The sequence below is a fragment of the Archocentrus centrarchus genome, chromosome 17 (genome assembly GCF_007364275.1).
Source record: "Archocentrus centrarchus isolate MPI-CPG fArcCen1 chromosome 17, fArcCen1, whole genome shotgun sequence".
NCBI classification, from domain to species: Eukaryota; Metazoa; Chordata; class Actinopteri; order Cichliformes; family Cichlidae; genus Archocentrus; species Archocentrus centrarchus.
Window position 1 is genome coordinate 23,402,890 of NC_044362.1, and position 144,179 is coordinate 23,547,068.

The 144,179-nt window shown below is 39.6% G+C and overlaps 2 protein-coding genes across 3 annotated transcripts; both read right to left on the minus strand.

Moving 5' to 3' along the window:
• Positions 1-6,281: 6,281 nt before the first annotated feature.
• LOC115795925 (RALY RNA binding protein like) lies at positions 6,282-76,475 on the minus strand. Of its 2 annotated transcripts, none has more exons than XM_030752068.1 (9): positions 76,382-76,475; positions 47,216-47,490; positions 19,688-19,763; positions 16,817-16,864; positions 15,874-16,067; positions 13,642-13,755; positions 13,209-13,366; positions 7,703-7,740; positions 6,282-7,038 (listed from the first exon to the last, which is right to left on the minus strand). In XM_030752068.1, the coding sequence occupies exons 2-8, from the start codon at positions 47,469-47,471 to the stop codon at positions 7,708-7,710; spliced, it is 879 nt and encodes a 292-aa protein (XP_030607928.1). In that variant the 5' UTR covers positions 47,472-47,490; positions 76,382-76,475; the 3' UTR covers positions 6,282-7,038; positions 7,703-7,707. The 2 variants fall into 2 exon arrangements, with proteins under 2 accessions (XP_030607928.1, XP_030607927.1); XM_030752067.1 differs by lacking the exon at positions 76,382-76,475 and adding an exon at positions 49,894-49,974.
• A 37,545-nt stretch (positions 76,476-114,020) lies between these two features.
• On the minus strand, positions 114,021-120,578 carry and2 (actinodin2). The gene is made up of 6 exons (XM_030752472.1): positions 120,445-120,578; positions 119,789-119,880; positions 118,496-118,540; positions 116,274-116,437; positions 114,960-115,796; positions 114,021-114,742 (listed from the first exon to the last, which is right to left on the minus strand). The coding sequence occupies exons 2-6, from the start codon at positions 119,859-119,861 to the stop codon at positions 114,353-114,355; spliced, it is 1,509 nt and encodes a 502-aa protein (XP_030608332.1). The 5' UTR covers positions 119,862-119,880; positions 120,445-120,578; the 3' UTR covers positions 114,021-114,352.
• Positions 120,579-144,179: the final 23,601 nt, after the last annotated feature.

A 144,179-nucleotide genomic window follows, 5' to 3' on the forward strand; every position in this document is an offset into this window, starting at 1 on the left:
CAGTAAATCACCTCCCTGCAGCTCACCGTATCCCTAGCATTCTCCTCTGTCACACCAACCCTCTGTCCTCCTTCCCTATATCCATGGATCTTCTCTGTGGTATTCCTCTTTCCTCCTGCCTGGCAGCTCCATTTTCAACATCCTTTGTCCAATATATTCACTATCCCTCCTCTGCACATGTCGAAATAATCTCAGTCTTGCCTCTCTGACTTCGTCTCCAAACTGCTCAACCTGAGCTGTCCCTATGTTGCACTAATTTCTAATCCTGTCCCTCCTCATCACTCCTAATGAAAATCTTAACATCTTTAGCTCTGCCTCCTGTCTTTTTGTCAATGCCACTGGCTTCAGACCATATTCACTATCTTGTAAATTTTCCCTTTCACTCTTGCTGCTATCCTTCTGTCACAAATCACTCCTGACCCTCATCTCCACCTGCCCCACCCTGCCTGCACTCACTCCTTCACCTCTCTTGTTCACTGTCAGTTGCTTTGGATTGCTGACCCAGGTATTTAAACACATCTACCTTCATTACCTTGACTGCTTGCAGCCTCACTGTTACACCTGTTTCCCTCACATCCACACACATGTATTCTGTCTTGCTTCTACTCATCTTCATTCTTCTTCTCTCCAGAGCATACCTGCACCTCTCCAGGCTCTCTTCAACCTGCTCCCTACACTTATTACAGATCACAATGATTCTGCAAACATCAGTTTTGACCTCATCAGTCAGCCTGTCCATCATCATCATAAACAAGAAGGGGCTCAGAGCAGATCCCTGATGTAATCCTACCCACACCTTGAACCCATCTGTCACTCCTACTCCACACCTCACCACTGTCTCGCCATCCTCATTCATGTCCTGCCCCACCCTCACATACTTCTGTCCCTACCTGATTTTCTCATGCAGTACCACAGTTCCTCTCTTGACACCTCCATCAACACTCTCAAAGCAAACATCACATAGATGTTGCTATTTGATACATCGCACCAGAGTTAGCTTAAAGCTAATATACATCTGCTTTACGTCTGCTATATCGTCTCTTTCTAAGCACGAAGCTCACTACTGTTCACTGACTGCCACTGCTCTCCATAACCTAGCTTCTACAACTCTTTCCCATATCTTCATGGTATGGCTCATCAGCTTTATCCCTCTGTAGTTACTACAGCTCTGCACATCGCCCTTGTTCGTGAAAGTCAGTACCAGTATAATTCTTCTCCATCCCTCAGGCCTCCTCTCACTCACCAGATTGTGTTAAATATTCTGGTCAAAAAGTCCACTGCCCTCTCTCCTAGACAACACCGTACTGCCACTAAACCACATATGGCCCAACCGCCTTTCCACTCTTCATCCTCTTAATAGCTGCCCTCACTTTCTCCCTATTAGTCTTCTACACTTCCTCATTCACTAACTGTCCTCCATCTGTCCTCCTCTCTGTCTCATTTTCTTCATTCATCAGCTCCTCAAAGTACTTCTTTCGTTTTATCAGCACACCCTCTTCACTTGTTAGTACAATTCCATCTCAAACCTTAATCGCCCTAACCTGCTGCACATCCTTTCAGCTCAATCTGTCTAGCCAATCAATACAAGTTCTTTTCTCCTGTAAGCCTGTTCCTTTGCCACCTCTCTCTTTGCCATACACAGCCTCCCAGTATTCCTGCTTTCTTCATCTCCCTGACAATTCCACTTTTTCTTTTCTTACTTTGAATACTATTCTGCACTTTCTCATTCCACCACCTAGAATATACCAGGACTAAATATTCCACATATTTCTGAGGCGTTAATAGAGGATGGTTTATAACACCCATAGCTGCATGCATACCTTGTTATATTTGTCAAACACTAATTCACTCGAAAGTGTCATGAAAATTAATAAATGAGTGACAAACATCATCCACCTAATTGTGAGAAAGGGATAAATGGCAGCCAGAATGAAATATACCAACTCTGACCATGTAGAACAAATAGAAGAACATAAAGCTGATGACAGAAGACAGTCTTTACAATTCTGAAATTATTCATAGAGCAGTAATTTCAATACAGATTACTTCTTTTATGCTTGCTTCCCCAAAGTTATAATTAATAAAACTTCCTACATTAGCACTGTCTTTGACTTATAGGCCTGCGAAACAATGCTTTCTGTGAGTTGAGTATCTCCACTCAACTATGGCTAATCACAAATGTATTATAAAGATCCTGACCCCTATTATACTCATAATTTATCCAACAGCTCTGCAGGCCAGTGATTGATTCAGTTCATCTCACACTGAGCATTGTCCATATTAGAGAAGCTGCATGACTGATCATTGTACTCACTGGCTGCTTGCCAGCGATGATAGAACCAATTATACCTGCAGCCCAGCCAATGGCCCTCCTTAACCTGTGAAAATGATGATCTGGTGCTAATGAAGTGAGTGAATTAGAAATCCCATCTGTTGATGCTTCCGTACCTTATCTCTGATTGGCTGCAGTTTTCAAGGTCACTGTAATTTAAAAAAAAAAAAAGAGAGAGAAAGATGAATGCTCTCAAAGCCAATTAGGAAACAGGCCTAATGCACAAGAATGCTATAATTAAATCCAAATGGAGAATTTGTACATTTAGCATCCTTCTGTGCCTTTGTTTTCATCTTATTACTCCCATTTGTTTTGAAAATGGTTTGAGGCTGGCGTGAAAAGTTACAGAGAAGTAAAGCCTCAGGCTTCAGCACAAGCTTGTAAAAGGTTAATAACAAGAGTGGCTCCGTGATGCTTTGAGCTGAAGGCTATCATTTTTTTTTTTCCATATACAAAGTAAGTTTAGCATGACTTTAGGATATATTCCTAACTACTTTGCATATGGCTGTAACTAAATATTGTTGTCGGTAGAGATTAATCTGCTGGTTACAGTGGATGAATTTCTTGGTTCTATCTTCAGAAAATATTGGAAAATTCCCTTCTCGATTAACAACATCCTGGCTTCACTATTGTGGTGTCTGATCTACTGTGACTTAAACTGCTGTGTTAAACTGCATCTATGTATGGGTTTCTACTTTAGGATGAAGGCCTCGACTTCAGGCTTGCTTTGACCTTGTCCAAAAAAGGATAGCTCAGAATGAGCATATAGTTTCCATCAGTAAATGGTATGAGAGAGTGTAACCCCTTGTTGCTCTCTCTCTCCAAAAAGGGAATGACCTTACATATATGCAGGAAACAAGCTATACCTGGTTCTCCGTAAAATACTATATGTGGTACAATGTCAAAGGTCAAGAATGTGGGTGCTGGCTATATAACTCTTGCCAGTCCCTTTGTCACACGAGTTAGGGGGATTGGAAATACCCTCTCCCAGGCTGCAAAGAAAAGCGCCTGTTTTGATATTGTCTTTTTGTAATAAATTTTGTATATATGCATTAAGACTTTGTCAGCAAAGGATTTCTTCAAACACAACATTATGGCATCAAGATCAAGAAACAACACCATGCTTATTAATTAATGAAAACAATTAAATAATTATGTGGAGAGAGCTCTCAATTCTCATTTTTGAGAAACTGGAAACATTAAATAATTTTAAAAAATACCCATTATGCATTGTTAATTATTTGACAAATAATTTCAGTTGTAGACTGAGAGACGTACAACTGAATTGCCTCAGAATTTCATCTCTGCTTTTTGTGGTTGATGCAGTCATATTGGCTTCATTGGTTGGTAGCCTCCAGCTCACACTGGAACGGTTCACAGCCAAGTGTGAAGCAGCAGGTATAAGAATTAGCACCTCCAAGTCTGTGGCCTGAATTATGCTTCTGCATCAGGTCTTCGCGGGGCCTACATACATAACCAAAAATGGGTGAAGTCTCCAAACTGATCACTGTGGAGGCATATGTCAGGGTATGTCATAGGTTACTGTGTAGGGTTCAGAGAACAAAAAGTCCAGTGGATCACCAAAGTTATTAGGATTAGACTATACATGTCTGTTGAGATATTTATTCTGGACTGACAAATTTAAATGGCTTGAGCGTGTAGAAGGAAATTTCAGTGTCAGATGAGTCTCACAGCAACTTTTCAAATCTGCTCCTGGTGTCATAAGAGGTCAAGTCTCTGTAGGGTGGGGTAATATGAGCCAGTGGGTTAGTTGATTTACCACCTGAATGTAAGCAAAAATATTCATATTTTTGTCAGCTGACCCTGAATTTAATTAACGCCTTCCTTTGCATCTTTGTGTCAAAGGAAGAACCTTATGGAAGAAGTAGATAAGAGTTTTATTTTTCAGTTTTCTGTCTGTCAAAGCTTTTCTTGGTATCACAGGTATTATCAGTTTTGTCAAAGGCTATTTATAAAGTCATATATTTTAGAACGTGACTTCATTAGCAAACATTTAGCTCTGGATTTCTAGAGTATATATATACTGTATATATATATATATATATATATATATATATATATATATATATATATATATATATATTTTTTTTTTTTTTTTTTTTTTTTTTTTTTTTTTTAAATATTGGCTTTGGGGCAAAACGAGCTCAAGGCTTAGGGTTCAGCCAGTGGTTCATCTCACTCCAAGACAAATAAGTGGTCTTAAAATTCACGTTGCATCATAACAATGAAGAAATGATAACTGAGATAACATTTAATATTTTAGATGTAGTATAAGAGCTGATATGTAATGGCAGAAGAAGAGGAGTTAGGTGCACCACACCCTTTTTCCCCGACCTGGACACCCACATACAAGTCCTAGTTGTTCTTTTTATGTTCCTCATTATGAATGGCACTGTCACTGGCTAATAGTTTGGTATTACAAAAAAAATTTCAGCATTTTATGCCATGTTGGTGTTTCTGTTTATCAGCTAAAGTTTGCTTTTATGCTGAACATTAGCTGAGGGTGTAAACTGAAAGTAAAAAGCAAATCATCTCCGGATTCTCAAAAGAATATAAGCTTTATTCATTATTATTATTATTACTTTTTCTAAAGAGTTGGCAATGTATTCTGATCCTTTATAACTGCAGACAACTTAGTTGGAACATTTATTTCATGATCAACAAAATCAGCATTAGTGAGGATTAAATTATCAATATTTAAAATTGATGTTATAGGAAGAAGGCAACCATATTGCCATCTTGAAAGACTGGCGTGTCAAGAAAGCACCAACATGGCAATAAGCTGAGTCAGTCTATCAGTCTGAGATTGAATGGGGTCAAATTGGTGATAATAGGATGATTAACTGTAATGAATAGTGAAAATCGCAATTCTGTTGTCATCTTTTGCATATTTGGTGCCATCAACATACACAGAAATTCACATTAAACCAATTAAAATAACACAGGTGATCAGCAACCTTGCTTTTATTGACTGTAAGATGTGGGCAATCTGTGTGTGTTTATAAATTAGAAGGTAATTATTTGCAGCCTTCACCAATCCGTTTGAGAGTACTTGCAGTCACTTCGAGCCTGACTACAACTGTTTGGAGATAGGTTGCCTCCCAGTAGGTGACCTGTGCAATCGCTTTGCCAGCCCTGTTGAATGTTCAACCTCATCCAGAGATTGAGCAACACACTGAACCTCTGGATGGTCAGCTGGTCGCCATAACTACTTGCAATCAGTGACCAAATGCAAAAATATTCAGTGCAATTACCAGCCAGGCACTGATTTTTCCTAGTTGCAAGAAGATTCCCGTTCTATTTTACTCCAGAGCAGCAATTCCCAAAGTGTGGGCCGCAAAGGTACTGCAGGTGGACTGCAGTAATAACATAAATTCAGATTGAAAATACTCACAAGTATGTAAAGTTACATATTTATATGCATTTATTTATTTATATAAAAAGTCGATTTAAACTGGTAATAGGAGGTGGTTAGTTTGTGAAATTACTCATTACTCTGATCTAAATTTACTGCTCTTGTATCAAACTGTTCCAGCAGTAGATGGGTCACACATTGGCCTTAATAGTTTACATATGACTTTGTAGCATTAGCAATTTATAGCCCACAGCTTGTGTTCTTTATGTTTTTTGAATAAAAATTTCAATAAAATACATCACTTTCTCTTGTATTTTGATTAGAGTGAAGATTTAAGATTGGGTGGGCCCCACGAGATTTTCTGTCTTTTAAGTGGGCCGCAGCACTCTTGACTTTGGGAATGGCTGCTCTAGTGTGATTGAGCCCTAAGTTTTATTGAATATTCCCTTAGCTATAGGTCAGCTTAAATTTAAAAATTAAAAAAAAAGGGAAAAAATGGCCAAAACAGAAGCACAACGTGCAAATTCTAAAAATGAAAGGTATATCACTCGTTTAAGGGGAGAAGGGTGCAAGTTTATGTCAAAAATGTTTATTATCCATAGCTGTACAACAGATGCAATGAAATGATCCTTGATAGCCACATTTTTAACATGCTGACAGCAAAAATTGTTCTTTCATTTTTTAATTACCATAAACATAAAGTAAAAAAATTAATACATGTCATGTAGAAGAAATTACAGATGTGATATGCATTCAATACTGTGTGGAGACATTGTGAATAAATTACATATGGTACATTGCCTCAAAAAGTTTGAAAACAAAACGCAGAATTAACGAGTGTCAAAAAAAAAAAAACATGTTACTGTTACATTCATATTTAGCTCTGCCAGCATCTCGGCTTTTCACAGTTTTCAATGCACAGAAACAGAAACAAACATCTGAGGTACAACAAAGGACATAATTTTCATTTGATAAATCACATAACTGTATTTTTAATGCACAATACAGACCATAATATATTAAGCACACGATATACTCTATTGTCCGTATTTTTCAGAAAAGCAATCAGTCCGAGGGGAAATAACTGATCGCTGGTTGCGGTTGATCTTGCAGTCGTCTGGAGAATATTCATACCCAGGATTTTGATGACGTACACATCAGCAGGGCCATGTTCTAATGTAGCAAACAAGCAAAATACAAGTCTAAAAATCTCTTCCACTGCTGTCTGTCACTTGCTTTCCTTTAATGTCAAATGCACCGCCCTGATCAAGAGGGTTTTGCTGGTATCTGTCCTCCCATCTTCTGTAATGTGGGCTTCATTATTCCGCAACTTGAAAGAGAAAAGAAAATGATTTTTTTTTTTTTTTTCTCTCACAGTGACCTAGTGTAGAAAAGGTGGCCACAGTTCTGGATTTTCCTGTGAAGGTTGGAAACTCAGAGGACTAACATTAAAATATTCTAACAGTGCTGATATTGCCTGCAGCCACTCAGATTTCCACCAGAGGACAAGCAGTTCATTAAACCATCATCTTAACCATCTATCATATTCAGACCGCCCAAGGAAAAAAAAAAAAAATCTGCTCATAGGCACTTAAGGACAGCAGGGAGGAAATGTCAGCCAAGAGGCAAATTAAATCTCATAGCTATTTGTTCTTACAAAGAAAACCAGGGGAGATTTAAATGTCGTTTGATGAAAAGTCCTATCTCTGCGGATGTTCAGACAGTCATCAGTGATGACTGCAGAGAAGCTGCTTTTCTTTTTGCTCCCAAATGCAGAGAATGACAGGCCATTTAGAAGAACATTGTTGAGGATTAAGCCCAAAGGATAAGCAGTGTTTCTCACTCTCTTACTCCTTTTAAAAGCAGAAAAAAATTAGCTTAAAATCTTTTGAATTGCTTCAAACTGGTGGGCACTAAAAGCGCTACTGTGCTTGTGTTTTCCATAAGTTGTTCCCAAAAATAAAATTCAGTTTTGTGAAAGATTAAATACTGACCTTGCTCAGTTGTCAATGTCCGATATGTGGTTTTCTATCTGCAGTAGAAGAAATAAGATTGTATTTATTAATTGTACTAATGTAGACACCAGCACATTAAACAGGCACTCAGTCTTAAAACAAGGCAGCAACAAAGTTTCCTTTTTCTATCTTAATCTATAGTTGTGAAACACAAAGCACACCCTCTTTCAGTTCTAAGGTTTTACATATCAGGACATAATAAAAAATCATCAGGTCCTAAAATTATTTAAATATAACTTCAGATGGCCAACAATACATTACATATTACACCGTTGCATTATTTATTTAATCAAAATGAGTGTGTATACCCCATGTTTTAATAGCTTGTAAAACCACCTGTAGCAGCATCATGTTCTTTGAATATCTTTTTTTATAAACTCTGGCCCACTCCTCTTTACAGCGCTGCGTCAATTCAGCTCAGAGGTTTGTGGATATTCATTTATGCATAGCTCTCTTAAGGTTCCATCACAGGATTTCAATCAGGTTGAGGTTTGGACTCTGATTGGACCTTTTCAACACTCTCTTTTTCAGCCGTTCTGTTGTAGATTTGCTGCTGGGCTTGGTATCAGTGTCCTGTTGCATGAACCAGTTTCAGTTACAGATGGCCTCACATTTGACGGTGGAATACTTTGGTACACAGAGGAGTTCATGGTAGACTCATGAGTCAAGGTGCCCAGGTCCTGTGGCTGCAAAACAAGCCCAAATCATCAACCTTCCATTACCGTGCTTGACAGTTGGTATTTGCGCTCACATCCTGTCTTTGGCTTTCTCCATATGTGGTGCTGTGCATTATGGCCAAACATCTCCACTGTCCAAAAGACATTGTTCCAGAAGGGTTGTGGTTTGTTCAGATGCACAATTGCAAACCTAAATTGTGCTGCCATGTTCTTTTTAGAGAGAAGAGGCTTTCTTCTGGCAACTCTTTCACACAACCCATACTTGCTTAGTCTTTTTCTAACTGTGTTGTCATAAACACTTCAGTTATCATGCTAACTGAAGCCTGTAGAGCCTGAGATGCAGCTCTTGGGTTTTTCACAATTTCTCTCACTATTGCACAGCCTGACTTTGGGCTGAATTTGTTGGGACGTCCACTCCACAAGTGAATGTTTTTCACTTGTGAATAATCTTTCTCACTGTAGAATCATGGAATTGAAATTGTTTGGAAATGGCCTTATAACCTTTCCCAGATTCATGGGCTGGAACAAATGCTTCTTTGAGATCACTGCTGTCTTTCCTCCTTGAAGTCATGTTAACACACAATTTAACACATCTGAATACTCCAGATGGGCAAACTGCCAAAAGTTTCAAATATCAACTCAGTCAATCACATGGCAGCAGACACGGTCAAGACAACCCGCTGAACTCCAAACTGAGCACCAGAATGGGGAAGAAAGGTGATTTATATCTTTGACTGTGGCGTTGTTTTAGGAAGGCAGCAGCAACTCAAATAACCACTTGTCACAAGTAGCATATGCAAAAGAGCATCTCTGAATCTAACACACATTGAATGTTGATGCATATACACTACAGCAGCAGGTCACCACACTGGGTACTGCTGCTGTCAGCTAAGAACAGGAAAATGAGGCTACAATTTACACAGGCTCGTTAAAATGTAACAATTGACAATTTTTGCCACAAGATGGTCAGAATTTGAATTTGATTTTTTTTTTATGTCCTGAGTTTTGAAACCTTAGAAATGAAAGGCCTAACCATATGTAAAGAAAATATGTTTGTATTTATAAAGTTCAATGTCAGTGACAACAAAGAGTAGAAAATTAAAATCTAAAACCAAGGCTCTACACCAGTCTAAAGCCTGGCCTTATCACCATGTTCATTATGAGCATTCACCAGTGTAGCAGCATGTGTGAAAGAAAAATGTAACATTACTAAAACGAAAATAAATTTCATAAAGAAGATAAATAGATGCGCAAGAAAAACAAGAATCCTGACAGACAAAATCTGCTGGACTTTCACTCTGTTCATCAGATAGTAAAGAGCTGGTGGGTGCAGAGTATGAATATCTGTCAGTGGCATTAAATTCCTTTCATCACTAATTTTATGGCTAGATGTTGTGACCACAAGTTTAAAACACCATAATACTTCTTCTGACCAATGTTACTTCAGATTTTCATAATTTCACATCACTAGTAAACACTCAAGTTGTCATTAGAGGAAAAGTGTTAAAGAGCCACTTCCAGTCTGTCCATTTTATACAGAGTGTTTTCATTAAATCGATTTAGGGATTTGGGCTTTTTGTTTATTCCAAGCTGTTTGGCAATGCTATCTATTGGAATGAGGTAAATATGCTTTAATGATCACCAGTAATCAATAGTTTAGTCTGTCTGCAAAGCCAATAAATCACCAGACAGAGTGATTCCAGCTCCTATAAAACAGGAATCAGGGATGGTTGTAACCTTAGCTCAAAAGTATCAGTAACAGTAAATTAATACCATCAAAAAAGTTTCACAAGTGCATCCAGAGCCTGATACAGCTTATTCATTTAGGTCATAAACCTCTATGGCTGTCCAATATTATGTTTAACAAATGTGTAACATTATCCTTCATTAGCACCAGTATATGATACTATTATAGTAATTGTTTTGGAGCAATTATCAAAGATTTCAGTCCTGTTTAGTTACTGGTGGTAACAGAAGATGTGATTTAATAGCACAGGTCAGGGAAAATTCTGGCAGAAGCAAAGCAAAGAAGTCAGACAGTAATTGGTCTTTTTCCAAAACTCTGAGAAACCTTGATCTGATGTAACTCTGCACACAGCAAGGTGTCAGCAAACAGCAGTGTGCAGTGTAAGCAGTCAGTTACCTCACTGAGGAGCTGGAGGTGCACAGCTTGTCACCTGCAGCTCTTCATCTAACAGCTCAGTGTTGTTGCTCCTTCTTGTTCTATTACTCCAGCTGTCTTGTTTTGTAGATGAATGACAGCAGTAATAGCTGAGGCAGCTGACAGATGTATTGCATTTCTTGTAAATAACATAATAAAGTCAACTCTTTTTTTCCTCAGTTAAATGATTTTAATGTGTGGCACAGGAAATGTTTGGATTGCAATGGCAGATTTTTAATAGAGCAATTTTTCCAAGTGTATCACCATGGAAACTTAATTTGTAATATTGCAATTATAAAAATGATCCCTCCATTAGTGGACCGTATCATTAGTGTCATCAGTGACCGTAGTCATCAGTGTGACTTAAAAATATGCATTTAAATGACACTTTATAAGACTGGAACTTTTAACTGTATAATTCAATTATTTACTCTTTTAGAAAAATAAACAATGTACTTGTAACATGCTTTCAAAGATTTATAAAACTACTGTGCCCGAGGCTGTGCCTCACATATACAAGTTTGCCTTCAAGCTTTTCTGGCAGACAGGCTCCGTACGACATGGTTTTCAACACATTATATTCAATCTGAGGTGAAATTATAATGATCCCTCTTAAACCTAACCAAGAGGTTCTGTTGGCTGAACCTCAATAAAATAATAATTTTTTTTAAAAAATGCAAACGAAAGCTCTGAAGGCAAACTTCTCCCACTAAAGTATGTCTGAGACAGGGAATCAAAGTCAGTGTTTAAAAGACACAGTTGTATGCTGCTGATTTTGGTCTTTTCATAGGTGTGAATCTGAATGGTGGTCTGTCTCTCTGTGACTGGCGACCTCTCCAGTGCCTCTTGCTGGCTCCAGCACATTCCTGCAACCCTGAATTGGATAAGTGGAAGTGGATGGATGGATGGATGGATGGATGGATGGATGACTACTGTTTTAGGATTAGGAAAAGACCATATTCTGAGTTAAAACACAACAGCTGCTACTTCTTTAACGGGTTGTTTTCTTAGTTGCCAAGGTGATGTGTCCCCACTTTGTCTGGACAACAAACGTGCTGCAGACATAAAATACCTCCAACTGAACCAGCTTACTTTCAAAATTATGCTGACTCACAAAACACAGCGACAATTTGTGTCTATGAACATTATTTCACCTTTTGTGATGAGATTGGGCTGAAACAATATAGAAAAATGAAATGTTTTCATGTAAGGTAAAGTTATTTACACAGCAGATGAATGTGCATTACTTATTATTGTTATTATTGGCATATTTTGTTATCATTTTAATGTTTTCCACAGTATAGTATGATACAGAACTGTGCAAAAGTCTTAAAACACCCTTTTTATACTTTGTTAAGAAAATGGAAAATAGCTGCAGCAATTTATTGAAACTTGCAAATATATATGGGCATACAGTATATAAGGTAAGAATAGTTTGTGCATGTCTAGCAACCTTGAAAGTCAACATTTGGTATGACCACCTTTATTCTTCAACAAAATCTGATCTTTGACAAGCTTTCTTGTAATTTCCTTAATTAACCTTCAGGAATAGTTCTCCAGGCTTTGTTAGGAGCATTCAAAGCTCTTCTTTGGATGTTTCTGCCTTTTATTCTGTTCTCCATCAAGAGGATCCCACACTGCTTCAATAATGTTGAGGTCCAGACTCTGGGGAGGCCAATCCATGACTGATAGTGTACCACTGTGTGTTTTTTTATCCAGGTATGCTTTTACTGCATTGGCTGAAAAATAAAACCACTGCCAATCAGATGCTTTCTGTATGGTATTGCATGGTGGATCAAAATCTGATGGTACTTTTCTGCATTCATAATTTTATCAATTTTGACAAGATCCCCAAGACCACTGGCAGTGATGACAGAGCCTCCACCGTTTTTTGCAGATGGCTGTAGACACTCAGTGTTGTGCCTCTATCCTGACCTCCTCTGTACATACGGACAATGTGAACCAAAAATGTCAAATTTGGATTCATCACTCCACAAGACCTGTTGTCACTGATTTTCAATCCAGTTCTTGTGCAATTTAGGACCCCTCAGCCTTTTCTTCTTTGGGCAGTACTCCAAACAATATGTCTATTGAACTGCAGGTGCTCTGGTGGCAGCGCCTCAACATGAAGTGAAGGGAGAATAAAATCAGGCAAACAGAGAGCTCTTTAAAGAAAACTGAAGACTGAAGCATTTGTTCACCAGTATGACAGTGAACAATACCATACATCAACACAGTGAGTAGATTCAATTAAATAAATGGGAAGAAATTATGTGTTTCAGTGACAGGCTGCAAAAGATACAATTTAAAATTGGTTCTTTGCTAAGTTGTCTGTTATGTGTAGAAACAACACTCCTTCATCCTTTGCATTAGGTGCCTTTTTATGCTTAAATGATTCAAATGTCAGTGTTAATGGGGGTTTTTATCTGTTTGAGAATGATTTAGTACAAAGAGTGGAGTGAAAATGAGTGAAAAAGCAGCCAATGTTCAAAGAAAAACTTTGAAAGACTTTCCAAAAGCCTGTTGCTCAAGACCGCTTAAAGATAAGAAAGTCTGGCTTTGAAAGCAAAATATGAAGAAATTGGGCTTGATTCAAGACTTTTGCACAGTACTATTAACACTGTAAATGGGTACTAGGCCTGCTCACCATGTCGCTTGTGCCTTCATCTTCAAAGTCGTCTTCGCCACCATCTGTCATCTCCCCTGCCTCCACCTCTGCCGTCCCCTCTGCTTCCTCCCCCCCAGAGTGGTCTGCTGCATCACCATGGAGACACTCGCACACCTCCTCCTGTTTCCTCTGCATCCCTGGCAAAAGACATCAAGAGAGGAAGACTGGCAGTTAGCATCAGAGCATAATAGATTTATTGACTTTCTATCTTGCTTTAATAATAGAAGAACCTGTCTTTCAGACAAGCCTCTTAACAAGCATTTAATATTTTCAGTATCGCTCCCCCGTCTCTCCTCAAAGACTGTTTGTGTCTTATTTCAGCACATAGCAGTGTCTCTCAGTATCTTCCCCATTTTTACATGCATGCTCATCAGACATGTCCCCCCCCCCCCTCCAGTCTGTCAAATCTTACCAGCATCAGAGCGATGTTGCCTCTCTATCTTCTCCAGCCTCCCCAGCAGTGAGTCGATCTTGGTCTTGATTTGCGACAGCTCCTTTTTGATTGTTAGAAGCTGATCTGTCTTCACTGCAAGCATACATTAATAAAGTTATAAAGCATAGTTAATTGGATTTTCTACAAGAGACACTGTTACAGCAGCAGCTGTACTGCTCAGACGTTTCTCAACAGCCAAGTTCTTTGCTGAAAATGTGGCACAACTGGTGGAAAGGAGTGAACCTAAAGTTTAAGAAATCTCACTGTGTTATAAGAAGGAGAGAATAATGATACACACGTGAAAGCAGTAAATCAACTGCTGACCACCTAATTTCAGTGTTGCTGCTACCAGCAAAATTCTAACACCCACTGAAACAAACCTACTTTAACTGATTTTAAGGCTAATTGTAAAAAAACAGCAGTGAGAAAGGAAGAGTTTAATGAAGACTCAACCTCAACAAGCAAATCAGCAGAAGATCAAAATGAAATCAGAGAAAACACAAAGAAGGAAATTCTTCATCAAGGCTTTCAATCAGAGTTTTGATATTATTTAAGATTTAAAATTTGGCCAAGGCATTAAGTCTGAGAATGGCTAGTTTTGTCACCTGACAGAAGATTAATCAGCAATGATTGTTAAAACTATGCTATAATAATTGTTATACTGAATTACTTTCTCGAGAAAAAAAAAACTTTTCCTAGTTTTTCAAATGTGACAATTTACTATGAATCTGTTTGGTTAGGAAGTCACTGTGGGCTCAGACATCCTCTGTTTTAATGCATTCTTCTTGACAGTTTTAGACTCAGCAGAATAATTAGTACAATAATCCATTATTAAACTCTGGTATTATTTTAAAAAATTGACTGATTTATCAAAAAAAAAAATCCTATTCAGTGACAGTTTTGCAAATAATGATTCAGCATTTGAAAATTCCAATTATTTACAAAGTGTAATCTCCAATCTAGCTATTATTAGCTGCTTTTCTTTGTTTTCTATGAAAGTCAATTATTATCTGTTCTGAACTGTTTGGTGAAAACAGAGGAAAAAATTCTAAACATCACTTTAGGCTCTTGAAAAAAGATTGAAATTGAAATAGAAAAAAATGTCTTTTTTCACTAAATGCTAACATTATGCACACACTTGACACTTTATTAGGTGCACCTTGCTAGTGCCAGGTTGGACCTCCTTTTTGCCTTCAAAACTGCCCTAATTCTTCATGGCATAGACTCAACAAGGTGGTAGAAACATTCCTCACAGAGTTTGGTCCATATTGAAATGATGGTATCACACAGTTGCTGCAGATACATGATACAAATCAACCTCAGGATCCTGGTCTCAGTTGACAGGAGTGGCACCGGGTGAGATCTTCTTGCTTTGAGGTTCGATATGTTGTTGTGTGTTCAGAGATACTCTTCTGTATACCTTGGTTGTAATGAGTGGTTATTTGATGTATTGTTGTCTTCCTATCAAGCAGTCTGGCCATTCTCATCTGAGCTCTGGCAACAAAAAGGCATTTTCACCCAGAGAACTGCTGCTAATTGCATATTTTCTCTTTTTCAGACAGTTCTCTGTAAGCTCTAGGGATGATTGTGTGGGACAATCCCAGCAGATCATCAGTTTCTGAAATGCTCAGACCAGCCTGGCTGGCACCAGCAACTATACCACATTCAAAGTCACTTAAATCACCTTTCCTCCACCTTCTGATGCTCAGTTTGAACTTCAGCAGGTTGTCTTGATCATGTCTACATGACTGAGTTGCTGCCATGTGATTAACACAAATATCTAATGAACCAAAGAGCAGCTGAACAGGTATACCTAATAATGTGTCCAGTGAGTGTATAGTCTAATCAGTTCGAGAGGGACTATCAAGACTGCTAATGAAAATAATCATCAACTGCAGGCCTGACCTTTTTTGATCATGAACCTTTTTTGGTGTTTGTTTCTAGATCTTAGCGTTTACTTTTCCATCATAACAGAAACTGACACCCACCAACATGTGTTTAAAGTAGCATTTTTTTTTTTTATTATTATTATTTAAGTTGTTAAATCAAACCCCACAAAAGGAAGTGGAGGGAAGCTCAATGTAAAACAAAAAAAAAAAACCCACACAATTACATAAAAATCACATTCAGAAAATATCTAATTAACAATCACCACATCCTTTAGAGAAAGCAGGATATTATAGGAACATAAAGGACAAAGAAAAAGCATACGTTTAGGGCCAGTGATGGAAGAGCCGACATTGAGTGCTCGGGAGGAGGAAGAGGAGGAGGAGGAAGAGGAAGAACAGGCCCTGACTGGAAAGGAGGATTTGGCTCTGCGTGTGGTTGGGACAACTAGCCGTGAGCGTTTGATGGGGATCACAGCTCGGGTCGGTGGCACAACACGGCCATGGTACTCAAACAGTCTGAAGACACATGAAGAATAAAGTTGCAGCAATAGAAATATTCCAGGAGTATTACAATGCAGAGAAACAACAGAAAAAATGGAATATAACTCTGTAGTCACTATGGGAAGTGAACAGCAGGTGTTTTTTTTTTTTGTTTTTTTTGGTTAGATGTTGTTATTCAAGCAGCAAGAAGCGCTTACAAAGCACCTAACAGGCAAGCTGCAAAAGATGTCTGAATGATAGAGGTACATATTGAACAATGCCACAGCAATTCAATCAAAGACTGTTCCCAGTTGCCTTTGACATATCAAATTGCCAAAATAGCAATAATGACTCAAAGCTGAAGGATTCTGCTCTTGGGGATATTGCAAAGAAGAGGAAGTAAACAAACCAATGAAAATGTCAGAATGAAGATACATTCTGTGCCTTGCCAGCGCAAATGACCAGCCGGGGGACTATCTGACATTCAGTACCCGGCTATGCGGATAAAAGCATCATTAGTAAGCCCAACGGAGAGGAATAAAAACCTCCTCAATATGACATTCATTATGCCTGTGATAATGTAGTTACTTTGCCTCAGAAGGAAACGGGGCTATTCAGCTCAAAAATCATCTTTATCCAAGATGGGAAATAGGGAGAAAGGATGTGGACACTAAAGGCAAAATATCGGGAGGAAGGGGACTCATTGAAAAGATAAAAGTTGCAAATGACAAAGACACGTGTTATTTACCAATAAGCCAATGCACTGGCTTTTTTTAAAAACATACCTACTATAGAAGTCATCTCTGTAGTAGTCATAGTCAAACTCGTAGCCACTGTGAACACAGAAGAGAACATTTCTATTTTCCTTGTATTTCGTGCAAAAAATCTTCCCAGAAAACAAAAAAGAAATCATAGTACAAATACATTTAGGCTGATTAATTTATTCACTGCTATCCTCAAAGATTAGTTTGACATTTTCTTGTTAACAGTCAATGTGCTGCTTCCTAATTTAGTCGAGCACAAAGACTGGAATCCATATAAAACAATGAAGTGTAAAAATAACAGTTTGCCTCATTATAGTGGACTGATTTTTTTTTTTTCTTGGCCAACTACAGCCTTAAATTAGCCAGATTCCCATTAAACTAGAAAGTGAGGCAACGTAGGCTCTTTTCCCAAACAACTGCTTGAAATAAGAAGCAGCTCACAACAGGAAGATTCCATTCCTGGCAACAAAATTACAGTGTGATAAATCTGACAGAACAGAAGTTCCTGATGGGCACATTTCGATTACTTTTAAAAATCCAAGCTAAAAGAAAATAGGACTCGGAGGGGCTAGAGAGAGTGTAGGCAGCTCACAGGTAAGGAGCTCATTCATACATTTTGGAAGAAAGAAGCAGAACCTGTAAAACTCAAACAAACTACTATGATCAAATCTTTGCATTTGAAATGAATAAATTTAAGCCCTTTTCATACATGGGAAAAGACATTACTGGCTTAATAAATCTACAGATGTTTTGGCACAGTCAACCATAAGACTAACAGCAGAGAGACAGAGAAAGTAAGTGTGTGTGTGTGTGTGTGTGTGTGTGTGTGTGTGTGTGTGTGTGTGTGTGTGTGTGTGTGTGTGTGTGTGTGTGTGTGTGTGTGTGTGTGTGTGTGTGTGTGTACAAATGTTTGGATTCTATTGCAATTTTTTTTTTAAATCTGGGCTGAAGAATGCAGGCCTGTTCCTGTTGCACTGCTCACTGTGATGTGAAGAGATTTCATCTGTTGTTACCCTAGCACCTCAGTACAGGCTTCACATTACAGTTGTGTGATTAGCTTGCTTGACTCCTGAACAATGCAAGATACTAATCAATTCACAAAAGGCTGAAACAAAGGGATTTTGTCCAGCTGCTAACTGTCTTCTTCCCAAAGCCTCCCTTTCTACCTTTTAATAAGCATCCCCACTGACCAACCACAAGAATACAGATGAAAACACTGTGGTTCATGACAGCTTCCTTCCTTATGTAACAGATCTTAGTTGCTGGATAGTTTTTAAGCTCTAAGCAAACTTTTACAGCTATCTGGTTAGCAACCAATTAGCAGTAAAAGCAAAAGAACATACTAGACCCTTCAGCTATTATTAATAAGTAATCCACTTCACTGATGCCGTCTACTGTGACGCTTTGACCTTTGAGGCATGTTTAACCATGTTTACCCAGGTGACATGTTTGATGAGAATCCATCTCTTCAAAAATCAGTTTGACACATAAAACTGCCCCAAAACAACAACATATTAGTTTTACATATCTTTTTTTAATAGATTAAACAAATAACATCTGTTTTGTCATATTTTAAATCACATCTTATTGAGATACATAATATTATACCTATTTAAACTATCTGTTATATGTCTGTTGTGTTTAATCTAATTTTTAAATGTTGCAACAAAGGAATTCTTCAACTCAGTTCATTGAGATTTGCAGGCATTGATTTATGCACAGCTCTTCTGAGGTGTCACCACAGCATTTCAGTCAGGTTGAAGTCTGGACTTTGACTTAGCCACTGCAACACCTTGATTCTTTTCTTTTTCAGCCATTCTGTTGTAGATTTGCTGCTGTGTTTGGGATTATTATTCTGTTGCATGACCCAGTTACAGCCAAGCTGTATGCTGTCATTGGTTTTCTCCAAATATGGCACTGCATTATGGTCAAATATCTCCAATCCGGTGTCATCTGTCCAAAGGACATTGTTCCAGAAGTCTTGTGGTTTGTTCACAAGACTTTTGGAACAATGTCATAAAAAGCTGCCATAAAAAGAGGCTTTCAAATGGCTAACCTCCCAAACAAGCCATACATTTTGATCTTTTTCTAATTGTAGTCATGAACTTTAACATTTAACATGCTAACTGAGGTCTGTAGAAGCCTGTAGGACTTTTTACAGTTTCTCTGATCATTGCATGGTGTAACATTGGGGTGAATTTGCTGGAATGACAACTCTTTTGAAGACTGTGGCTCCAGACCAGCAAACTGCCAAAACCACTGCTTTTATAGAGGTGGTCCCACACACTCATGATCAGTTACTCAAGTGCATTTGATGAACAGCACCTGGCTGTTACTTACCCTCTGAATTCCTTTTGAAGCAGTGAGCGTTTTTACTGCTCAGTTTTTCAGAGAGTCCTGTCAAAACTTTTGTTTTGATATTACTGTATAAGCTGTTATTAGAGGATCTGCAGGGTTGATCTTGTTACTTTGAGACAGATATTTGGTCATGTTTTCAGTCTATGCAAATTGTATTTCAAACCTCTGCAGGAAGGTACATTTTCCAAAACTATTCCTTTATAAGCTTGAACAAACTGTTTTCATTGGCCGGTTAAGATTTAAGCCAAGCAGATTTGTGTGCATTGCTTTTTATTTTCTTTGAACAAAATGACAAAAGAGCAAACTGTGTAACAGCAACAGACAAAAAAAAAAAACAACAAAAAACAACAACAACAAAAAAAAAGCACCACAAGTACAAGTAGGGAATTGGTTGTTTTCCTTAAGAGCCCAGCCTGCCAGTGAGGATCACGAACACATATTTTACAGACAGCAGAGGCAGAGGGTATAACAGAAAAAGTAGGTCAGGAAAGGAACAGCCTCCTGACACACTAAAATAAGAAAAACATGTTTCACCTGTAGAGGGATGAGAGAGGCCTCTTGGAGCCCATCTTAGGCCTGTACGGTTTTGGCTCTCCAGCCATGTTGATATCTGTTAAAAAAAAAAGAGAAAGAGAGAGAGTTGAAGTCATGGTGTGATAGAAAAGCAGTCTACAGTGTAAAGACCATCCAGGATATACAGTTAGATCCACATATGATTGGGCAATGGCAACATTTTTGTCATTTTTTTACTGTATACTATACTGTATAAGTGCAAGCTTTCAGCTTTAATGCAAAAGCTTTAACAAAAATACTGCACTAACTGTTCAGGAAGCCATTTTTATACACAGCCCCCATTTTCAAAGGCTCAAAAATAATTGGAAAACATAAACAGTTTTATGGCCAGATGAAGCAGATGAAAGATCTGGATCCAAGTGCTGATCTTGCATTTAGTAGCAGTTCACTGGAACTCTCAAACAAGATCCAAAGAGATCTTGATACAAGTGAAGGAGGCCATCACTATGCTGAAAAGGAGTGCCCAGTCTAAAAATGTGGTATAATATACCGGATTGTGATTGTGAGAATGTGAGAAAAAAAAAAACTTCACAGTCAAGGATACTCTTGAGGATCTACAAGTATCACTGTCAAGGTCTGCAATCACTATGGCTTCATGAATAGAAATATAAAGGGTTCACAACAAGGTGCAGAAGGCTTAGACAGGATTAGACTTTGCCAAAAACATGTAAAAGAGCCTGCACAGTTTTAGAAAATAATAATTGGGCAGATGAAACCAAGATTAACTTGTAGCGGAATGATGGGAAGAGAAACGTGTGGAAAAGGACAGAAATAACTCATGATCTGAAACAAACCACATCATCTATCAAACGTGGAGGTAATGTTATGGCATAGACATGTATGGCTGCCAGTGGAACTAGTGCTAATTTATGTGACTGCAAACAGAAGTACTGTAGCAGGATGAAGTCTGTGTACAGGCTGTACTCTCTCACATTTAACCAAATGCTGCCAAGCTGATCAGACAATCCGTCACAGTGCAAATGGATACTGACCCAAAAGTATACTGTGCAAGCAATCCAAAAGTTTCTCAAGGCAAAGAAATGGGATATTTTTCAGTCACATGATCTCAACCCAACAGAGCAGCTTTTCAGTTACTGAAGACTAAACTGATCTGAGACCCACAAACAAGCAGGTTAGTTGATTGAAATTGTGAGGACATTATGTGATATTCATTTCTACTTTACTGTTCCCATTTCCTTATTAAACCAGCTTTTCAATTTTATATGAAGCACAGACTGTTTATAAGACAAGCTTAAACCTGCATTCTATCTAATGACCAGCAGGGGGAAATCCCCTGGATGTGAAAAGAAGACCAGTTGTATAGAAGTATATGAGAAAACAACCCTGCAAGTCATGTGATTTATGATCTTGATTTATGATGCTTTTCTAATGAGTTTTTAGTGTCTACCTCTAGCTTCAAGACCTTATATAATAGGGCAGAATGTAAATTTTCTTAATTGTGGCCCCATTCAGGGTAAAATAGATGATAAATAGGGCATGCTTTAGAGCGGGCCTGTGTCATAACTTAAAGGCTGCTACCATGAGAGCATGCAGCGTCCTTAATTTGTAAGTCAGACCTCAATTCCTCAATTTGAGGTTTCAAAAACTAATTGATGATGTCACGATGGCTACGTCCATCTTTTATGTACATTGTGATTTGAAATGAGCTACAATCTTGTCCCGAATGTTCTTACAATTTAATTTAGTTAATAGTTGATCAATAAAAATGAAACTTTTAAAACATATCTATAGATTGTTTAATGTAGAATATGTCAGAAATACCCCCCCCCCCCTCCAAAAAAAAAAAATCAGTTTACATTGATGTGAAACACAAAAGTACTCTAAGAGATCAGGAACTAGTGAAGAACTTTAAGTGAAAGCATTTCTTGGTTTGAGCTGTCTGAGTGCCTATAGGGCTCTGTGTGATGAAACTAACCAGGTGAACTGGGGTAAAAAACATTGATTCATTTAATGATTTCACTTCAGTTCACTGTAACGCTCAAACAGACAGTACAAACTTTGCAAGAGTTTTGTAAGAGCCTTGAGACAACTGAGACTCTGACTATGCAAAAAAGGGACTTCAAGTCAATATTAGGACAGTGTTCACCCAGTAAAACAAAGCAACAAAGAAATCCCCTTCAAACATATTAGCAGACAGCTGTGACTCATCTGCACAAACCTCATGGCTGCCGCCATGATTGACAGCCCCTTCTACCTGCCAAGAGCCCTGGTGTATTAAAGCCGGCTGATATCACACTGCGTTTAGTCTGTCGGCTTGTCGATGTTGCTTCTGCTCAGATTCAGCTCAATCAGCCTTGAGTGCTGCTCAAGGTCATACACAAAAACACAAACAAAAATCAAACGCCACCTTCCCACGCATGGACACAAACAAACACAGGCGTGAACCAACAAAGCAGCAGCAAAGATCCATTTCTGATGGATGAGTCACCCTTGAGTTGCAGAGATAAAACATCAGCTTTGGGGATGATGCAGTATCAAGTGCCATGACAGGAGCTGGAGTCAAGTTGTTTTGCCTAAAGGGCTGCAGTCTCAGGTTTTTTGGTGGGTTTTTTTTTTGTTTGTTTGGGGTTGTTTTGTCTTCCAGGGATAGGAGTGAGAATGAACTCCCTGCAAAATATCTCAGATATATCAAACCATTTCTCTCAGTTTCACATTTTCACACAGACTACTGCAGCTCCAGTTATGTCTGGATCTTCCAACATATTGTTTGCGATGTTTGGAGCCTAGACTTTCTCACCCTTTTTCATTTTCTTGATTTCCTCCTTTCCCTCCTTGGTCTCCCTAATGGACTAATGGACTGGGGGAATGTATCGTTAGCTCCCAGGTGCACAGGGACAGTTGTATCATCATCATTAGGACACAGGAAGACGTGAGGAATGGTTCGCTCTGTAAAGCCTGCTCCTCTCTGGGCCCCTGCTATGGTCATTAAAGAGAGAGTGGAGGACTAAAAAGCACTCTAAAATGAACACTGTCACCTCACAACACCCCTTCCCTCGACTTTGCAAGGGACACACACTGAGCCTCTGATTAATTACAGTCATTATACTAATCATATACAAAAGTCGCATGAATAAGTGTATGTGTGCTTGCAGCCTGACTTGTTTGTGTGAGTATTCATAAAAAGTTGAAGCTGGAGATAGAGGAGATAGAGCCTGTGTTGCTAAGCAATAGCCACTTAGGACTTGATTGATACTATAAACTGCATGCAGCATCGCATTGAAGGAGAATATAAAAATGTACTTTGCTGAAGCCATTATGTCCAGGCTGGCCAAAAGAAGCTATCACAGAGGCAAACTAAGTAAAAGAAAGTCAGTCTCAGATGCTGTAAAAATACTGACCACCCTTTTAATTCCTGAGATCATACTCCTACGATGGTGAATGTACTTCTGTCAGAATATGATGAACAAGGCACTTACACTGACTTCATTAAACGCACCTGCTCAAATGCTCTTTAAAGAAAATATGTAATCAGGCAGTCACATGGCAGCAACTCAATGCATTTAGGTATGCAGACATGGTCAAAATGACGTACTGAAGTCCAAGGCGAGCATCAGAATGAGGATGAAAGGTGATTTCAGTGACTTGGAAAGTGACATAGTTACAGGTGCCAGACAAGTATTTCAGAAATTTCTAATCTAAAGGCATTTTCCTGCACAACCATCCTTAGGGTTTGGTCAGAAAAAGAGAAAATATCCCGTGAGACGCAGTTCTCTGGATGAAAATGTCTTTTTGATGCCAGAGGTCAGTGGAGAATGACCAGACCACCTCGACAAAGGCAACATTAACTAAAATATCCACTTGTTACAAGAAAAGTATGCAGAAGAGCACCTCTGAATGCACAACGTGCCAAACCTTAAAGCGGATGGGCTACAGCAACAGAAGACCACACTGGGTGCCAATATGTCAGCTAAAAACAGGAAACTGAGGCTACAGTTCAGATGGCCTCAGAATCTGGTGTAAACAACATGAAAGCATGGATCCATCCTGTATCCTATCAGTGGTTCAGGCTGCTGGTGATGTAAGGGCATGGGGGGATATTGTCTTGGCACACTTTAAGCCTCTTTAGTATCAGCTGAGCATTGTTTAAACAGCACAACCTACCTGAGTATTGTTGCTGACCATGTTCATTCCTTTATGGACACAGTGTAACCATCTTCTGATGGCTGCTTCCAGCAGGATAGCATGCCGTATCACAAAGATCAGATAATTTCAAACTTGTTTCTTGACGATAACAATGAGTTAACTGTACTGTACTTAAATGGCCTCTACAGTCACCAGATCCCAATCCAACAGAGCATCTTTGGGATGTAGTGGAACAGAAACTTTACATCATAGACGTGCAGCTGACAAATCTGCACTAACTGTGTGAGGCTATAATGTCCACATGGACCAAAATCTCTAAGAAATCTAAGAAAATGGCAGCTGCATTTAGCAATTACACTTTTATGGAGCAAAATCATCATATTTGTCTAAACCTGACAAATTTAAACTGTGACTGCCAACATTATTATAGGTTTAATTTCCTATCATTTTTTTCCCTTTTGATTCTGTTGTGTTTAAAGTTTCAGTAAGTTTTCAGCTTGTTTTAGTTTTACTGTTTTGAAATATTTCTTCTTAGTGTTAGCTTTAGCTTCTGTTATTATGATTATGAGTAGTGCTTGTAAAATTGACAAACTTAAACAGTTCAAAACAGTACAACAATACAAATCTTATTCCTTTTCTTCTTCTTATTGTTGTTGTTATTTCGACTGCTGTGACAAGAATTTCCCAAGTATCGGAAAAATGAAGTTATTTCTCAATTCTCATTCACAAACACTTGAAACATTCACACAGACATCCCAGTCTCAATCATTATAAACCAAAGCCTCTTCATGCGGACTGACCAAATTTTTAAAAAAGACCCAAACTAAGGATAATCATATATTTTCTTTATTTTAGCTAGTTTTGTAAACTCATATAATTTCAGTTACATTGTGTGTGCTTAACTTTTATTTTACTTAACATATTATTATGTCAGTTAACTGTTTTTTAGTTAACTAAAGTCACCTTGCAGAAACTAAATATAATTCAGATCTTTTGTTGTTAAATGCTCTACTATGCTCACCAAGTAGCTGCTAACTTCATCTGTCGGCCGTTAGGTCGTGAGCAGACAGCAGATTTCTCTCTTTTTCCCTCTGAAAACATTTTCCATGAAATGCTGTCAAAATATTGTTGGTGAGAGAAACATTTGTGGGCTGGAAAACCAAAAGTATTGAAACAACAAAAGTCTTTCATACACTTCACAGAGAGGGTGATAATTATCAGTAGGCTGATTGTTATTTCTTATGTTCACATTACATTTAGACACTGAATGAACTGTTAATAACAGAAGGACACAGACATCTGCCAAGGCCAATGACACTCTCGCTCCATTTTCAAAAAGGTAATTTGGATTTACACAAAGAAATCTATCAGAGTCCTTCTGCTTCCTTTTCTCCGCCTGTACATCAAGGCTCATGAAATTCAGCTTGCTAGTTTTGCTCTGCAGAAACAGAGAGAGAGGCAGACAGACAGTCAAATGGTACTGAAAGCATAGTATATCCACAAAGTATCTGCCTCCTTTCAGGAGGTAATGAGACTACTCATAAGAGTAGCTCTGTGTAAGTTACACAAGGATTTCCTAAACTTGAGCACTGTACAGCAGCAGCTTCTCACTAATGCGTGTATCTGACGTGCCCTGTTTACACTATAGACTTTGTAAATTTGAAAATTTAAATCAACAAAATATTTACTTTTTTCATGTTTCTGCATTTTCCGTCATAAATTTAATGCTTTAACATGCATCTCTGCAAATAATCACCCTCTGCTATGACTCCATATTAATATTTGTGCCTACAATAGCCAGTCATACCTTTCCCCATTCTTTTCTACCAAGCAACGTGCCACATTTCAGCCATGTTTTTCTGCCTTACACTGTCTCACACAGTCTAAGTCACAGTCTCAAAAGCTGAAGTGATGTTTTCGCACTGCCTCCCTCATCTGTATAGAAGATGAAAGCACCAATAGCCGACTTTACAAGACCTCATTTCAACTGAGCGTCTCCTACAGAAAAGCTGCGACTGAGCTCAGTAACAGTTTTATCTATCCACAGTGGATCCTTCAAGAATACAATCATCTGCACCTCAGGGCCCTCTGACTCACTTTGGATTTATTCATATTAATGGGGCTGTGCTGAATTACCTATGAGTGCTTCGCTGTGTTACCGCATGCGTGCATGTATATTTTAGTTAGATACTAACCCCTCAGCTCACTGTGCCCCTCAGAGCTTTGTCTCTGGAGATGTGGACGAGTCACAATAGCTGGACTGGGCACAGACAACGGGAGTCACAGCACAGGCAAAATCTGAATTGGAGGAGCCCGCTTTTGAAAGTAAAAAAAAAACAAAAAAAAAACAACAGTGTATAACCTCTGTGCTGCCTCCATTTAGTCAAGCGCAAGCTGAATCACAGTGTACTCGCAATTTTCCTCTTGAGTGAGGTTACTCTGATATGTAATAATGCATTTGAAGAGACTTTACAAAGCACCTGAACATTTAACAGTGCCGTCCTTCAGTGTTCTCACTGCAGAAACGAAACAATTATGACAGAAGAGGTGAGTGTCGTAGTAACACAATATCACCGTAGAAAATAAATGTGAATACATTTTCTTCCTCGGCTAAAGCCAAAACATAATCTTTTGGCAGGCAAAGGATCAATCCTGGCACAGAATGAACTCCCATTACTGTGGAGTCTACACGCATCCTGAGAGCAGGTGAGCGATATTTGATTAAGAGATCATACAGGCACCTACATGAATACAAATGTGCCACTAAGAGACATCCTGCATGACAGCAGCCACAGATTCAATCTAGGCTGTGTTCTCGCGCCCTGTAAATCTGACAGAGCAGACCTGAATAATCTCCGATCTCAGCTCAACGGCACAGGCAGCTCTTCTTCTTTTTATGACACCTGAAAATGATTTCTCAAATGGGGCAGGGTGACTGAAAGGTTGAATGAGAAGACACGGTGAACGTCTCTCTGGGCATTTGACTGCTCATTCATGTGGACATCACAATCTCTGGTTTGCATAACTATATTTAGCAGATGATACATTGTCCCAGAAATAATTACAGAAAACAATATTAATGTAATTTTAAGACAATTTTATGCAACTGATCCAATAATAATATTAGAAAAGTGACCTTTTAACTCTTAATACTGAAAGTAGACTTTAAAAAAAAAAAAAATAAAATAAAATATCATAAATTACTAAGAAATGTGTTTTTTTATTCTCCTATCACGTTATCTAATTGTTGGTGATATTCTTATGTAAACAAACACACATGTAAACACAATGCATACAACAAGTTGATGACCTCATTACTGTGACAGGTCCAGACATCGTTCCTGCTCAGAATGAAAATGCAGAGTGATTTACAACCGCAAGCGATCACAGTGAGATTAGAACTGAACTGAAGGTTTTTACAGACCTTCTATTTTCATATTGGACTACATATATTATAGACTGCATCACACAATGCAATAAAATACGTCTTCTCTTGATTTAATACACCTTTATTGGATTTGGAGCCAGTTTCACAAGAACAGTCTCTGACCTGAGCTGTTGATCACACCGGTACTCAGATGTTCATGAATAACTTCATCTGTGGTAACCTCGTGAGTATTTAACCAAGAAACATTTCATGATGTTTAGCTGTATATACTCGTTGTAGGATAGGTTCAGAGCTTCTGCTGAATGCTCAGTCATGCTCAGGATATCAACTTGGAGCCTGGACCACAGAATATAAACCAGCTTTGGTTTATATTCTGTGGCCCGGCCTTTCCTTGTGGTGTTTGCATGTTCTCCTCTCTTGCCACTCCATTTTTCTCCCACAGTCCAAAGACACGAGTGTTAGTTTAAATGGGTGATTCAAAACTGGCCACAAGTATAAATACGAGAGTGTGTGAGAGTGTCTGAATCTCTGTGTTAGCCTTATGATGGACTGAAAACACTAAGTTTGAAAAGTTGATGATAAAATAGATGGATAAAGTGGCCTATGAAAATGATTCCCTTCATTACTGATCAACTCACATAATTAAAAAAACAAAACAGTGGCATTTATGAGCAGGGTTTTGCATTACTGAATTAAAATATGTCATTTAAGTCAAAGACTTTAGTCTACAACCAGGCACAATTCATGTTTAAGGCAGTCAACATTGGCTTCTCTTTCCAGACCTGGAGGCTACATCCATCTTTTGTATGTTTATGACAAAGAAAAAAAGGCACACAGATGTCAGTTCATGTTTGTCCTCAGCTGTGATCATGTTATGCTTTAGTCTGTTATCCAATCTCGACTCCAAATTTTAGGAATATAGGGAACTTCCTAATGTCGTCGGATTGTTTGGGTCACAGGCTTCATACGCTTCACTGCTGTAGCCTTTTGCGTCTACCATTTCTTGAGCTCTGACAAGTCAATCATTGCTGTTTAAAAAAAAAATGGTACTTTCCAATGGTTTGTCAGTGTGGATGCATCATGACAGACAACAGATTAAAAACTCAAATATACAGCAAAATACAGAAATCAGTGCTGTGTGAACGCATTTTGAAAGAGCTCGGGTGTGACCGATGTTAATTTATACGCAAAAGTCTGGAACACCAGCTTTGGCCAAACAAGGGTAAACGGTCTGGTTCTTATGTAGAGCTTTTCTACTAAAGCACTCAAGCGCTTTATACAGCATGTCTCATTCACCCATTGACACACACACACATTTTTACAAGCACTTTCTATGTCTAAGTGATTTCTATCTAACATTCACACACACAATCACACTCCAATGAATGCATCAGGTGCAACTCGAGGGTTGAGCATTTTGCCCAAGGATACTTTGGCATGCAGACTGGAGCAGCCAGGGGTTGATTCACCAACCCTATGCTGTACATTATCACTTTAGCATATTCTCAGCAGATCTGAAGACATAGCAGTACAACAGTCATTGGATGTGTTTATATGTGTTATATATATTCTATGGAGAAAATAACCATAAATTATCCTCCCTGGATCAGCGGTACCCAAAAATAGCTCCTCCCTCACTACAAGCTCTAAAGCAGCTTAACTAACATAGTTATGCTTGATTTATAGTACTGCATTTAATCTACAGTGTAGCCTTATGCCCTATGCTGCAGCTTGACCTGCACTAAAACCATATATCGCACCAATGCAGACCTTAGAAACTGTGATAGGTCTGTCTGGTAGTAATATGCGATGTAAGTGCAGTATATTGATTTGCACAAGTATCATGGCTCTGTGAAACAAAGTAATAGGCTGTAATTGTATTTAGTGTGCCCATTATTCTAATGCAACAGCTAGTATTCTGCCAGTGTAGACAGAGGTTGCTTTTCTTGTTGTCACAGCTCTGTGTGATACTGTGTGTATAGAGAATCAACGGTTCCAAAGTGTTCTCTCCTTCCCACATTTGATTAAAATAACCATTGCTCAATATTTATCAGCTCCAAGTTTTAAAATAATCATCTGAGTTTCATTTGTAAAGACAGAGCAATGCAGACAGACCATCTCACCACGTCACCTACTATGACAGGGATTCACTGCACTACTATGAATGAAGCTTTACCTCTGCAGGCATCTTCTATCTCCACATGCCCTGTAAGTCAATTTGATTTAGTTCATTCCTACTAATAAGAATGTAATTTGATAGATCTTGAAATATATGTTTACATAGTCAAATGCTACTTTAACGGAAATTATATATATATATATATATATATATATATATATATATATATATATATATATATATATATATATATATATATATATATATATATATATATATATATATATATATATATATATATATATATATATTATATATATATTATATATATGTATATAAAATAAATAATGATTTAGTTCATTCCTACTATATATATATATATATATATAAATATAAATATATATATAAAATAAATAATGAATCCTTTCAATCACAAATACTGTAAGCTTAACCTGCTTGGAAGACTATAACCCAAGTTGCTTGCAGGCATCACTGAAGCGTATTATAATTACTCTTTCAGCTCTCTGACTCCATCTAACCATGTACAACGTCCTGAGTGATTCCAATATGGATGAGGACCCCAGGGCTTAAACAGTTTTTGTTGTGGGGATACGTGGATTAATTGCTCAGCAGCTTGTCCTTCCCTAATGAAATCTGTGTACTTTACTCTTTTGCCCTTTTCAGGAAAATGGTTTCCTGGCAGTGCATAAATTTGGCCGCCTGTCTTCAAGCTCCTGAGCATCTAATGAAATTATTTGACCTGCTGAGCTATGGTTCATTTAGAAGAATGTGATGTTAGACCACTGAACTTCCAAGTTGACTGGACTCAGAATTTCACATTGGCAGTATAACTATTAGTAGACGGATGTTCATAAGTGCAAAAGGCAAAATTTTGATGCCACTGTGGTACCGCCCAACATTGGTATGTGTTAATTTTTGCATTAAATCGTAATGAGCATACTGCCGTCGCCTGAGGTAAAGATAATTTAAGAGTCTTTCATCTCTCCTGAGCTACACTCCTGCACTAATGCACTTTCCTCCTTTTCCATTTTGCCTTTTTTTCCCTATGATGTAACTCTGTGGCTCTAAAGTGCAACACTTTGAAACATTTTAACCCCTGGAGCCGGTCCATCACTTCCAGATAAGCACATGCTCATTAATCGGTGCAAGCAGCTGGAAAACAAAGCGGCAGCTGCAACCTGCTTGAAACTACTTGAACACCTGCTCCAAAACTTGCTACATCATTCAAAACTGGACTGTAGACAAATCCAGCTGCATAAACTGATACCATTACACAAACCTCCCATCAGACATCAGCAGCATATATGAACAGTCGTTGACTCTGATGAGTTATTTTGAAAATTCATTGCTTAAACCAGTGGCTCCCAACCTATTGGTAGTGTCTCCTCTGCAAGGTCAAAGAGTTGTGGGAAGATTAAAGATTTTGTGACATTTCCTAAAGTTTTTCTCTTTATTTTGCTATTACTGGATACATTTCTTTGTTTCAGACCTTTTAAGGATTAAGGGCTGCAACGATTCATCAACATCATCAATGACATCGACTACAACAATTTAACGTTGAAGCGTCATATTTTAAAACCCATCCATCCATTTTCTTCTGCTTATCATGTGATTTTGTAACTGCAATACACTACAGGACGATATAAGGGCAGTATTGCCTTCATTGTCTGCCAATAACAACGATACCAACGAAGAAGAAAGTAACACGAACAACGAAGAAGAAAGTAACGCGAACAACGTAATGATGGTGGAACAGAGAGGAGGGCGGAGAAAATGACAGAAAATGGAGCCATCCAGAGCCGTGACGTCAGCTCTGGATGGGTACGTCGTTGATACCTGTTTATGTTTGTACAGTAATGTTTCTGTTAGTTCACCTGTCAGAAACAAGGTCTCGTGGATGTTTGCCAAGCAGCACCATTTCAGTTAGCTAACGAGTGAAGGACAGTAGGAGCAGCTACAGTATCTCCTATTTTTTTTTCGCATTAATATTAGCGTTCATGAATAGTAAACTTCTTCTGTAAACTTTTCTTTTCTTGTTATGCACGAAAAAATATTTTTGATTTAATCTGAAGCCTTAACTGAACTTTTGGACAGAGGCCATTTTATTTACTTATTTGCACATTATATTATCATTTAAAAATAAAAATTGCATTCACTTTAATATACATTGTTTATTTGATATTTATTGTGAGGGTCACATTTATGTTAAAAATACATTTGATTAGTTCCAAACTCGTATTTTGATGGGTCATTATTTTAATTGTGAGAAGAGACAACAAGGTGATAGGTGGGCAGGCTTGAACAGGTGAGGTAAGATTGAAATAATCGTTGACTAATCGATAAAATAATTGACAGATTATTCGACTACCTAAATAATCTTTAGTTGCAGCCCTAATTAAGACATCACTTTGTTTAAGGGATTAAGAGGGTGAAAACCACTGGTTTAAGTCATATTTAAGAAAAAAAAAAAGCATTCTTCACATTCACATTTGCTGCATGGGATTTTATCTCATGTAAAAGTAGTAAATTATATTTCTCTGAATCAGAAAATATCACAGTAATAATAAGAAAGTTAATAATACCGTGTCATTTAGCTGCTACAGTTTCAGAGTCCTGAATACAACAGAGCCTAATGATGTTACAGAGTCAGGGCTGTGCGTGTGGTTTTCTGCCAGGACAAATGAACATGCCTGCTGAGAAAGCCATATTGCTGACACAAATAATTCTTAGTTGCCGGGCACGTTTAAGTAATTTAAATAAATATTAATAGGAGAGTTTGGAATGCAAAATGCACCCTTTCATAAATAATTAATGACGATTATCAGTTAGTACATATACAGGTTAGTACATGAGGTTCATTAATATTATAAATGATTCATGCACCCACAGATTTGCAAAAATATGTCCGCCAGCACTCAGCCTCTTATGCGCACAGGTGCGCACACACACCTGGAGCAGCGAACCACCGAGCAGCTCCTGTGAAAACGTCTTGCTCATAGGCACCTGCGCAGAACTTGCTGGACACACTTTTTTTTTTTTTACTCAAATAACAACCGCACTCTTATTTTTTTGTTTTCTCCAAACAGAATTGAAAAAGATATTCTGCACTCTCTGAACTCTCCTGTCTGAATTAGTGAGAGGCGTTATCGCACACGCCCTCTGAAAAGCACAGAAACAAGGAAAGGATGTTAGGTTGTATGAAGTGGTTAAGTGAGATGTTGATTCTGCATGATTTAGTTACGGTGCAACAGCCCACGGTTTAAGCTTAAGTGCGTTACTAGAAAATGCACATTTACACATTAAAATGCTGAAAACATAAACAGGCAATCCAGAGGAAAGTGGCTCAAATGAACAATTCTCAAGTTTCTTTGAAAACTGTCACAATGTCTCTATTTTTAAAGCAACAGACGAGCCAGAGTTAAACAACTTTTAATCATTTACGCCACAATTAAAAAAAATAAAATAAAAAAAAGCACCAATGTCCTATAAGCTCTGCATCCAGATATTTAATAAATTGCCATTAATTAGCTCCTGCCAGTAAATCACGCCTCATACTCACATCTCTGATTGCGACGCCTGCCTTTGTACATGGTCATGACGAACATGGAAACAAAACGAGTGACGATACGCTGTGGCCGAGCTGACTTTGCCTCCTCTTCCGCCAAAAACCAGACAGACTGCCGAAGCACCTCCAGCTCCAGACTCCGAGCAGAGCACAGCAGAGCGGAGCCGCTCCGGACCGTACCATTAATCCATCTGTTCCAGGGGGAGCCATCGACTCAAACGCTCCAACTCAGCTCCAACAGCAGCCTACCCCAATGCTGCCTACTCACCCCTTAACAAAACGTTTTGCCAGTAGGAGGTTGGTAAGTTTTTACTTAAAGGTGTTTTTTTGTTTTGTTTTGTTTTTTAATTTTTCATTTCTTCTGTAATGTACTGTATAAAGCTAGATGCTCTTTTCAAAAGATGAAACAGAATATTTCACTTATTTACTAACCAAAATATGTTGTTGTTGTTTATCGCTATTATTATTGCCTTTTCTAATTTTCTGTCATATATAAACAGTTATCATGGTGGATGTTCTTATTAAACATGGTCAAGCCGAGGCCAGTGTACATGTGAGTAATCCAAAAGCTCAGGATTCACTTTTTTTCTACTCTTATCTGTAGGATGTCAAGGAGAGTGCATATCCCTAATATATAAGACACACAGCAGCTCCATCCTCTTGCAGTTCAAACCTCATGATTTTATGATGTAGACAGTAAGAAGAAAGCTGACTTAAAGGAAAGGTGCCTGAAAGAGGGAGGATGAACTGAGGGTCTGCACCAGGCTCCAGTTTCTGGTAAAAATGATTTATTTTGAACTATTTTGACCACACAAACTGCTCTGCTAGAGTCCACTTTAATCTAAGATTACTGAATATGAAATAGCCATCATAATTATGGCTTTTTCAAATAACTATTTCTTGCCACAGATATGCCCTTAAGTATCTTGTTTGGTAATATGGCAATTAATAATGATTAGGCAGATGGATGGATGGATGGATGGATGGATGGATGGATGGATGGATTTTTTCTATACATCAAAATAAGGGCAAATAATCAGAATTAAAGATCAAACCAAATCACTAGCTCCTGAAAGGATTAAATAAATTAGGATAACAAATTACATCACATTACATCACTAATGCAGCCACCATCTTGGTATTTCCATTGTCTTCAAAGGTAACAATACAGGGATATTTATTGTGTAACACATATATCCAAGTGATGAAATAGCTCTTTTGGTAATCAATTAACCAAAAAGTTAATCATATTGACAGGTGACAGGATACGATGTTTGCTGGTTGTAGTGAAATCAGAAAAGGTTTAAAATGTGTTATTTTAAAAGCGCTAATATGTTTGTTTTACAATTAAAAAGTGGACTATTATTAAATAACAGTTATTAACAGAATCAATGATGATTCTGTCAATATAAAGGTCTATTAACTGAGTAATGGGTAGTGCGTAGGTGCTACACACAAAAGTGCTTATAAAGTGAAAATGACAAAGAGCAGCGCTGTTCTTGTTCAGGTTTCCATTATTCCCAATAAACAGATTACACGCATGATATTAATATGTGTAAATAATGTGTAAATAATGTGTAAAAATAAACATTTCTGGTAACTTTCTGAGTTCAGCTTGTAGTCAACCTGCTCTGTGACCTGGAAAATCTGAGCAGGTTTTGCTTGCATGCAGGTGAACAATTCATGCGGAGAGCAAAAGAGAGATGGCATTTGCTCAGATAACCTTCAACTATCATCTCACAATGATTTCAGTTTTTAGTTTTTAATTATTATTATTTTTATTTTTTGCATTTCTAAAAAAAAAAAGCCCAGGAGACAGAAGCAAACAGTTTGGCCTGGATATTCTACCCGCACAGAAAATTTGACCTTTGCTCAGACTAGCCCAGACTGAGGGGAACTGTATCAAACACAAAACTGTAGGCTGTAAAACCAAGACAAAAAAAGCTGAAAGATGCTACAATGCTCAATTGTGTGCTTATATCTGTGAGAGCTGAAAACAACCTTTTCTCTTTACACCAGTCATTTGACCCAATGAGGCCATAAAAATAGTGATTAGTACAACTTCAAGCAGTAAAGATTTGGACATATACACGTGTGCATAGTACATGTATGCACACGTGTATACTGTATACAGTACACTCCACATACAGACTTCTGCACTGTGTCAGCATGTGCCCAGACATGGATGAGCTAATGAGTACACAGACATGTTTAATTACATGCACACTGTCTGTTATGTTTATGTTTATTTTACCCTGTTTTATCAGTAAATTAATTCAGCTGTAAGAACTGTAAAGGGCAGTTCTTTCTATTAAACATGGATAAAGTTCAGCAACAATTCAGCAGCAGAAAAAAATAAGTAAAAATCTAATCATGAAGGTCACAAATGAATGATTCATTTGGTTTTCAAGGTATATCTTAAAAAGTGTCCTGATTTTAAAAGCCACAGAAAATATCTGTTTGACCTCACTAGTCAAACAGCATGCTTTCATAAAAGCAAATCAGCTTCCCATTGTCACCGTCTCTCATTCATCAATCAGGGTTTTTAATTCATTTTAAAGTGGATAGGCTGTGGCCTTAATAGACAGATTTAAAAAAAGAAAAGAAAAAAAAACAGCAGTATCTCAGGGAGCCAACTGAGCCAGCTCCCCAGCTGTTGCAGCTCTTAGGCTTGGATGAAGATGAAGCCTTGTAATTGTGATATCTAATTACACTGACATGGGGTTTGCAGCTGCCTCGCAGACAGCCTGAAGTCTTAATTGTTTCTTTGTTCTCACTAAGAAAAGACAAGAAACTAAAAGCTTATGAAGAACACAGACTGAGAGAGACGATTCGTGGCTTCAAGTCATTGGAATCGCACTCTGGTGTCACCAGCTATTGTCTCAATTTGACATCTCCTATGAAATAGTAAAAAAAAAAAAAAGACAGCTGTTTGAAGTGGTGAAAATACTGCACGATAACAGCACATAATATATATACTTGTGTGTTTGGCATATACTTAAAAAGGTTAACTAAGGCTAATTTTGTAATCTACCATCGTGAGTAGCAGGAGAAGAACTTTCTAAAAAAAACTTCTTGTTGTGGCATTTAATGATTCATAACTGGAAAAACGTGATTGGATATTCTGTGCAGGATGTCTGCAGTCTTTCCCTCGTTGACTACAAATGAATGATACATGCTGAGGGACAGCATGAGATGTCCCAGTTTTGGTCTCAGTGCTATTCTCTCAGCACCATCTAGTGTTCATGCAGATGGGAAATTCATGAATGCCTGAGCAAAGAGGCCAACAAACTGCTGGCACTGAAAGGCAAACAGAGGAACTGTTAGATGAAAATTTAAGAATTAATATATAAATGTCAAGGTGGCACTGGTAAGTACTGTCACCTCAGAGCAAGAAGATGGATCCAGCTGGGGCCTTTCTGTGTGGAGTTTGCAGGTTCTCCCTGTGTCTCCATGTGTTCTCTCCAGGTACTCTGGCTTCCTCCCACAGTCCAGACACATGCATTAATTGGTTATCCTGAATGAATGTGAGTGTGAATAATTGCCTGTCTCTGTGTATTAGCCCTCTGATAGACTGGTGACCTGTCCATGGTGCACCCCACATTTCACCTTATGACAGCTGGGATAAGCTCCAGCACCCTGCAATCCTGAAATGGGAATGTGGAGTAAAATTGATGTATAAAAATATAAAATGAATAAAAACCTGGCATCTAATCAATCACCTTTCATCATATATTTTTGTTTTAAATTTATGCCACTATTGTTGTGCCTATAAGGGTGTTTGTGTTCCTTTGTTATCTTTTTCATGCTTGTGAAGCCCTTCAAAAAGTACAAATAAGCTCATTTTGAACCAGAGTGTTCTCAAAGAAATGGTTTTGTTTATGGGGTTATTTTTCAAATTTATAGGCTGGAGTTTCAGCAAACAGACCTGCAAACAAATGGCTAACTACGCCTCTGTAATAGTTATTACTTTTCCTGACTCAAACTCAAAAATAAAAGAATTTATTTTAGGATACATAACCTTTAGCTAACTCTTCTCATAATTGAACCCCTGAGAAACCCCTGGATTTAATGTTTTACTGCAGTATCTATTTTAACCACAGAGGGGCACTCAAACACTACAAGATAGCAGTCATCCATGCCTGCTCTCACACACTATAAACTTAAGCAGATATGATCACACAAGCACTGATTATGAAAAATGAATGTGGAAATATCAGTACATCTGTGTCCAGATTTTAACCACAGAGGCAGAAATTAGAAGGAGGAAAGATGAGTCAGTAAAACAGAAATGAAACCCTCCCCTGTAACTGTCAGACATCTTCATCAGGATCTAAGTAGCTGTTGCCAAACGAAGACCACCTCAGTGTGACTGAATGTCACTTTTATTCACATTTAACTCTTAAAGTCATTGTATCTGCAATCCAGTCATGTCTGAAGAAATTAAGCGAGTAAAGCAAGCGTTTCTGTATCTCATGGCTATTAAATCTACTCAAGCATGGGGTGCTGTGGTACCTCAACGGGCTGAGCTGCTCGCTGCAGGATATGCAGGTTTGACTCTGACCTTTGTGACATTCTTGTCACATATCATACCTTCACACAGCTGCCTTTCCTGTCATGCTTCATTGAATGTAATTTAATAAAAAAAGGAAAGTGTTAAGGAAAATATCAACCATTAATATCTTAGGCAGGCTGCAGACACCTCAGGAGCCTAATCAAATATGGAGTTCATGTTTAAAAGGTAAGGCGTTTAGGGTTAAATTTCTCAGGGACAGCAGAATAAAGGCAGAAGAGATTATTTCCCGAACAGAGAGAGACATTACTTCAGGCAACTACAACCCACCTCAGACGCTTACTATGGTGCATTGTTAATATACTGGATTTACTGTGTGTGTGTGTGTGTGTGTGTGTGTGTGTGTGTGTGTGTGTGTGTGTGTGTGTGTGTGTGTGTGTGTGTGTGTGAGAGACTATGACGAGCAACCAGTGAAGCTGCAGTATGGCACACTAAGCAAAGTTTGGCTGCTGCATGAAGCATGTTGACCTGAGCTCTTCTCAGCTGGACACTGTATGTGTTTCTCTGAAAGTACAACATAACAGTGAAGCGAGCCCTATTACAAATATGTCTGTGTTGTGGTAACATAAAACACAGAGGGACTATGACTGTTTTTCTTGTCACTAAGTGGGTCCTATGAATGCATGCCCTCAATGATGAACGTCTTTTATTGGTGAGCTTATTACATGCCCCATTTCTGGCCTACATTTAGAGCTAAAACATTTACTTACACTTGAGTAAAGATGTTGATAGCTACTTAGACAAGGAGATTGATGCCACTTTTATCATGATACATTTAATACTGAGTTAGAGCCAGCACAGACTGGAAGACAGGGACACAGGAAGAACAGTTAGCTAAGCTAGAGCCAGCAGCCCCTTAATTTGGAAACAAATCTCCAGAGCTAAAATAATGAAGTTGGTGTATAAGTGCCAAACTCCCATGTAAAAATGTCCAAATTTACACCATTAAAAGCATGTTTACAGACTGGTACAAACCGTTTGGGCCTTGGGCAGTTTGGATTGTTTAACACTTCATAACAAGTCTCAGGAGGGTGAATTGTTTTTATAACTTATCCACCTGGACACTGAAGTTAGGTGATTGGCTGGTGTGACAGACAGGTGTCCCAACACCCAGCAGCTGTAGCTGATCAGCATCTAATTAGCAGCCTCACCTCTGCTAAATTGAGTCACTAAAATGAAACTTTCCAATATGTTTGCACTGTTGGTGTCTTTTGGAGCATTTTTATGAAATAAATAATACAGCTTGCTCTGTGGTACATCCTTTCTGTTTGTGCTTCAGTTTAGGTGAGTGAAATCCTAGTGTTTTATTAATCTATTAGCACTAATTAACTAATTAGCAGATATGTATGTTTCTAAATGCAGCTTGCTAAACCAAGCTTATCAGCATTAGCTGATATCTTAGCATTCCACCATCTTATCCAAATATAGAAACTTCTGGCTCAAAAGATGAACATAATGCCATGGTGGCTAGTTTCATCTTTTATGTAGTCTTTAATGGAAACCTTTTAAAATGGCTAACTGGGCCCTAAGCTGGAGCTAGTTAGCTTATCTTAGCAGAAGGACTGTAAACAAAGACCCTGTTCAAAGTTGGAATTTTATTTCTAAAGTAGACCAATGGACACTGTTTAGTTTTGTTTTGTTGTTTTTAGTTACAAGAAAACGCAAAAGCAGTAAACTATGTTTGGCCTTTATTTTATCTTTTTTCATAACAGTCAAAAAAACTGGCTCAGCTGGTTTGCCTGATAAGCTGACAGCTAGCAAGACATATAAGCAGAGTACAGAGCTAGGGGTCCTGTAAAAACACATTTTGTCTGACACTGAATTGATACTACTCGTTGGTGCCCACCTATCAAATTTCCTCATAATCTTCACTATATATTGAGTCTAAACAGTAGCTCGAACTGATCCCAAGCCAATAATTGTCTTTTATAGCTTTAGCATTTTCTATATTGGCTATGATACTTTCCCATGGCAATAATGTATCCATAACGTTGAGAAAAAGCAGTGTTTTTGCCAAAGTATTCACGGTGCTTTTTTGCCAGCATAACTAAATTAAGCACCCCTGAAATTTCTCTAATATTGGCTCTACCCAAGGCAACTATCCATTGTTAATAATAAAGCCTAAAGCAAATGTTAGGAAAGATTATACTAGTGTTATCTGTGTGGCTACTGGTTACTGTATTTCAGTTAGTCTTGCATATTTACCTAACTGTGGTGAACTCAGTTATTCACTTGTAGCTAGTTCTTGCTTGCTGGACTGCTTTGTCATCAAGTAAATGCAGTCATGTGGAAAAAGAAGGTTTGCACAGGACTTGGTGCTGTAAAGTCCTGTGAAAATTTAAGTACACTTTTACTGCTTCCATAGGAATTAATACTGTATGTTAAAAGGTGCTTCGCAGGTGCTGCTCATTAAATGCATTTGACTAACTCATCAGCAAATGAGACCAGTGTGACCAGTTTAGGCAATGTGCTGGTTTGAAGCATTCAGGTATGTGTTAACACAGTGGCAAATTCTTCCCAGCAATTTCTGCTGAGATCAGAGAAATAAAAAATGAAATAAAATTGCATCTCAGACTCTACAGACATAAGTTAGCATGTTAAAACACTCATGACAGTACAATTATACTGCTCAAAAAAATAAAAGGAACACTTAAACAACACAATATAACTCCAATTAAATCAAACTTCTGTGAAATCAAACTGTCCACTTAGGAAGCAACACTGACTAGCAATCAATTTCACATGCTGTTGTGCAAACGGAATAGACAATGGGTGGACATTATTGGCAATTAGCAAGACACCCTCAATAAAGGAGTGGTTTATTGAGATGGGGACCACAGACCACTTCTCAGTACCTATGCTTTCTGGCTGATGTTTTGGTCACTTTTGAATGTTGGTGGTGCTTTCACACTCGCGGTAGCATGAGACGGACTCTACAACGCACATAGCTCATCCAGGATGGCATGCGAGCTGTGGCAAGAAGGTTTGCTGTGTCTGTCAGCGTAGTGTCCAGAGGCTGGAGGCGCTACCAGGAGACAGGCCAGTACAACAGGAGATGTGGAGGAGGCCGTAGGAGAGCAACAACCCAGCAACAGGACCGCAACCTCTGCCTTTGTGCAAGGAGGAACAGGAGGAACACTGCCAGAGCCCTGCAAAATGACCTCCAGCAGGCCACAAATGTGCATGTGTCTGCACAAACGGTTAGAAACCGACTCCATGACGATGGTATGAGGGCCCAACGTCCACAGTTGGGGGTTGTGCTCACAGCCCAACACCGTGCAGGACGCTTGGCATTTGCCAGAGAACACCAGGATTGGCAAATTTGCCACTGACACCCTGTGCTCTTCACAGATGAAAGCAGGTTCACACTGAGCACATGTGACAGACGTGACAGAGCCTGGAGACGCCGTGGAGAGCGATCTGCTGCCTTCAACATCCTTCAGCATGACCGGTTTGGCAGTGGGTCAGTAATTGTGTGGGGTGGCATTTCTTTGGAGGGCCGCACGGCCCTCCATGTGCTCGCCAGAAGTAGCATGACTGCCATTAGGTACCGAGATGAGATCCTCAGACCCCTTGTGAGACCATATGCTGGTGCGGTTGGCCCTGGGTTCCTCCTAATGCAGGACAATGCTAGACCTCATGTGGCTGGAGTGTGTCAGCAGTTCCTGCAAGATGAAGGCATTGAAGCTATGGACTGGCCCGCCCTTTCCCCAGACCTGAATCCGATTGAGCACATCTGGGACATCATGTCTCCCTCCATCCACCAACATCACGTTGCACCACAGACTGTCCAGGAGTTGGATGCTTTGGTCCAGGTCTGGGAGGAGATCCCTCAGGAGACCATCCGCCACCTCATCAGGAGCATGCCCAGGCATTGTAGGGAGGTCATACAGGCACGTGGAGGCCACACACAATACTGAGCCTCATTTTGACTTGTTTTAAGGACATTACATCAAAGTTGGATCAGCCTGTAGTGTGTTTTTCCACTTTAATTTTGTGTGTGACTCCAAATTCAGGCCTCCATTGGTTAATAAATTTGATTTCCATTGATGATTTTTGTGATTTTTTTTGTCAGCACATTCAAATTTGTACAGAACAAAGTATTCAGTGAAAATATTTCATTCATTCAGATCTAGGATGTGTTATTTGAGTGTTCCCTTTATTTTTTTGAGCAGTGTAGAAAAAGACTGAACAAGTACAGTTTGTTTAGAAGGGTTGCTAGGAGAAATGGAACATGGCACCGTGGCTTACATTGACACAGTTGCATCTAGGGAAAAAAAAAAACAAGACTTCTAGAACAATTCATTTGGACAGATGAGACCAAAGTTGAGGTGTTTGGCCATAATACACAGTGCCACATTTGGCGTAAAACAGAAACAGTACTTCAACACAAATGTCTCATACCAACTGCCACGCACGGTGGTAGAGGGGTGATGATTTGGGCTTGTTTTGCAGCCACAGGACCTAGGCATCTTGCAGTCATTGAGTCGATCACAAACTCCTCTATATACCAAAGTATTTTACAGTCAAATGCGAGGCCATCTCTTCAACAGTTAAAGCTTGGCCAAAACTAATTCATATAACAGCACATTGATCCAAAGCACAGCAGCAAATCTACAACAGAATGACTGACTGGGCCGTTGCAACGCCCCGATTTTTTTCTTCTACAAAGTCCAGATCTCAACATGATTAAAATGCTGGAGGGGTGCCTTAAGAATGCTGTGAATGCCTGCAATCCTCAATGAACTGAAGCAACACCATAAAGAAGAGACCAAAATTCCTCCATACTGATGTGAGAGACTGATAAACTCACACAGAGAATTGGAAAAAAAAAATAATTCAAGTTATTGCTGCTAAAGGTGATTCTACAAGCTATCCAATCATGAGGACTTCATAGAGTTCTGTGAAAACTTTCTTTTTCACAGAGTCTTGTAGAAGTACAAATACAAGTGTTTTGTACAAACCAAAGGGCAAAACCAGAAAGTTAGTTTTTAAATTTTGATTAACTGGTAGAATGGCTAGTTACAGTTAGTCTTTTGCAGAAAGATCTGACAGCTGGAGGGTTCTTCACTATTAGACTTGTTGTATTGATGTTACTGAGTTCCCAGATTTCAGCAGATATCTTGGTGAGTACAGTAATCATATCATATATGAATAATCATCCAAAACACCCATGTTGTTACGAAACTGATATTATCACTGGCTGAGGCTGACCACTGGCTGAGTGACAGTTTCAATAAAGGCATCCGTCATATAGTTACAATAATACCATAATAGTTCTCGACTCACATAATTATATGTAATCACTGTGAACCTGGCAGTTTTACCACTGCCACATGTAATTTCATGGCCAGAAATGCATGAAACTGGGCAAATATAAGGTGGAATTGCAGATGTGACCCTACAGCACTCTTATTCATATTTAATGAGAGAATGTGGCTCGTGGAGGACTTTTATTCTCCATGGAGGCGGCTGTGAACCAATCAATAAGTAATATAAGGAAGACTTAGAAGGATCCACTGAATGCCTATGAGGACTGAGGCCTGAATGTTTCCTCTGTTAGCATCTGTTCTTCTTCCCTCCCACCTTCTCCTCACTCATCATTTTATCTTTATGCTCAAGCTCGCCTTGTGTCCTTCCTGCAGCATCTCCCTTTTTAACTCAGCTGATTAACGAAGAATGTATTCTGCAGCTCAAACATCACTGAGGCAGACTTCAGTTTATTAAATTATTTCTTAGATTTTACAGATCAAATATAAGACTGACAACCAGACACAGTATAGAACATTTGACCATGAACAGGACCAAATGGCAGCTCAAGGTCTTCAGGTAATATTGATTAAAAAATTGTAAGCTGTTCAGACTCCATGAGGTTGAAAAATAATACCAAAAGCCCTTACATGGACTAAATGGTCATATTTTACTGTAAATTATAATTTAAAGCTCATAGAGTTTGGGCTTATAAATGAGCTTTTATTATTGGTGTTTATTTTATTTAAAAAGGGATAATGCACTCAAGTCTACCAGTTCATCTCAGAAAACATAAACAATGAGATGGAAAAGTGGAAGATGGATGGATGGATGGAAACTTTCATATATTCTGTATTTATTACATGTAAAGTGAAATGTGTCAGGCCTTTCTTGTAATAATTTAGATTATTGTGGCTTATAGCTCATGAAAATCTGAAATCCAGTATCCCAAATTATTAGTTTACTAAGAGCAATCAAAAAATGACTTATTATAATTATAATACAGAAACGTCCAACTTCTGAAAAATGTGCTCATTTACAGACTGAGTACTTGGTTGGGACTCCTTTACCAAAAATTCCTGCATGAATGAGGCATGGCATGGAGGCAATCAGTTTGTGGCAGTGCTGAGGTGTTATTGAAATCCAAGTTGTTGTGATAGCCACCTGATAGCCAGCTGTATTTTTGGATTGGGTGTTTCTCTTGACAATACTCCACAGATTCTCTGCGAGGTTCAGGTCCAAGCAGTTGGCTGGCAATTGAACACAGCAATGGCATAGTCAGCAGACCACTGGGTAGTAGTTGTGGCACTGTGGGCAGGTGCTAAGTCCTGCTGAAAAAGGAAATTGGCAGCTTCTGGTAGACGACTGTGTTGACTTTGGATTTGATAAAATCCAGTGGACCAGCCTTACCAGCAGATCACATGGCAGCCCAAAGTGTTCCAGACTGACAAAACCTTACCCTGGACTTCAAACACCTTGGATTCGGTCCCTCTCCACTCCTCCTCCAGACTCTAGGAACTTGATTTCCAAATGAAATGCAAAATTTACTTTTATCGGAAAAGAGGACTTTGGATCACTGAGCAACAGTCCAGTTCTTTTTCTCCTTAGCCCAGATAAGATACTTCTGACATAGTCTCTGGTTCACGAGTGGCTTAATATTAGTTGTAACTCCTTTCCTGAATACACCTGTGTAGTAACTCTTGACGCACGGACACCATCCTCAGTCCACACCTTGTGAAGCTCTTCCAAGTTCTTGAATTGAGTTTTCTTGGCAATCCTTGCTCATCCACCTTTTCCCACCACACTTTTCCTTCCAGTCAACTTCTATTCAGCGCTGTGCAAACAGCCAGCCATTTAAGCAATGACCTTCAGTTGCTTACCTTGCTTGTTTGCATGAACTTCTATTATTAACACTATTAGTCTATTAACACTTTTCCAATAAATTTATTTTAGTTTTTGTATTTTTTTTTTATTTATTTTGATTTCACCATGGGTCCAATTTAATAAAGCTTTATAAAAGGCTGCTATTTTATGAGAAATTAAATTAGTTTTACCTGTTTTGCATATGAAACATGTACGTGGTTCAGTGGTGCTTTTAAGACAAACATTAAAAATTAATAATGCATACTGGAGATTTACACTGCGATTAATTCAAAGTTCAAGGGAAAAAATGAATCAATAAATGCTTAATATTTTTATATTTAATAATGACTTAAAGCAAAAAAAACTGTATTCAGGAAAAATTAGAAATTAGTGCTGTTGTTTTTTCTTTGTTTTTGTTGTGTACCTCTGGCTGTAACTAAAAATAATAATATAGTTAATGTGCAAGCACATTAAGATAATTTACTTTATTAAAAGTACAAATATACTACTATAAAATACTTCTTACCAAGAAAAGGTTCTTCAAAGTTACAACAGAAACAAAATAAAAGCTCAAATTAACTGTACTGTATGCAGTGTCATGTACAACTGACCTTTTTAGTGTTTTATTATTATTTCTGATGCATTATTGAGCACTAGATGAGCCCTGCAGCAGATCAAACTAGGGTTATTTTCAACAACTTTACTGCATATATAAAATTAGTAGAGCAGTTTCAGGATGGATTACTGAATAGGATTGCCAGGCACAGATCTCATGGCCTTTGAGATCTCACTTGGTGAGAGCCCTAGTACAACATGACTGTTAACATCTCTTGTTGGGCAACCAATCAAACAACAAAGACACAAAAAGCTCTCAAAGGGCCACATATTGACTACTATAAGGCACAGAACAACAAACAAAAACACAAAACAGAGAAAAACACCATCAACTTCAAAGAGACACAAAATTGTTACAGTCAAAGCAACACAAAAAAGCACAGATAAAAATGAACCAACAGCAGGCTTTCAATCTGGTTTTGCTGCTGTATAGTAGGGATGGGGGCCTTTTAGATGTCAGCACTCAGAAGTTTATTCTCTCATAATCAGATCTGTCAACAACAATAGCAGCTTTAGCCCAGAAATAAATGTAGTAAAGTGTACTGAGACAATGTAGTAGATTTACTGCAAATCCAAACACTCATACAAGTACTTCAAAATTGCACGGTACAGTGCTAGAGTAAATAATCATAGATAATTTGCTTCTCTGAATTCTTGAGATCCCTCTGACAAAAGTGCAAACTCAAATAGCATATGCAGCTGTGGTCAGAAGTTTACATATGCTCACAATCATAGGCATGAATGTTATAGTAATTTGGGGCTTTTAATGGTTTCTTTGAACTGTTCTTTTTCCAGGTTGGAATGATTGTACAGCATACAGCTTTAATGACTTTTAAAAAAACAAGAATTGTGTGCACAAGTTTGAATTTATTTTGGGTTTTCTCACAGGATCGTGTACGTTCAGATATATACATATGCTCCAATCTTTTAATAAGTGGTGCTGAAGGTTCTATAATGTCTTTTAATGTGACAAGGCCAATGCCCAATAACTTCTCATTAGTGATCATGATTGACTACAACTGGTAGTTTCTCTTTGTCAGCATGAAAAGGATTTCTTTGACAGCACTCATTACATTGACCAATTATCAGAACAATGGGAAAGTCCAAAGAACTCAGTGAAGATCTAAGGAGGAGAATTGTAGATTTGCACGACTTGGGAAGGCCTCTTGGAGCCGTTTTGAAACAACGGCAGATTCCAAGATCATCGATTCAAACAACTGTACAAGTACAAGTTATTCTGATGTGTCACCACTTTGCCAAGTTCTGCAAGAAGACCCAAACTGTTACCCTCAGATGAGAAGACATTAGTTAGGATGTTCAGGAACAACAACCAAAAAATAAAAAAAAGATTGAGCTATTTGACCACAATGACAAGGAATGAGTTTGGAGTAGTAAAGGTGAGGCTTTCAGACAGTTGAAACTTTGACAGCCAAATGTTCCAGCAGGACCATGATCCCAAACACACATTTAAACTGGTTTTTGAATGGATAAAGCAGGCTAACATTAAGCTTCTGGAGTGGCCTTCCCGAAGCCCCAACTTCAACTCTATTGAGAATTTGCAAACTACGCTTAAAAGCAGGGTCTGTGCCAGGAAAAAAACTATTTAAATTTTACATATTTGAGCCTGTATGTATACTTTTGACTCTGTGTGGATGAGAGAAAATCCAAACTAAATTCAAACTTGTACACTCAGTTCTTGTTTTTTAAAGTCATTAAAGATGTATGCTGTACAATCATTCCACCCTGGAAAAAGAACAGTTCAAAGAAATCATTAAGCATCCCAAATTACCATGACATTCATGCCCATGATTGTGAGTGTACGTAAACTTCTGACCACAACTGCATGTCCTGACATAGTGAAACTATAGAGGTTCCCTTTTTTCAAATACTGCGAATACTACATTTACCTATTTAGTAGATCGTGTTCTTTGTAATGTTTGTGGACTGTAATGGAAAGTATCACCAGTTCATGATTCAGAGTATTTGCTTACCTAGTGATTGCCCAGCAATGACCCTGGCATTCTCCCCAGCCACTGCTGCCCGGGCATTCCTCTCACTGGCGTACTGAACGAAGGCGTAGCCCTTGTGCACTGAGCAGCCTACAATCTTGCCGTATTTGGCAAAGATCGCCTCAATGTCAGCCTTTGTTACCACGGCCGTGTTGAGGTTGCCAATGAAGACACGAGAGTTGAGGGAGCGTGGGTCATTCTTGTTGGTCACGTTGCTAGTCTGGGTCTTCCCAGTCATCCTATTCTTACAGCAATGCCTGCATGGAGACAGAGTTGAACACTGCTCAGAAAGCCAGGCAGGTTAGACTGCAGGGGTTACACACAGAAAGTCAAGCAGCAAGCACCACTGGGATGTAAACACTGGTCAGATCTGAGAGCACATGTTGTAAATAATTCCTTGGTTTTACTTTGTACAGGTTGAGAAACAAATCCCTGGCTTGTAAAACTGAAAAAAAAGGCTTTCATGTTATCCTAAAGGCTATATGTAGACAAATTTTCACCCAGTTATGGGCTATTACTGAAAAGATACAATTTTAGAGATGCAGCTAATAATTTTAAATAAATGAATAATCTGTCAGAGATCTGGCTGATTAACTGGATATTTGGTCCATGAAATGTCTGAGATGTTATCCACTTATTTTTTTACAACTGCCACTTCCAAAGATAATACAGAATGAATTAAGTCATCTTTCCCTCTTGAGATTTTTTTTTAATGATTTACCAAATAGATAAGTTTTCTCAAACTAAATAAAAGTATAACAGAAATTATTTTTATTTGGATAACCCCACCTTTTAGATGTGCCAATGGTCTTTTACCTTCTTATTGTCCCCTGTTGCAAGGAAACTTGGTATTATTTTTGATAGTGCTTTAAAATTTGATAAACAGATTACTTCTGAGGCTCCTCAGTAAGGTAAAGGCCTACTTCCCACCACAGGACTTTGAGAAAGTAATTCATGCTTTCATAACTTCTCGTCTAGACTATTGTAATTCTCTCTATGTTGGCTGTGATCAGCGGTTACTTCACAACTTGTTCAAAATAGAGCAGCACGACTGTCAACAGGCAATACATGGCATGATCACATTACACCTACTGTATAATGGCCTGCCTACATTGGCTCCCAATCTATTTTAGGATCCGATTTAAAATCTTATTACTGGTTTTTAAGAGTCTTAATGGTTTGGCGCCTGGCTACTTAACAGATCTTTTGAAACCTTATATTTCTACTAGAGACCTGAGGTCTACAGACCAATGGCTATTAAGTAGTATTCTGGCTTTACTATGGTAACACAGCTTTTTATATATTTGTGATTCTACCTTGGATTTATTATTTAACACTGTTTTGATTTTTTTTTTTTATTGTATTCATTATTGATTTAATGACTATTGTATGTTTGTGATGAACTCTACAGCATTTTGGTCAATGGAGGTTGTTTTTAATGTGCTATAAATAAACTTTGACTTGACTTTGACTTGAAATGAACCAAAGCACTGACAAAGAAGACATTGATAGATATTAATAACAATAAATATCAAGGACAGTTTAAATCAAACTTCAAGCCCCACTAAACATGACTTTATAAAACCAAACCTTGATTACAGCTATATTTTTAAATTAATCTTTTGACTATCTTTTTCTCAATTAATCATTTAAAACATTAAAAAGAAAATAGTGATAAAGAGCCATTCTGGTTTCCTGCTGTCTTTCTTTTGTTGACCAACAGTCCAAAACCCAACAATATTCAGTCTGCTGACATAAAACAAACAAAAAACAAGAAAATCCATAATCAAGTGGGTGAACAAAATAACTGCCAGTAGCTTTGTGTTTGTTTCCTTTCTGCTTTTATATCTTCGACTAATTGCTTGATTGTGGGCGCAGAAATGAGTTTATTTTCATAGAGCCTGAGAGAACTAATACTTGTCATATTTAAAATGCTTGAACAGATTCAATATGGGCATTTTTGCCTAAACTGTTATTTAAAAATGTCTCCAATATTTCTCTCAACTATTCAGTGAATCACATTGGTTGCAGTGCATGAATCATTATGCTGTTTATACAGTTTTTATTCTTATGCAACTGTTCACTAATACTTGTGTCTACTTCCAGTGAGCATGGAGGCTGAGACAGACTGCTATCTGCAGGAGGGGAGAGGCTCTGACATGGAGGCGACTGTGATTCAGACGTGTGAATCTGATAGATCTCACTACACATGTGAACTGTGTTCCCACATTTGAAAATAGCACATCATGCTGAAGTCACAAGAATCCACACTCACTGCTTTACCTGTTATTTTTGTGTGTTTTTTTCTTTTTTGTTTCTTTTTTTTCTTCATGTGCAGTGCCAGTGGTGCCCTTTGTACTCAAGCTGAATATTTCACATTACAACTATGCACATCTATATCACAGCATTTCAGGGGGGGGAACTGTACTATTATATATTTGTACAGGTATTGTTGACACATTATGTTTTTACATATGCAGTCAAGCGAAGAAAGTAAGCTCCCATTCAGTTCCAAGGTTTTACATATCAGAAGATGATAAAAAAAAAGGACCTTAGGAGGTCTTAAAATGAGGTAAATACCGACATGGCCACTTAGAATTGGCGCTTCCAGCACAGGAAAAGTCAGGCGTTTTTTTTTTGTTTTTTTTTTAAATACTCACAGTCTTTCAAAGTTGTTCATCGGACACTGGTTGCTTGAGGTTTAACTGTGTGCAACCATCTGTAAAACATAGTGGAAGCTCTGTCATTGCAGCTCCAGGCAGTGGTGTTGTGGATCTTGGCAAAAGTACTGTCAGATTTGGATCCAGCGTGCTCTTTCTTTCTAGAAAGAGTTTGATTGGCATCAGCTTCATTTTTCAGCATGACACAAACACTGCCAAAACAGTAAAAGCACACAGTGAAACACTATTAGTCGTGGGTTGGCCTCCAGACAGCCCGGACCTCAACATTATTGAAGCAGTGTGGGATCATCTTGACAGAGAACAGAACAAAAAGCAGCCAACATCCAAAGAAGAGCTTTGAATATCCTTCAAGAAGCCTGGAGAACTGTTCCTGAAGACTGCTTAAAGAAATGACAAGAAAGATGCCTAAGAGAGTTCAGACTGTGCTGAAGAATAAAGGTGCTCAAACCAAATACTGATGTTCAAACTCTGTTTTTACCTTATAAACTGTATTTCCATGTATGTTTGCACATGTTTCAATAAATGATTTCTTGTAAAATATAAAGAAATTACTTGTAGCACAGTCCTATATAATGAGTGAACCATGTAAAATAAAGCGTATTAGACCAGTGTTAACTTGATGGATGTGGGTGGGGTGTGTAACTCTGATCAACTATGTGGATTGATTATTTTTCAGGACAGGGCTGATGTCTTGGACAGTACTGGGTGCAGCACTCAAACAACACAATCTCACGGTGCCTTCCAGAAAATGGGACATTAGAAGACTACCAGTAAAATGGCATCAAGAATACAATGTGAATTCTGTAAATTTTAGGTTTTCATATTCGTTATTGTTGTTTTTGTTTGTCTGTTTTTTTGCCGTTGAAACTGACAGTTTCTCCAGAGGAGAGGACAAGCTTTCACAATTGCCCCAAGATAACGAGTGATATTCTGATGTTGGAGTTTTCATGAATACAGCTCTGCATAACAAGACAGCATAAACCTGGAAACTTATTTTCTTTGACTGAATAGACCTAAATAAAACAGGCATAGTCTAACTTGTTATATCATTCCATGAAGTAAAAAAAAAAAAAGTCAAGAAGTCAGACTTTATTATAATTTCAACATGAAGTCACAAAGTTTGCAGATGTATTATTGCCATACTTGTAAAAATGGGATTTTAACAGCAATCTAAAAATAAGACAAATATTTTGTGATTAATTATATTAAAGGACAAAACACAACAATGGCATTGACTGAGAAAGTTTTACAGACAGGCAGAGATGAAGACTGCTTCTTGTCTGCAGCAGGAAGGCTCTTATTTCACACCAGAACATTAACAGGTTATAAACGTTTTGCTGTAATTCAAAGGATGCTCCACAGCTGAACATGAACTAAAACAAGAAAAGCAAAAATCTCTTATTTTTATGACAGTGTTCTGAAAGTAGCAGGCAGCACAGTGGTGTGGTGGTTAGCACTGCTGCTTCACAGCAAGAAGGTACTAGGTTTGATTTCACCTTGGGCGGGGTCTTTTTGTGTGGAGTTTGCATGGGTTTTTCTCTGGGTACTCCGGTTTCCTCCCACAGTCCAAAGACATGCAGTAAGTGGGGGTTAGGTTAAGTGGTGATTCTAACTTGGTGTGAAGTGTTGGCCCTGCAACAGGCTGGCAACCTGTACAGGGTGTACCCAGCCTCTTGCCCCATGACAGCTGGGATAGGCTGAACAGGATAAGCAGAAGAGAATAGATGGATGGTTCTGGAAATAGTTTCTCTCATTGATTCCCCCAAAGAGGAACATATAATGTTAAAATATCATACAGAGTGATATTCAGGCTGGGGTTTAGAAATTGTTGTTGTCTTTCTGTGGGGGAGCTGTTTGAATAGTCACCTAATGTGTAACAAAAGAATCCGCTGTAATGCTAATGATCGTCTTTACTCGCTTACCTGTCTGCATAAGTTATTTTTTGCCCTTAGAATTACTTTAGTGATTTACTGGTGATGTCCATTATTTATTTATTTTTTTATTACAAAGGTGTGGACATTTTTTTGTAGTACCCCTTTCAGAGTGTAGACTTTAAAAAGAGATTTACAAAGTGTTTTGTGGCAGGCAATTTGCAGCCTCAGATGAACAATGTGACATATTACACAATGGCATTATTTATTTACCAAACACTATGTGTGATGTGTGTGAAAAATTAAGTACACAATTACTGCTTCTTACGAGGTGCACTTGATTAACTGGTTAATTGAATATTACCAAATATGGCCACCTCTATAAAAACAGAAGTCTGGTGGTTCAGGTGTGTGTTAATTTAATTTAATTTAATTTAATTTATTTGGGACAATGCACATTAATAAAACAATCAATACTTAGTACAGATTGTAAATGAGCCAGATTATAGCATATTTGCTAATTTGCATCTGTAGTCCCTAGGCAGAAGGACAAACAACAGAAAACGTCATGAATATACAATAGTAGTAAAAGACAACACATTGACAAACATTAAAACAATATACAAATGGAAAAAGAAAAAAGGAGAAAAAAAAAAAAAAAAAAATTCGTGAAAGTGCGAACATGTCTGGGAACTTTTAATGAACTGCTTAAGGTGCTTTTTAAAAGTACTGTAAGTGGAGCATTCTCTGATGTTAGTCGGTACAGTATTCCAGAAATGACCCCCTCTGACTGACAGAACCGTTTGTCCAAAGGTTGTTTTTCTACGGGGGATCTCAAGGTCTCCTCTGGAAGAGGCTCTGGTGCCAAAACCTCGGTCAGTTCTTGATTTAATGTATGTTGAAAGTGGAACTGGAGCTAGTCCATGAAGAACTTTATAGATCAAGCAGCTATTTTTAAATTTAATAAAATTTTCAAAATTGAGCATATTGTATTTTTCCAAAATATTACACTGATGATATGATAAGGGCTTTTGATCAAGGATTTTTATAGCCTTTTAAATAATATTTCTATTGGTTTTAAGAACGTATCTCCAGTGAGTGACCAAGATGTAATGCAATAATCTATATGTGATAATATCATTGAATGTAGAAAAACCTTAGCTGAAATAATTGTCATTGATGGTCTAATTTGTTTGAAGTTATTTAAATTTAATTTAATTATGCTTGCTGTAAGTTTTATATGTTTTTTAAAAGACAGTGTGGGATCCAGTGTGACCCCAAGGTACCTGAAATCCTGCACAAGATCAAGCTCTTCGCCCCCCAGGAACACACTAGACCGCTCCAGTTTTATAGGTTTTTTTGTAAACATCATTGTAACTGTTTTTTTCTTATTCAGCAGTAAGGAGGACTGAAGGAGCCAGTGTTGTATATTCTCCAAGGCTAATGTGAGGATTGAAGATGCTTCCTGTGGACTTTTGGCAGGTGTAAAAATAACAGCATCATCAGCGTACATTTGGAAGTGGACACTTTGACACACATTTGGCAAATCATTTATATACAAAGAAAACAGAACTGGTCCCAAAATAGAGCCCTGGGGAACCCCTGCTGGACAGTCAAGGTATGACGACATTGTGCCCCTGACAGACACAGACTGTCTCCTGTTGGATAAATAAGATTGAAACCAAGCTAATGCATCTTCGGCAAAGTTAAAATAAGTCAGTTTGGACAGAAGGACCTGATGGTCCACTGTATCAAATGCCTTCTTTAAATCTAGAAAGACTGCACCAACACAGGTGGTTTTATCGAGCAGGGATTTCACTGTTTCTATAAGGACACAATTTGCCGTCTCTGTGGAATGATACTGGCGAAACCCGAACTGCATGGGGTGCAGAAGAGAATGGTGGCTGAGATGTTTGTTCAGCAGCTTGGCAATCCATTTTTCTGCAACCTTAGAAACAACAGGGAGGATGCTAATGGGACGATAGTTAGAAATATTTTATTTGTCTCCTGATTTAAAAATTGGTGAGACTATGGCACCCTTCCAACTTGCTGGGACTGTTGCCATTCTGATGGATAAATTTATCAGATGTGTTATTGGACAAACCAGTGCATCTTGGTGTGTTTTTAAAAAGTGTGTGTCAAGCCCGTATGCGTCTTTAGTTTTTGAAGCCCTCATTGATTGAATTATACTAGCGACGTCCATATCTGTAATTTGATCTAATCTAAAAAGAGGCTGTCCAGAGTCATTAGAATTGCAAACTATCTCTGACTGACTAAACATATGTCTTATTTCATCAATAGACTTAATGAAAAAGTTATTGAACTCAGTTGCTAATTCTTTTGGATTAATCAACAACTTGTTATTAACTTTTATTTCCAATCTATCATTGATCATTTTATGTTCCTTACCTATCAGTTTATTTATGTTTTGCCATATGATTTTGACATTTCCATTAGCACCTTTGATTACATCCAGAAAGAAATTTGCTTTGGCTTTACGTAGTGCATTAGTAGTTTTATTCCTCATGGAAGTAAATCTTTGCCTATCAACAGTCAACCCAGTTTTCAAAGAGGTTTTAAGCAAAATGTCTCTTTCTTTCATAAGTTTTTTACAGTAGTTATTTAGCCATGGCAGTTGTTTTTTCCTTATATTTTCTTTTCCTCTTTTAAGAAAAGGTTCCATAAGTTCTGTGATTTTTGAATTAAATATTTGAGAGTTGAGTTCAATATTATCTTCCAAAAACAATTCGGGCCAATTTACTTCGTTTATAATATCTTCAAGATTTGAATGTGAATGTTTTGGAATAAATTTATGATGATTATTAAAATTAGCGGTATTGAATCGTTTTTTACTTAATTTGCGGGAGAAAAGTACAATATTATGATCAGAAAGACCTGTAATGAGATTATATGTTTTAAGAATCCTCTCAGCATGATTTGTAAATAAAAGATCTATGAGAGTTTCAGAATGATTTGTTAATCTAGTTGGGTTTTCTATTATTTGTGTTAAATTAAAATAATCAGTAATTCGTTTAAGATTTGTTCGTTCTTTCTTTACATTCCAATTAATATTAAAATCACCCAGTAAAATAATTTCTTTAAATTTATCACAATGATCAAGAAGAATCCTAAGTTGATCATAGAAATCATTTTTTGCTGTGGGCTTTCTATACATACATACTATTATAAAAGACATTGTTTCAGAAAGTGATATCTCTACACCAACACATTCCAAAACTATTTCTCTTGGCCATTCAATCATTGTACACTTAAGAGTATTTCTAACATATATTAATACTCCCCCACCTTTTCCAACTTTCTCTGTCCTTCCTAAATACATTATAACCGGGCATATTTACTACAGCCTCTGGGGAAGAGTGGGACAGCCACGTCTCCGAAAGTCCTAAAAAGTCAATGTTGGAATTACAGAGCAGGTGTTCCAGCTGTTCACGTTTTGGCCTCATACTGCGGATATTCAAGTGCCCGCCAAATAATCAATCTTCCAGGAGTGAACGACCCAGCAAATTCACCATGAGGTAAGGCCATGCAATGCTCAGAGAAACTGCAAGAAACTCAGGAGTTATATCTCAGTTACCATGTTAAATGTTAAAGTTTGTGACACTATAAAAAGCCTGAACAAGGATGGCTTGTTTTCAGAGTTGCCAGGAGAAAGCCTCTTCTCTCTAAAAACAACATGGAAGCACAGCTTAGGGCCCCATTCTGTCTGCTGCATCGGTTGCATGCTGACGGTGACGTTGCCACAGCTCTGTACCATTTATACCAGTGCTTAGAGTGTGGATACCCACTCAAGTATTCTGCTGAACAATAGGTGTTGCCACTTACTTTTTTTTTTTTAAGCCTGTCATGTCTGGCATTTTTCACAATCGGAATGATGATCCGAACGTAATGATGTACCAAACATATTTGCTTTTACAAGAACAGCTCTATATGTTTTCTATAGGCTATTCTTGTTAATGTTTGTATTTTTATTTATTTATCTTTTTATTTAGTTATTTATGCCAAGTCTGACAGGCAACAAGGAAGGGGCAAGAACAAGTGGTGGGGGGGAGAAGAAGGGGGGGGGGGGACAAAAGTAAGAAAAGAGGAAAGAAAAAAAAAACAAAGAAAAGTAGATATACTCACACACACTCACACATCCATACACACACGCACACACAATTTTATTGTTCGTAGTAATGTGTGTGTATGCGCCTCTGTCATGCAGTGTACTCAATAATGAGGGCAAGAAACTGCAACCATGCCCCCGCGATCCAGAGGCGAATAGGGAAAGGACCCAGGGGACCCAGGCCATCCACAGCCCAGGAGCTCAGAAGACCTGAGGCCACACAATGGCAACCGCGTGCACACCCCAGAGGAGGAAGGAGGGTGACCACAGACGGAGCCCCCATAGTCAAAGGGCTAGAGTCCAGAGAGCCAGCTAGCTACTGGCTCACTAGGCACCCCAGTTCCCTACACCCCCCCACAGCCCAGGGAAGGCAGGTCCAGGGCCTGAAGTGACTGCACCCCCAGGACACCACCGTGCTCCAGACCGGCACCCACTGCCCCCACTGCGAACACGACACAACACACACCCCCACACGCATACAAAAGACAACAAATACACACACACGCTCGCACGCGCGCGCACACACACACACACACACACACACACATACAGTGGTCCTGAGTCAGAACCGACCGGCCCCATATGGATAACGGCTGCTACCCCACTTGCGCGCCCCACCCCCCCCCATGGGGGGGCACCCAGAATCCCGGAATGCCAGCCAGACACCCCGACGCGGGCCAACCCACCCCACACGGCGGTGCGCCCAAGGGGGCACAGACCCCTCCAGCGCAGGGAGGGGCCCAACCGGGAAACGGGCAACCCCGGGCACCAGGGCCCCAGACCCCGCACCCGCACCCCGGTCCCCGCAGAGGAAGCCGGCCACCCGGTGTTGCCACTTAGGCAAAACCTCCACATCAGTGCCGATATAGGGGGAGAAGTTTTTTCCAGAAAAACTTTCAAACATCTCCCTCTGTGTACTCTGTGGATCTCTGAGCTTCTCTTTTGACATATTGTTAAATTTTTCTCTTGAATCTGGCTCCAGCAGCAGCGCAATGTCCAAGGTTGCGAAAATTGAGAGGTACATGACCGTGAATGTGTGACAAGTGTGACAGTGAATGTGACATCACTTTTGTCATATGGCATCATTCACCAGGGCAAGTATGGCGAGCATAATGGCCCCATTAATTTGCAAAGTTGCATCTGAACAAACCTCAAGGCTTCTATAAAAGTGATCTTTGGAAAGATGAGACCAAAGTAGAGATATTTGGCCATTTCACCTCCAGATTTGGTGAAAACCAAACACAGTATACCAGCACAAACACTTCTAAACCAACTGTCAATCTCTCTGTGGGAGTGGCGCAGTGGCACTCGTCTTGCAGCCGGAAGGTTGCAGGTTCGAGCCCCTGTCCCTGCACTGCGTTGTGTCCTTGGGCAAGACACTTAAACCACATTGCCTAACGTTAGTGCCGGTCTCTGGCTGCATGACCGCAGATTCTCGTTTCTGGATGAGTAATCTGGAACAGTCATTTCATTGTGTGCCTTGTGCGTACAGTGACAATGAGTTGAATCTAACACTGTTGGAGGGGTGATAAATTGGGTTTGTTTTGCATCCACAGTACCTGGGCACCTTGTGGTCATTGAGTCGATCATGAACTCCTCTGTATACCAAAGTACTTCAGAGTCAAATGTGAGGCCATCTGTCTGACAGCTAAAGTTGGGCCCAAATTGAATCATGCAGCAGGACAATGATCCTGAGCACAGCAGTAAATCTACAACAGAACAGCAGAAAAAGAAAAGAATCGAGATGTTGCAATGGCCCAGTCAAAGTCCAGACCTCAACCCGGTTGACATGCTGTGGTTGGACCTGAACTGTGTGTAATCTAATGCCAGCAAACCTCAATGAACTGAAGCAACGTTGTAAAGAAGAATGGGGCAAAATCTTCCACAGCCAATTGAGAGACTGATAAAGGCATACAGAAAAAAACATTTACTACAAGCTATTTATGTCATGGCCGGGGAGGAAACAGGCGAGGAATGGCTGACACGAAGGACTCCAGAAGTCAGCGTAACTTAAAAGGGATTTATTTCAACGGGAAAAAACAAATACAAAAAACCTTGGATGACAGATAAGAGGAGACGAAGAGGAGACGAAGGGAAGCCACAGGGAGCACAGGAACATACGGGCACAAAAACGTCAACGACGCGACAAGGAGCATGGGAAACACAAGACTTAAATACACAGAGGGGCTGATGAGGGAAGAGGAAACAGGTGGGCACACAGGTGATTATGATTACCCTAACGGGGGGAAAGCAAAACTGAAGACAAGGAACAGACGACCATCAAAGTAAAACAGGAAGCCAGAAAGGGGGAGACAAAGACGCAGACGCAGACTAGACACCAGGAAAACATGTGGAACAAGATGACAACATAGAAACCGAGAAAATAACAAACACCAAGAAAACATAACACTGGGCCACCGGCCCAGGACATGACAATTTATCATTCTACAATCTAATGAATGATGGGGTGTTCCTTGGTTTTCACACACATACTGATTCAGCATAATGGCTTAATTTTTGTTAAATAAATGGCGCAGTGTGATATGTTGTTGTATTTAAATCATTTTAAATACCAGATGATTTTTTTATTATGTCCTGATATGCAAAACCTTGGAAATGAAAGAGGATTTACATTCTTTTTTATGACTGTATATGTAGAAACTTAATGTGTATAAAGGATCCATCCCTCTAGGATTGCTACCACAGTAAAATGTAAAACACAAATTGATTTAACTGCATTAAAATTAACTACATAACAAATACTCATGCTTAGTTTAAGTACTCTAAGTACAGCCATAACCAGGGACAGCACACATCCCAGACACTACCTCCTCACCCCCCTGCCTTCTGGGCAGGGCAGAGCAGTTACACTGTTGAACTCTGACCATATCAAACCCAATAGACAATCTCCTTGCACATCCACTGAGCCATTTTAGCACATTGCATACAGTTGTAAATCAATCATTTATTTGCTGTTTATACTCCCTCTGCTCACTGTAAATATCGGATCCTTATTTATTTTATTTATATTTCTTATTTTCTATCTCTGATTATTTATTATTTCTGCTCTTTTGTTGGAAGATGGCTGCAACAAAATTTCATTGTACTATGCAATGACAACAAAAATATCTTATCTTGTGTCTTTGAATGCAAGATTTATTTGAGTGTGGCGTGCCTATGTTTAAGGATATGAATATTTTAACCACCATAGGAGAGGAATTGCTTTCAAACAGAAACCAGGTCAACAGAAAAAAGAGAAATCATTTAACTGGACTCCTCAATTAAATCTGCCTTGGAGCATAAAGCCAACAGATCATCTCAAATGAGTCTTAGGGCAATCTTTCTGTAAACATCAGCAGCCCATCATGAGCTTATTACAGCTCCGTGGAGCCTGCACTGTTTGCTCCCATCATGCCACAGTCCTGCAGGACGAGCATAAAGACGTGCAGCAAGGGAATCTGGCACATCCACTTGAAGATAAAGGAAGAAACTTTCAGGTTGCTGCTTCTTGGAATTCCCAGTTGGTGATGATCTTTGTTTGTGAGTGCGAGTGTGTAATGAGGCTTTCTTAACCCAGATTCCACAAACTGTAGACACATTGTCATGCAGGATAAGCTCTCATGAAGCTGTAAGGACAGCAGCGAGTCCCAGTGGTTAGCACTGTCACAGCTCCTCACAGAGAGAAGAGGAAATAATTATTAATAGTAACAATTATTTGACTACATTTAGATATATCTGCCAATGTATCATCATAATTGATTAATTTCCAATCACTGTGGTTTAAGCTTCTTAATTATGAGGGTGTTCTGGGTTTTCCTTGCATTATGGGTTCATAAATGGACTTTTTTTTAATACTTTAAGTTGAAAAAAGTATCATTGTCACAACAGACAGACTGTTTAGAGAGGCCTAGCATTTTTACACATTATTGTTTGTGCAGATTAAACAACAAATATATAATTTGTTAATTAAAGCTTATGCTTGTTGACTGATTTTATTTCCTGTACAGAGTCAGGTTAGCTGTCTTTCTGCTAAGCTAAGCTAATCACCTGCTGGACCAGCTTTTTCCTCTACCACACAAACACACAAAATCTTCTAACTCAACACTAAATGCGAGAAAGCCAAAATACATATTTATTAAAATCTCAAATATTGGCTTTAATAAATTAGGTGCAGCTGGTTTGAGGTCCTTAGCTGCTCTGTCACATGTGAATATATTTAATTATTTGATTATGCTTGGTGAAAATGACTACATTTATGACTACATCTGCAATGCACAGCAGCCTGAAGTGAAATTACACATGTACAGAAAGAGGTGTAATGATATCCACAGGTATTTTCTAAAAAATATTGTTCCTGCTAGGGATGGAGGTGTGAGCATGCAGAATGACAGTTACCTTAAACATCCTCACACACATACACAAACACAGCTACTCTCACCACAGTCAATCCTTCAATCCTCTCTCAGGCTCCCTTCACGTCACAGTACCCCCCGCACCATCCTCCCAAACTTCTTTACCTCCATCCTTTGCCTCCACCCACACATAATCCACTCTAAATCTCCTCTGCTGCTCTTTAAAAAATCTCCTTTTGCACAACAGAGAAGGGTAGATGAATTAAGACTGCTGTGAGTCCCACATTATGGTAGTGTTGTGAGTTTTCTAGAGTTAATTGACTTAATTATCAACAGCGCAGAGCAGGAAGCTACCAGTCAATCCAATCAAACCTCAAATTGCATTCACTCCGTCTCTGGCTTTGAATAGCCTCGCAACCCCCGCCACCTAACCCAACCTGCAGAGTGAATGATGGATGTGGAGTGCAATGAATGGGCTCTTTCAGGCAAATGTACAGAGGTGAGGCCATTAGAAAGCAGATAGTTGATTAAGCAGGAGAACATTTTAAACAGATTTAATGGGAGAAAATGTAATTCATACCAATGCTGAGCACTGAGTGAAAGATGTAGACTTTGCTTATTGATTACTAGTTGAGAGTTTTAAATGCACAGTGCTAGAAAGACTTTATATTCATGTTTTGTTGTATACAGCGGAGTGGGACATGCAAAAAAAAAAAAAAAAGAGTCTGTTGTTTCTTACATTTGATTTCTGGACTGCAAACCCCTTTGAAACCCTACAGCATAACCTATGCTGCAACAGATGCTACAACCTAAACCGTAATCTGACGTGCAACTCCCTGGAAATGTAACTATGCATTGTGTCAATGCAGCCTGTGACTATTGTGACAGGCCTGTTCAGTACTGTCAATTCGCTCTGTGGCTTTCCAGATACTATTTATCACAGGTTTTTTTTTTTTTTAATTTATCAGTAAGAGAAAAATAATCATAGCCTCAATATAAGGATTCACAGATGTCAGCAAATTTCTGGAGAGGGATTGCCAAAACTATGAGAATAGACACGAGGGAATGCACCGAGAAGTGGAAAAACCTGAGGGACAAAAAAAAAAAAAAACAACCCAGGAGCATTTTATTTGTTTCTATTGTGCCTGGCACCGCATGTAAAACACCAGGCCAAGACCACAAGGTAATTAACACATAATGTGCCACGCCAAAGTGTGGATGCTGGCAATAACGTCGGTCACTAGGTTATGTCGTAGGCTCTACAAAGATTCACTGCAGAAGTCTAAATCATCTGTTACACATAAAGATGCCCTATGGCATTTTCTTCTAAACAAACAGAAGACATTCACTTTAGCACAGTTTTTGTATCCTTGAGGCTTAACAAATCTGCCAGAGGCAATTTCTTCTTCAAAAGCATTTGCAAAGCAGATCTGTGGCATTTACACAATCAAGTTTACTTGTTTGTTTGCAGTATTCTTCCCTGTGTTTGCTGGCACAAAGCTGCAGTTGTTGACACATTTCTACAACAGTTTAAATCACTGAAATCCACTGTTAAAACAAACAAACAACAAAACCTACAACTAGGCAATGTAAAGCAAAACAGCAAAAAGCAAAAACTGAACTATTATACACATTCATTCAAGAGACTCTTATAATTGATAATTGGTTTTCAGTGGTCACAAGATTAATCAAATGTATTAATATGAGAGAAAAGGGTCTGCCTTACATCTGCACCATAGCTTGTTCTTTTTACAGAATAACTTAATTTTTAGCTTTAGAGGTAGAAATACGTTTCAATTTGGTCCAGAAAATATACCAATAAAAAAACCTTGAAATTATATTAGCAAACTTTAAAGCATGCATTGTTGCATTGTTTAAGAGTTTAAGTCTTTTTTAGACATTAGTTTTACTTTATTATTTCCTTGCAATTTGATTTCGTAGAAAATAAATTTGAAACGTGTTAGTGTGAGCAGTTGAAGCTAAATAAAAGGTTTTCAGAATAGGCCTATATATATTAATTATTGCTAGAATAAGGCTGTTAGTTATTAAAAGATACATAAGAACCTAAACAAACCACACCTTATGATATCCATTTATCCATTTTCTTAGCCACTTATCCAATTATGAATCACAGGGAAGCTGGAATCTATCCTAGCTTTCACTGGTAAAAGGTGGGGTACCCAGGGTACACCTATACCCATGTATAATCACCAATTAACCTAACATTCATGTCTTTGGACTGTGTGAGCAAACTGGAGTACCCAGAAAGAACCTGTGCAAACTTCACACACACACAGTGGGGGAAATAATTATTTGATCCTCAGCTGAAATGGTAGGTTTGCTCACTTAGAAAGAAATGAACAATCTCTAATGTTTATGGTACTTTCATTTTAATGAAGAGAGACAGAATATCAACCAAAAAAAAATCCAGAAAACATCTTACATAAAAGTTATAAATTGGTTTCCATGCCATTGAGTGAAATAAGCATTTGATCTCCAAGCAAAACATGACTCAGTACTTGGTAGAGAAACCCTTGTTACACAGCACAGCTGTAAGACACTTCTTGTAGTTGATCACCAGGTTTGCACAAATCTTAGGAGGGATTTTGGCCCATTCCTCTTTACAGAAACTCTCTAAATCCTTTAGGTTTCTTGGCTGCCACTTGACAACTCAAAGCTTCATCTTGCCAATTTTGGTTTCATCTGACCACAAAGCTTTCTCCCAAGCATTCTCTGAATCATGTTCACTGGCAAGCTTAAAATGGGCCTGTACAGGTACCTTTTCCAAATAGGGAACCTTGTGGGTGCTGCAAGATTTCAATCCAATGGCGTAGTGTCCTTTGTGACTGTGGTCGCAACTGCCTCCAGAGTTTTTGGGCTGATCCACCACCTTTCTTATTATCATCCTCACCCCATGAAGCACGAGCCACATGTGTTTTATGTGGTGGAAAAAATAAACTTAGTGCCAGGTAGGTAAGCAGGTTCAAACCAGGAACCCCCTGGCAGTTAGATAACAATGCTAACCACTGCACCACCATGCTGCGCCATCTGTTAGATAATTGTATAGTAAGTGGCTAAGCTTTTCTCTCTCATACACTTTTTATCATACGCTGAAAATGCAAAAGGCTCACCTCCCATCGAGAGCAACTTTGGGTTCAGTGTATTCTCAAACTGCCATCTCTGTGATTAGAAGACATTCACTCTACAGCCTGAGCCACAGCTGCTCCAATGCTAGCATCTAACACATTGAACTAAGATAATGAGCACAATGACAATGCCTGCCAAGCATCAGCAGGTTCTTCAAAGCCTGAGGGGACTGCATCGAGCAAAAACATCTATATGGACCAGAAACAGTACAAAAGAGCAAATTGCTTCTTAAGTGTTTGTATGTCTGTTTCTGAATTTAAAGTCTGGTGCAAAGTTGCTTGTAGACACAAGACATTAGCTCAGCTAATGGTTTGAAGTTTCCTACAAAGTCTGTAAACTTGTCAAACTTCTATCAGCAACTGACAGCATTAGATGGTCACTGAGCAACCGCTCAAGTGATGCTTTAAATAACCGCAGGCTGCATCTGCTACAAAAATACAACCACGGGCAATCTAAGCAGAGACATTCATATGCTTTCAGTCCTGCTGTCTCCACATTCATCACCTCAGAGCATCACTCAATTATCCTCAATTACATGTTTTTAATGAAAGTGATCACAGGAAAAAGGAGTTACATTATTCCTCTGGTCTATTCAAACTGGAAAGAAAGAGACTTCAAAGGCCATTTACAATATTCATGAGTCTCTAAGATCCTCAAAGCCTTTTAAGAAGAAGCATGTGGCATAACTGCTGGCAAATGCTTGGTGGAAATGTCCCAGGCCAGGAAACACGCTCACATTGAATTCAAAGCAGCCTGATAGGCAAGACAGGAGGAGAGAGATGGAGCTGGATTCATCTTGGCATGCTTAATGCTCCTGAAATTAATGCAGAATTACATCTTTATGCATCAATGGAACTGTGAATACATCCAAACTCATCACTGGCATATTTTTCCATGCACAGACTTTGTTTTGTCTCGTAAAAGTCTTTCTTATAACACAGAAGTGAGTGCCTGACAGTGATTTTTTTTTTTTTTTTTTTATGGGCTTCTACAACATCCTCCCATGTTGCAGAGGTTCCAAGTGTAAGTATTTCATGGATCCTCTTTGGTCCTTTCACACCGACTGTCAGGGGCTTCAGAGCCTGAATTCTCCAGAGATAAAGCGAGGAACTGGTGAAAGTAATCATTTTAGCACTTCCTCTCTCCCTGATCTCTCCTCACTGACTCACGCTCCTGTCTGAGGAAGAAAGATGAAAACTCCTCATCCGATATGACAAATACATATGGGATGTGAAAGATGCATTCAGGCCACATTCACTCCCCACTGTTTGAATGTTGCACTGCAGGATTTAATCTTTAGCAAGCTGACAGCATACAACCGAAAGCGACTAACCTCAACTCTCGTCAGCAGAGGAAAGTTTAATTTGCAGACATCTTCATAGTCCGTCTGAACAGAGCCACTGACACATGTCACTTGTGCTTTATCGGAAGGCAGGTGTTTTTCAACTGTGTCTTGTGTCTCTCTGTCACTTATAGCCCCTTTCTAGAAAAATATGGCTGCTTAAGTAAAGTAAATATGGGTTTATAAAAAGACACCTTTTCACTTTTGCACCTCATTTCTTTAAATGACAGCCAAACACATCAGGAGGGAATGAAATGTGAACTGAAATTACATTTCCATACGATCTAAATTTACAAAGTGGGCATCAGTGCAGCTATGGATTATTTTTCTCTTTTTACTCTTTAACGTGTGTAACATAAACTGTGAGGATCATCATGCAGATTCAAATAGATCAAACAAATGTTAATCAGCCGTAAAACACAGGTTGGTAGGTTGCGTAACACCTTTATGAGTATTTGAGAAGATAAATTCCACCTTAATGTCTGTTTGCTGAAAATGAAGCTATAGCTTAACTAAAATATTTTGGACAGCAAGAGTAGCACTGTCTGAAAAATTAAAGTTCTTCAACCACCTCTAAACTTTGCATTAACATAACATGCCCTGTGTGTTTAATGTATAATAAAAATAAACACTAAAGAATCGAATAATATATTGCTCCCAATGTTTATCTCTTGACTGTTGCTCAAAGTTTAACAGATATGCATTTTAATTCACTTTGTCATAGATTTTTCTCCTTTTGCTGCTGTATTTTCCCTTTTTTTTCTGCTCTGAAGATGTGAGGATTTAGCAAAATGCTTCAGTACTTTTGCTAAAATCACTCAGTTACTTGGTCCATGACTGCTACTCTCAGTCATGGAGCATAATTCCAGCCACAAAATGTCTCCAGACAAAATAAGTTTAATTTTCAAAATTAAAAAAAAAAAAAAACCTTTTTAAAATTGCATGAGGAGTGCACTGAATAGTATCTCCTTAGAGAGTATAATAAATTCAACTCAGAAAAACTGAGGAAAATATAAAGTGATTGTGTAATAGTGCATTTTCTTGCTAGCTTATAAGGTGATTGTATTTGTGAGTTCAGTTTAAAAAGCGCACTGTGCAGCTGTGTAGCTTATTATGGCTTTCATACTGAAAGTGAATGTTCCCACTAGGGTTTAATCCCGGGATCCGGGATTCCCGGGAAATGCGATCAGAACCATTTCCCGTTTCCCGGGAAACGTTAGACGGGAAACCGGGAAAAAAGTCGCGCGCGTCGATTTGACTTTCAGAAAGAAAAGAAAACTTCAGAATGTTAAATTTAAGGAAATATTGAGAGAAGGGTTCGTTTAATGCGAAAAGCATTACTCTTCATTTCAGGCACGTTCAGCCTCCGTTTAAGACTGGCTTCAGCCTTCATCTCAAGCGTTTTAATAGAGGTATTACACAGTTGTACTTTTTTCCTCTTTAATTTGTTGAAATCGTAGGCAATGTGTTTACCCTAAGGTATTTTGTATTATATAATTTTATATTATTATATATTGTTATATTGCATTATATAGCCTATAAAATATGCCTGCCCTGAACAATAAAGAAATATCTGTGTAACTTCGAGTGTTTCTTTTCCTCGTTTGCAGCCGCTTACTAACAATCATGAATTAGGATACGGGCCTAATGTGTGAAGAAATTATCATGAAATAGATTGCTTTAACATATTTCACTTTTAAAATGGAGTTGAGTAAAATGTATATTTTTTAGGCTATAAGGATTGGCCAGTTTTTCAATAGACGATTCACAGCGAACCTACATTAACCCTCAGACACGGTGTTATAAATTTGCTGTTGCCAGAATGGCAATGACCAAGTCCTAGTGCATTACTCAAGGCCCTGTGTTATGCCATATTATAGTGTAGTACGGTAGTTAACTTTTCAATGACTATTACAGCGTTCCACTGGTGGAGATATAGCGCAACAGATGTCGCCACGACAGCGTGGCTGAGCCTTTATCAATGCTGTGGAGATGAACCGTATTGTTTTGCACCAGCAATTGTAAAATATCTTGGTATAATTCCATGTACAATGGAGGAATATTCGAATTATATTTGTTAAGGGAGTGTTGAGGAACGATACAACACCGCATAGCTCGAGCACTCGAATGCAGAGATGTAGGTTTTATTGCATTAATCAAGCCGACGTTACCCCCTACTGGGCATAACAGGACATAGCTGGAAAGCTACCTCTACAATATCACAATAGGTTAAGGCCGACACAGGCTACAGAAGGCCTAATTAAAATAAAAAAATAAAGAAACTTTTTCCCGGGATTCCCGGGAAATGGCTCGTCATTTCCCGGGATTTGATTCATGTCATTTTCGGGAAAAATATTAAACCCTAGTTCCCACACATGAACAGAAGTTACCACTTACCAACTCACACAACTAGTTGGGTTAGGCCTCGGTCACACAGGTTCAGAGACCTGTCATTTGCTGGGGAAAAATTAGTATTCCCCAACTGGGTGTGAGCGATTGCTGTAGGCTGATGGCAGATTGCAAAAGCCCCATTTACAGAGTGTGTGCACCCTAACTGATTGGTGAGAGGTTGCTGGCAGTCACTAGAGTGAAACTGGTCACAAAGAGGTACGTATATAGTGCTGCCCCGAAAACCTCCGTGCAGTTTCTTTGGTTGCCAGGAGGTTGCCATCCCCAGTTTGCTTGGAAGATGCCAACTACAAACACTCATAAACTACGCGCCAAGCAGTAGTGAAACTGTGAAAAGTGCAACGCAAGCCAGAAATGGAGAACATTCACCTTTAAAGTAAAAGCTCCGCCTTTTGAAATGCGTCGGTTGCAGCGCTAAGGCACCAGTCGGGGAATACACATTTTTCCCCAGCAACTGAAGGTTGTCAGGGGGTCACCAGCTGGTCTCTTGACATGTGGGTCTGAGACCATAGAGAGTGGAAATAAGGGGCCTAACCTTGACACATCTAAAGCTTACTAATATCATTTATTTCTCTCCTGTTTAATTTTTTTTTTCAAGTTCAAAGACACAGACATTAGAAAAGCACCAGTATTTATAATAAGCCTGTTTCCTTCATTCTTTTAAATCGCAGCTAAACAAAAAAACTTAGTGTGGCCAGAAAAATATTTATAAACTATGCTGCATGTATGTATGTGTTATTTTTCCTCTTTGCGCTCTTATGTGAGAACATACGCAGCATAAGGTGTGAAGATTATCCAAATGCTGTTAAAAATCTCACAGTGACCCACCAGCTTTTATTACTGGGAGACTTTAGAGCAGGAATAATGACTGTAGCTGACAAGACTGCTGCAATTTTTCAAAGTCACTCACAGCCAAAGAAAGAAGCATCACCACCGCAAATGCACAGTTTCCACAAAGACACAATAATATGCTTAATCAGAAAATATTAAATTAAATTTGCATGTGAGTGCAGAGTCAAACTGCATTAATGCTAAATTAAATTTAATCGCAGAACATAATGAATTTAACTCAGACAAATGGTGAAAATCAGCTAGAAAAAAAAGAGCATAGTACAGGCTTCTGAGCGTTAACATAAGGTGGCTGTGTAATAACACCATGTGGGCACCAGTGCCCTTTTTTAATAACACTCTCTCACCCTCTTTCATTATTTCCATGCTCCCTCGCAGCCATAAATTACTCGGCTAATGCCCCAACAGCAGCAGCTATTGCTGAATCATTCAAAGACCCCAATTAGCAATTAAGGACTTAATGAATAGAGGTCCTTGCTGGGCTGTTTTCCTCCCAGCCCAGAGGAGCCCGGTGGAATCTAATCTCTCCTGCAGGACTTGTACAGTAAATACTAGATAACAGTGCAGTGGCAATAGAGAACAGCCTATTATTGCACACATATAACAAGAAACTTGCCTTGCAGTTTTGAGCCCTGTTTACTATGTAGCAGGAATTTCAGTTTTGCTGTGGATCTTAACAAGGAAGGATGACTGTCAGGCACTATTCTTATATTTTTTCCCTTCAGTTCACACCCCATTACCTTCTGCATAATACCTGTCTTGAGTTTGAATTGAAGAAGGAGAGGGGAAATGGCAACAAAAGGAGCGCGAAAGAGATAGAGAGGGAGAGAGGGGGATATAAAAGGAGGTGAGATGGAAGGAGGGAATGAATGAACTTCAAAAAAAAAAAAGAAGAAGGGAAAAAGACATTTGCAATGCCAATCATCTTCAAGAAGCTTAGAACTGGGCCTTGGACCAGAATATCAAAGATGGAAAATGCAGGCATATATCATGCGGTAGGTAGGTAGTGCTAGCTTATAAATTATTACTGCGACTCTATCCTTTTATATTACCATCCCATCAGCCTTTTATCGTTTACATATTTTTCATATATTTAATGAACTGACTTTTGAACCGCAAGGCTACACTTCACTGTGTGAGAGTCCACAACTATGTGAATATGCAGAGTTCCTAAAAAGGAGAATGCGCTCCATTTTCCATCAGCTTTACCTCTTTATGGAGTCTCTCTGAAGCATGAAGACTGAGGGCAGACGGTCACGTGCCTAAAATGAGCTGTACCATAATCTGATTTGAGCAACCTATAGCGACGACAGCGGGGGGAGATAAAACACAATGTGACCTATACAGTGAGATGGGATGAAGTCATATCTCTGGAAGACATTTTATCTTGCATCTTACAATAACAGAAGGTCTGATTATCTCTGAAATCAGTGCAATTTAATAACATACCAGAAACCGTATCTGTGAGGTCAGTGTGTGTCTTTCAGACAATGGGGTGACTTTGATGGTAAAAGCTCTTCATGTTACCTCACTGATTCCAAAGGGACAAAGGGTTTTTGCTTTACTACATCATCATGTACTTCACTCTTGAATGTTAAAATTGTATTTTCTATCTTATTAGGAGTCTATCCTGTTCTCCTGCAGTGAAAAACACTTAAAACAGAGATTTCTCCTACATTACTACTATGTGTATGTGAATGAAAGACAGGAAAGAAAAAAAAAAGACTCCACCTGCTGTTGCAGCAGAGGGAGTCCACAGCTCTGCTCGAGGGCATATGAACATATGCCATGCTTTCCCATATCTCTTGGCACGGTCATATTTCTCCATTTCCTTAATTCTGTGCTTGTGTGACTGCCAAATTTAGCTTCCTCTCCAGCAGGCTAAGTAACTGGGTCACTAGAGCTGTGAGTAATTAGCAGATAACAAAATATGTTTCTGCTTTATGACACCAGAAGGGTGAGGATTAGGGTTTAAAAGTCATATTGAATTAATGACTTGGGGCAGGACTCGACACCCAGGGTGAAAGGTCAAATGTGAAAGTTGTCAGAAATGAAGCAAATTAGTCAAAAATATTCACGAGTCTGTGGGGGATGTGGATGACGTGGAGATTCTCTTTTCTGAATGCGAAAAAACAACATGACAAAGAGCTGATTATCATTTCATTTTAGGAAGAATTTGCAATTTAAATGAAAAATAAGCCCTCTTCAGCTGTTAAACATTACGTGCCGACAATGTTTTCAGTTTATTGTGCACAACAGATTTTGTAGGCAGAGTGACAGCATGGCGAATGCATGCTGTGTCACAAACGCTACATAGTGCTCATTTTAATGCAAATACACATCCACTGTGATGCAAGCAGGAAAGATTCAATTAAAAAAGAACAAAAACATTCAGGCAGGAGCCAGTTTTCGCTCTTCATGATCCTTTAGCTTCCTAGTTTCTATATTTGTTGGCATGTTGGGATTTCATAACCGTTAACAAAAAGAAATGCAATCCCAAACAAGAATCATGTGGGAAATGGTACATTTGTAAAGGTCATAGTGCTTAGTTTTATTCTTATTGTTGTGTTAGAAAGGAAAATGTTAATTAAATAAAACTGTTGTTCAATCTACACACAGCAGCCACTTTATTAGGTACATACTGTTAGTACTGAGTTGGACAGAGTTGGTGTTTTTTTGAAGCATAGATTCAACAAGATGCTGGAAACGTTCCTCTGCGATTTTGGTCCATACTAACATGATAACATGATGCAGCTGCTGCAGATCCATCCATGATGGAAATCTCCCATTCTACCACATCCCAAAGGTGCTCTATTAGATTGAGGTGAGACAGTGGAGGCCATTTGAGTACAGGGAACTTATTGTTATGTTCAAGAAACCAGTTTGAAATGATGTGAGTTTTGTGACATGGTGTGTTATCTTGCTGGAAACAGCCATCAGAAGATGGGTACATGTGGTCGTAAAGGAATAGACAATACTCAAATAGGCTGTGGTGTTCAAATTATGCTCTGTTGGTACCAAGTGTACCAAGAATAATTCCTCCACACTGTTACACCACCACAAGCAGCCTGAACCGCTGACACACTGCAGGATGGAGCCATGCTTTCATGATGTTTACGCCCAATTCTAACCCTACCATCCAAATGTCGCAGCAGTTTATTTAATGCCTGGTTTGATGAGACCAGGCATTAAATAAATAGCAGCACTAAGTTGCTGCTGTCTGATTGGCTGCTCAGATTATTTGCCCAAACAAGCAGCTGAACAGGTGCATCTAATAAAGTGGCCGTTAGACTAAGGCACAGCATATTACAGCTTTGTTAGATTGAACAAATCTCAAGAAAAAACTAGTTTCTGACTTTTTTACCTATGGCTTTGAAGTCTAACTACAGAAAAGCAATGTCTCACTCACACAACTAAATAAAAGCTCCTGTATTCACATGGGGTTGCCACAGCGGGTAGCTCCACATATTTGATTTGGCAGATTTTTATGCTGGATGCAAAGAGATCTGTGTCTTCTCTGGGATCGAACTGGGGATCTTTAGCTTGCTGGGTGAAATTGTACAACTGGGCACTTCAGATCTGTGAACGACAGAGTGTGTGACTGAAAGAAACTACATTTTTCACGTTAACTGAAATGATGGAGCCTGTGAAACAGTTTGATTCATCAATGCGTCATGTTCAAAGTGAGTGTGTTTTTAAAGGCTTTGAAGTGGTTGCTATCGAACACAAGTTTATAAAAACTGAATTTCTTATAGTATTTTTAGATATAACCCTAGAATTTCTCAAACAACTCTATTAACTCTATCGCATTATCGTAGAGTCTTTCCCTTAGAATATAAGGCGCCTTGAGCCAACTGTTTGTTGTGATTTGGTGCTATATAAATGAAATTTAATTGAAAATCGAATTGAACTGTAAATAAATAACAACTAGAGTCCTATACAGCTCTTTTCTTCAGATCTATTAGCTAAGCTTTTACACCAACAGTCTACAGAGCCCTTTGGATGACGTACATCTGATTGGGAACACTTGGCATGGCAGTATAATCTTTAAGCTTTGCATACAGACAATACATGTTGTGCGATCAGTCAGTGGTTGGTTTTCATAGGATTTGTGTTTACTTTCTAGAGAAATGTTCCTATCTAAGTGAATTTATCAGAGGTGCGTTCAGGTCACAAACTGATAAATTTTGCAGCAGAGTTTGTGATTGTTTATCAAGTCTTCCAGTACTTTTTGTATATAAAGCAGCACAAATATGTTTCTATACCTGCATATCTATCCTTAAAATATAAAGTTTTAAAGATTAACTGTAAAAAATTTATTCTGATAAAGTATTATTTTGTTTATTTAAGATGAAACAGCTTCTTTAACTTTTCCAAATTCATATAGTAATATAGTGCATATATAGTGCATGTAGTGCAATCTGGTGCAATCTTCACACAATACTTGGAAAAGATCACATTTTTTACTCCTTACCAACCACCAGCCTTCAAAATGCAGAGTGAAAACTTTACCATTGTATTTTGAATGACACTGGACTCGATTATACAATGTTTGAAAGGACAAAGCCTCATGACTCAAACAGCGTGGGCCATTTCAGGATGCCAATACCACAGCAGCAAAGGCAGCAGCAGCAAATAGTTTTATACTTTGTAAAAAGGGTGCACACACAAAAACAGTAGCTTCTTTTTCTTTTTTACTTTCTATGTGGGAGCAAACCTGTTGATTCTCAGTGTGCTAAACTTTCTTTCCACCAATAAAGTCCAACTAACACAATTTTTTAGTAAAAAATGGTGGTCACTGTGAAAGTTACTTCTCTTCGGGGGTTGTCAGAAAACTCTGGTAAATATATTCATGTCACTGACGCAACAACAGAAATATCCATTCTCGTGTACATCTGTTTATCCCAGTGTATGAGGTTGGAGATTAAATACTAAAAACTAAAATTTAAAATACAGCAGAACTCATTAAAATCTCTTTCTCTTGGTATGCTTTTAAAATTGGGGCAGCTACATCACAATTTCTTTAATGACACTACTGTTTAATGCTGAAGAAGTCTTAATTAAGCTCTAGAGAAACGTAAAGGCCACCGTATAGTGTATAGACTGTGTAGTGGTGTTTACTGTACATTTGTTAACACAAACAGCTCACATACCATATCAGCCTCCCAGGTTTAAAATAAGGAAGCAAATAAGGATGTAGCAAATACTGCAATTCCTGTAGTGGCCACTTGAGGCCGACTGTAAACGTGAATCAACCCCCCATAGACTCCCATGTTAAAATGTCCAAATTTACAGAATTACATAGCATATTTATAGCCTAGTAAACTATCTGTGGATACTATCTACAGACTGTTTCACTCTTCTTAAAAACTCTGTGTGGGATTTACTCTACAGCAGTAAAAATCATTTTAACAGCCTGGTGCTGAAAATTGTTTTAGTCTCAAAAGCTGATTTACCCTTTTATAACAACTGTACTGTGATCACCCCTAAATTTGTTAATATTTAAAGTTAGGGGTATGGTTGCTTTGATTGAGAGAAGTGCTGACACAGGCAGCTGCAGGCAATAGCTGTCTGCTAGGCCTCAGTTTGTGCTCTTGGTGCCTTCTGGAGCATTTTACTGGAGTTATGTGATAAATATTACGGCCTACTGTGAAAAGCGGCCTGTCTACGAGATTTGCTCTCTGGTTTTGGTGAGAGAAAATTTTTTATCAGTCTGTTACTAATTAGCAGGTATCTGCATCTGTGTGACGCACCTGTGCAGTGTATGGATGCAGCTTCCAGGTGTTAGCTTTGCACTCAATTCTCTCCTCTAAAAATAGTCACTTCTGGGAACACAAAACTAAGACAGTGATGGTCATAAAACTAGATTTGAGGCCTCAAAAATGTGAATCCATGAACTAAATGATAACGTTTTTGTGACTGCATTTATCTTTCACATAAAAGATATGAATTATATTTCAGATATTTCAGATTGCTTGTATAGAAGTGGATCTAGAAATGCTCAGAAAATCTATTTAAATCTTTACCCTTGTTGATACAACACAAAATGATAGTAGTCCTTTCTTAGCTTTTTGAATGTGAAGTATAGAGCTTGAAATAGCTGAGAATAAGACGTGTGGTGGAGAGGGCAAGGGTTAGTGAGTAGAGACGCTCCAGACTTTGAGGCAAGAATCAGCTCGCTCCAGCTGCCAAAGGAATAAAGTGTTGGAAGCTGTCCATGGTGCTGAAATCAACCACTATTTCTTTGCATGGGGAATGGAAGGAACTGGCCATGATGCTGAGATACTGATGCTGCAAGGCAAATGGCATGTCTCACAACAAAAGTGAGCATCAGGTGCACGCATACATATACACTGGCTGTTGTTCATCCAAACTGCTGCCATTCAGTAGCTGCAAACGCACACTCTGCCCAGAGAAATGTGTTGAATATGACAAATGCAGGCGTGGAAATAGCATCCAAAAGCAGCAGCTCTAATAAGGAGCAGTGGGTATTACCACATGCATAATGTAACACAGAACTGTTCTATGTGAAATAGATATCACACGTATGTGCTCATAAGGCACACTCCTCCACATGAGCATCCTGTCATCTTTCTTTCTGTTTCTCTCTTTCCCCATCTGCTTTTCTCTTTGGCTATCTCTCACATGCAGGGGATATAAAAAAGAGAGAGCGAGAGAGAGAGCTCTGTTAATCTGTTCTTTGACCTATAGTTTGAAAGCTGGAGTCGCTCTAAAATGTTTTTCATCTGTATCTCACTGAAGATGGGCTCTGTGGTGCGTGGCTTTAAGGCAGCCCACATCGTACACCTGCTAAGGGTCAATGATTAACCCAGCCCACGGGTGCACAAACGTAAAGCTGGACCTTCACAGGATACAGACAGGTTGCTGACCAGCCCAGAAATTCCTGGCTAAACTTTATTCCTTCCATCCTCTCTCTGAGCTCATAGTGATTCAGTGCATGCGTGTATTGGCTGGCTATTCCAGAGCCAGCCTCCCACCCTCATCCCTTGTGAAAGATAAGTATTGTTTGCGTAGCAGCACATTTCATGCTCGGCTTCCCCCACCTGTTCCCTGACCTGCAAAGTCTGAAGGCTGGAATAGCTGTCAAAAATCTTCACACAAATCTTTTGAGGCTGATTGAAATGTTTTGTCAAGAGCTGTGAAAGTTTCCTTCAGTGAAGCACAAAAACAAAACTTTGGTCAAGGATTTTAAAGAGGTGAGTCCAGCGGCTCTCTAAAAGGGGAATGTCACACTGGTTGTCCGGGATTTTGTGTGCTTTTTGGATTTGTTGCCTGCAGGTTTGTGGGTGAGATCCGGCTGATACAGCAAGGTCAAGCTATTAATCAAATCTATCAGCCTGATTTGCATAATGAACTGCCGCAGAATTTCCAGCCAACTCCTTTCCCGTCTTCTGACTCATTTAGCAAGTTTAAGTTTCCAAGGTTCTGTGTGTGATGTCTGACTGTGTCAGCCAGTTATCAATCCCACACGCATCAAGGTTTGTGTGTGCAGCAAGACAATCAGGGCGGAGAAGCACAGCTGTGTCTGGTTCAGCTGGCAGGAATCTGTTTCCTTTTGCATACCAGTGATTTGCATTCATAAACTTGCTTGAAATTTTGCACAGTGCTGTCACTGGAAGACAAACGAAGTGAAGAGCAAAAAAATCTGAATTCTTTCACCTTTTCTATTAGTTCTTTATAGAAAACAGATTACAAATTTAAAATAGAGCTATTTCTAACTGTGTCATTGTGTCTAATTTATGTTTCTTCCATTTTTTGTATCAATAAAATTAATTGAAAACAAACCCATCTTTGTTCGTGACATTCACTTAAAAAAAAGTTCAGATATCCTCATCTAGGCTGCAGGAAGAAGTACAAAGAAAGCATCAAAACAAACTCCAGCAAAGTTAAATTTCTCACCTATTAGAAAAGCAAAATCCTCAAAGATGAAAATCAAAAGTGTTATTTTTGCGCCTGAGGAGACGTACAGCCTCCGACACCAGAGAAACACTGCAAGACCAGAGAAAAGCACCAAAACCACACCAAAACAAGCCATGATCAAGGAGGGGGGAAAAAAAACAGAAAATAAGCAAAAGGTGGAGATCAGAACAAGTGAGCTCGAGAAAAAGCTGCTTCGGGAAGAGGAGAGGAAGACAGAGAAGGGGGGAAAAAATATCAAGAGCGTCCGCAAGCACGCAGGGCTATTTCTCTGTGGATGTCGCCGGAGCACAAACAGTCAGCATCCAAGATTTAAATCATCGCATGCAGAAAACGAGAAAACATTTTCCCCATGTCGAAACAGCAAGAACAGGAAGGAAGAAAAAGAGGACAAAAATATACTTAAGAAAATGGCAGTGGGAAATGTACTCACCGAGCGGGAGTAAAAGGTTTCAATTAAAAAGAAATTGGGCGTATAGCCGAGTCGGATTGGCGGTGTGCAGGCTTGTGTACACCGAAGCTCTGCGTCCCTTTTGCGCTCTCCGATCGCTGCCGGTGGTTGAGTCATGTGACTCGGGATTGGTCAGAGTTTTCAAATCAGTCCAAGCTTGTCTCTTGTATTCGGTGTTGTATTTTTTTTTTTTTTTTTTTTTTTTTTTTTTTTACTTTTTTCTTTTTATTTATTTATTTTTGACAATGTCACTGATGTTTCGACACAGAGCTTTTCGAGTTTCTCAAAATAAAGTCCGACACCTCTATGACGGTCACTGTGGATGTCCCAGGAGGGTTCATGTGGAAGAATATCATCTATTTTACAATTTACAATTTTTTTCTTATTTGATTTTTTTTTTCTAATTTTATCGTGTTCCTTAAGTGGAAAAAAACGTGCAGTGTGATTATTTTTGATTACAGATTTATGAGACAATTTTGAAGTTCTGTTTGGGGACTTTCTTAATGTATTATCTGAAGAGATCCCTGATTGAACTGGTTTTGTGTGAGGAACATTAATAGCTCTAATTGGTCTATGGACTGTTTATTAAATCTAAGTTGACCCAGGAAAGCACAGATGTATGGAAGCTTGTTTCCACCACAGTAAAAAAAAAAATTGAGCTATTACCTCTAAATTTAAATTTAAATTATCTTGAAATTCTGAGTAAGTCAAAATTTTGAGTTAGTGAGTCAAAATTTTGGGATACTTTTTGGGATACTCAACCGAAATTTTGACGCAACCAAAATGTTTCATTGGCAGAAAAAAAGTGTTAAAGCCCAGCAGGTAAGCAAATATAAAAGCCCTCCAAGTCTGCAAGGTAAGAAAGCATGTCTCCATAAAGTTAGCTATAAGACATATGAGTGTCTGTTGATATTTCCAGCTCTTGGGAATTACTCAGCTATTCATCAAAAAAGTAGATTTGTTGTTGTTGTTGTTGTTGTTGTAGTAACTCCAAAACAAACAGCCTTTAAATTATATTGTGAGATCATTTTTTTTTTTTTGTCAAAAAGAAGCTCAACACCATTCTTGCCTCAACAGTAAAAAGGAGGCTACAGCCAGCATCTGAACTTAGCTTAGCATCAGGACTGGAAACAAGGAAAACAGAGCCGGTAAAATGCACCAAACCTGACAAAATGTTTGCAGCTTTGTAGTATAACGCCAGCTTATTCCAACTTGTAGCTGTGGTCATCATTTATACCCATTATATAAAACTGTATTCACACAAATATTAAGCTCTGCATCACTAAAACTAGGACAGATGGTGCAAGAACCTTTATTCTGAGGCAAAATAACAACTGACCACACACAAAATCTGCTCACAGTAAGCTGAACCTGAAATAACTTTAAACTATGGAGGAGGCTTGAGGAAATAATTTTACTGTATATTTTTGTTTTCTATGGAGCTCTCTAAAGATCACAGTGAGGACAACTTTTTTGTTACCTCACAATAAAATGTACATTTCTTTGCAATGAGTTTTGCTTTATCTTTCAATAATTTTGTATTAATATGGCTTACATTAACTCATTAACAAGGGAAAGGCTGCAGATAACTTGAAAAGAAGAGATGATGTGACATTTTACATGATGCATTTAAAGCCCATTACTCATATTAAACTGTAGCTGTCCAACGGTATCCAGCTGCAGGTTGTGAGCACAGCTGCAGCTGTTCCTCCTGCTGTGACTGTTGCACTGTGACTGGATAAGTGGTTATTGTTGGGACTTCTCCTGCTGCTGTGGTTCAGTCTCCAGTGAGTATGTAGCAGGAGAAATAATTCAAAAGTGCTCTGACATTATGCAAATGTTCTGTAACACATTCTCATCCCAGGTTGCCATATAATGCTGCTCTGCACAAGGTAACAATATCTGGGAAATAATTATCAGGTTTAATAGACGTTATCATTATCTCTGGCCTTTTGCTTTCATGTTCACTCGCTGGTTGGGTTTACTTACTGAAAACTGCTTTCTTAACTTAAGGAAAAGAATGTGGTTCAGGTTAAAAGAAGAACCTTTAAAACATTAACAATGCATGTTGAAAAATGATGAGTTGGGAGTGACAGACCCATCACGGTCTCACAGTAGTGATCGAAATGGTATTATGAGTGACATACATGATGTTCAGAACTGAAAAAGTTTTAATCAAGTTGCATGCATGACATGTTTGTAGTTGACATATATACTGCCATCAGATGTTCAACATAAAAGAGAATTACTTGTGTCAGTAACATCCATCAGCATTTTTCATTACACTGCTGCTTGTAGCTCATTATGTTATTTACATAAATTTAGTCCTTTTGCCAATTAAGCATCGTCACTGAGGGCAGTGTTACTCCCTGAATGGCAAAAGAAGATTTTCATGTATCATTAATTTACAATTCAAGCCTCTTTGTACTCTCATTAAAATCCACTTAAATGATTAATCAGGTGCGTTTCTGTTGGGCCTTATGAGAATACCGGTGATCAATGAAGATGTCAATGGCAGCAGCTCAATAACAGACTTTAAAGCTCAGTTAATGTCCATTTTTGTCAGTTCCCCACAGGTAAGAAGCAATATTTACGGAGCTTTCTGCAGGATGTTAATGCAGCTCCGGGACATGAAAGGTGCAGCATTTCTTCAGTCTGGAAAACTTCAGCCCAGCTTGTCATCATGTTTCATTTGATCCTGCTGTGCAAGGTTGACGGCTCCAGGGCTTCTACCCATTCTTGATGGAAACACGAGTGGTCATGCTGTCAGGGAGGAACAGAAGTCTTTGTTGTTGCTGCGGCGTCTGCCGGGCATATGAGCAAAGGGTCTGCATGGATCAATGACTTCTCAAGGGTCTGATAGGCGCAGGCAGATAGATACAGGGGCAGCGGGCTTCCATGCACCGTTGTTTTCTTTTTACAAAGACAAATAACCTAATAGACTTTGACAAATATCTTGGGAACAGCATTTATCAGACCTGTTTTTTGTGCTTCTTTGTTCTTCTTTGAGTTTACAAGGTGTGAGTCAGGAAAACTCATGTATAAAATGGTTTGTGACTGATACACATAAATAACTTTAATCACTTGGAGCATGTTTCACTTGATATTTGTGAGTTTAAACTCGTAAAAATCTGTAAGTGCTGCTAAGTAGATATTAATTTTTACAAAATGAATCAAACAAATGCCTATATGCAATCATAGCAACTTTGTTTGGTGCATCTTGCTAGTATGTCTGTGTAGATTCTCAGTTATCCAGGTCATAGTAGTCTCTGGAGCTTGAAAAAGCTCCAGAGACATTGGCATCCTCAAAAGAGTGCCCTTTTTCCTTCAGATGCAGATGTACTGCTGAATCTTGTCCTGTCGAAGTGGCTCTTCTATGTTGTGCCATTCGTTTGTGACATCGTTGAGGATGCCAATGTCCACATTTTGGACAGGGAAAACAGATGGTTTGAAAGAGGAGTGAAAGAAGCCATCTATGTCCACTGTGAACAACCATCATTGAACAGAGGAGGTGGATTACGTCACCAACTTTCCCCCGCTTACAGTGCTGTCCTGAGCTCCCTTCCCAGACGTCTCAACCCCCATTCACACCTTTGTTCCAGTGACCTCAATAGGCCACAGGAAACAATGGAGCGGAGTCCTAAGTTGGTTTCAACTGAAACCACTGATTAAATATGACCCACGCCCCCTTCACACCTGGGCACATGTGTTCAAGCACATGATCAATAGAGGGTCATAACCACCTCCAGGGGACTACGCCCACAGGGGTTTAAATACCTGGGTCTCTCCACCATTTGGTTGAGAACTGAAGAAGCCTTTCGGATGAGAGGTGAAACGTCTTCAAGAAACAAAAAGAAGTCCAGTCGCCTTTTTCAAGCTCCAGAGATCTTGCTAGTATAAGGTTCGACCCCCTTTTGTCTTCAGAACTGTCTTTTTTTTTTTTTTTTTTTCATGGTACAGATTCAACAAGGTGCTGGAAACTCTGGCCCATATTGACACAATAGCATCACATAGTTGCAGCATATTTGTCAGCTGCAAATCTCCCATTGTGGTGCTCTATTGGATTGAGATCTGGCAACTGTGGAGGCCATTTGAGTGAACTCATTGTCATGTTCAAGAAACCAGTCTGAGATGATCTGAGTTTTTGCATAGTGCCTCATCCTGCTGGAAGAAGCCATCAGAAGATGGGTACACTGTGGTCATAAAGGGACGGATATCATCAGCAACAATACTTTAGACTGTGATGTTAAAATATACTCAGTTGGTACTAAGGGGTCCACATTTCCCTCACACCATTATACCACCAGCAGCAGCCTGAATCATTGATACAAGGCATGATGGATCCGTTTTTTCATGTTTACACCAAATTCTGACCCTATCATCTAAATGTCGCAGCAGAAATCAAGACTAATCAAACCAGGCAACATTTTTCGAATCTTTTACTGTCCTGGATGAGCCCCTGTGAGTTGTAGCCTCAGTTTCCTGTTCTTAGTGGACAGGTGTGGTCGCCCATCTGCTTCAAGGTTCAACATGCTCTGCATTCAGAGATGCTCTTCTGCACACCTTGGTTGTGACAAGTAGTTATTTGAGTTACTGTTGTCTTCCTATCAGCTCAAAACAGTCTGGCCATTCTCCTCTGACCTTTGGTATCAATAAGGTATTTTCACCCAGAGAACTGCTGCTCACTAGATATTTTCTTTTTTCACTACCATTCTCTGTAAACCCTAGAAATGGTTGTGAGGGAAATCCCCAGTAGATCAGCAGTTTCTGAAAAACAACCAAGCTGTTCTGATCTGATGATTTGAACTTGAACAGGTCATCTTGACCATCTCGACACGCCTAAATGCACTGAGTTACTGCTGTTTATTTCACTGACCAGATATTTGCTTTAATAAGCAGCTTAAAAGGCATAGCGAATGTATATATGCATGAGGAAATAATGGTTTTACAAAGAGTGGAAAATATTTAAATACACTGATGCTACTTTTGTAATTTATTCAGCTGCTATCGTGCTACTGATGTATAGTTTCAGTTTATCCAAAAAACGCTTATTTTTCAGCACCTATTACATCAAGTGCTGAAACACAAGTCTGTAGTTTATTTGAATATGCTGGTGTTGCCTCCTCACAGATTTTGCTTCTACTGATGTGCCATAGGTTCTAGGGTTGTGTTTATGGTATCCCAGTTTTAGGTGTTTATCAGTGATATTCAATTTTTTCCTCCCCCAGAAAATGTCCCCATAGGTTGTAGCTTTATAGCTGGGTTTTAATGATAAGCAATATGTACTTGTGTCACCACCATTAGTCACAGTGTGATTTAGCAGCTTGCTAAGCTACAAAATGGAGCTTTGTAAAGTGTATTTAACATTGTACAGTGTGTATTTTGACCCAAACCATAATCTTTTTCTAAACCCTGCTGAGCAGTTTAAATCTTGTGGTCAAAAGTCAGATGTAATATTTGTCATTCCTGCACCCTGCCTGCCTTCTGATTTTTTCACTCTCTTGAAGTGGAAGAACTCGTCCACTGTATGTCACTTCAGTGGTGCTTACATGGGTTGTTTTAGACGGCAGGTGTAGCTGGAGGCCTAATTGTACAGCCATTGACTCAGACATTCACTTGCCTCTTCAGTCCCACCTGCCCTACTGTATCACCTGATGTTCCCTGACCCTCTTCTCACCTGTTTTCACACCACTCATCAGCTCTCTTCAGTTTATGCAGTACATTCCCACCCTCCTACCACTCATTGCTAGAACCTAGATTGTCACCTTGTATTTACTTACTGATTCAGATTTCAGCTCTCGGTTCTTGCTTGTTTCTGTGAACCATGCCTGGATTCTGCCTTGGCTTGCTCCCATGTTGTGTGTTCCTGCTTTGTGTTTTTATTACTGTTAACCTTCTTTTTGTAAGCAAAGCTCGCTTTTTTTTTTTTTTTTTGCTTTTACCAGCTGCCTCCTGTGCCATGCTCTTGGCTGCTCTGAACACAACCCTAAAACAGGGAATAATGGTGGCCACAACAGAAAAAAAAATTTTCTCCTTTTATTCCCATAGCAACCAGGAAGTCAGCTGTGTTTTCAGTGCAGCATGGGATGTTGTGTGAAAATAATATTACATGAGACACAACCCTCTTTGTATACCAGGGCCAGAAATGCTCACTTAGTAACATTATGCAACTTATGAAGTTCATTTCGAAGCCTTCAGGGCAGGAATCTCATGTCAGTTCACACGGCAGATATACACAGATATGCCACAAGATGAAAAACACCGACAGGTGAAGTGAATAAAACAGAACGTTGCAGTGTTCTCCCGGAAGACCTCAGGTCCTGCTATTAGTGTGGATGTTGCTTTAACACATACCACCCACTTAAACACCCATCTCCATGCACCAAAGGCAGCAGCCTCTCTCACCCCTTGCTATGTCCCAAAAACTGCCCCAAAGACAACGAAAAGACTGAGCTGTTGACTCAGCCTCAGAACTCCCCAGATCCCAATCTGGGCTCACATCTGCAATATATGCCAACGAGCCCACCAAGGCCCTACAATCCACAGGATTAAAGGATCTACTGCAAGTGTCCCAGTGGCAGACACTACAGGAGATGCTCAGAGGCTCGTGAGGATGACGATACATGAGGACCTACACAATGTTAGGCAGCTGGTTTTGTGGCTGGTCAGTGTACATTAGAAGGACATAAATTCTTACAGTGACTTTTCAAGACATGTGACAGACTACATATTGACTGCTACTCATCATCTTTCACAACCTGATATGATGAGCAAGGAGAAGACAAAGATCAACTTCTCAAAATAACTTTCATGGTCCCAGGTTCTTGTTTTGAGCATGTAGAGTTTTGTCTGCTTCTTGTACTTCTGATGTTTGTATTTCCTGGTATTGATTTCTCCCGGAGTCTTCTCTACGAGTGCTTGTACTCTCCTGGTTGTCTCTTCCTGTTTTATTTTGGTAATTTTCTTTGTGCGTCTCTTGTGTTTTTGTCTCCCGTCTTTTTTATCTGCTTGAGGCCTATCCTGTGTGCTCAATGGCTATTTCAAATAGCACTTTAATACAGCCCACGACGAAGTGCATAATTCACCTGTAATTAAATGGAATTTAAATTTTATTATAAAAATTACAAAGTAATTCTATTTAGCCACAAGTTTATAAACGTAGGTATAGTAGAATAAGGGGTAGCAAGTCATTTTTTTTAAAGGAACCAAAGAAATAATCATACTGTAAGTAAATTTAAGTAGAGTGTATGAAATTTTAAGTCAGGCATGAATAATTTTAAATATTGCATAACTTCAGGTATTTTACAGGAAAGGAGACACAAATTATTCTCTAAGTAATTTTAAGTGCTGCATAATTTCATGGTAACTTTGCAGAAAAACAACATTTCCCCATCTCACATCATCAATATGCTGTACATTTCAGTGCTCAGGCTGTGTTGTGGAGTGCATTAAGCTTTCCTTTTTACATCTTTATTTAATATTAATTATGCTGATGTGCATGATAGATGTTCTATTATTCAAGTGTCCTTTATTTTACTTTTAATATAAAAGTGAGAAGGACTGTTCTCTCTCACAAACTTAGAAGAAATAATAAGTACCATTAGAATTTGCAGGCCTATGTGACCTTATAATGATGGAGCCAAGTCTAAATGATTTTTTTTTTTTTTCACAATCACTGTTCCACTTTCAGGAAAGGAATATCCTTTCCCGTAAAATACCTGGATGTCTGATATCCTGTGATGTCTTACAGAAAGTGCATCTTATAATTCTTTTCCAAAACAACTGTACAGACTTTACAAACAAAATATCTAAAGTTCACCATAAATCCCAAAGCCAAAGAAATATATTTTAAGATCTTAAATGGAGTGTATCTGTCCAGTAAGTTTTTGCAACACAGATTTGGGATTTTGTAAACAGACTGAAACTTCTGATCACTTATTTTTCCAACTACACTTTTGCTTGGCCTGTGATAAAGGCATTACCATTGTGAACTGATCCAATGCTTTCATTAGGTGTTAAAGGTGCATAAACACTACAGATGGGTCATTTTGGTAGTTGGTTGCTAGGGTACACAATAATGTAATAATATAGGATATAGGCCTTAGATGTACCCGTGTGCCAATTTTGGTTGCTCAACTCATGATTACGTAGGAGGATTTTGCAGAAAGACAGACAGAAATTGCTGTATTGTAGTAACACAAATACAATCCCATGTTAGTGTTGTTTGGTGTTTTGGTGCTGTTGACTCTCTAAGTGTATCCAACCAACAAGTATATTGAGTCAAAATATACATTATTAGTGGGAAAACTTAGCTAATTTTTATGTTTCCTATAATGCTTAAATCCTGCTGTGTATAAGTGCTGCTGTTCACTTTTGTTAAGTTGTTGTTAGGCAATGTGATATCATAATATGGCAAATGGACTGTTTCTTAAGTAGTGCTTTTCTACTCAAAGCACTTTATACAACATGCCTCATTCACCCATTCACACACATTCATACTCCAACGGTTGCACTGGAGAGCAACTTGGGGTTCAGGATACTTTGGCATGCAGACTGGTGCAGCCAGGGATCGAATTAGGGATTAGTAGGTGACCTCCTCTACCTCCTGAGCTACAGCCACCCCAAATATATATATATCATGCATAATTTATTTTTCTGAACATAAATTAGATCGCAGTGGAAAAGTTGAGATTTGTAAATGATATAGTGCTTTTATAAGGCTTTTATAAGGTATTACGGGCTCAGAAATGCTGAAAAGAAAAATAAAGCTTCCTAGAGTGGTAGATGTTGCTATGCATTATGATGATATCATAATACCTGATATACAGGACTGTGTAAAACTCTTGAGCCACCCCTCAATTTTCTATATTTTGCTAGGAAAATGGGAACTAGGTGCCGTGATTTATTTAAACATGCAAACCTACGTGGAAGTACAGCATATAAGGTAAAAACCATTTTAACAAGCTTGAAAGTCAATATTTGGTATGAGCACCTTCATTCTTCAATACAGCCTGAACTCTCTGAGGCAGCTCTCATCATTTCTTTAAGTAGTCTTTAGGAATAGTTCTCCAGGCTTCTTATGATGATGATACTTTATTGATCCCACAATGGGGAAATTACAGTTAACAGAACACCCATCCAAGAAGACAAACAGAACAAACATGGGGAGATAGGTGAACTGTGGCCATGCTGCCCCCCTTCTGGAGGCGCTGCCATTAAAAAGACAGAAACAATAGTGAAAACATATAGGGATGAGTGAGGAAAAAAATCATCTCATACTTTGTATACATTCACACATACACAGTATAAGGTTACAAAAACCTCTGCGACAGGGCAGAAACATATAGCATGGGAGCACTAGGGTGGGGAGGGATGGACAGGGGAGCCAGCGGAGGCGAGTTGGGGGGGGGGGGGGGGGGCATAGAGCATCTGTTAACAAACATCCCGGAGACAATTTGATAAGCGGGAGTCCAAGGCCGCCAGGGAGCCAAATTCCTGATTCTATGACTTGTTTTGGTACAGACTGTACTGATTAAATTGTTGACAGCCTTCAGTCTTACTGGCACCTCTCTGTGGCGAAAAATCCAATTCATCCGAATCTTCTTGGTTCGTTCCTTCGCCGTGCAGAAACAGATACATACATCTCCAAGATCTTACCCCTCAGAATCAGCTCCAGATATACAGAGTCTGAGTTTGAGTCTGTACCTTTCCCACGTTCCCGTCATAAGCAGCCTTACCAAGGCCAGACAGCTGCCTAGACTTCCTGAATTGCAACGACAAACCAGGTATCTCCCGGTCCAATTCGGAGAAACCCCAGTGTCAATAAGCCAAATGTGTGTGTATTCCATTGACAATACGGCCAGGCACGTCATCTTCCACACCACACAGGAATCCATAACGTAGCCAGCTGGAATGTCAATTGATAAGAGGGAATAGGGTTCTCCTTCCCCCAATCTCCTCATGGTGAGAAATTGATCAAAAACAATGGCGTTGAGAGACCAGCTGACCAGATCCATAATTATAAATTCCAGTTCAGAAGTTGTGTGAAGAGAGGCTCTAAAGCAGCAAGCAGCAAAGCAGGGGAAAAATGAAGGGCTGGGGAGAGAAGAAAAGTGCGACCGTCTCCGCTGAGAGCTGAGAAGAGAAAAAGGACATTCAAAGCTCTTCTTTGGATGTTGGCTGCCTTTTGTCACATTCCCTGTCAAGATGATCCCACGCTGCTTCAATAATTTTGAGGTCCGGGCTCTGGGGAGGCCAATCCATGACTGATAGTGTACATTTTGTGTTTTTCTATCCAGGTAATCTGTGTTTGGGATCACTGTCATGCTGAAAAAATGAGTTGTTGCCAATCAGATGCTTTCCAGTTGGTAGTGCATGGTGGATCAAAATCAAATGGTACTTGATTGCGTTCATAATTGCATCAATTTTGACAAGATCCCCAACACCACTGGCTGAAATTCAGCTACAAATCATGACAGAGCCTACACCATATTTTACAGATGACTTTGAACACTCACTGTTGTATTGTTCTCCTGACCTCCCCAGATGCATCTCCCAGGTCATGTGTCAGGCCTTTGCTGGATTTTTTTCCCTATTTCTTAAGACATGACTGTTCATAGGTCTTTAGGAATCGTGTTGGTGCAAAAAATACAGTTTTTTGGCTGTCAAACTGTGTTATCTTTGGCATTTTTCATAGATTCAACTAAAGAAACAAATTATATGTTTTTGTGACAGGCTGCTAATAGCAAAATGCCTGAAGATACTGTTTAAAATGGGCTCTTTTCTAAGGTATCTATTATATGCAGACAAAGCACTGCTTCATCCCCTGAGTTAGGTGCCTTTTTTATGCTTGAAATGAAAATGGTCAGGTACAAGGATTAGACTGAAAATGAGTGAAAAGCAGCCCAAGAAAAACTCTCAAGGACCTTCAGAATGCCTGGAGAACTATTGCTCAAGACCTATATAAAAAATTACAATAGAGTCTCAAGACTCAAGACTTTTGCATAGCACTGTAGATAAGAGCTACTGTTTTGATAAGCATATTCTAATTTTTATTGGATAGTTTTTTTTTTTACTTATTTACACATTAATAGAGAAGATACCCTCAGATTTCAAAGTTGTAAACCATTAGCTTGCACTTACTAAGAGCAAATGCTACAGTTTCAAACATGAGGCAAAAAAAAATTAATGCTGAGGGTAATTTCAGCTTTTTATGGAAATATGCAGCCTGCTGTTCCTACAGCAACACATCTGAAAGGTTGAGTCCTCACTTCAGCAAAACCTAAAAAGCAAAAATGGAAAAAAGCACACCACTCCTCTCTGCTCACTGTCACACAAATCTCAGAGCAGATGCCATTCCAGCACAGTGTGACTAAGGATTTCTGTATCTATTCATCTCTATCCACCTTCCTCCACCCCGGTGCGCATGGTAATTCTCTGGCTGGGATCCCGAACTCTGTGTGGATAGACCAACAATATCTGGCATGCAGCTCGCCTTATGCAGCTGATACTTTGGCTGACACTCCCAGCTCCGAGCCACACGTCTGCATTGGGAAGAGGTGGTCACAGGCGAGCTGTGTGTGCTGCAGGCCCAGTCTCTTCCTCAGCACCTGATAAACTGGATTTATTCCCAGCCTCAGGTCGAGACACGAGTCTGAACTGAGGCAGAGAAAGAGCTGTAATTATAGCAGGGAACGGGACATGTAATGCAACATTAATGGCAGACGGGCTGATGCTTCGCCCACAATGCCCCCTCTTCAAACACGACTAGTGCATTAGCAGCAGGGCTTCACTATCTCCACACTGATTGAAGCTATTAAATACAATTTAGGATATGCAGAAAGGGAACAGGAAGCGAGTGGCTGAGTGGTGTATCTATGTAGACCAAATCATTTTTGTCCTGGTGCGATGCTCCTGCTATTATTCAAGGTTCTTTGGGAGGACAAAATACTGCATTTTAATGGTGTATAAATTGTAGCTCTGAGGAAATTTTAAGTGCTTGTCCTGTGCTTTGTTTTAGGGTTTTTTTTTGTTTTGTTTTGTTTTTTTTAGATTTGCTCAAACCCCATTTTTCAAGCATTGCCTTGCACATGCTGCCATTTCTCACAGAAATTACCACACAAAGAAAAGTAATTTGGTTGTCTGTGGGATTCATGAAAAAGCCATTTGTGTTGCTTACTCAAAAATAAGGATTAGACAAAAAGGTCATTTACTGATGCAGTCAGTCTGCATGTATGTTTTTGTGAATCTGTCTAAGTGTGAACGTCTGTTCGTGTGCAGACTCGTCTGTGCACCTGTCGTGTGCATGTGATTGATGAAGCGTAACCTTTTAATGTGTTTACACACTGACATTTCCCAAGATCTGTCGTGTTCTTCAGAGAAACTAAAACCCTTGACATTCTTTAGGCTCACATTTCCTTGAGCTGCTGGCACCGTCGGCTCTCATACCAGGCAAAGCTGACTTCAGCATCATAATTACATCAGCTTCACTCTATCATCTGCCCCCTGTCAAATACGAATTAATGTTTTTGCTTTAAAAACATGTTCCACCCACTGTCTGAGAGCAGTCCAGGACTGAATCCTGGACATTGCGACCTCTAAAGACCTCTAAGGTGACAGAAGTTTTGTGTATACTGAATTCGAAGGCATATCTTTCTAAACAAACCCAATGATTCACTATTCAAGGGCCTATGAATGATCAATAAATAAACCTCACAGAAATGAAGAACAAATAAAATCAGACATCCAGCCCATGATATTGACTCTTAAGTCACTGATTTTCCTCAGGGGATTTTTGTTATAAAATGAAAACTGAGCCTGTGACTTCAGTGAACTGCTCCTGCTTACATTTATATTCATTTGTGGGATTTTAGAGCTGCACCAATCAATATATTGAAACAAAATAGGGATCAAATGAGTGTGTGTATTGTGAAGGTGTTCAGTCAAAATGACAAAGCAGACTCCCTCAGCTCCGGGGAGCATTTTAGCATCTTTGTTTTGGTTGTCAGAGCTCACAAAGTTTCCTCTCATAACAGTGCTGGCATAAGCAGCAGGTGGCAGTTTTCCTCTGTAATGAACTGCAGGCTGTCTGTTTTCTTACCACAAAAGAAACAGGAAAGCATATTTATAGATATGATTTGCATTTTGGGGGGCATAAATGACTCTTAATGAATGATAATGTTGCTCTGCTGAATGTTTAAAGAGGTGACTGCTTGCAATGACATTATTCGATCCATCCATGCATTCTCTTCCGCTTATTCAATTCAGGGTTGCTGTTGGGCTGGAGCCTATCCCAGCACTCACAGGGCAAGAGGCAGCATACACCCTAGACAGATCATACAAAAACAGACAACCATTCACACTCACATTCACACCTACAGCCAATTTAGAATCACAAATTGACCCAGTGAGCATGTCTTTGGACTGCGGGGGGAAGCCAGCGTCCCCTGAAACAACCCACACAGGCACAGGGAGTAGATGCGAACTCTACACAGAAAGACCCAAGCCAGCAGATTTGAGCCCAGGACCTTCTTGCTGTGAGGCGACAGTCCTAACATCTACATTATAAGATCAGTTTTTAATTTTAAATCACAAATAAATAACTGGTATAAATGGTATAAATAACTAAATAAAAAGATAAATAAATAAAAATACAAACATTAACAAGAATAGCCTATAGAAAACTTATAGAGCTGTTCTTGTAAAAGCAAATATGTTTTGTACATCAGTGCATTCGGATAATCATTCCAATTGCGAAAAATGCTAGACATGACAGGCTTTTAAAAAAAAAAAAAAATATATATATATATATATATATATATATATATCACAAACACATTTTTTTAAACAAATCAAATAATTTCAAAGTGTTCACTTTCAAACATTCAGAAAATGAGACGAAAGTAGTTTTAAGCCTAATTATAAACTAGAGGTTTGAATAAAAGAAAATGTAAGTTTCTTAGTTAAAATAGAAAAAGATAAATTATTTAAAAATGTAAAAAGCAGTAATTAAAAACTAATATAACAGTAAATAAATTAAGCGTAAAGTATTAAAATTTAATACAAAATAGAAAACATTAACATCTATTAATTATATTAATGTTTATTTTCACCTAATTTTTTGTTTTATTGTTGCTTTAAATGTATTTGAAGCGGCTCCCTTGGAAGTGGAGGCCAAAAGCGAGTATACTCCTAATGCTGGTCCCAAGCCCAGAGAAATGGGAGGGTTGTGTCAGTAAACTGTGCCAAATCAAATATGCAGCTCTATCTGCTGTGTTAACCCCTTTGGAAATTAGGGAGCAGCTGAAAGTAATTTTTAATTAAACTAACATTAAAATTGCAACAAAATATTATTTTTTAACAAATAATTATAATTCATGAAATAAAAAATATATAATTTAATAAATAATTTAATAAACCACACTTCATTTCAACAACTGCACCACTAATTCACAACAACAGCCCTATAACCTATAACAACAGCCCATTCTTAAGAAAAGGAACTGAAAATAAAAATTTATATACATAAGATAAACCTCAAATAACCCTTTAATCATGAGTGGATACTTAATTTGAAGTGACCGCTGCCTCTAAAGAAATAACAGAAATAGCCGAGTCAGCTTTGCTCACCGCTGTTCAGTCCAAATGTCAGCTCTACCTTCCCAGCTGTCTGTTTGCGGAGCACCGTGGCCCTTGTGTTTCCAATTTGAGGAACATGCTTACTTTCATTTGGGCCCTGCTGCTCTTGTCAATGTAAATCAGGTAGGACTCTCAGACCAATCAATACAGACCTGAGAAAGGATTCACTCTGCACACCCCAGGGACTCATCAATGACAGGAGTCTATTACACCAGAGCAAACGTGTGAGGGAAGCTGCTATGAATTGCAAATCAGAAACTACGGACTTGCCTGCTATGCAAACTGTGCACTGTATTAAAGCACACTTGGGAATGTTGCTATTGAACAAATCAAGATCTTACTGCACAGTGAGCTGGTACCTGTCTGCTTTATTAAAAAAAAAAAGACACTGCATTTGAGACATGATCCTTTGGATGGGATTTTTTTATACATATAAGATTTATAATTCCAGTGGAAATCTGTATTTGCCACTTTAACCTCGCTGCAAGGCCGTCTGTTTTTATTCTGCCAAAACTTCAGTCTGAACTTCCCCTCTGCCACCTGAAGAGTAATGGAAGCACAATGATATTTTTGTCCCTCTCTGCTTGTGTGTTCAAAGCTCAATTGGGGACACACTGTGCTCTAACTTGCAGTTATTAGACATGATGCTAGCCTGTGCTCTGAAGAGCGCTTTCAGGCTCCTGATTAATTCAGCTGATGGAGAAGTTTGATGCTCTTGCTCATTTCCCTCCTTTGTTAGTTCAACCTCAAGGGGTGATTATTAAGCTTCCTGTGGGGATTCGAAATGTTCAGAAGTTGTCAAAACCTTTCAGTGCATACTCATGACCAATTACAGTAACCACTGCCAGCAGAGGGTCTGACTTCACTGAATTTCCTCAGCAGTAACGTGCTTGACATGATGCTTGCACTCTTGAAGTACTTGCTGTGTACATCAAAAAAACAGCAGCTAAATAAAAGGAACAGATCATCTTTTGGAGAATATGCTTCATTTTTCAAACCTAGAGTTAGGTAAGACGTTTGTACAGTTAATATGTAACTGCAGGCAGCAGTTAGCTTAGCACGAACAGAAGTTAGCCTTTCTTAACACAATCTAACAACCAGCACATCAAAAGCAGTCTAAATAACATCTGTTATTGGCTTGTTCAGTAAAAACAACAATCTGCTGTTTAGCAGGCTTTTGCTCTAAACTAGTTTCACTTTCACTATGCAAAGGTTTTCATCCAAATGTGATAACAAACATTATTAATATATAATCACATGCACATCCATAGGAACCCATAGGAACTAATATAACTTGAGTAAACGTTCTTGTGTTGGCATAAAAATTTGATTTAGGGTACTAAGATCCACAATCACATCTGCTTTAATCAGAAGGTTTTAAGTTTGGCAGTTTGGCCAACACTTTTTTTAGTTTTCTGAAACTACAAATGACCATTTTTGGACAGCAGGTTAGAGCTGTTGGCCAAATGTGGGGTGGCTGTGGCCCTACCTTCTAATTGGTCACCAGCTCAATCCGTAGCTCCTCCAGTCTGTGTGTCGAAGTATCCTTGGACAAGATACTGAACCACAAGTTGGACCTGATGCATCCATGAAGTGTGGGTGTATACAAGAATGTTGGACAAAGCGCTTAAAGACACAGAATAAAAGTGCTGTGTGGATCGGTGAATGAGGCTTGTAGGAGAAAGCACTTTGAGTGCTCAGATTAGAAAAGCATTTACCATTCACGTCGCTGGTGAGTTATCGCCTAATGTTAGCGCTTGTTAAATAAAGGTACATTCACTGTGATATCAAGTGGAATGCTCATTTTGGTGTGTGAAAAACAGGCTCAAACCAGTGCGTACTTCCATAAAAAAAACTCTTTTTAGTAGAGTACAGTCTTGTGTAGTCTTGTGTAGTTCAACTGAATGCCAGCAAGACAAAAGCACCCACCTAGCACTCAGTCACCCTAATCATTCATAACTCCCTTTTTTTGTCTTGTCTGGCAGCTTATGCAATTAGAATTATGATCTGAATGCACTGTTGTGTTAAACATATTTGCTTTCCAGTATGAGCTCTATACATTCTCTATAGGCTTCTCTTGTTGGTGTTTTTCTTTTTATGTTATTTATTTATTCATTTGTGTTATTGTTCATATATGTGTATGTGTATATTATTGCAATGCCTGAGCTGACAGGCAGGGAAAAAAGCAAGATAGAAAAAAGAAAAAGGGGGAGAGTAGGAAAAAAAAAAGATATGAATAAGAAGACAGAGCAGAAGCAGAAAAGCACAATGGTTCACCATCTGCTGGACCAAGGAAGAAGAAAAAAAACATACAAAAAACAAACAGCACCTGAAAAAAAATCATTAATAAATTTAATTTATTTAATTAATTTAAACTGGTAAATTATATAAAAATGAACCCCCTGTTTGCAGTTGTGCTAAATGTGGAAATTAGCTATAGAGACTTGTTTTTGTTGCCAGATATAAATGCCTTTATTCCTATTTTAAAATTGAGAGTGTAATGAGGTGGAAACAACCTTAAGTGGCCAATACATGAACTGCATTTCTCCATTCCCTTTGTTTTAAGCTCCAGAGGCTGCTGCTTGATTTTTCTAAAATTACAGTACTCTCTTTTCATATTAGCCCAAGCCCTGAATATTTACCCCAGTGGTTGACCATAACACAAACCTACTGTATGTGTGTATATAAAAAATTCCCCCCTCTCCCTGAGGGCGGTCTTTGTCCTCCAAGCTCGGGTCCTCTACAAGAAACCTGGGAGCTTGAGGGTCCTGCGCATCATCTTAGCTGTTCCCAGGACTGTGCTCTTCTGGACAGAGATCTCAGATGTCTTTCCTGGAATCTGTTGAAGCACTCTCCCAGTTTGGGGTTCACTGTCCCGAGTGTTCCAATTACCACGGGGACCACTGTTGCCGTCACATTCCAGATCCTTTCTAGCTCTTCTCTGAGCCCTTGTTATTTATTGAGCTTCTCGTTTTCCTTCTTCTTGATGTTGCCATTCCTTGGTATTGCAACGTCTATCACTATGGCCTTCCTCCTCTGCTTGTCCACCACTACGATGTCCGGTTGGTTAGCCCTCACAAGTTTGTGTGTCTGTATCTGGAAGTCCCACAGGATCTTAGCTCGGACATTCTCGACCACCCTTGAGGGTATATCCCATTTTGACCTCAGAACTTCCAGGTCATACTCGGCACAGATGTTCCTGTATACTGTGCCAGCCACTTGGTTATGGCGTTCCATGTATGCCCTGCCTGCTAGCATCTTGCACCCTGCTGTTATGTGTTGGATTGTCTCAGGGGCATCTCTGCACAGCTCGCACCTGGGGTCTTGCATTGTGTGGTAGACACCAGCCTCTATCAATCTTGTGCTTAGAGCTTGTTCCTGTGCTGCCATGATTAGTGCCTCTGTGCTGTCTGTCAGTCCAGATTTTTCCAGCCATTGGTAGGATTTGAGCAGTGGCCTGTCCTTCCATGATGGTTCCTGTTCTTTCTCCTCTCTTTTCTTGGGTTTCTGCTGCCTGAGGTATTCACTAAGCACATGATCCTTTGTGGCCATGTTCCTGATGTATTCATGGAGCTTTGTTGTTTCATCCAGGATAGTGGCTCTGACTCACTAGTCCTCAGCATCCTTCCTTCTGCTTAGCGTACAGTCTCATGATGCTGGATTTGGTGTAAAACCCTCCATACACGGTAAGGAGCTCTAGTATCGATGTCAGTGGCTTCTATCTCCTCCTTTAGCCAGCTTATTATCCCAGCAGGGTATCTGATGGCTGGCAGGACGTAAGTTGTGTTTGCCTGGATCTTGTTCTTCCCACTCAGCTGACCCCTCAGGAATTTCCTTACTCTCTGCAGGTACTTGGTCGTTGCAGCTTTCCTAGCGACCTCTTCATGGTTCCCATTTGCCTGTGGGATTGTAGTTGTCCTCAATGCCTGCAGTGTTTCTGACTACCTTCCCTCTCTTTGTCACCATCTGACTGCACTTCTCCAGTCTGAATGACATTCCAGTGACATCAAGAGATAGATAGATAGATAGATAGATAGATAGATAGATAGATAGATAGATAGATAGATAGATAGATAGATAGATAGATAGATAGATAGATAGATAGATAGATAGATAGATAGATAGATAGATAGATAGATAGATAGATAGATAGATAGATAGATAGATAGATAGATAGATAGATAGATAGATAGATAGATAATTATATATATATATATATATATATATATATATATATAATTTGTCCTGCTTAAAATTGCAATACTGAACAGAAAAAACACTGCAGCTAATGGTCTCTCCCACTTTACAACTAAGCTGCTTTCTGAGTTATGGTTAGGAGCAATGTTGTTGTGGTAGATTCACATACAGTACATGAAAGTGGTGTCTCCCATGTTTCTGTGAACCTTCTTGTTTAACAGCATGAAAGCGAATAAACAAAATGTGAAAATGTCAAACTTACAAAAAGGTACCCGCATAAACCTTCTGAGTAAGGCTTTCCATTCCCAGACGTAATTTATCTCTCCCTACTCATGTCAGGTCATTTAGGTTCATTACCCGCCAGCATCCGCTGATAATTTGTGCGCCCGGCTGGAGGTTAGTGTCATATGCTCCCTCATTGTGTGTGACATGTGGGTCCCAGTTCTCCAGTCCAAGGCTTGAATTATTGAACAGGTTCTGCTGGAATGACCTGACAATGACCCAGTGCTGCAGCACAGTAAGAGAGGTGGGCAGAGTGAGACTGAATCTTTCTCCCCGCAGGGCAGATGATACAGGGCATGATTGGAGGGCATTAGTGAGAACATATTATTAATTAATCATCATCTACAACTGCAAGCAGAGCAGGGTTAGCTGAGGATAAGAAATGAGAGTCAAATGCAGGCATATTTATTGCATGCACGCATTTTGATGGCTTCTCGTGTCTCCCTCTTGTTGATTTTGCAGCTGGAAATTAAATACCAAAAAAGCAAAACAATTTCATTTGTTCAATAAGTATCAGGTTGGTAATTTTGTGCTAACAAAGACAATGCCTTGGTAATTTCTAGATACATTTCTGGTGTTTGTGTAAGTGCCAGTGTCAGACAGCAATGAAGCAATAGAATGACTAAAACTTTAGAAACTCAACCCATGATAAAACCTATGGGGTGAACACAAACAGAAATGCAAGGCTGCAGAGCTGACTCTCCTCCAAATGAGCTCTGAAGACCAAGTTTGTGCAGGAATAGCTGAGAGGTAATAGCAGTCCCTGCGCTAAAGGGAGGTCTGTTCTGCTGAGAAGTTGTTACTGTCAAAGATGAAAAACTAGCTGAGGCCTCCCCTCTGTCTGCACAACACCATAAATCTCAAAACATCACTCACAGAATCCTCCCGAAGAGAATTTATGCCAAAAACATCAGATAGCTTCCATGTGATTAATCAACATTACTCAGTCCCTTTTTAATGAGTCCTGTTCTTTAAAAAAAAAAAGGGACAAATATCAGTTTTGCATCGAAGTGTGTTGATAAGTGTGAAAAGTTTAAATAATGCAGGAGAGAAAGTACAACTTTTCTGGAATAAATCCACATCGGTTGCGCACAGTGCTGTCAGCTTTAGACGAGAAATCTGCCTTTTCTTCATTCCCTGTAGGTGCTTCTCTCCCACGTGTGTCCCACAGAAAGATGAGTGCTGGTCTTTTATAAGTTTCAAAAAAGGCAGTATCTTAAAAAATGATCGTCTTTGTGGCTGGCAGCTGCCTTCAATCTAAGCTGGAGAGTGCAGCAAGAATCATCTCAGTTCATGATTCTGCATACTTTGTCACCGTGCCTTGGAGACCAGGGATTTTCTGTTCTTATCCAACCTTAATACCCAAGGAAAAATTGAAAGCTTTGATTGCAGATGCATACATAGAAAGTCAAAAGGTTTCTTATGTGTGTGCACTGAAAGAAACAGACACCAAATAACAAACACTTCCAGAGGCTACTGGTAGGGCATGCTTTCAACAGCCTGTTAAACAGAAAGCGAATTCCTTCACACGTTTTAACCCTGACATCTGCCAAGCATCTGTTTCATTACATCCGCCTACGAGCTGCAAACTGGTCAGCTCCATGCTTCAGAAACAGAACAAATTAAAAGCACATAAACTGCAAGATACAAAACCCTACTGCGGATAATGATCAGCTCTGCAATTTTCCAGTGAATTTCATATCACTCTCTACCCCAAGCCACCACAGTGCATTGATTTTTTTTAAAACAGTAAATAATAAGCAAATAGAGATTAAAACGAGTGCAAGAGAAAAGAAAGTGTACAAGCAGCAGTTCGGGGAGTACATTAGGAAAGCTGCCAAGGTGTTTTTATGTAGGAGAGAGTGATTGAGAGTTAGAGTGGTTTCATGTAATTCTCTGTTCTTGCTGCTCCATTTAGATTTTAAAAGGAATGGTTTGACAGGACAGGAGAAACTGCAGGAAGCAATTCCAAATTCATGTGATCCTTTGATGGTCCCAAGTCAGAATACGGAGCCAATGTGGATGCTACAAAGATCTGTTGTATTTTATTATTTAAACAAACTGATGATAACAGTTTTTTGTTATTGCATAAGTCAGTGTGTCTTTTTCTGACTGAGTTACTGACTACATGAATTAGCAATAAAAAAAATCTAACATTCCTTACCATCAGCCAAATATATACTTTCATCCACTGTGTTTTGCAACAACTACTTAGTTATTGGTCATCTGATGTGAGGGAACTTCCAAGTAAACTTTCATCGTCACATTTATCTTTCACTGAAAGATAAAAAGTTTGAAACCACTACCTGTGCGTTAAATATAATGCAGCTAATTAGCTGCAGGCTGTCCCATTATATTATATATAAGGGGAAACAGCCAGCCTTGCTCTGTACAATGGTAACAAAATTGTCTTAAAGCCTTTAGGCTTCAGTCACACAAGTGCAGAGACAGGTCAACAACCACTGGTCACTATGTTAAAACGGCATTAATTGACTGATTTGTTTAAAACATGTAAATAAAATAAAAATAAAAACTACAATTTAAAAAAATAAGCAACAAAAATGCACTGTACACATGTAAACAATGGAAAATAGACGCTGAGTTGCCTCCAACAACACTATAGTGCCAAATTTACATACTCGAAAAGGAGCAGGATGAACTTATTTAATCTTGCCCCTTTTCATGCTCTTTGATAATTAGCAACTCAATATCTATCTATACGTATACACATACAGACAAATTTATGCATTCATAAACAAACACAAGTCTATACGCACGCATACATACCTAATGCAATATGCAATCAACAAACCAAAAACACCAATTACAGTACTATGCCCAACTGCACACCCTGAGGTTAATACCCTTCTGCTGAATGCTGATTGGTTGACAAGTGGGCCAGAATTGGGAAGGGAGTGACAGTGGAGTTCACCAGGAACAGGAGAACAGCAAAAACAAAACTTCAAAAATCAAAAACTTCAACATGAAAAGCACAGACAGTGGCTACATCGACTTTCACTCCAGCTCTTTGTAAGTTATAACTTTTGCTCAGACTGACAGCAGCACAAGCAAGAGTGGACCATCTTGGTGTGGGGCAAAAATGCTAACCACCACGCCACCTACTGCCCCTTTATTCAAGTAAAAGTGAAAAAGTACAGGCTCTGAAATAAACTCAAAGTATTAAAGTAGCTCTTCCATAAACAATTTATGTCTAAATTAAACTGAACCTTGAAAAGATTATTAAGGGAATTCTTTTATCTAGAGTTAGAGAACATCTGGACCCACTTCAGTTTGCTTACAGGTCAGGCAGGGGAGTGGAGGATGCAACGGGAACCCTTTTAAACATGATTTTAAGACATCTGGAGGGCACAAAAACCTTTGCAAGGCTGCTTTTTGTTGATTTCTCATCTGCTTTTAACTGTATTCAACCACACATTTTGGCTAAGAAATTACGGTGTTTTTATGGTATTGATTCTGGCCTCATATGTTGGTTGATTGACTTTTTAACTGTACATTCTCAGAGGGTGAGGGTCAACAGCGTTCTTTCCGATGTCCTCTTTTCTTCTACTGGGTCTCCTCAGGGCTGTGTTCTTTCACCCCTTTTATTTATTTTATATACTAATGATTGTCACAGCCAGTATCCACAGCGCCACACTTTAAAATTTGCTGATGACTTTGTGATCCTGTCCCTCCTCAGCAGTGATGACCCAGATCACGGACCAGTGGTCAGGGATTTCACTGACTGGTGTGAGTCCTCCTTTTTAAAGATAAATGTTTCTAAAACAAAGGAGATGGTCATTGATTTTAGAAAACACAGTGCAGTCATTGTGCCTGTGGTTATTTCTGGGGAAAATGTTGAGGTCGTGGACCACTCTAAGTATCTGGGAACGATCCTTGACAACAGGCTGACTTTTGAAGCCCACGTAGACTCACTTTGTAAAAAGGCCCATCAGAGGATGTATTTTTATCGGAAGCTCCATGGTTTTAATGTGGATTCAACTTTCATGAAAATCTTTTACTCTTGTTTTATTGAGTCGGTTATCACTTTTAATCTCATCTGCTGGTTTGGTTTTTTAAATGTTAAGAATAGAAATAAACTCCTAGAAGTCGTAAAAGTGTGTGGAAAAATTACTGGCACAGCCCTAAGCAACCTCACTGACCTACAAAAGGTGAGGTCAGTGAAAAAGGCAAGATTTATCCTAGCAGATTTAGACCATCCACTGCACCAGGAGTTTAAGTTGCTTCCTTCTGGACGCAGATATCGGGTACCAGGTTGTAGGACAAATAGATTGAGGGAATCTTTTGTCCCAACAGCGATTAGGTTTTTAAATGATCTGTTGTGATTTAATGTTTGTTTTTATGTTTGTTTTTATGTATGTTTTCATGGTATAACTGTTTTAGGATTACTGTACTACTGGCTGTGGAAACAATTGCCCTTAGGGGATAATAAAGATCTTTGATTGATTGATTGATTGATTGATTGATTGATTGATTGATTGATTGATTGATTGATTGATTGATTGATTGATTGATTGATTGATTGATTGATTGATTGATTGATTGATTGATTGAACCTTGTGCCACATTAATCTCATAATAATATGAGGAAATAAAATCTTTATTTCAAGCTTAATTCTAATGAATTCACACAGCATGAACATCTGTTATGTAAAACAAGCAGAGAAAAACAAAGAGGACTTAACAAATGCTCTGTTTGCTGTTGCCTACATTGTAGATGGGTGACTTTACCTCCACATCTAAACAGAAGTGTGGTCAGGGGTTACAGCGGGATTTCGCAGGTGGGCTGTAGCAGTGCAGTGAGTGGAAAAGAATCACTCAGTAACAAGTCACAATGATTTCTATTGTTCTACTGAGCTCCAGTAGATTTTATCATTTTTATTTATTTATCAACTAAGTTGTGCTGCTGTTCTTTTGTGGATTTACCCAACTATAAATTCATCAAGATATGAGCTGATGTTACTGCTCTGCACCAGTCCAACACAGTACATTATCTTATTGGCTTTTAAAAACTATAAAATATGATTTTATATTTTAATTTTAAAAAATGAGAGCCACGTGAACAGAAAATGGCATATATAATCTATATAGAGTCTAATGTTCTTTCCATTTTGGTTCAAATAGATTTGAGCACTGGTGGGCAAATAGTAATTTGTCTCATATGTCAAACATGAAGTAATGAGTCTGTTTTGAAAATGTAAGAAGTAGAAAGTAGAGATATTCACATTAAGATGTAAGGCATAAAAGTTAAAAAGTTGTCAGATAAATAAATACTCAAGTAAAGTACAGATACCTGAAAATTCTACTTAAGTACAGTAATGAAGTATTTGTACTTCAGATTCATAGATGTATTTTTTATACCTCATTTGATTGCCTCTTGTGTGCGCTGCTAACGTTATTGAAATCAAGAGAGAGCACCAATCACCTTGAGCTCCTCTGCACACCTCTTTATATTAACAAGAAGCAACAGTCTATTCAAACCTCCCACTGATTACACACATCAGGAACACATCAGCCCAGCAACCAACTAGTCTGACACATAGTGACACATCATCATCTATCACAAACACTGAACAGCTCGTAATGATATTACATGCAAGACGTTGTAGGTAAAGTGCGTAAGCTTTCATTTACCTAATATGTCCTTTATGCCCTCTTAATATCTTAACAGGGAAATTAATGTGAAAGATTTGTGTGGCATACCTTATACAACAGTGGGTTTTTGAAAACTGAGAACATGTCCGTTTGTTGTTTTACAGAAAGATGTGTGTCAGCAGCTTGGCCAAACACAGGGGTTTTTTCCACTTTGGTGTTTGTGCTGGACCACTAACTGGCTCATGGCTGTGATATATATTTAATAGTTTATTGACAAATGTGTGAATAGTATCTGTATTCCTATCGAACTCTCCCACCTCCTCAAACTAGTCCTTAAGCATGCAACCACACTCCTCATCAACTAAAAACTATACTTTTTTATCAGTCTCATGTGATATAAAAAAAAATAAAGGCTAATCCTCCATTTGATCACATTTACTGTTGTGGAATCTGTTGGCGTTACAAAGGAGCGTTTCATCAGCAAAGAACAAACGGCAAGATACGTGATACGTGTGTACCTCAGGGGGATAGAGTAAGTCATCCAGCTGTGAGTGAAAGCGAATAAAAACTCGCTGGGAGCCTGTTCTTCCAAGATTGCTGCAGAAGGCGAAACAAGATGGTTCTGCCAGTTGTCCTTGTTTCACAAAGATGATGGTGTGTTGCTTTCACAGACAAAAGATATGTCATCTTGTCTCTGCTCTCCTTTCTTTTCCACTCTGTTGCAGCACACTGACCTTGAGGAAATATAATGTGAACCTACACTTGAGATTATAACAGGGATGTTCTCCTCGGTTAAAAACATGAAAGCCCAGATGAGACTACACTGTGTCAGACGTACATGCAAATATGTGACAACAACCTGAGAGTATTTGGGTCAAAGAGATTAAGAGTCTGACCTGTGAAGTCTGCCTCCATCCTGCAGCCAGAGCACAAGAGTTTAAGATGTAGCAACCGTGAGAAATTCATACTAGGAGGAATATTCTTGATCGCAGATGCTTCAAAGCAAACGCTCAGCAGTGCGTGTCAAAATGTGTGTGTGTGTGTGTGTGGGGGGGGGGGGGGGGGGGGGTCTATTTATAATATGGTCAATATCAACTGTATGTGGTTTGGATCTCCCAGCAACTTCACATGTTTTTAAAAAGTGCATCACACTAAAAATTTTTTAAAAAAGTACTCCATCTGAATTTAAAGTAAGGAATTTACTTTAAATTTTGTTTTTCATTTGAAAACAAATCTATAGCCACTGTAAAGAGAATGCTAATTTTAAATTAAAGTAGCTCTGGTGAAGCCCAGTCCAGTTCTTGTGTGTTAAAAAAAAATGTAGGAAAATCTTAAATTATAAATGAACCCTGAAGCAGAGAAGCACTTTGGCAGCCTCATCGCCTTTGAACACACGCACAAAAAAGCTTGTATCCACAAATTCATGAAAGAAAATAAAGCATTGACACATTTGAAAGACGTGTGCCACGTTCCCATTAAATGTTTTAGAGAAGCCATGTGATAGTCCTCTTTACTTTGTTTTAGATCTTAAAGAGCTGGTTTGCTGCGGGAATATTTCTTAAAGAGCCTCCCCCTAAAAAATTTGACAACAGTCCTCCAGAGACAAGAAACAGTTCTTGGCTCTTTGTCATACTCTAACATGAATTTAGTGGCATGAAATGAGAGCAACTTTGTGAATTTACAAGCTGCGTAACATCTATTTTTCTAGCTCTGCCAACAAATAAGCTCTGAGCTGTTGACTGTGGCTCTCTCAACAAGCGGTGCATCAAATGCAGCATTACATACATTGCAAATACTCTGTTTGCCATCTTTGGTGAACGTCTTTATCTAATATTTGCAGATTTTATCGGTTGGAATCCTTATCCAAACAGTATCAAATGCAGTAAATTCTCTAAGTTACATGCAGACAGAGTGAACATTTGAAAACTTTACTTTGAAACAGCAGGGCTCATACTGAAGCTTTTCATTTTAAACTTTTGATGAACAGACTGCAGATGCTCTTCGTGCCCTGAATCTAAAGTGTGCCTCACAGACTCGGGTTGTGCAACAGTTTGGCACTGGTGTACTGAGGCTGTAATTTCAGTTAGCTTATTCACCTGCACTGTCTATTTTTTTTAGTTCCTTCATTGCCATTCATGGACTGCAGGTTTGATTGGACATAATGATATTCACCCCTGCTCTTTGGAGGAGAGGGTGCTGAGGCCTCACTGAGGCACTGTCAGCACAAACCTCTGCCGTGCTGACTCAAGCACTGGTGAATCTCCCGCTCTGCCTGGGTCTCCCTTGCAGCCTCCAAGGCCAAGAAGCTTTGCAAGCAAGTCAGCTAAAATTGCTGTCCACAAAACATGAAAAAAATGCCAGTTGAATAACAATAAAGGAGTTTAGTTTTTTTTTTGATCACTGAACACCCCAGGGTACCTCTGGCTCCTTTACCCTCAGCACCCACAGTTTGTTTATCTGTGCATCTGTCAACTTCCATCCCTCAATTTTTCTTTCACTCCCCCTGTCAGCTTTTCTCTAAGTCTCCATCTGTCCATGAGTGTTTGTCTGTCTCCATTTCTCCATCTCTAGTTTCCACTCTCTGTGCTTACTGTATCTTCGTGCAAATATCCAGCAAAAACCACAGCTGTCCCTTATTCCCTCTCCGTCTCCTCCTCCCTCCCTCCCCTTCCTGCTTCCGTCCTTGTTCCTGTTGGTGTGAGTCAACGCTGACAAACAGCAGGCGTCCCCAGGTTTACCAGTGGGTTTGATCTCTGCTGGCAGAGCCGCAGAGCTGCGGCAGATCGATGACAAAGCCTGTCAGGGCAGCTCACTGTTATTCAAGGATAGATTGCATCTGAAAGCCCATGCACCATGTGGTTAATGAATTAAAGACGTGGCCAGCCAACATTGATCAGATCAGCTGACAACCATCAATATTTCCCTTTTTGTGGGGTTTATGGAAAGAGACGTCACAGATGTCTGTTTTATTGCAATGCTGAACGGTCTCAGTTTATTTATTGTGTTTGATAGCAGTCACCTTCAGATCTAAGAAACAGAGAAAGTAAGTTAGAGACATCACCGTTTGACTCACAGTTTCATTCTTGACTTTAGAAACACAACCATTAAAAAAATGACAACACAAAGTTTGATATACAGTGGCTTCAGTCACATCAAGTGGATTCTCCTCTTGTACTGAAATAAACTCATTTCACTGGCTCCATACCAAGCTTTTGTAGTTAAAGGCATGGCTGTGACAGTTTGAGGGAACAGAGAGCTAGAAAGTCAAAAATGGAAGATATTATCATGTAATATTTTATATAACTGTGGACTGTTCCACAAACATGCACAGTTTGAAGCTATGAAACATACTCAAAAACCTCCCTTTCTAAAAACAACACCAACTGATAATCCAGTCAAGTCATACTACCAGTCTTTTCGGTAAATGTATTCTTGAGTAGCATATACTACTGAGTTACTAACGGCATATGGGGAGTCTTTTCGCAAGAACAAGATAACTTTCTTAAGCATTTGAGTGTTTTTCATACATATTAACAGAGGATTATAAAAATCATTTATAGCTTGTGGTTTAAACACAAAACTCTCTATTTGCAGGTGTTGGACATAATATTTATAGACTTCTTACTGTAATCTTTTTTGTTGCAGATGGTCAGTCATATCTGATTGGGTTTGGGCTCAAACCCCTAAAAAACACATTTGACAGCAACCTTAACAGCCAAGAGTGTTAAGTGGCACTCACAAGCACTTAGTGCTTATAAAGCTGGTCATTAAAAGAAGTATATTTTTAGGCACAGACAGGATAAAAGGTGGATATATCTTCTAGATCTGAAAAACAAAGCCAGCTCGGAAGTGTACCTGTAATCACTTTAAAGGGCACCAGGAGGCGATAGTTGTGTTTGCAAAAAGACTTGTGGTCCTATAGATGTGTATGGGAAAAAGTCCCACAGGATTGACATCAGGAAGCACTTTGCCCAGTCATACTGGGGGAAAAAATATTACTTTGTAAATTTTGTTCAAGCTGTGTTTCAGAGAGGAGGATTATCAGGTGAATGCTCAATGGCTCACAACTTGTGATTGAAAAATTTTGGCCCAATCAGAGTATGGTTTCATAATCAGATCTTCTTCTCACTTCACAGCGCATTTCAAAACACCAACACAGCAACAAAGACAATGCTCATCTCAAGGCTTCAAAATGAGACACTTGTTGTTGGAAGTATTTTCTGATAAAGCTCACAGTTTACATCCCTTTGTCCTGCTGCGATACGCTTTTATATATAAAACTGAAAGTCCATCTATCTTCTGTGCTTTTAGGGAGTACTGTACCGTTACACAAATTAATGATCAAGGTCAGAGTTCATTCCCCTCAGTTTAAAATGAGCTAATTTACAGTAGGTCACAATCCCAAAAACAAGCAAGTTTCATGTACATTCACTTCCTTCATTCTTAAAACAATGCTCTGAAATATTTGTTTTGTTTGTTTGTAGAACCTCCTCTTGCCCATCTATCCAAGATAGCCAAGCTGGCAGTTGTTAACTGAATAATTGCTGAACATGAGCACTATCAGCTCAACGTAAGGTCAGTCACTTTTTGAATCTCATTATCAGAAAAACAGATTGCTGCCCTTGTTTAAAGGTAGGAGGAATATTTTTAATTTTCCACTTAATTGGCCTACTAACTACAGCAACAGTTGCCCAGCTAGCTGGCAACTTCTGGCACCTTTTGAATTTGGGCCGTAAACCAACATCAACTGCCAGGAATCAGTGAAGTTTGCAGGTGTTCACAGGGCAGAAAACGTTGTATAGCTGAGTAGAACCCTTTTGCAGGTGGCCAACTAGTGCTGGAAGCAATTTAAAGAAATAATTAAAGCCTAAATGTGTGTGTATGCATTGCAAAAATTTACCAGAATTAGGAAACTTCCAAGAGGGACTGTGTTTTAGTATTCTGTATTAGCAGGTTAGCATTTATTGCTTATAGCAAAGTAACTTATGCATTCTCACTTCAAGAGGCCAGACAGACAGATTTTAGCCAATCTTCACATGTAGACAGCAATTATGAAAAAGTCTTGGAGCGTGTTGTGCAGCAGCTGCAAACGGCTTACCGTTCCCTCCCTCCGGTCCCTCAGCAAACGTGTTAGACCAAAGGCACAACTGCATAAAGAGTAATAAAACTTTAATTTATCAAAGGAAACAACAACAAAATTACCTCTATATTGTAATTCAAAAATGAAACAGGCTCAAACAGCCTTAGCGGGGAAGAAATAGCACTGAAATGTCTTGGTGCAATTACTCCCCTGTAGCTGCTGGCTCTTTTCTGCGTTGGAATAAAAGAGACTAGATATATTAGGATGAATGTTTATGTAGGAAAATACATTTTAAGAAAATAAGGAGTACAGCTGAGAATCTCGGCAGGGTTTCTCTTTATGGTTGTGCTTTTCTTGTGATCTACCGCTGGCTTGAAATACAACAAATGTTGAAGGGAAGATAAGGTCAGAAATTTTCATTTTACTGGAGCAAAATGCCGCCATTGCCACCACACAGAATTAGAAATTAAAAACACAATCAGCTTATTTTTTTCTACCAAAATAAATTGGGAAATAACATACAGAAATTAAGAAAAATTGGGCCATTTTGAAAATCCGAACTCTCTCACTCACGCTAAAACCAGCCGTGTAGCATCTGCTTTCATTCAGTTGCAGCAGAAAACACATCGATATGCAGAAAGTTAATCAGATTACTTAATTCAAAAGCACACCGAGAGCTAATACAGTGCTGACCTTTCAAATGACTCACCCTCTCTGCCTGTCACACTTGCTTTCTCACACAACTTTTAGTCTCCCACACTGCTAACCATTAGCATTTTCCATCACCTCTGAAACAGCGACATAATGCAGAGAGCAGAGAGCAGTCCACAAAACATAATTATCATCTGTAGCACAAGCACAGGGGTCCCTACGGACTGCTGCAGTCGAGCCCCTGTCAATTTATGGCTATAGTGTACCTTTTCACTTTATTGTTTCACTCATATAAAAAAAAGCAATACCGTGGACAAAGCAAAGAAAATGAAATCCCATTCTTCATTTTGCTGCTTTATACTCAGTTTTTTTTCATAGGGAGACTAAAGTTTTTATCAAACTCAAAAGCCCACCAACCTCAACCAGCCACTAGCACGGGCTAACCACGGTGCAGCTCCAGCTCAGAGAGCCACTTTAGTTCTCACCAAGTAAAGCATGTATGCTGCTGTGAGTTAATAATAAACATTGTGTCCATTAGTTTTGTTGTCCTGCTTCTATATAAAGGATGCACTGAGGATAAAAATTGCTGCTTGTGAAGAGCTCAGACTGAGGACAACCTGCAAGTTAAAGCTCTTATTTTTTGTATTTTTTTAGCAAACCAATGTCCCCAGTATTGAAGCTGACCATGGATGTTTATGCATTATGGATGTAGGTGTGTTGCACATGGATATAAATTTTCAGATGTGAATAATTCAGAGACAAATCTCTAGGGAATTTAGGTGCATTTAGCTCCAGCCATAGTGCCATATCTATCTATCTATCTATCTATCTATCTTGCTAAATCACAGACAGGAGTAGGAGGGGGAAAAAAAGGTTTTTCACGGCAGATAAACTCATCAGTAATTTAGTAATTAACACAAAACAGGCAGGCGTGATAAACCAGTAGACTAAATGCGTTCCGCCGTGACAGGCTGAAAGGCGCTTATCTTAATATCATAATGTTTAAAATCCACAGTAATTATTCTTCACAGAGGCGTGAAATTGATTCCAAACATTTTCTTTTTCTCCCTCCTCACACGGTTTGATCTTTGCTCCCCCGAGACGACCTTTAATGAAATTCAATTTTGAGCTGCGACATTTTACGCCGCTCTCACACGTCTCACACCAAAAGATATCAAACTTTCATCTCTGATAAATTGTTGTGTACAGCTCGGATTTTAAAATGTTTTTACTTGTATCAGTGAGGAGGTGGCCTGCTGACACAACCGATCCTTAATAAATTGATTAATTAAGAGAAAGGGCCTTTATTGACTATGAAAGCTTTATTAAAGAGGCCGTGACACACAGGGTGTGATGGATACAGATTCAGACAGCTGGTTGACCTGAAACAGCTGAAGCAATGAGCTATGAGAGGTCAGCGCCCCCTGCTGGAGGCCGCATGCAGACATGAAGCCTCACACCCCAAAATGAGGCAAAAGCGCCTCTGAAATGCGGTACTTCTTTATTTCAGCTTAACACATTTACACAGAAAATGATTTATTGGATTGAGGCTTGAACAAAGCAAGTCAAAGTTGTGAGAACTGAATTAGTTGGTCACCTTCAGAGGTAGAATTTGTTCTAAACTAATCTCACTAAAATGGCTTCAAGATCAGGAATAAAGGAGATGATTAGATTACATTTCATCCAGTAAAAGGATTTACAAAGTAAATTTTAGCAAGATGCTTGCTTGATTGATCAAAAACAAGTTGAAACTACAATTCAGGACTATTACTAATAGGAAAAATGTCATTATTTTCAAGTTTCCATGTAACTGGCACCTGACCAGTCTTGATATCCTGAGTTTTGAATAATAACTGAAGTACAAGTCTACCTCTTGCCTTTGAGTCCTGCAATGAGGTTCTCCCTGCCTTGCCTACTGCGGCAGTCGTGACAAAAAAACAAACAACCAGAGACTATAACCGTCTGTTTATTTCTAAATATGAGAAGCATCATATATCAAGATTCACATTTTAAGATTAATTTAATTTGCATTATGTATGAGAAAATTAAATTACATATAGCTTACTATATGTTAGCAGGCTGAATAGGCCATACTGAGGTGGATATTCCCATTTACTTTGGGTTTTGCACAGATATCAGTAATGCTCTGTGTAAGGATGCTGGACAGGTTCTGGGTGGTTCTGCAGAGCCTTCCCATCTTTGGATGCACACATCCCAATTCAGAGTGATTTCTGTTGCTGCTCTGTAAAAGCTAATCAGAACTACTCAGCATGGAGATTTATGTCTGTCTTTAGATGCTTGCGCATTCTTTGTAGAGCTGATGTATTGGCCCGGCCAATATTGACCAATAAATGAAAGTTAAAACAGTGAAGAAGAGTGGGATAAACACTCTTCATACACACACTCTACTGAAGTTGAATAGTTTGTCTGCCAGAGGACACTCACTGACTTCTCTGTTGGCAACACACATGTTTGGAACACCACAACAACCAGCTCATCTGAGCACGGTCGGACAGGAAGTGAATGAATAATCCACAAGGTGTGATAATAAAACACATCTCAGTAAGGAGTCATTCATAGTGAGGAAAATCTATTACCATTTGGTCTGTCAGAAAGAAAAAAATATCGACCGATATATTTTTAAATCACCAAATATCAGTATTGGTCTTAAAAATCCTGTATCGGTCAGGCCATACTTCAGCATAATGTTCTCACAGACCCCTTCTTTAGAGATATGGTGTTTTCATGTTTTCACCTATAGTGTGTTTTCTCTGGTCCAAATCAGTGGATGAGTGCGTAAACATGTAGCTTTTTACCATGCTATGGTTTATTTTCAGCATGGAGCACTGCCTGCTATGGTGACCCTTTATGAATATGGACACAGCTGAAAGTAGCTTTTTCTTCTGGAACCACTTCCTCTTAAGCCAAAGGGTCTCAGTGCAGTTATTTTGGTCCACACTTGAGTTTGATTATCATGTTCATATCAGTGCAAATGAAGTGCACAAAGAGTGAAAACTATCCAGAGTTTAAAACACCTTTAATCTCCATGTCCAGCTGTTGGCTTTATTTTGGTAAGTTCCTGTTTTACTGTGAAGGCTAGTTTCCCAGTGTTACTTCATTCTTTTTCCCTCCTTTACAATTGCTCCCTGATCCCTTTCATCTGCCATTAATTGTTTTCTTCCTGCAATCTTTCCCTCACCTGTGTCCTGTTTCCCATGCCGTCTTCTGTATGTATGTCTTTTCTTTTGATCCAACTTTTCCAACTTTTAAAGGCAGTTATTTTCTCTGTGGCATCCCCTCATTCTGTTTGCTCTTTTGGATTTTTGCTCACACTTTCTGGATTGTCAAAGTCTATGAAAGCTTTTGTTTCTTTGTTTGAATCTGCATATATGTCCTGCATTTGGGTCATCAACACTCATGAAAATTTAGCTTCTTCTACTCAGAACTGCAGTACAATTGTTTCTTAGATTTTTTTTTACCATCAGTGGTACCAGTTAAATCAAAATATTTATACTTGGAAAACCTAAATGTGAATCCAGCCTGTGCATGGTGGAGGACATGAATTCCTCACCAAGTTGAATAAACTTGATTTACTATAACAGCATGTGATAGGCATGTTCCTATGGTAACTGAGGTAACTAAGTCTGTGGATCAGCTGGATTTTGCACATGTTTCATATTTGTGTGCGAAGCAAAAAAAGAAATGTTTTGTACTTTAGAAAAGCAGTATTCAATCAAAGTCTTACACTACACTGTACAACCCTCTGTGCTTCACTACATTTAAGTAAGACACTATGAACACACAGACCCAGCAGAGGAAAACGCACTGAACTGTTGCAGACAGTTTTAATTCCAGTACAGCACAAGAGCTCAGCGCAAGTCCAAACCCTACAGGACAACAGCTGCAATTAGGAACAAGCAGTGCTTTCTTGAATACATGTTGTGTTCAGGTAGTTATTACTGGACCAAGCTGTGTATTGTCTGCCTTTAAAGCTGTCAGTGCCAACAGTGTTTGAGGTGACTGTTGTACGCTTCAGCTGCTGAAATGTTGGTTATTGAAAAGCAGTCCTTGTATCTCATAGCTGCAAATCATTTCTAAAATGTGGAGTTTCAGGTTTAGAGGTTTCTTTTTTTGCCATCAACTACTAATGTCCTCATTCATCAGCCACACTGAATGTGGGGTTTCATTTTTGTTGTAATCAGCTGAAAATCTTTCTGATTCAGCTCCAACGTGAACATCCTCATATGCATCTGATATAATACTAAATGATGTGGATGTTTAAATATTAATCCCCCTACTCAGATTGCTTTGCATCACTTCCTTGTGTAGGACTGCTTTGTGTGGAAACAAATGTATTCACAGTCACATTATAAAGATGTACCTTCCATCTGAGGAAGTACAGACAAATAACTTTTTATGATTTACAGTATGCTATATATATTATGATGTACAGTACCAGTCAAAATTTTGGGCACTGGTATAGCTGTTAATGAATTAAAATCCAGGGGGGAAAAGGCAGATTTTGGAACTCGACAGCCCTCCTACAGCTCTGCTTATCTGTTCCAAGCTCCTCCAACCAGACTTGCACCAGCACACAAACCTTATTTATAAAGGCAATGGATAAGCCATTTCTAACATTTGTTTTCTTCTGGTATTTTGAACTGTGGGGAAAACTTTCTAAAACCTAAAAACAGAGACTAACCAAGTTACTACTGAAATTTGCTACATTTCTGTTGATAAATGATTCGCCATTCATGTGTACCATTTAGAGCCCTCTAATGCAGTGTCCAGAATCACCCCAGCAAAGACTCTGATCCATCCCACTAGATGGCTTTGGAAAATGAATGAGGGCATGAATTTTGTACATTTGTACTCCTCCATGGCATTCATACTATACCAAGTAATTGTTGGCATCCGTCACTCTCGAGATACTATGGAATTGCAATTTGGGTAGATGTTTTGGAACAGCAATGAATGTGGCTGTACAGGCCGAACCTGGAATGACAGTCCCTTCCACACTGCAGGCAGATGTAGTCAGTGGCTGGTCGATCACTCAGGAAACAGGCTTTCCGTCTGAGTCTTTTCTCCTCTGTTTGCTGCATTGATGTCTCTTCAAACTTTGATAGGCCTTGTTGTACGGCTTGCCTCCAAACTGAGCGCTCAGAGGTTAAATCTTCCCAGTTTCACATTCCTGATCTAATGCATTAATTAGCCTTATTGGCAGTACACAAATAAAAATAAGGTTGTCTAAGTGGTAACATAAGAGTTAGGATTTGCAGCAACTGACCCTTTAAGCCTTTAGGTCAGGTAACGTCAGCTTATTGTTAAAATAAATGTGCTGCCATTTTGTGCCATTGCAGTTGTACTGTGTGAATCTATGTTGAAATCTAACTATCATAGTCTGATATTTGCACCTTTTGCCTTCATTCATCAGCCAAACTGAATGTGGGGTTTCATTTTTGTTGTGTGTGTGAATGAGAGCGTGAATGTGAGTGTGGATGTTGTCTGTCTCTCTGTGTTGGCCCTGCGACAGGCTGGCGACCTGTACAGGGTGTACCCTGCCTCTAGTTGCTCTATGTCAGCTGGGATAGGCTCCAGCCGCCCCCCCCCCGACCCTAAACAGAATAAGCAAAAGTGAATGGATGGATGGATGGATGGATGTCTTCATTCACACTGGGCAGAGGACGGACTGAAGATTTTGCTGGTTTTGCCTCAAAACAAAATATTTTTTAGCTTTCAGCTTTTAACAGAAAGAAACCTCCAGCAGAACCAGGCTCAGAGAGGGGCAGTCATCTGCCACAACCAGTTGGGTCTGAGGGGAGAGAGTGCGTCATGGGAACCCCCTAGCAGCCTAGGCCTATTGCAGCATAACTAAGGGATGGTTCAGGGTGGCCTGATCGAGCCCTGTGAGACGGTTCCACAGAAGAGAGGCCTGAAAACTGAAAGCTCTTCCTCCCATTCTACTTTTAAATACCGTAGAAACCACAAGTAAGGCAGCAGTCTGAGAGCGAAGTGCTCTATTGGAGTGATACGGTACTATGAGGGCTTTAAGATAAGATGAGGTTTGATTATTGCATGTATTGTATGTAAGAAGAAGGATTTTAAATTTGATTTTTGTATAAACAGGGAGCCAATGACGAGAAGCCAATATGGGAGAAATATGGTCTCTTTTTCTAGTCCCTGTCAGTACTATATCGCAAATTATCTTTCTGTAAGTATATGGGATGTCCCTGCAGCATGACCCGCTTCACAATGTGTCCTATTTGGAATTAAAAAATAAATGAAGAATTTCTAGCAGCAGGCACCTTATACACATGTCTAAGTTTCTTTAGTGATTTAACTGTACTTCTGTCTGTTTTGTGCCTGACCAGGCATAAACTAACTGAACAATCATGCATTAGCAGAATGCTAGCATTTTAAAGGCAGTGCTAGCTTTCCGGTAAGAAGCAAAGTAAGATATTTGAGATTAATTTGGATATATTATCAATACTCTGCTTGCCCAAACTAAAGTATAATATTGGCATTTAGCTCAATCAGCTCTTATGTGCAGCTAGCTTTGATTCTGTGGATTTTATAGGAAGCAGAAGGGTTCATCATGAGTAGCTCTGTCACCATCCCCATCTTACCTTGTTTGCATTCGTGGTTCTGTGACAATACAAGCAAAATGAAAAGAAAAATACCAGCTCAAAAACATTCATCGGTGGTCTTGCTGTGTTGCTAACTACCGTTCAAAACATATATTTATGGTAATTATGTTTGAAAATAAACAGTTTATTGTTGCACATGCTGCAGCAAAAAGCTATTTCTATAATGGGGCATAAACTGGTGAGAGCCTTACACTGTGTGCCAGCTGGCACAATACAACTTGCATGTTAGCTGCAACATCTGGTGACTGATGCACAGAAATTATGTGTACAGTCTCAGAGTAAGCCTCAGAGTATTTGAAATATATTGACTGTGTTTTGCTGCTTCTTTTTTCTACATTTAGCTGCCAAGCAGATGTGTTTGTGACCTCAGTGTAAAGAACATTATCTAGAAATTAAGTTCAACTGATTTTTTTTCTTCTTTATTTAGAACTTTACAAAAACTAAACATATGAAGCTCAGTGATGATTCGAGTTATAGAAAATTGCTGAAAATAACTTTAAATACACTTAAATGAAAAAGAATGTACAACAGAGAGAAAGTCTTGCCTACTAATTTAAATTCAAACTAATCTTATTCTATTACACAGCAATACATGACTCTTTTCTACAACCATACATGGCACTCTTTTATTGTTCCTCCTTTATAAAAACAGACCAAAACTAGAAAACCTTCAGCTTGTTTGGGAGAATGACATTTACTATCTAAAGGCTGCATTTATGATTGATTTAAAGCTTTGTTTAGGCCTTGGTACATCTGTTGAAGGTTATGGTCCATAAAAATTAGAGATGGTAGAGTGAGCTGCGTTGCATGGCAGGTGTTGGTTCTGAAATTCATTTATTTTAAAATCTATTGGTACTGGCTCATGATGCCCCTGAGGAAATCTTCGAAGCGTGGGACAGCAGACTGTGGAGCAGCAGCCTCCTTGGCAGACTCATCTGCAGCAGCAGCAGCAGCGGGCTTAGCACGACGTAGGCGGAAGTTGTAGTCGTATTCAGGATCACAGTCTGGATCTGGCAGGATTATGCTGTCCTCTCTGGACTTCATGGCCTTGGAACTAGAGGGTGAAGCAAACTTGTTACAGCTGGGGTCGTATGGATGGCAGAAGGGCTTGGCTGGACCCATGATGTCGGCCTTGGCCTCAGAAACAGACTTGAGTGGGATGCAGTCTTTGTCATAGTGCACATAGCAGTCGTAGCCCTCCTTGGTCTTGCCACGGACACCAAGCTTGTAGCGAACCTAGTTTTGATTGATTGATTCATGTTTTTGGTTCAAAACACATGCAAAGCAGACTGTGAAAGCATTATTCAACAACCATTTAATTTTACTATGCTTTTAAACAAACCAAGAGTTAAAGAAAAGGCAATTAATAGAACTCTTCAATGAAAAAGATTACATTAGATTGGGTGAAATCACTGAAAAATTCAAGCCTAATAATAAGGCTTCAAATTCAGACCTGGTGTTCGGGGAGCTGTGGAGGAGGCTTGCGCAGAGCAGCAGCAGCTGCCAGTATGCAGTATGGGTCATAGCGAGGGTCGCAGGACAGAGGAGCAGCAGGAGGCGCAGGCTCATTCAAGGGGGCGTACTCCACGACAGGCTTGGTAAGGCTGGACAGCTTGGTAGCAGTCAGGGGGTTACAGCCTTTGTCAAAGAGAGGGTTGCAGTGTTGTTCTTTAGGAGCCGCAGCAGCCAGGGGAACAGAAGGGTACATCAAGTGGTAGAAGCCAGTGGGAGCCTTCTGGACTAGGAGTGGCGTACAGTAGGGATCCTTTGGGTCGCAATTGAGGGCGGCATAAGATGGAGCTGGACCATGGGCTGGACGATACCCATAAGCTGCCCTCAGGTGGTACTGCAGACACTCTACATCTTCGGGTTGGCAGACTCTGAGTAGCTCTGCCCTCTGCTCACCACTCAGGAAAGGCTCCAAGACAGGAGCATAGTAGTAGAGACCTGCGGGACTCTTCATTGGCACTGGCGCGAGGACAGGAGCTGGCACTTTTGCTGGAGCTGGTTCTGGCTCAGGGGCAGCCGACTTGGTGGCAAGAGAGAACGTGCAGTGGGGGTCAATATAAGGGTTGCACAGCCTGACAGCAGCAGACTTGATGGGGGCAGGCATCACCATGGCCGCCTTTGGTTTGCTAGTTAACTCGGCGATGCACTCTGGATCATCGGACTCTGCACAGGTCTTGTAGATTTCACTGAGGTGGTTGAGGTAATGATTGAAGGTAGGTCCCTCCTCTGACCTGTGCTTGTTCTGCAGGTAGGCCACATACAGACGATCCAGGTCCTCAACCTGAAGAATCAGGTGGAAAGGGGAAAAAGGATTAAACCTTCTCTAATCCTAAATGATATATATACCATAGAAAGTAAAACTAAAAGAAAAGGAACTCCAAAGAAAGATGTACACAAATCCTTTATTGTGGAAAATAATTACTTTTCAGCCTTTGTCTAAACCACAGAGCTCTCATGGGTACTCCACACTGAAAATATTAAAAGATTAACAGCTTATTAACACTTTTATATAATAATAATCTGAGAAAAAAATATTTTGTCCTCTAAACTGCATAAATAAGGAACCTGTTAAAATTTCCTGTATAAAATACTACATATTTAATTTTAAAAAAGGAAAGAAAATAAAGAAAAAATCCCCTTAAAATGCAGACTGGTGACACAAATTGTTTAAAGTAAATTTTTAAAGGAAAAACAAGCACAGTTTCATAATCGTGACTGGGAGAAACTGAATAATTAATATGAAACAAGCTACACTCACTCCCTCCTGGTTGTGGCTATCCATGAAGTATTTGTACCATCCCCAGAAGTCAGGCAGACGTTTGAACTGGGGCACAGCCACAACAGGGACGTTCCTTCTGTTACGAACAAGCGTTTTTAGGTTGGCTATTGCCTCAGCTTTCACATCATCAGACAGAGCGGCCGCTGGAGGCGGAGGAAGACGAGAGGAAGAGAAAGTCAACCAATGTAAAAGTGCTGGTGCCAGAAATCATACTTTAACCAATTAAACAGGTTGGATTTCAATTTATCTTTTACTGTTTGTCATAATAAACAGACCATTATCTTCAGTAATTTTTCTACATGTTACATGCATAAGTAATATTATTTTGACTTAAAGTGGAAATCTCAGATAGTTCAATTGATCTATTGATCATTGATGAAAGTATTGCTGTGCAATCAGCCAAACCTTTAAAACAAAGTAAATAAAACTGGTCGTCATTGCAGTGCAGTGCTCTGCTGGGGAAGCCTGGATCCTGGCAATTGTGTGAATGTTATTCTTTAAACATTGTCACAGACCAAGCAAAAGCCCCCATGGCAGTGGCCTCCCCAAGCATGACAGTGTGCCCCACCAAATTGCAAAAAAAAAAAACACACACACACAGCTTAGGAACATCTGAAGGTGAACAATAGAACAGAAAACTAAAACAGTGACCCAGACACACACCAGATCCCAATTTGACTGCTCATTCATGGGATGCCCCAGAAGAAGTCCAGTTCACAGAGACCCCAGCCCTGGGCTGTGAAGTGTACCCCAATGACAAATAATTTCTTGAAATGATAATTAGGATGCATATTGTCTGTAAGAGCCAAGATTGGTGTAAAAGAATAAAAATATTTTTAAAATATATTTGTTTTCTTTGTTATATACGCTGTATCAGACACTTTTGGTCCATTTGAGACAGTATAACTCAAATTCAAATCAGTACAACTCAATGATATCGAAATAGAGCCACAGCTGTGTTGAATGTGAAAACATCAAATCTGTACCCCGCAGAGGACATGACGAATAAAAGTCTGATGAACTGACCGCTGACCTTCATAAACTTGCATCTATAATCGGAACAGTAAATCCTGTTGGCATGAAGGCTGCAGTTTGTTATAGTTAAGATGTACAGTGCATAGATCGGTGCTACTGTTTGGACAGCATCAGATAAAAAAGAGACCACTGTGCACCCCGCAGCTGCAGGTGAAGGAGAGCCCAGAGCAAGCCTTGAAGGAAAGCGTGAGCTGTCAATCTAACAATCTAAGCAGAGTGGCCAGAGCTTTTACAGTCAGTTTGAAGGAGAAATTTTGTTGCTTCATTGAGTTATTGTGGTTTTGGTAACATGAGAAGTACCTACACAATGTCAGGGAATATAATGTTGTTATTAATATACATAGCACAATTACACTGCATCGACTTACAGCTAAAGCAAACCAAATGTTTTCAACTTCTGCAACTTTAAACATTAAAAGCACTAAACTACTGAAACATGAGTTGGCTTTTGTAATAGAGTCACAAGAAATGTCTCTATAAAACAAGACAAAGGATATTTCTACAGTTTTGGAAAGTGAATCTGTTTGAAACATTATGTAATGGAACAAAAGGGAGCAGCCACAGTTAACATGAAGAGCCGCTGTGACAGGCTGCAACTTCATAAAATAGGCAAGAAACTCCATTATATTTAATTTAAATATGTGGATTACATCATATTGTTGTAAAATGCTATGCTCCTCATATTTTATCTCAACAGGAATAATTCAATATAGAGCAATATGAAGCAACATTTGATTTCATCGACAAAAGCTCATAATCAAATTGCCAGCATTTTTGGACCAGATGCAACTAGCAACTATTTCTATTATCTCTTAATCTGCTGGATTCTTTAGTAGTAGATTAATCTCAATCTCTTGGTCTGTTAATTATCGTGTATCATATGCTGACCTAGTTCTCGCACAGCACTTTAGCTTCTTACTTTAATCCATCATCCCAATCCACTTTCTGTTGACTAATTGTTTTGGCTCCAAATTGGATCTTTCCAGATTGCAAATGTGTTTTATTGTGAACCAACATGTAATTTATATGGTGCTAATTGGCTGAATGGAAAGAAAAGGTAGATACATAGAGCATTTATCTCCCTATGAATAGCAGTCATTAAGGTTTTTGTAGCTAGTTTTTAAGTTGTTGAGGCTTTTGCCGCACATGCCACGTCACGCCCTCACCTTCCTCCTGTTTGTGCTGCTCCACTGGAACGGCCCCCAGAAAGTCTGTAAAACACAAGCAGCCGCATTAGCAGGAGCAGAGACATTTGCTGATTAGGAACAGATGTTGCACTTTCCTTCAACATCAGGGAAAACGCTGAGCCACTAATAAGCCCCCAGGTGAAACACGGCAGGTGCCGGGCTTCTGGCGCCCCATCACAGGCAACATCCTGCAGCTTAAATGCCCCCACCTCCAACTCTGAGCCCATACCCCACCCCTAATATGTATCACTGAGCTTTGAACCAGACTGATGATATTAATGCTGCTACTGGGGGCCTCCTTAAAGTTTACCTGTAAAACTACAAAGAGTCGGGCCTCACACAAACTAATTACAGATACACTAAAAATGGCTGGTGGGAGGGAAAAGACGTCTCCGGGTGTCTTCTGCTCCACCGTGGCTTTCCTGCTGAGGTTTACAACTGCAAGAAAACAGCCAAGTCAGCTGATTATCCCAGAAACTTTCATCTATTAATGTGGAAAATCTTCCAAAGGGGAGGCAGTGATAGATGTGTTTTTATGACTCCAGAAAGGTTTTGTAGTACTAAAGGGCATCATCATGACATGCCATTTTACTGCTAAAGAGAGAAGGGTAACGGTGTCCTTATAACTCTGTGCCAGAGATTAATGTGCCCGGGGATGGACTGTACTACCAGGTCAAAATGCTTCTGAAGTATTCTCACAATCAATTTTAAGCCAGAAACAAGGAGTAAAATCAGTATTCGGATCTTTTACTGAAGCAACAACACAGCAGAAATAAGAAAACATAATTTACTTAAAGTCTTATAATTATCAGCAAAACATATTTAAGGTATCAAAAGTAAAAGCATTGTTATATACAGCAACAGACTGTTCATATAGTAGATAGTTATTGATGCACTGATGTTAAAAAAGCATTTTATTGTTGGTCTTTCAAATCTCTACCAGCAGAGAAGTGATATCTGGTAGTCATTATTAGTATAATAAAGTAGATGCTAAAAAAATAAATGAAGCATGGGAGGAAAAAGTTAATCTTTGCATGGTTAAAGGGGGCTGTAAACACATGGTGATTTGAAAGAGGTTGGAACCACTCTAAATCATGTCTAACTGCCATTCTAGTTCACATTTTCTTGTCAAATTTTTAAAAAATTTTATTTAAAATCCCACAGAAAAAATTGGATGTAAACTCTTCCTCAGCTCATTAAATTTCCAGTAAAATATTGTATAGTGTCAAAGATAAAATTTATAACGTTTAAAATTTGCCACTGAAGTCTCACCTGGTAATAAAACAATTACTAACAGGAATCCTGCGTGGATCAGGGAAAGCGATGGTCGTCCAGCACGTGCCATTTTCTCTTTTTTGTGCTTCCTGAGGGAAAAGACAGTGAACAATATTCAGTGTCTTTTCAGGCTTAACTTTTGGAGGCATACTGTATTATCACAATGCAACAAGACTTTGATTGATCCCTGCATCTTATTGGGGGGCTGGGGGGGGGGGGGGGGGGGGGGGGGTTGTTTTTTTTTTTGCGTAAAGTTTTTCAGCTAACTGCTCGATATGGAAATCCTTGAGAAGACAATGCACTTGGAACAAAGAGACGCTTTTATTTAACCGGCTGATGCCAAGACAATAGAGAGAATTGAGGACATGCTGTAATAGAGCTTTTCAAGGATTAGTGAGAGAAATAAGATGTCAGTTCTGAATATCAGAATATCAAAAAAAGAGACTGAATTCGACAATCAAATAGCCAAAAGCTTGAGATGTCCTCTTTTATTACTGCATGGATAGCTACTGATTTAACATTTGTTGTTCTCAAAAAGACAGATGGCTTCTAAAAGTTTGGAGTTTCTCACTTTTCTAACAAAGACAAAGCAGATGAAGTTTCAGGCAACCTCTCTAAAATGATAAACTTCAGGTATTATCATCAGCTCTTACCTGCAAAGGTGCTGAAGCTGTGGCCTCCTGCAATCGCCTCTGGGTCCAGCAGCTCTCTTGGAAAAAAAGGGGATGGTGCTTACTGCACTCTGGTTGTCTGAGCTGTCTAAACCTTCTACCTCCTTGCTCCCTGTATATGCACACAGGGAAACATTTTTAAGCAGCTCTCTTGACCATTAAAAACAAAAAGGCATGTGATACAGCTCGGCGTGCTATTTGGCGCTCCAGGATTGGCTCCTGTGCTGCCAATCATCTAACCAATAGGGGTCCTGTAATTATAGAAAGCGAGAAGCATGACAGCATTAGCAAGGTGCCATTTAGAGTTAGGTTTCTTTCCTCACGGGTCTGCTATTTGGATTCATTTTACAAACTGATATTTCATTGAGTCAATAGTTCATTTTGACATCAAAATGAATGTAAAACCTAAATCACAAAGTTTGTGTGTGTGGGGCACTCAGAGATAAAACCTGAGAGACTTTAGAGCAAGAGGTTCTCTTGGTACTTTCCAAATATACTCAGGAACTAGTAGATTAAATCATCCTCTGCTACTAAAGGAATCAGTGTCTCGTGTTTCTTTTCAAGCTTACTCTCACCAGGAACAGCTTTTCCTGCAGAAATTGACTGCAAATAAAAACTATTTCTACTCTGTTGCATCATTGTATTGACTAATGCATGAGCAATATTTGCAGGATAACAGAACCTGACTCATTTCACCTCAGTGATGCAATGCTACATCCAAGCAGCAACCGTTGCAGCTCCTTTGGTAATGTTTCTAAACCTGATGTGAGCCAGTAGTGTCAAATGTCTGCAGCCAGTCAGCTGTTTCACTCCGGATGTGAAATCTGCTGCCAGAGAAAAAGAAACAGAGCCGAGTTCCTTCAGCTAACACTGAATGGAGATTTTTAAATATTCACTGATCAGAATACTAAGCCTACATGGATAAAGGATGTTTCACATTTAAAAATTTTCTTTTATGTTACTGAAATCACTTAATTTTTGAACATGCATTTATTTTTTGTTATGAAACAGCAAAGAGGAGGTATATGCCATTAGGAGAAGCAGGTCTCACACCAGGAGCTACTAATGAAATAATCTGCTGCTGCTGTGGAGACAGAGCCATCAGGACGAGTGTGCCAGCAGTACTGTTTGCTACATGATCCTGACGCTGAGATCATGCCACGTAGCCGGCAAAGTCTGCAACCTGTGTCAGTGAAATATATACTGGACTTGGGAGCTAAGGAACCTGAAAAAGTGAGCTAAAGAGTCAAACAGCACAGACAGCTAAAAAAATAAAAATTAAAAAAAAAAACATGACAACTCATTGAACTTACAATATGTTTAAAGGCAGATTCCCAGCCAGCTTTTACAAAAGCAACCATTTAATTGTCATTTTTAGAAAGCTTTTTCAAACATTTATCCATAATTTTAGGCTCTTTATTTCAGACATTTACTGGTTTTAGTTAACTGCTACAACCTGTAACCATTCTTTTTTTTTTTTTTAATGTAAGTAAATAAGAAAATAAATAAACTACAGAGCCAGGGGGAAAATATTTATACGAAAAAAAAAAAACTATATTGAAGTTATACAAAACTACTTTTGGCAGTTCCCTTGACACAAGGAGTTGCTACACATTTGACAGCAGAGCTTTTACACCAGGCAACCTTCCTGATGCAGCCCCAAATGCAGTTGCTCAGCCATGGAGACCCGTTCCATGAATCTATGCGCTGTTCTTGAGCTAATGAAGTTTGGAGGGCTGTAGTGATTGACTCTGCAGTAAACTGGCAACCTCTGTGTACTACACACCTCGTCATCCACTGAACCCGCGCTGTGATTTTACGTGGCCTACTACTTCATAGCTGAATTGCTGTCATTCCCAATCGCTTCCACTTTGGTATAATACCACTAACAGCTGACAGTGGAATATTTAGTAACAAGAATATTTTACCTGGACTTGTTGCACAGGTGGCATCCTCTTTCGGTACCACACTGGAATTCGCTGAGCTCCTGAGAGCGACCCATTCTTTCACTAATGTTTGTAGAAGCAGTCTGCATGCCTCAGTGCTTGGTTTTTTGCACCTGTGGCCATGGAAGTGACTGGAACACCTGAATTCAATAATTTGGATGGGTGAGTGAATACTTTGGGTAATATAGTGTATATGGTGGCAGCAGACAAAGACTAAGTCAAATGACTAGGTTACCATTCATTTTCTAACAGTTTGAGACACAGTTTGTTCCCAAGGACATGTGACCATCTTACATGACTGACAACGTCTCAGTCTTGGCTGTGATCCATGCAATTTACACATTTTTGAATTACCAGGTCTGACACAGAAGGAAACAAATTGTATGTCCTCTTCATCTTAAAACAGATGAGCTGTCACAACACGTCAGTCCCTTTCTGTGCGTGGAAAATTTACAGCAACACAAGAGAAATTTGGGCAAGGAAAAAAATCCAGAAAGTGCTTGTTGTAAAGGAAAAGCTCATTAAAGAACATACACTCTTGTTAATGATGATGCCCGTCAGATGTTTTTACGGTACTTTAATTGTGCTTTGAGTCGCTCGTCACACTTTAAAGAACAACAGCAAATTGCTCCATGGCTATTAACACATTTTAAACAGAGTTCATCTGTGCATGCAGCACAAGAAAGAAGCATTAATGGATGCGGTGATACTAGCAGCTTCAACTGTTTTAAGTTGTAGCTCAGAGTGATCGGTGTTTACATCAATTTAAACTCCTGAAGTAGGTTTTAGAGAAATGTTTAACTGTAGTAATATTTTTATGTCACGGAATTTTTTTTTTTTTTTGCAATGCCAGCAATGAATGATTGGGCCCTCACTTACTTTCAGCCTAAAGTATTACCTGGATTCCTACTAACCAGATGACAATACACACAGATGAGCCCCTTCATTTTTTAATTGTTATTTTAACTGCACATCAGGTGTATTTGGTTAACCCTTATCTCAAAGCACCACTGTAGAAGAAAAGCTTCAGAGGCAGCTGTAGATTCTCTTTTATTGGTTGTAATACACATTAAACTATAACCTCATTTGGTCTAATCCCTACATTGTCCTCCAGACTCTGAAATTCCTAAAAGTGTATATTTTGCAGTGACTGGGCAGGATAATCGCAAATGTGCAAAGCCGTTTTAATAAAGCTCATAATTTCTTCCTGAGAGTTTTGTTAGTGGCCGTGAGCCTTAGGCCTGTGAAACTCATTCATGCCTGATGTATATATGCACAGTTACTACTGTCTTGTATTTAACTATTTGACAGCTCTGTGCTGACAGCACAGTTCTCTGTTTTTCTGGATCTTTACAGCCAGCTTTTAAAAACCTGCAGTTTGCATTTTGTGTTCTTCAGAAGACTCTTATCAGTCTCCAACTTGTGCTGAATAGTAATATAAAATCACATCATGCTGCTGCCCACCACTGAAAGCATACAGTAGGTGACCTTCAGATCAGCATTCTCATTGGTGCTGATATTGAAGGAGTCTCTCTTTATACAGTTAATTTTGGAAATTATAAAATCCACATGACACTGAGAAGAATAACTACTCTGTTTTCTGTTGCATTGCAGACATTATTGCAGTCTCTCACGTGTTCTCTAGAAATTATACTGATGTATACACACAGCAGTCTGTGTGCAGGTTACCCTACAGGTAATAAGCAATATGTGAAGTAAGTATTCATTTCTGTTGTTTTTAAATGCTTCTCCAGAAGTTACCATATTTCTGTGTGTTTATTTGTTTATTGGAGTTTCTCACAACTGAATGTTATGCTCCCTGAAGCTCCAGTCTCCTCAGATTTCTGATCAGATTAATATTCTTGGACAAATCCTGTAATATATCCTGCAAGTTTAAGATTTGAATTTAATGTAAAGAAAGAAAGAAAGAAAGAAAGAAAGCAAGAAAGCAAGAAAGCAAGAAAGAAAGAAAGAAAGAAAGAAAAACAATTTTAGTTCAACATCAATTATCTACTCTAAGATCAAAATATAAAGAACTATTTCATTGTCCCGATTCACCTTGCAGCCATGTTGAAAACCAAAACAAGACTACAGGGTTCAATCATAGACAATATTGAGGTTTTTCACAAGGCATCATCATCTGCTTGAGAGCTGTCTGCTATGCTGGATTTGATACAACCGCTGGTTGCTCGGATTGGCAGTGGTCCCTGGAAGTTGCTGGCTGTCACTGGGTGAAATTGGTTGCAAAGAAGTTGCTACAACAAAAACACCAGAAAGCCAAAATTACCTGAAGTTTTTCATGTCTGTCTGCAAATATGCAGTATCCACTAGCTGAGTGGTAGAGCACTGCAGCCAGCAAGTTTTCAAATGCGCATCTTTTACTTTTAAAGGCAAATGGTCTCCATTTCCTCTTCAGTTGCTAGGTATAGTACTACTATTGCCAGAGGCCCCAACACATGCATCGAATACCAGTTTACAGTTCCCAGTTCGTGTTTTTATTCTTTTGATGTCACACAGCTTTTGTACTATTTGTGTTATGTTCTACCCGGTTTGAAAGTGAAGCCAATGCTGAACCATGTTAAACTTCTGCTCTTCTTAATAGCCACCAGGAGGCAGTACTTGTGGTTCCAAAAAGAATTCCAGTCCTATAGAAAGCTATGAGAAAACTGCCCTCAGACCTGACCCCGATAAACACTTTCCTGGTGAGTTTGTGGGCTCAGTCACTCATTTCAGGTCACACTGAATAAAATATTAAGTCCATTTAGTAATTTTGTGTTCCAAAAAGAAGGATTATCTAGGGCAGTGGTTCCCAAAGTCAAGAGTGCTGCGGCCCACTTAAAAACCAGAAAATCCCATGGGGCCCCCCCTCCTAGCCGGTCGTCCCATCGCACTGGCCTGTGAAATTTTCCTGGCTAGAAGCCTGTCTTCACTCTCATCAAAATAAAGTGATGTATTTCCTTGAAAATCTGATTAAAAAAACATGAACATCACAGGCTGTTGGATATAAATTGCTAGCTGCTACCCAGTCATTTGCAAAGTGCTAATGCCAATATGTGACCCACTTGCCACTTGACACAGGTCATAGTAATGAGTAATATCACAAACTAACCACCTCATATTACCAGTTTGAATTCGCTTTTTATACAAATAAATACATTTAAATAAACATGTTACTGCATACTTGTGAGTAATTTCAAACTAAATTTCTGTTATTACTGCACCCTGCAGTACCTTCATGGTCCACCAGATCTAGGGTATACTCACTGTCACCTCAGGCTCTTCGCATTCAGTTTCAAAACACCAAGATGGCTATAGTGAAAATGCTCATTTCAAGCTTTCAAAACTGGACATCACAAACCAATGGGTGACGTCACCCTAGCTCCATTCATCTTTTATGCTGTCTCTGGGTATGATCCTATGCCAGAATTTTTCCCAACAGTGACAGAGAAAAAGTTGGTTAACATGGTACTCCACGTGAAATGACAAACCTTTCATCTCTTCCTGAATTAACAACGGAAAGGGTCAAAAAATGAGCAAATGATGAGTCCTAGAGTTCTTATGCTCAAAGGCTACAGCAAATTCATTTGTTTGCTGGATTCAGTTCAACATTACGAGCTCACTCTAAGTAATGTTAACAAACCTACCCACACCAGACTCTTCCTGTTGAGTCCTAACATCTATTTCTTTGACTGACAGTCATGAGAAGTGAGAATGGCCAATATGAAAGGGTTTTTCACTAAATGCAAAAAATGAGGTGTCTTTCAGCGTTGAGGTATCATGGTTTATCATAGATAACCTGCTTAGCTTGCAGATTAGTGCTACTGCTGGAATAAATCTGCTTGCTACATGTTCAAGCAGTCACTTTGATCATTCATATGAACAGCTCACCTTTCCCTGTGAAGCCAAAAATAACATTATCTGCAGATGATGCGGTGTCTGGCTGAACACACTGGTGCCATCAATCAAAACAAATGTCACTAAAAAGCAAGACGGTAGTGGATGTTATTAGACACTGTTTGCTCCATCCTCAGAGCAATCTAAGTAGAGTTCATGAAGGTACTCTTAAAATGTTAGTGATAACATGTGCACTCAAAACTATTTGGTATTGTCATGCACTGGGATACTCAAGCACAGAAACATTATTTGATTCCTTTTTCAGATCTTTAAACCTCTCTACCTCCAAACTCTATTGCTTAATTTAATAAATAGCTGATAATAATTTACTGACTCTTGTCACATACTAATGTGACACATGTTGGTATTTCCCAACTGTAACTTTAAGCACAAGGAGTGTTCAAGATGTAGTACTGTGCAAAAGTCTTGAGTCATCCCCTCATTCCTTTTGCATTTTGCTTCCAAGTAGCCAGACTCTCTTGCAATTTTTTAAGTGGTAATGAGTAGCAGTTCTCCAGGCTTTCTCAAGGTCTTTGTACCTGACCATTTCAGAGGTTTTTTGTTTGTAATCCACATAAAACTGACAAATGAATTATTCAAGAATTTAAAAAGACACCTAACTCAGCCTTTCACAAATACACATTTGTTCCAATTTCTTTAGTTGCATCTATGAAAAATTCAAAAGACAACACAGTTTGACAGACATAAAATAGCGTTTTTGCACCAACAAGGTTGGTTATTATCAACAAGTTTTTGGCTATTAGCCAAAAACTTGGCACATCTCAGCACATCTTGGCATGGTGTGCAAAGTGTCATTTAAAAAAATAATCAGTCTAAACTGGAAAAGTGATAGACAAAAGAAAAAAAAATCTGAAAGTCATATCTGAAAGTCATGTCCTTAAGAAATGGGAAAATAATCCAGTAAAGACCTGACACAGGACCTGACAGGTGAATCTGGCCCTTCAGTTGATCCATCTACTGTTTGCTAAAGCCTGATCAGAAACGGTCTTAGTGGAAGGGTGACTGTCAAGAAGCCATTCTTAAGGAAAGGAAACAAGGAGAAAAGGCTGAGGTATGCTAAAGTACACTGAAAATCAGTGGTAACAGGTTTCTGGAGAGATATATCCAAATTTGAAATTCTGGTTCAAATTGTCAGCAGTATGAAGTGGAGGTCAGGAGAGCGGTACACTAGTGAGTGTCTACAGGCATCTGTAAAACCAAAAGTAGCTTTGGGATACCCTTCAAGAAGCCTGGAGACCTATTCCTGAAGACTACTTGCAGTACAGTAAAGAAAGCTTGTCTAAGAGAACTCAGGCTGTGTTGAAGAATCACAGCGATCATATGAAATATTGACTATTAGAATGCCTATTAGAATTGTACAAACTCTGTTTTTGACATATATACTGTATTTCCATGTATGTTTGCACAGTCCCATGTTCCTAGAAAAATCCAGACTTTTGCACATCCCTACATTAGGTATCTTTGAAAGTGTATCACGTGGTATTATACTTGATGTGTAGAACTAACCAACCAACTTGTGACTGTGAATGCTGTAACTGTGCATGTGTGAAAAATGCCAAGTGTACCATTACTACAAAGAAAGATGTCTTCAATTCAATTCAATTCAACGATCTTTATTGTCCCCTAAGGACAATTATTTCCACAGCCAGTAGTAAAGAAATCCTAAAAAACAGTTATACCATGAGAGCAAAAACAAACATAAAAACACAACAGATCATTTAAAAACCTAATCGCTGTTGGGACAAAAGATTCCCTCAATCTATTTGTCCTACAACCTGGTACCCAATATCTGCATCCAGAAGGAAGCAACTTAAACTCATGGTGCAGTGGATGGTCTAAATCTGCTAGGATAAATCTTGCCTTTTTCACTGACCTGACCTTTTGTAGGTCAGTGAGGTTGCTTAGGGCTGTGCCAGCAATTTTTCCGCACAGCTTTACAACTCCTAGCAGTTTATTTCTATTCTTAACATTTAAAAAACCAAACCAGCAGATGAGATTAAAAGTAATAACCGACTCAATAAAACAAGAGTGAAACATTTTCATAAAAGTTGAACCCACATTAAAACCATGGCGCTTCCGATAAAAATACATCCTCTGATGGGCCTTTTTACAAAGTGAGTCTACGTGGGCTTCAAAAGTCAGCCTGTTGTCAAGGATCGTTCCCAGATACTTAGAGTGGTCCACAGCCTCAACATTTTCCCCAGAAATAACCACAGGCGCAATGACTGCACTGTGTTTTCTAAAATCAATGACCATCTCCTTTGTTTTAGAAACATTTATCTTTAAAAAGGAGGACTCACACCAGTCAGTGAAATCCCTGACCACTGGTCCGTGATCTGGGTCATCACTGCTGAGGAGGGACAGGATCACAGAGTCATCAGCAAATTTTAAAATGTGGCGCTGTGGATACTGGCTGTGACAATCATTAGTATATAAAATAAATAAATAAATGGGGTTGTTTTTGAAGGTCTTTGTGTCATGGCCGGGGAGGAAACGGACGAGGAAGGACTCACATGAAGGACTCCAGAAGCAAACATAACTAAAAAGGGGATTTATTTCAACGGGGAAACACAAATACAAAAACCTTGGAAGGGAGGCACAGGGAGACGAAGGGCAGGCACAGGGAACACAGGAACATGCGGGCACAAAACATCAACGACGCGACAGAGAACAAATGAAAACTGAGGGCTTAAATACACAATGGGTAATCAGGGCAAGAGGAAACAGCAGGGAACAACAGGTGAGGCAAATGAAACTAATTACACAGGGGAATCAAAGCTAAACACAAAGCACAAGGAAATCACATTGGCAAAATAAAACAGGAAGTGATAAACCAAGGAACACGCAGACAAGTCACAACACTGGGAACATGACAAACATACAGGGAGGACAAACTCAGGAAATAAATTAAAACAAAACGCTGGGCCAACGGCCCAGGACATGACAGTACCCCCCCCCTCAAAGGCCGGCTCCCGACGGCCAAAAACCAGAAACAAAACCAGACAAGGGCGGGAGGCGGGGGACCAGGAAGGAGGGCCCGAAACAAAAACAAAGACAGGGAGCAAAACAGAAATCACAGGGCGTGAACAAAACAAATCAAACCCGGACAGGAAGAAAACAAAAACACAGGACCAGAACAAAAGGCGACGGCACAAGGCCGGAGACAGTCCAACAGGGGGCATCAAAATGAGGCAGAGCAGAGGCAACACAGTCCAAACAAGAACAAAACACGGGGACGAGAAGCAAAAAAAAAAAAAACAACCGGATTAAACAAAAAGCGACGGCACAAGGCCGGAGAGCTCCAATGTCCAAAACAGGGGGCCGAAACAAGGAACAGTCCAGGAGCTATGACAAAACAAAAAACAGCAGGGGAAAAAACAGTCCACAGTTCAGGGGAGTCAGTGGGAAATCCAAAAACAAAAAACACACAGTTCAGGAGGCCGCAGAGGCCAAGGGGCCACAAAGCAAAATCCCAACGAGGGAGGCCGACCGCGCTCCCAGCGGCGGCGGCGACGAGGACGAGAAGGAATCACTGGAGGCCGACCGCGCTCCCAGCGGCGGCGGCGACGAGGACGAGAAGGAATCACTGGAGGCCGACCGCGCTCCCAGCGGCGGCGGCGACGAGGACGAGAAGGAATCACCGGAGGCCGACCGCGCTCCCAGCGGCGGCGGCGACGAGGACGAGGGGGAGTCACCGGAGGCCGACCGCGCTCCCAGCGGTGGCGGCGACGAGGAGGGGTCACCGGAGGCCGACCGCGGGGCGTGCGGCGGCGGCGACGAGGAGGGGTCACCGGAGGCCGACCGCGGGGCGTGCGGCGGCGGCGACGAGGAGGGGTCACCGGAGGCCGACCGCGGGGCGTGCGGCGGCGGCGACGAGGAGGGGTCACCGGAGGCCGACCGCGGGGCGTGCGGCGGCGGCGACGAGGAGGGGTCACCGGAGGCCGACCGCGGGGCGTGCGGCGGCGGAGAAGGGCGACCCCGGGCTCTGGTGGGGAACCCTCGGGTGACGTGGAGCGCTCGGACTGAGCGGAGACCCCCACCGGCTCGGACTGAGCGGGACCCCCTGGCTCGGAGCGCTCGGACTGAGCGGAGACCCCCACCGGCTCGGACTGAGCGGGACCCCCTGGCTCGGACTGAGCGGAGACCCCCACCGGCTCGGACTGAGCGGAGACCCCCACCGGCTCGGACTGAGCGGAGACCCCCTGGCTCGGACTGAGCGGAGACCCCCACCGGCTCGGACTGAGCGGGACCCTCTGGCGCGGAGCGCTCGGACTGAGCGGAGACCCCCACCGGCTCGGACTGAGCGGGACCCTCTGGCGCGGAGCGCTCGGACTGAGCGGAGACCCCCATCGGCTCGGAGTGAGCTGAGCCCATGGGCTGAACGGGGCCTACATAGTGAGGCACCGGATGCGTAGGCTGGGACCGCGGAACAGGGCACACTGCTGCTTTATTGAGCAGCAGGGGCTGCTCGAGGAATAGCAGAGGTGCAGGGGACTGCGTGGAAGCAGGCCGGGAGACGACTGGCTGCGTGGAAGCAGGCCGGGAGACGACTGGCTGCGTGGAAGCAGGCCGGGAGACGACTGGCTGCGTGGAAGCAGGCCGGGAGACGACTGGCTGCGTGGAAGCAGGCCGGGAGACGACTGGCTGCGTGGAAGCAGGCCGGGAGACGACTGGCTGCGTGGAAGCAGGCCGGGAGACGACTGGCTGCGTGGAAGCAGGCCGGGAGACGACTGGCTGCGTGGAAGCAGGCCGGGAGACGACTGGCTGCGTGGAAGCAGGCCGGGAGACGACTGGCTGCGTGGAAGCAGGCCGGGAGACGACTGGCTGCGTGGAAGCAGGCCGGGAGACGACTGGCTGCGTGGAAGCAGGCCGGGAGACGACTGGCTGCGTGGAAGCAGGCCGGGAGCCAGAGAGAGCGGGCTGTGAGCTAGGGAGATCTGGCTGCGTGGAAACAGACCGAGAGCTAGGGAGATCTGGCTGCGTGGAAACAGACCGAGAGCTAGGGAGATCTGGCTGCGTGGAAACAGACCGAGAGCTAGGGAGATCTGGCTGCGTGGAAACAGACCGAGAGCTAGGGAGATCTGGCTGCGTGGAAACAGACCGAGAGCTAGGGAGATCTGGCTGCGTGGAGACAGACCGAGAGCTCGCTGACACTGGGGCCTGAGAGGGAGCTGACACTACTGGAGCTACAGAAGGAGCAGGAGCTGAGGGAACTGGGACCAAAACCGAAGGAACTAAGACAGGGGCTGAGGGAACTGACTGAGAGGGCACTGAAACAGCTGACACTGGGGACCGAGGAAGAGTTACTGGAGCTGACTGAAGGCGAGGGAGAGCGACTGGAGCTAGAGCTGACTGAGACCCTGCTGCTGCAGCTAACACAGAAAACCGATGCGAAGGCTTGGACCTGGTTGCCCCCACCCGCGGAACAGGAACGGGTGCAGAGGTCAGCCCGTCCGTGGCTGCCCCCACCCGCGGAACAGGAACGGGTGCAGAGGTCAGCCCGTCCGTGGCTGCCCCCACCCGCGGAACAGGAACGGGTGCAGAGGTCAGCCCGTCCGTGGCTGCCCCCACCCGCGGAACAGGAACGGGTGCAGAGGTCAGCCCGTCCGTGGCTGCCCCCACCCGCGGAACAGGTACGGGTGCAGGGGGAGCTGGAGCCAAGGGAGCGGGAGCAGGGTGAGCAGAGGGAGCTGGAGCTAACTGAGGGGTCTGAGACTGCGACTGAGGAGGAGCTGGAGCTACAGCTGACTGGGAACACTGCGACTGAGGAGGAGCTGGAGCTACAGCTGACTGGGAACACTGCGACTGAGGAGGAGCTGGAGCTACAGCTGACTGGGAACACTGCGACTGAGGAGGAGCTGGAGCTACAGCTGACTGGGAACACTGCGACTGAGGAGGAGCTGGAGCTACAGCTGACTGGGAACACTGCGACTGAGGAGGAGCTGACACTGGAGGAACTGACACTGGAGGAACTGACAGAGTGCTAGGGTGAACAGACATTAGGGAAACCGACTGAAGGCTAGAGGGGCCTGAGTACGTCAAAACTGGCCGCGTGGAAGCAGGCCGGGAGACAGAAAGAGCAGACTGCGAGCTAGAGAGAGCAGGAGCTAAGGGCGTTAGAGCTGACTGCGAGGAGACTGACTGCGAGGAGACTGACTGCGAGCTAGGGAGAGGAGCTGACTGCGTGGAAGCAGCCTGAGGCACAGCTGACTGGGGAGACTGAGACACAGCTGACACCGGGCACTGAGAATGCGCTGACACTGGGGACTGAGAATGAGCTGACACTGGGGACTGCTGTAGGTGAAGGGTGGAGGTTAAGAAATCCTGCACTAACCCATGCAGAGAGCCAAATAACCAAGGGTAATCATCGACTAGCCCTTGCAGCTGGGCCGTGAGCTGTTGCTGTTCCTGCTCACATGGGTCAGCCAGAAGGTCCATAACCAGTGAATCCACCCAACAGATAATGGTCTGCTTTGCCACCTCAGGGAGGGGAAAGGCAGGGGGGTGACGGGAATAATTGTCCGCAGGCATAGTAGCGTTGAAGCCAGTGTTACTCACGGAAACGGAGGATTGGGTGTGAAGTGGTGAAGCGGTCCGCGGCGTTATACCGCTCGGGTCTCGGGGTGCCTTCCGCCGTTGCTGCCGGGAACTCCCTCTCCTCCGCGGCTGCCGAGGAAGGGAGGGATCAGCGAAAGGGGAGGCAGGTGAGTGACGATGACGGGGACTGTTCAAAGACGCCGGGCCCCCCAGCGCTAGACGAGTGCCGTCGAAAAAATTGGAGCCGGAGGGGGTTTTGTAATGGTCGCGTCGTTCTGTCATGGCCGGGGAGGAAACGGACGAGGAAGGACTCACATGAAGGACTCCAGAAGCAAACATAACTAAAAAGGGGATTTATTTCAACGGGGAAACACAAATACAAAAACCTTGGAAGGGAGGCACAGGGAGACGAAGGGCAGGCACAGGGAACACAGGAACATGCGGGCACAAAACATCAACGACGCGACAGAGAACAAATGAAAACTGAGGGCTTAAATACACAATGGGTAATCAGGGCAAGAGGAAACAGCAGGGAACAACAGGTGAGGCAAATGAAACTAATTACACAGGGGAAGCAAAGCTAAACACAAAGCACAAGGAAATCACATTGGCAAAATAAAACAGGAAGTGATAAACCAAGGAACACGCAGACAAGTCACAACACTGGGAACATGACAAACATACAGGGAGGACAAACTCAGGAAATAAATTAACACAAAACGCTGGGCCAACGGCCCAGGACATGACACTTTGTATCAAACTCCCTTCTGACGTTGACTGTTGACGCTTGTTTTCCACTGATATTGGAGCTAATGTTATTTCACCTGCTAATGTGAACAAATAGTTCATTACTCAGCCTGGCAGCTAGCTGGCGCACCTGTTTACATAGAAAAAAATACCATCTATAGCCAAATCAGGTTTTGTTTGTCATTATGTGGCGTATATGTTGGAGTCTTTGTTGTGATGAGTGGTTTAGAGATGGATTGTAATTAAGGCAGCAGAAGATAGGGAATGAGGAAATGTGCTCACTGAACACAAACATCAGATCATTTGGATTTTTACAAAAAGGCTGCCCACAAACACACTTTTTGAGGCAACCAAGAGACTCAGTTAATGCTTCCTTTTTTAAAGTACATGTCAAGCCATTTACACACATTTAAAAGCTGTTTAATAAAAAAAAAAAAAAATTAAAACAGAACCTTTAGATATAATAATGCATGAAGGCATGTTTTAATTTTTTAAGCATCTCTAAGCATCTAGAAAAACAATCTATAAATAAAATGAACCATTAATATTGCAAAGGTAATCACATCCACTTGTGTACTTGCTGTTTGTATGAATAAAGCTCTACTTTAGAGATTCCATTTAGAGATGATGTTAAACTAAAACTACTGCAGACATTCACAGATATAAAACCAAAAACAGAATATATCTGACGATGACACACTGTCATTCAAATAATTTAAGCCATGTTAAGCAGCCCATCAATTATTACATGCCATCTGCAGCATGTTTAAGGGTAACAGTAAATGGTGCTGCTTCCTTGTATAGGTAGAGTATAATTACATTTCTAACAGATGTTCTCATGTGCACGGAAACCTGCAATCCGGCTCAGGAGCTGTCAAAGGCATGACCGCCATAAAAGCTCATATTCTCAACACACCATATCTCTGGGATGTTAAGAATTTCACAACATCTGGAGGAGGTTACATTTTTAAGGAAACCTGAAACTAAGACTAAATATGAAAGGAAATTATATGTCATTTGACAGTAAATGGTTGGTTTGCTTTCCACAAAAAAAAAAAGAAAATGTGGAGATAAAACAGGGCAAATGTCATCCATCATTCCTCTGAGACCTGTAGTCATGAAATAAATCCTTACAGAACAGAACAAAACCATGGCTCTTTATCAGCTGGTTTCATGAAGCAGTCTTACAGATTGATGGGTTTGAAGGGCTTCAGGGTGATAAATGTAAAGGCTCTGCTAGGGAGTGTGCAAATTTGCCTTCATGTGGATAGTTTGTGAGGGTGGAGGTCAGCAGGAGAATTGTATGAACATGCGCAAGAATATGTGTACATCCTCGATTTCTGCAGGCAACCTATATTTAACACTCACTAGACTCCAAGTTCAGTCTTTGCAATTTATTTGTTAGCAGTTAATGCATTCTAAATCCCTCAGAACAATTCAGCAGCTATGTACTGTTCTGCAGTGACACTCAGTTTAAAGGGGGCAGGTGAAGCTAGTCAGTGCCAGAAAAATGTCCCCACATCATAAGATTTCTAGAGTTCCAGGGTTTGATTGGTTTTTTTTTTTTACTCTAATTTGTCACCTCTCTGTATGTCTGAGTAAATATGTGAATATGTTTGGATTTTGGATTATTGGTTAAAAACAACAAGAAATATACATACATTTTCTATGAATCTGGATTCTCCTGTAACCCCAGTAAGTATCACTGAACTCAGGCAAAAGGAAACTGTCATGAGGCCCTGCTTCCCACATCAGAGTTTGTAAAAGTTTTTAATACAACAAGGCCCCATGTGTTTGGTTTTCTAATTTTAGCCCTACTTTAAGCATGCAATTTAGCCGCAGAAATGTAACTTTGACTTCAGTTACATTTTTGCAGCTAAATTACCCAAATATTAGAGGCTGATATCAAAACTGCTTTTTTTTGTCAAAGATATTAGAAAAGGTTGCAGCTGAGCAATGTTTATCTGTTTAGGAAAGGTATAATATTTTTCATAAATTTGAGTCAGGTTTTCGTAAACTGCATTTCACTGAAAATGCCCTTCTTAAGGTTACAGATGAATTTTTAAAGGCTTCAGGCATCTTTAAAGGCGTCCTGGTTTTGTTAGATCAACAAAGTCTGTGGATTACACAGTCATATTAAATAGGTTACTTCCGATGGTGGTTTAACATTAGACTTTCAAATCTCACCTCACTGACAGAAGTTTATCTGTCTCTATTAATCACAGCATCTCAGAAAAGGCTGCCTTGTCCTGTGGTGTTCCACAGGGATCAGTTTTGGGACCTATACTGTTCAGCTTGTACATGTTGCCTCTTGGACAGATAATTGATAAATTTAGAAAAATAATTTTACATCCAGCTGTCCCGTTCTTTCTGACCTAACAAGCTTTCCAAACTTGCTGATCTAAATGCCAGCTTGACTGCCATCAAGTCTTGGTTAAATGCAAATTTCCTACAATTAAATTCTAACAAAACACAATCTCTTAGTGTTGTTCTGGATAATGACATCCCAGGAATCAAACAGTGCCGTGGGTCTGTAGGCTCCTCTGTTAAATCTATCTTGGGGTTATCCTGGACAGTTCTCTGTCTTTAGACTGACTCTTTAAACTGACCCGGTCCTCGGTTTTTTATATCTAAGGAGCACCGGTCATCAGACAGTCATTTCTAGGGTGGAATTGATGCAATTGTTCATGCTTTTATTTTTTTTTCTAATTTGGATTATTGCAGTTCCCTATTTGTCTGATTTAACAAATTATCTTTAAATCAACTGCAATCTGCACAAAATGCAACTGCACATTTTAAACTAATTCTAGAAAGAGAACTCATATCTCTTCATAATTAGGATCTCTTTATTGGCTCCTTGTTATCTTTAGAGTCCATTTTAAAATGATTGTTTAAAGTGTTGAACGGCAGTATAGCTCAGAGCTTTTACTGACCTACTCTTTCAACCAGTCTTTTAGGTCTTTGGAGCAGAAATTACTGCTGGTGCCTCATACTCATAATAAAACACATGGACTTTGGGCCTTTTCGGTAGTGTCTCAAAAACTCTGGAATGAGTTGCCCCCATTCCTTCATTTTATTGCTTCAGAGGCAGCTTTTAAAAAACAGCTAGACATTCCTATTCAGACAGGCATTTGAGTAAGTCTGTGCCTGACCTTGTTTATGACCTTGTTCATGTAAATGTTTAATTTTTCATTTGTTTTTTTCTCTTAGTGTCAGGCACTTTTCAACCTTGTCTGTGAAAGGTCATTTTTAAACAAACTTTACTTACTTTAACTTAACTAATTTTTTTTTTTTTTTTTGGACAGCTGAGAACTCTATATAATTTAGACAGTTTGGACAACCAGGCATCGGACAGCAACATTTCAGTCCTAGGAACAGCTAAGATACTGCGCAGGACCCTCAAGCTTCCAAGTTTGGAGGATAAAGACCACCCGCAGGGTGAGTGGGGAATTTTATTGATATATATATATATATATATATATATATATATATATATATATATATATATATATATATATATATATATATATATATATATATATATATATATATATATATATATATATGTTAGATTCAGCCACAGACCGGCACTACCGTTTAAATAGGCAATGTGGTTTAAGTGTCTTGCCCAAGCACACAACGCCAGCACAGGGGCTCGAATAGGCAACCCTCCGGCTGCAAGGAAAGCACCTACCCACTGCACCACTATATTACTACTGGAGCTTGAGTCTTTACATTTTTTTAAAATATCTTTATATTTGAAACATTAAACACTATATTGCGTAAAATATATCTGCAAAATATTTCCATTAACTGGAACTAGTGGGAATTGCACAAACCATAAAAACAGCCACAGGCAAAATGGATCTATACACTGTCAGTCGATATCAGCTCTGCTCTTAACTGATTAACATGAGTATCAATGACACAAATATATTCCTTTCTCCAAGTTGTCAAATGTAATTTTAATGTTGCTAAAATAATTTAATCATGCAGGAAAAAGACAGCAAGTTGAGCATGTGAGTGTGTTTCTGTCAAACTTGATTTAATCTGAGAAGTATTTCCTTTTTTCAAAGACGTTTCTATGATACTGCTGCATTTAAACTTCCCTAATAAATAAAAGCTTCTTGAAAACGCCTTTAAAGCTATAAAGCCAGGCTCATAAAACTGCAACACAATGAAGTTATTTTTCCACAGACCTCCTGTAGCTTGGATATTTCCCTCCAAATTAGCACAAACTGTCAAAGCAGTTTTATTTTTGTGAATGTGAAAGAATGGAGCCAGTGTGACACTGATTGTTCAAATTAATGAACATTTAAAATCCCTTTATAAATGTAGGCTGCGGATTGGGAGCTGCTTCAATGGGCCTAGAGACAGTTAAGTGGAACACATCTCTATGAGAGGGGAATAAAGACTGCCACACGAAATGAGCCTCATGCAAAGCACATCCACAGAGCTCCTGCTGTGAAGTCGCATATGGCATGAAGTCGTGGCTGTTTGATGTAGCAGCGCCTCGGGACAGAGTTCACGTTAAATTATAAGACAGTTTGTAAAAGGGGAGGGCGGAGGACAAGGAATGTTCTGAGGCCAGTAAAGAGATTTCCTGCTGTTGAACAAGCAGCACTCTGACGCCCAGAGGTGAACAAACATCATGCGCTCACAAATTCAGTTTGCCCTGACTGACAACTTCCTTTTTGGAGATGACATGCTCCTCCTCAGTTCGCTTCAATTTACACATCTGGCAAATGCAAACAACTTTTAAGGAAATCATTAGACAAGAAAGTTATCTAATATTTTTTTTCTGGGAATGTAATGATTAATCAAACCTTTTCACCCAACTAATGAAATACTGAAATAATGAAGTCAGAGGTTGGCTGTTGTGTATTGATTTAGAATCAGAATCAGAATCAGAATCAGAAGGTTTTTATTGCCATATGGGTGAACAGGTTCACAGCATTAGGAAATTGCTGCGGTACTTCGTGCTTACAGAAAAAAAAAAAAAAAAAAAAAAAAACAAATAAGTATAAAAACTATAAGACAATATACAAGTATACAAATTGCAAATATACAGAGATATTAGAGCTTACAAAATATACAGTGCAGAGACTAATTAAAAGATAAAAGAATGTAGACTATATTCCACTAATATGTACATCAGTGCAAACAGACAGGTGCATAAACATAGGGTCATCAGCGTTTGTGGAGGGTGGTGGTAACAGTCTTAGGGTAATTGTTCATGAGTCCAACAGCAGAGGGGAAGAAACTGTTCTTATGGCGGGAGGTTCTGGTCCGTATGGACCGTAGCCTCCTGCCTGAGGGGAGAGGGTCAAAAAGTCTGTGCCCAGGGTGAGAGTGGTCGGCTGTGATCCGACCTGCACGCCCCAGTGTCCTGGAGGTGTACAGGTCCTGGAGAGATGGGAGGTTACAGCCAATCACCTTCTCAGCAGAGTGCACAACGCGCTGTAGTCTCTGTTTGTCTTTGTCTGTTAAGGTCCAAACCAAATCTTGGCAAATTTGTGATCATGTTAAATGTGGAGGTTTGTATTTGTGTGTGGGCCCCGCCCTTTTCTGCTATCACTCAAATACAGTAATGAGGAAAAAGAAAGTTGTCACCGGACTCCATGCAGTCATCTGATTAGCAGCCAAGTCCGGCTAATTACTGTAAATGCACTTGATTAACTGATCATCAGTAAGTGTGACCACCTCCATAAATGCAGACATTTGCAGTTTGCAGGTCTGAAGCATCCAGGTGTGTGTTAACACAATGCCACAATCTTCCCAGACATCCCAGAGCTAGACATCCCAGCAAATTCACCCCAAGGTCAGATTGTGCAATGCTCAGAGAAACTGCAAAAAATCCAAGAGTTGCACCTCAAACCCTTCAGGCCTCATTTACCATGTTAAATGTTAAAGTTAATGACAGAACAATCAGAGAAAGACTGAACAAGTATGCCTTGTTTTCAGAGTTGCCAGCAAAAAGCCTCTTCTCTCTAAAAAGAACATAGCAACACAGTTTAGGCTTTTGACGTTACATCTGAACAAACCACAAGATGTCTGGAACAAAACCAAAGTGGAGATGTTTGACCATGTTTGATGGAAGCCAAACACAGCATATCCACACAAACAGCTCGTACTGTACCAACTGTCAATCACAGTGGTGGAGTGGTGATGATTTGGGCTTCTTTGCTGCCACAGGGCCTGGGCACCTTGCAGTCACTGAGTCAATCATGTTTTTATCTGTATACCAAAGTATTCTAGAGTCAAATGTGAATAATTTCAGCCAAGCTTAAATTATGTCATACAATAGAACAATGATCCCAAACACAGCAGCAAATCTACAACAGAATGGCTGAAAAAGGAAAGAATCAAGGTCTATATGACATTGAAGTCCGAAATGCCTTTGAGTGAATTTAGTGACAATTTAGTCTCTAGTACTGCGAATCATCCTGCATTTATTTCATGTTCTGGTATCTTACTACTTATATTGAACTGGAAATAAAAGTAGATTTGTTTGCTGTGCTGTCTGATACAGAAAATAATTTCATTGTTTTCTATTGTCCTTTTCTTCTTTGTCTGCACTTCATCTAGCAGAAATAAACAACATATTGATGTTGTAAATATTGTATGAATGATGCACAAACACACAGCTAGCTTGTTGACATATGAGCCATTTAAATGAGCAAGTTAGTTGGAAAAAGCCTGAAAGACGAAAAATGCTTCATATTGATAAACTGTAGCTTTGCAGCAGTTAGTGTGCAAGTCTGCTCCTTCCACCTACGTACTTCTGGAAAAGTGTTGTGAAATATCCATATTTTATAGTTCTATATGGGCAGATATTTGGTATTACAAAGACTAAAAACTTAAAAACTCAAATTATTGTCCTAGTTCTTTGAACAAATATCATAGTACTGCACAAACTTTGAAAGGGCCTGCTCAGTGCCCGGTTGCATCAATTCAGCTCAACAAAACCTTACATTTATTGCCCAGGAGGATATGAATCATACCCAGCAGTCAAACAGGAACAGAGTTCATTATTTTATGCCTTGATTCCAATATAAGCAAAGAGCTGTGTGTATGCACACGTAGAAATCCACTGTTGTTTTATCGGCAGCCAGGTCCATCGGCAGTCCTGTGGTTCCCCCAGCCTGCCAGAGAGCAAACGTGCAGCTCAGAGGCACAAAGTCAGCTATCAGCTCACCATCTGGGCAGCCACTAAATCTACTAAAGTGTTTAGCTAATGTTGTCTTTATAATTTCAGTGTCGTAAAACCTGCCAACAACCATTTTTTAAATTTTCTGTTTTATATGATGACCCGCAAACTACGAAAGCATCGTTGAATTTTGGTGCTGTGTTTTTGTCCCACTCAGTGGGCTGCAAAGGTTTTCAATAAAAAACAGCTGCTTTTCTAACTTTATTAGGCAGAACTCACAGGGATGCACTGCTTCAGTGCTCGATGGTGGGTGTTCCTGATGTTTGGAGGTCGTCACGATCGTCAACGATAAACAAACATCAAAAGTTTTAATTAGCAGTTAGCATGAGCTATTGTTAGCTGAGTTAGCTGTCGGTTCATGTGCCGATTATTGATTATTGACTACAGTGACCAGCTTCTACATGCACGGGCAGCCACGTCTCATGATATTTGCATAATAGCCACGCTGAAGCGTTTGAATAAACATAATTTGGTGCTTCAAAAGTTGAATTACTATGAACTTTAGCATGAGAAAGTCAAAGCAACGGATCCACAGTTCAATTTGGCAGTGCGTGGCATCACCACATTCAAACTGAATGAGAAGTGAGATTGCTGAATCCTGAAATGCATCCCAGTCAATCCTGCCTTACTTACTTTAGCTCCTTGTGTATTACTGAAAGTAGCACCTTTGCAAGGGTGTGTCTAAAAAGGGAATCTGGAGTGGCACCACCTCCTTCTGAAAGATGTCTGTCATCTGCTTAATTATTTGGAACAGCTACAATATCCATCTCCAATGGTTGTGGATACATGAGGGATGAATTATTTATTTATTTTTGAATAGCTTTATTTGATTATCATTAAAATTGTAACTTTGATTAACAGCTGTATAGGCAATTTCTATCTGTTAAGCTTCACCTCCGCAGTTGACAGAACCAGACCTGTTGACTGCCATTGCCATATGTTCCAAATGAATTTCCAAGTTTTGTAGGTAAAGCTTTTTTTTTTTTTTCTGGTTCTGTAGATTGTTTCACAGTTCGGCTTCTTTAGCTTTTGAAGCTGAAAAGCTGGAGCTGAATCAAACTGGATCAAGGGTGATGAGTGGGTTCATCTTGTACTGTAGGCAGCGGTCATCCCGTGTCCTTCCTTCTTTAAGGGTGGCACAAAAGTGTTGTTCTTTCAGTCTTCTCAGCTGAATGACTGTAATAAAGAGCTTGAAAATAATGTGACATACTACTGTCCCTATCTAACCCACAGGTACCTTGAATGTGCTATAAGAAATTTGTGACATGTTTATTTTTTATTTTCTGTTTCAATTCAGCCTTTAATGTGTATTACCATGCCTTGCCAGCTTGTTAGATAATATGCTACAAACAGATGAAGGTCTGTTGAGCTTCTACATTCATAATAAATGAATGCAAAGTTGGACGTAGTTCATTTGCAACTACAGGATGAAATCATTAACAAGGAGTCAGAGGCCTCTGAAAGCACCAATTTGTTATCAAGCCACAATAGTATTGCAAACATTTATGTGGCTACACAAGAAAAAGAATAGCGATGAATGTCTTGTTTTGTTCATGTATCAAAAAGGCAGATGTACTCGGACAGGCAGACTAGTAACGGGAGAAAGAAATTCCCTCTGTCAGCTTAAGTCCTGGATCTTTAACAAAAGGGAATATTATTTTTAATGTTTTTTATTTACTCATTTACAAGACAAAGAAAGCTGCCAACTTCTTTAATTCTTCTAAAATTCTTTAATGATTGAAGTAAAAAATCAAAATCACTGTTGAATGAAGTAAAGTTCAATGAAAACTTTCTTCTTTCTTTGCGGGTTCTTTTGATCATCACTACAACACAGCCTGTAATTTTCATGAGGTTCCTTCAGTCCTGGTTCAGGACGTAGTGGCGACAACTTGTCAAAGGAGGGTCTTCACCTCTGAAAAGGTTGCCCTTTGCAAATTCTACGACATGCCTGTGCAACACTTGTCAATTTTAACAGCATTTTTATTCTCTCTTTCACCCTTTAGACAAATGTTTCTTGATCACAAGCATGTTTTCTTCTCATGCATGTAAGTGTGCTGCAGTGATTCAAATGCAAACTGCCACAGAGTCTGACCATATCAGAATGACAGAGGAGGAAATATATATTTTGGGAAAAGCACCTCAAGCATTGAAGAATGAGACCATATCCATGGGGAAATTTATAACCACGTCTTTCTGTCTCTGTTTTGACCTTCTGCATTTCTACCCAGGAATTTTTTTTTTTTTACCAAAAGAGGTTAGAGTGTGTTAATCTGTAAATCTGAAAACAGGTATTTTTAGCTAACACATAATGTCAGACTAGTACATCAATCAAGCACTTTCAGTCTTTTTTTTACTTTAAATAGTGTGCATATGCATTCACCCATCCATTTTCAGAAGTGAATCAAATTAAATTACATAGCACTGTCAACTATTAAATGTCCACAATAGCCAATTTTGTTCTCACCTGTCCTTTGTGTTTTCTATGATAGTGAATCAAAATCATTCTGAATCCATAGGTTCGTGTTCACTACCTGCAATCTGCATACTGCCATTTCTATATATACGTAAACATGATTACCTCTAAATTGCACTGCTAAGGCCTAAAAGCAGAAGAGGGTCTAACTGAAGAAACTGAAACAGTAGTGTCTGAGGAGGATGCTAAATATTATTTTCACTAAGACATCCAGTATGGCTCAATTTTTTTTAATTTTTTTTTTTTAATTATAAGAAGATAAAGAAAAATTAAAAATAGACCTTAAAAAAAAAACTGAATGTCTGAATAACAATGGCTCTTATTCCGTTTAAAGATATGTGTTTAAATTTTCTAAGACAGCCAGGTCTTCATTTGTTCATATACTTGGTCTGGGGCAGATCTACAATTATGACGCTATAGATGTGAAAAATTATTCAGGTAAGAAAAATACTTATGGCAGAGTTGTGCATAAAAAGCACCTACACACAGATTGTGCACTGATTATGTGTATGCAGTGTTTGTATATGAGTCCCAGTGGTTTCTGTCTTTATGTATTTCAGAATGTTAAAATTATTTCAAAGGTTTATCAAACCTCTTCTTGGCAGTTACATAGATCCACAAACAATGAACATAACTATGTACATTAAATGTGGTGACTCCTGTTACCTTGAGCTCTGCAGGGTGGCCAATTTTTTTAGTATCTTGCGCCAAGAATTTAGGGCTACTTTGTTTATATACCGGCCAGTACACAGTAACAGTCATCTCAAGATGTTTTATAAGTTAAAGGCCCTACAGTATTAGAGGCATACAGTGACTCTTACAGAAAGATAAGGAGAGTCATTGAACCATCTATAGCCACTGTTTATCACAGTTAATATTCGTTTGTGAG

Excerpts from the sequence above, each read along its gene's own strand:
- LOC115795925 (XM_030752067.1), bottom strand. The coding sequence starts at position 49,913 with ATGAACAACTTTGAAAGACT. Across the intron at positions 19,764-47,215 it reads CATTGCTGGGCAATCACTAG|ATATCAACATGGCTGGAGAG; the intron begins GTAAGCAAATAC and ends TTTTTTTAACAG. Across the intron at positions 13,367-13,641 it reads GCAACATCGCTCTGATGCTG|GGATGCAGAGGAAACAGGAG; the intron begins GTAAGATTTGAC and ends GTCTTTTGCCAG.
- and2 (XM_030752472.1), bottom strand. The coding sequence starts at position 119,861 with ATGGCACGTGCTGGACGACCATCGCTTTCCCTGATCCACGCAGGATTC. Across the intron at positions 116,438-118,495 it reads GCAGCACAAACAGGAGGAAG|CGGCCGCTCTGTCTGATGAT; the intron begins GTGAGGGCGTGA and ends CTCCGCCTCCAG. Across the intron at positions 114,743-114,959 it reads CACAGCTCCCCGAACACCAG|GTTCGCTACAAGCTTGGTGT; the intron begins GTCTGAATTTGA and ends AATCAAAACTAG.